The sequence below is a fragment of the Tiliqua scincoides genome, chromosome 7, assembly GCF_035046505.1.
Source record: "Tiliqua scincoides isolate rTilSci1 chromosome 7, rTilSci1.hap2, whole genome shotgun sequence".
Taxonomy (NCBI): domain Eukaryota; kingdom Metazoa; phylum Chordata; class Lepidosauria; order Squamata; family Scincidae; genus Tiliqua; species Tiliqua scincoides.
This window is the reverse complement of record NC_089827.1, coordinates 161,050-303,559: the sequence shown is the minus strand read 5'-3', so window position 1 is coordinate 303,559 and position 142,510 is coordinate 161,050. Positions and strand designations below refer to the sequence as shown.

General features: G+C 50.2%; 2 protein-coding genes across 2 annotated transcripts; one reads left to right on the top strand and one right to left on the bottom strand.

The window, feature by feature from the left end:
• Positions 1 to 62,990: 62,990 nt before the first annotated feature.
• GRM3 (glutamate metabotropic receptor 3) lies at positions 62,991 to 88,108 on the top strand. The gene is made up of 5 exons (XM_066633861.1): positions 62,991 to 63,488; positions 68,228 to 69,083; positions 82,510 to 83,576; positions 85,873 to 86,047; positions 88,035 to 88,108. Exons 1-5 carry the CDS (start codon positions 62,991 to 62,993, stop codon positions 88,106 to 88,108), a joined length of 2,670 nt encoding a protein of 889 aa, XP_066489958.1.
• A 7,332-nt stretch (positions 88,109 to 95,440) lies between these two features.
• Positions 95,441 to 128,635, bottom strand: ELAPOR2 (endosome-lysosome associated apoptosis and autophagy regulator family member 2). The gene is made up of 21 exons (XM_066633556.1): positions 128,532 to 128,635; positions 124,942 to 125,137; positions 123,297 to 123,444; positions 122,330 to 122,416; positions 119,264 to 119,369; positions 117,327 to 117,479; positions 115,519 to 115,607; positions 113,180 to 113,360; positions 111,609 to 111,737; positions 110,159 to 110,249; positions 107,968 to 108,070; positions 106,450 to 106,587; positions 104,903 to 105,166; positions 104,111 to 104,284; positions 103,060 to 103,249; positions 101,690 to 101,786; positions 100,432 to 100,533; positions 99,450 to 99,576; positions 98,739 to 98,917; positions 97,669 to 97,834; positions 95,441 to 96,369 (listed from the first exon to the last, which is right to left on the bottom strand). The coding sequence occupies exons 2-21, from the start codon at positions 125,103 to 125,105 to the stop codon at positions 96,310 to 96,312; spliced, it is 2,748 nt and encodes a 915-aa protein (XP_066489653.1). The 5' UTR covers positions 125,106 to 125,137; positions 128,532 to 128,635; the 3' UTR covers positions 95,441 to 96,309.
• Positions 128,636 to 142,510: the final 13,875 nt, after the last annotated feature.

Here is a 142,510-nt window from a genome sequence, read left to right as displayed (position 1 = left end):
GACATAATAAACACAGGCTCAAGAGGAGCTTTCTGACTTGTAGGAGCTGCTGCCTGCGGGCTGAGACTGTTCCTATTTTTGCACAAATCCAGGGAACTGCACTAATGGGAAGATGCCGCTCACCTGTGGCAGGACACGGACGACAGGCTCATCAAGGAAACAGTTCTGTGTGTCACGGTCCATGACAGCAGGCACTGGACTTGTTGGCGCCCCTGAGCAGCACTTCAGGAGCTGCAAACCACCCTTTCTCTCTAACCTGCCAACACTTCCAAAGTGGCTCACAGCTCGATCATGTTGCATAACCCCAATCAGCAAAGCAGGCCTGTCAATGACTCCAAAACACCTTAAAGTGAAATATGCAAAGTAGGTCAGCCTTAGAGGAGGCTTGTGAGGCCAGGAAGGGAAATCTGGGTGCCTCATCTGAAAGGGAGGAGGCTCACAGAACATCAGACTGTAGCAGCAGCCTGGAGCTGCCTTGAGTCAGAACAACAACAACAACAACAACAGTATTTATATACTGCTTTTCAACAAAAAGTTCAAAAAGCGGTTTACAGAGAAAATCATAAATCTAATGGCTCCCTGTCCCAAAAGGGCTCACAATCTAAAAAGCAAAATGGATTGGATGATATTGACAACTTAATCATTTGCCCAGCAGTCGGTAATCCCCATGAGAGCACAACTGCCAACTGTGGTCTTGAAGCATCCTCTTCATAAGGACGTACGAGGAGCCCCGCTGGATCCGGCCAAGTCAGACATTCCAGAGAAAGGTCTTTTCCAGAATTCCCTTTTTTGTGGGGAAGAGTCCCGGAGAGTTGGGGTAACATTTTGCAGTGAAAATGTGCATTCACAAACATACAGGTTGAGCAGTTGGGAGGCAGCAGTGGGGACCAGTCCCCACACAGCAGGATTCCCTCAATCAGCTACACCCCAGACTGCTTCTTGCAGGCCAGCTAACCTTTTCACCCCTCTACCTTCTCAAACGCAAACGGCTTCTTCCATTTCTTGGCAGATTCCCTCCGAGACAGAGTGCAGGTCTCACAGTCACAAGTGGGTCCGACCAACAGTGCAGGCTGGCCTCAGCCACCCCTGCCACATATTCTGGATTGCCAGCAGTCCCAGCAGGCATGCAAAAGCGCGCACATCCGGGATTTGTGATCATGACTGGGAAAACGACTGAAAGCCATGAGCAGGTGAGGGGCTGTGCTGCCAGTCTAGGGAAGGTGTGTGGGTCACAGTGGAGCCTGCCATCACGACCTCACTCTTGGTCACTCTATTGTTCACTGTACATATTTCAATGGTATGAAGAGGACATCTGACCTCCTGTCCCCTGTGCATTCACTGTTAGTGCGTGAGACATGAAGTTAGTGCGTGAGACATGGATGACACTCTGTCATCCAACCAGGTCTAGGACCCCCAGATCTTGATGCAGAGACTCTGCCCTTTCTGGCCCTTTCAGATGCCACCAGAGAGCCTGCATCAGCAAAATCTCACTTCAGCCCCTCCACAGGGGGCTACCCTTGTCTACTCTTCTCTCCCACCTCCTGTGTCCAACTGGTGAAAATACAGGGTGTGATTTTTAAGTTATCTGGCTGTAGGTGGAGTCAGGGGTGAAACCTGATGGATTGGGGGCAGAGCCAGCCCATCCATGAAGCCAAATAAGGCAACTGGTTGGTGGTGGGGCTCTCTTCTGTCCACCTACTTGCCTCCATGGCTCTTCCTTCTCCTTCCACTCCCTGGATTGGAAAAAGAGGGGGACAGAGAGGAGGAGGAAATGGGGAGGGGAAGGGAGTGCTGAGCTCAGGTATTGGAGAGTGGAGGAGCATAGGATGACACAGCATCGGGTAAGAGGGGAAGTATTGCAGGCTGCCTCAGGTGTCAGGAGTCTTGGGCCAGGCCTGAATTTGGGTAAGGAATTTTTGAGAGGAGTAGGGGGTGGGGGCCACATCTAGGGATCGAATCTAAGAAAAAAAACTAACCTTCTCAGCTCAAAATGGGTGGACTAAACAGGGGTGTGTCCAATGAATAATACCCAATACCAAACCTGAGGCCAAAATAACAAATAGGTACATAAAATACCAAGCAGGAAAGAGACTCCAGGAGTAGGGAGGCACCAGTACCCATCCTGACTCAGGGCCTGTAAAGGGGTGCCAGACACGCCTCCCTGAGAGACAGCCCCTTTGCCCAGCATGGCTGACGTCCAGGGTTGTGCTGCCGGCCTCTGAAGCCAAGAGAAAAGCCACTGTGGCAGACAGAATCCTGCAGGTGCTCAGAAAACAGACTGGCTGAATTAATGAAGGGCCACGTGACACTTCCAAGCGAGTGCACCCACAGACTGGTGCAAATCCTCGGCAGTTCAGTTAAACAAAGCCGTACTGGTAGGCTGTTGTTCCCAAGCCTGGAAGTTTTATAATTAATTTTTTTCAGTGTTATAATTTTCTCAGTTCCTGTAGTAGTTACTCTGAAAAATGTCCTCATGAAGCTGTGGTGACATGTTAGCAACTAATAGGGCCCTTCATCAACTGCGGTCTCAATCTATCACTTCTTCAGTCACGGAAGCTCATGAAAGGAAATCATTCCCATCAAAACTCCTCTGATTGATACCTCAATGTGGACAGGAAAGTAATTTTTTTTAATCCACCCATTTACTACCCTGACTGCGCTTAAAGAAAAAAAGTAGTTGAAACGTTCAGCCTCCCTGAAGATGAGTCGGTTCAGGCCTGGGCCTTTCTGCGGCAGCCTGGGAAATTCTCTCATCCCACCTACGGATGTACGTCAGTGGCGCGGCTCTGAAACGGGAATGTTGAGGACATCACCCACAGCAGGTCAGCCCTTTGCCATGGGCTGTGTTGACAAATCTGCAGAGCATAAACAGGGATGCTGCTTTCAAGAGGAAGCAGGAGACTTTCTCCATTGCACTTTTTTCATACTCAGACTCTGTGCAGGGCCCTGCGCACGTCTGCCACATGCTTCAGTTCCTCTCATTCGTGCATCCGTGCTCCTCCTCTGCATTACCAGAGCTCATGGGTGTGTTTATAAAACACTGCAGAAAAGTAACGTTGATGGTCATGAAGATTCTTTGGGCTCTTCGGCTCGCGAATATGCGTGGCCACAAGTGTGCATTCACAAGTCCGAGGGGGAGAACAGACGGAAGCGATTGTGCTGTCTGACCAAAGCGCACATCAGCAAAACTACACAGCAAGGGCATCTTGCTGCAGCCGCACACGCTCACGTCAAGGCTGCTTCTCTGCAGCGTTCCATCAGTGCGCACACCTGCCCTGGTGACAAGGAGGGAAGGAAAGACGCAAAGGAACTGAGAGCCAGGCCGGCTAGAGCGATACTCCGGAAAGAGTTTCTGAAAACCCTCCCGGCAAAGCAGGAATGCGGGGACGGGGAGGCAGGCCCAGCGAAGGGGCAGAAGGTCGTTCCCAAAACCACCCTGGACTTTGCCTCCGTCTCCAGGGCTTGGCGGCAGCTGGAGGCCTGGACGCAGGCAGAAGGGCCGCTTCGGTCATCCGGCCGCCACGCTTCGCGCCGCTCTGCTCAGGACGTGCCTCGTGCGGCTCCGCGAAGATGGCGCCGCTGCGCTTTGGCTGTGGGCAGGCTGGGCTGGGCTGGGCTCGGGAGCCTGCCCAGGACCCCTCGGCCGCTGGGCACTGCCACCAGGCTCCGCTGCAGGGCTGGGCCGCCAAGGCGCGCTGCTCCCAGGGCCTGGGGCTCCACAGAGCTCCTCTCCGCTGGGCCGGCCGGGAGGCTCGCCGAGCTCGGGGGTCTGAGGCAGGGCCGGGCGGGGCGCGGCACAGCAGCCCCCCGAGCGCGGCCGGAGCCAGCCAGCCAGCCAGCCAGCCCGCGCCCCTCCTGCCGCGCGGCAGCCACGACGGCCGGGCGCGCGGCGGCACGCGGGGGGCGTGGCGTGTCGGGGGCGGGGCTCCGCGCGGCCAATGAGGCGCGCCCGCGGGAGACGGCGGTTGCGGGAGGCGCGTCCCTCAGAAGGCGGCTCTGCTGCGCCGGAGCGGGGCCTCCGTGGCCAGTCGCGGCGGAGCGCGCCGGCTGCACCCGCCAGTCGGCCGTCGGGCAGCGCAGCGGAGGCGAGGCGAGGGAGCGGCGATGCCCCGGCCGCCCGCCCGCGTGGTGCGCCCGCCCGGAGGGGCCGAGGGGCGGCCGAGCAGCAGCCCCCGCCCGCGGGAGCAGCCCCGGCGGCGCGCAGGCAGAGGCGGCGGCAGCGCCCCGGCAGCACGGTAAGGTTTCCGGCTCCGCGCCCGGCTCCGGCCGCCTCGGAGCCTCGCGGGCGCCCCGGCAGTCCCGTGCGGAGACGGCGGGCGGCCTCCGGCTCTGGGAAGCGGCTGCTGGAGGGGAGACCCCTTCGCAGCCGCCCGGCTGTGCCCGCCAAGAAGCGCCCGCTCAGCCGGGCGGGCGGCTCCTCTGCCGGGCTGTCCGCGGGCGCTGTGCGGGCCAGACCCTTCCCGAGCCGAACAGCCGCTGCTCCGGCCCCGCGGCCCCGTCCAGGCCTCCCGCCCCTCGGCCGCAGCGCCAGGGCCTCTCTGACGGGGGCGCAGCACGGGCGGGCTGGCTGTGCGGGCGCCTCCTGCGCGGGCTCCCCGCCACCTGCAGCTCCTGTGCAGGCTCCGCGGCAGAGCTCGTCCGGAGATCCTGGAGGGGGCCTTCTTTTCCTCTTGCGCGACCCCAGAACGGGGCGTCCACTGAACGAGTGGTGGGAGAGCGGGGCAGGCTCGAGAAACGTTTCCCTTCCCAGCCTGTCATTGATCTGTGGAACTCCTGGCCGCAGGATGTGGTGGTGGCTCCCAGCCTAAAGGCACTGGACGGATTCATGGAGGAAACACGGCTCCATCATGAGCTCCTGGTTTCAGAAATAGGCTGTCTCTGAATGCCAGGTGCGAGGGAGGGCCCCAGGATGCAGGGACCTGGTTGTCTGTGTGCTCCCTGAGACATCTGGCGGCCCACTGTGGGATGCAGGAAGCTGCGTGAGATGGGCCCCCTTTGGCCTGATCCAGCAAGGCCCTTTGGTCGGTCAAGTTAATTATGCTGTTGAAAGTTTTTTGCCCCAATATGCATCATTTTATCCTCCTTAAGCTCAAACTGCACTTGCCACTCAGCTGCCCTTTCATGCAGTCTGGAGAGGTCATTTTGGAGCAGTTCACAATATGCTTTGGTTTTCCCACCCTGAGTAGTCTGGTGTCCTCTGCAAACCGGACTCTCCTAGTCTTGATTCCTAACTCCAGGCTGCCTGTGAGGAAGTTAAAAAGCACAAGTCGCAAGCAGAGGTCCTGGGGGGATTGCCACTTCTTCCTTCACTGTGGAAATTGCCCATTTATTCTTAATCTCTGCTTCAAGTCCTTTAACCGCTAACAGCCGTAAAAGGACCTGTCCTCTAATTTCTTGATTGCTGAGTTTACTCAGGGACTGGCAGGGAGGCTGATTGAAAGGACCAGTTGTGTGTTTTTGCAAGAAGACCCGCACTTTCACATTTGAGAGCCTTGCAGAACTCTTGGGTGGGGACTGTCTGGACGGAGGGACCTGCCAGTTTTAATTTGTTGGTATGCTTTAGAACAGTGTCAAGAGTGTTTCATATACTGGGCCAAGGTTCACATACGTGGTGTCTGCTGAGGGGCAGGAGTGATGTCATTAAGCAGGAAGTGACATCACTAAACAGGTGATGACCAGGCGCAAGCAGTCAGTACTTTATTTTCACCTAGGAATTTATTAGCTGCAAATGATAAAAGCAGAAATATGTAGTCATGTGTTCAAGCTATTGGAAAGCCCAGATATCATGCAGGCGGCCCTTTCAGCCGTGCTGCTTCTGCCAGTGTTTTTCCCCTGCTGTGTGGAGCAGTGAGCGACCTGAGCAGTCCACCCGCACTGTCGTCTTCAGATGGGCAGTGGCCAGTCTGACTTGGCGATAAGGACCGTGGCACCCACACCCTTCCCTTAACTGGCACTCACCCTCTGATGCTGCCTCCCTCAGTCACCCCCCCCCCCGGTTTCCTTAGAAGGGGCACTTCTGTTTGCGCTCTGCGCCCCTCCAGCAGGCATGAAGGTGAGAACAGAGGAACGCAATGAGTTAGTGGCCGCTTCTTCTTTCAGCTCCTGCTCCACCTGCAAGTTGTGCTGCTTCCGAGTCGTCACTTCATAGCTCATTTACCACCAGCTCTGTTATCAAGGTGGTATCACAATTATCGAGGTGGGGGCAGCTAAGGAGCTTCCCCAGGCTGAACCAGACCCTGGGCCTTATGTTCGACACCCCTGCTCTAGAACCTTGTCCTTTCTCTTTTCTGCTCTACTTCGTTCTTCAGACTCCATCCCCGTGAAGGTCTCAGGTACCTGCATGTTGTTTTCTGCAGTGCAGTCAGACGCCCAGGAATAAGGCAGTTTCTCCCCCATCTCCATCTCCTCTTAACTTTTTATTCCCATGTCATCTCACAGTCCAATCCCCCTCTGGCAGTTTTCCAGCTTTCAGTATATTTGGAGTTTGCTTGTTCCTAAATGTGCTGCTAACAAGGTTGCAGCCTTGCTGATGCTGATGTAGCGGAGCAGCTGAAGGCAGGGGCAGCAAACCAGGATGTGTCCTCCCATTCCCCCCCTCCAGTTCAGATCCCACCCCTCTGCCATGGTCTTATCAAGTTGTCTATGGCAAGCGTCTCTCTCTCTCTCTCTCTCTCTCTCTCTCTCTCTCTGGTATATGGGAATAATAACAAAGCCATTCGGTTTTTACTGGCTCTGCACTGCTGTTGGTTTGTATTTTAACGTAACATATGGATTCAGCAAGCTCTGCCCTGCGGTTGGTCGGTGTTGTATTGGTGTGCTGTACCCGCTCTGGATTTATTGTTTACGTGACCTGTTTTTGAGGTTGTCTTAACTGCTTTTAAGAAGTCTAGGGTATATTGTAATTGTTTGAATGGTGATCTTATGGTTAGTTGTATTTTGATGATTTCTGTAAGCTGCTTTGGGTCCCCTTTTGGGAAGAAAAGTGGGGTAAAAAATTAGTACATAAAATAAATAATACTTACCTTATAGTTATAGGGCTGTGTAAGGATTGCCTCCAAATTATGTGAGGTGGTATGCACATACAAGTTGTTGTTGTTGTTGTTTTTGTTGTGTGGGCATTGTTCAGTCCAAGCGTACAAAGACATGCTTATGCAAAAATCAGCCCCACTATGATCAGTGGGGCTGACGTCCAAGCAGATAAGCACAGGGTGCAATCTTAGTGACGTAAAATGAGAACTGGATGGCAGGGCTGACTTGCAGACACGGACTAGTAATCCTGTTTCCCTGTGTTCCACCTGCTGGTTTCTCTCTATTTTTTTTTTTGTTGTTGTTGCATCCTTCAGTCTCGGAAGACTATGGTATCGCGCTCTGAATGGTGGTTCTGGAGCAGAGTGTCCTCTCTAGTGCGCAAAGCCAGGGTAAAGTACGTAGATATGGAGGATAGGCTGTTACCCATGCAGCAAAACCCCCCTCTCCACGTCACTGAAATGGTCCAATGGAAAGGCAGAAGCCAATACGGTTGGTTCCAGCGGCGTCACAGGAGTTGCCAGAACATGACTGTGTTCAGCCATGAACTGCCTCAGGGACTCTGGCTCCAGATTTTGCCTCGAGGTTGATTCCTGAAGCCTTTTCCTTAACTGGATGTAGCCACAAGGCAGTGGAGGTTTGGGATCAGAGTTTTCCTTCTCTCAGATGAGCTGCCTTCCCAGGCTGACGAGTCCCATCTGCCCGGTGGCTGTTTAGTCGCCTCTTACGACAAGTACAGCCAAACTGAGGGCCTTTTCTTATCCCCCAGCCCCCAGGGGTTTTCTCCCTATCAGGCTGTTGTTAAATGCACTTGAGGCAGCCAGAAGAGTTTTTGTTTACCTGGTCAGTTCACAGCTCAAATCAGGAGCCCAACGTGAGGTCAGCCTCAACAGAACCTACAATTTCCAGGTACTTGTGTGGAAAAGAATAGGAGCAAGGGGAAAAGATGAGCTGAGAATTAATGACATTGTCTGAAAATGTGTGGCAAGGATGTCTGTGGTTTTATAATGGTGGCGTGTTTTCCCTTAGAACTACCAGCAGTCCGATAATGAGAGATGCATTTCAACTGTAGAAAATCTAAGTTGTCAAGTTGTCACCTTCCATCCACAGCAGAGACTCTGTGCCTTGAGTCAAGAAATGTCACCTGCTCTTTCATGCTGCCTGCCCTTCCCAAAACAGTTCTCCATCCCCAACACTTGTCTCATGCCAGACCATCCACCATGATTCAGTCTTTGTTATGCACTGGAGTGACAAGGTCAGTGATGACCGTGTTCATTGAGTCTGACTAAAGGCGACCCTTAGCTGGCTGATGATTTCAGAAAAAGAATTTCAAGGATTTCAATGAAAAAGAAAAAAAAGTTGCCCTGGTGGCCTGTGTTCTGGTCTCTACTCACAGAGATTTCGAGAAGCCTTCTAGTCAGGAAAAAAAAAAATCTTCCTAGGTCCTGTGATCAGCTTCTTGAGATCTAACCCCTTGCCTGCGTCTGACACAAATTCATTTGGCAGGTACCTGGGACGGGGCTTTCTTTCATCATTGGAACTCCCTGCCTCTCTGTTCTGGAGCAGGCAGTGAAACCCCTGGAAAGCTTTTAACTGCTGGTTTTAGCTGGTCTTTTGAGATTGTTTGCTGCTGTTCTTCTGCTTTTCCTTTTATACGGTTTGTTTGTAAACTGTGCATTCTTTATCTGTTCGAGCTACCATAGTTCATGGTCCTTGGGGGACTTACTCTAAAAGGCAAGGTGTAAATAGTTAAAAGAAATAAAGAAAGTACATGCAAGATGAGTGTCATTTAGAAAAGTAGATAAGGACCTCATCATCCCCTTATGAAATTTAAACCTTGAGAGCGGTGCAGCCCTCAAAGCTCCCCACCTACATTTGAACACAGGAGGAAGCAGCATGGCCATCTCTTCTAGGAAAGTCCTGTTTTTGGAATCTCCTGCAGATTGTGGTCTCTGTCGGTACCCTCCAAGTGCATGGTTTTGAATTCCATGGCAAGAACTGTTGGCTGAAATTCCAAAACCTAAAAGGAGCTTTGACATTGCTGCACCCACATGACAGTGGACTGTACTTTTGGAAATCTCAGGGTTCTCTGGCTTCTAAGTGCTCTTTCTATATTAAATATATGTGCATCTAAGACTTGGGACGCTTACAGTCCAATCCCATGCAGAAGTAAGCCTCGTAGTGTTTAGTGGGGCTTACTCCCAGCTAAGCATTGGATTGTGAACTGAGATGCACCAACTTGGCTTAGAAGCAGTGCAAGCCCTGGAGGCATGAAATACGTGAGCATTGGGGTAGCTGGACATGCAATAATATCAGAACCCCACTCAAGTTCCATTCATTGGAGCGCAATGAAAAAGAAAAAAAACCTATGACTAAGAGCGAAATGCACCCCTCAATCGATTTATTTAGATGAATTGTAAAAAGGAGGTTTATCCCCAAGGATGATTCAAAGAATACCAGTCAGAAGAGTTGCATTTTACCAAATGGTAATTGAGGATTCCTCATGCTGACCTTAAATTCCCTAGAAGAAAAGCAGCTCAATTCCAAGGAACTGTCTTTCCCCGCCCCATCTCCATCCCAGAAGTGATCTCAAATTAATTGTTCAATTTAGCTGAACTCTGCTTTCCTGGGAGAGAAACTGAGATGGGTGAGGGAATCCAGCTTGTTTGTAATGTAAACTCAAATGCAACTGCAACCATTGTTAAGATTCAGCAAGCTGGCCAGGAAAAGGGGGAAAAAATCTTTTTGTCCCCTGAGCAAAGGAGGAGGAAATTGGAAGGCACATCATCAAGAACTCGAAGGTGAAGGATATTTTTATTTGAAGTCTCCTTTTGAGACTACTTAAATGACATTACATGGTTTCAAGATGACTATTTTTAAAAGGAAGCAAAACTGTGGGCTCTGTTCTCTCTCATTCACTCTCTTGATGTGGTTGGTTTTATGGGGCTCTCAAGCTGAGAGGGTCAAAGGCCCTCCCAAATAACTCCCTGCCCCCCCCACAAAGCTGGTCTGCTCGGTGACTGGCTTCTCCCTTCCTCAGGGCCAGCCCAAGGGATCTCCTGCGCGTGTCATTCTTCACAAGCATCGCCACCCCACCCACCTTGCAGAAACGCTTCAGCTCACCACCCTTCTCCCTTTCACACATCCTTTTCCATCTCCTTTTTTCATGGTCTCCCTGTCCCTCTGTCATGGCAGCCTCTTCTTCCAGTCTCCAGGGCACCACCATCCTGAATTAGACAAGATCTCACAGAATCCAAGATGGTGGTGCTTGGGAGAGGGATGCTGCCATCTTGTTTTGCGCAAGAAGAGGCAGCCTCTGGGGACATCCTGCTGCACCCCTGTGAGTTTCCCTTGGCCCCCTCAGGTGCCATGGCAGACAGTTTGGGAACCATGACCTTGTTCCTTTTTGAATTCAGGGGTGGGAGAAGGAGGAACAGCTGAGTCGAGAAGAGGGGGGCAGGCACCTGTTTCCTCCTGCCAGTCCGCCTCCTTTGACCTCATAGGTCGGCTGGACCTGCCCTTCCTTTGCCTGCCGTACTAATCAGCTACTCATTTGGCTGAATAGTCACTGCAATGCAAGAGCAAGCGCAGTCTGGCATTCCACATGACGACTCTTGCTTGCCAGTTGTAAACTCCAGCAGCAAATAAGGAAAACGGACGAGCCACATGTGGCCAGAGGACTCGGGAACCAGCCAAACTGGAGCACAAGGCCTGGAGTCAGAGCAGGCCACCCTCGGCTCCCTTGTCATAGTAGCCATGAAGCAGAACGAGGTGCTGACCAGGGCTGCAGACGGAGGGAGGAGGAGGACAGTGGCGGAGCAGACCTGCTCAGGGGCACAAGGGTGATGTGGACGACCTTCTGGATGAGACTTTGTGGCAAGACAGGCCCAGGCCTCTGTTGAAACAAGAATCTCCGAGGGTCAGCCATGTTTCTCTCAGGAGACTAAAGGGAACAGGAAATAAAGTGGAGTGGGGAGGATTATAGAGCATGCTAATAATTCATTAGACAACCTAATACCAGCTAAATGTGCTAATCCGTTTAATTTTTAAAAATCCTTTCTCCCTCTTCACTGTCACTGATAGCCTTCCGTACACACTGCCTAAAGCCAGTCTGTATGTTAATTAAGGAATTTACCTGCAACTCGAGTTTTAATTCTTTAGTCAATTGTCACTTAGGTGATACGTCAGTGAGAAGGAACGACTTTGAGGTCTGACCCATTTTCTGTCTTTATCTAATCGCAAGAACGTCAAGGCTGTGGGGAATAGAGATTTCCACCAGTGATATGACCATTAGGTGATGTTGCCTGGGTTCCCTTCTTGTGCGTCTCACCAGCATCTAATAATTCATTGTAACCTTACACAGGATATGAACTAGAGCAGCAGTTCTCAAACTGTGGGTCTGGGGCGCACCAGTGAGTTGTGACCCAATTTTGGGGTGGTTTGCAAAATTGTCACGGGCAGATTTGGCTATGTGGATTGAGTTAAACAAGCTGCTACTTGGGGGGAGGACACTGCTGCCCAATCATCTTTATAGAGAGCCAGGGTGGTATAGTTGTTTGGCAGGTGGACTTAGACCTGGAAGATCCAGGTTCAGATCCCCCCTCAGCCATGAAGCTTCCTGGGTGACCTTGGGCCAATCACTTTCTCTCAGCCTTACCTACCTCACAGGGTTGTTGTGAGGACAAAAGGAGCAGAGCAACTGTGTATACAGCCCTGAGCTTTTTGGAGGAAGGGTGATATAAAAATGAGAAAAATAAATAAAACCACACCCCTTGGCATTCACCAATCAGGCAGCAGCCTCTCTGGCCTCTAAAAAGTTTGAGAAGCACTGAACTTGAGGGTTTCCAACTTTGTCGTCCATCCTGTCTAACACCATGTCGACCCCTCCAGTCAGGAAAACCTACCAGTTCTCTCTCTGCTGTCTGTTTTGGTACCACCACCCTTGGCTGAACATCTGCTTTTCAGAACTGTAGACTTAGGCCTGATCTCTTTGCTCTGTCTCATGCTTGGCTGGGGTCCATGCTACACCTGAATCTGGTGGAAGCACTCCTCATTCCCAATATTTAGATTTCCTAATATTTAGATTAGATACTTAGTGTTTGACTAAGACGGGATCCAGCCTGTTCTGACTATATGACACATGAGATATGTTCACCTTCGCTTGGCAGCACATAGACAGTCAGGAGGAGACTTGGGCGTGCCTGTGTTTCCTCCTCCTCCTCCTCCCACAGACCAAGGTCCCCCCCTTTCATTTGGTGCCTGCAGCAAACAATAGTTGAACATGTAATCTGGTTTGATCTTAATTTATAAACCACATTTTGCCTTTTCAGATGAAACTGCAAACAAGGATCAGAAGGGTTCTGATCCTTTGAATCTTGATGATCAAGGAATTTTGGTGATCAAGGGCCAAATCCTCTCCAACATCAACACTGATGCAGGCGCAATGCAGCCCTGGGACAAGGGAACAAATGTTCCCTTAAGTTGAGGTGGCCTTTGTGACTGACCCCTTCCCCCATACACCACAGAATGCAGCACACACCTCATTGGCATGGCTGCTTCACCACTGGAAAGTTGGAAAGGATTGGACCCCAAGACTCCTCAGTGCAATACCAAATCATGGTTTGAGCTTATGTCTCTGGACATACACATGATGTGCCAAAGGACAGGAAACAATGTGTGATGATGGCTGCAGATGTTCTTAAAAAGGAACTGTCCAAAATTGTATCTGAGAACATTTGAACCTTGTACTTCTTGCTGCCCTTCCCTGTCTCTCATCTCCCTTTCCTCACCTTTTGCTGCAACCTAAAGCAGCACGTCTGCAGAAATGTTTCGCCCCTAATATTCCTTGCCTGTGAAGGTCCGTTAACACTTGCAGTTCCTTCCTCAGTGTGCAGCCCAGCAATGAATGTGGCATGGTGTGGCACTTAGCCCCTGATTCTACCTGTTGCAAAGGGCTGCTTCTAGAAAGCAGTCAGGACAAGAGGCAGGCCTTTGCACAGCCATCAGAAGTCCATGTTCACTAGTCTTAGAATTATCACCTTAAAAAGGGGGGGTAACAGGGCCTCCCCTTCCTTGCACGCTTCATGAATTCTGTTAGGAAAACTATTCAATAAATCTATCATCATTCAATAAATTTTCAATAAATCAACATTCAATCAGTAATAAATATTTGTTCAATAATCTTGTTGGCATCCTTCAGTCTCGGAAGACTATGGTGTCACGCTCTGAATGGTGGTTCTGGAACAGTGTCCTCTCCAGTGCGCGAAGCCTGGGTAAAGTAGGTATGGAGGATAGGTTGTTACCCATGCAGCAAATCCCCCCTCTCCACGTCGCTGAAATGGTCCAATAGAAAGGCAGAGGCCAATATGGTTGGTTCCAGCGGCGTCGCAGGAGTTGCCAGGACGTGACTGTGTTCAGCCATGAACTGCCTCAGGGACTCCGGCTCCAGATTTTGCCTCGAGGTTGACTCCTGAAGCCTTTTCCATAACTGGATGTAGCCACAAGGCAGTGGAGGTTTGGGATCAGAGTTTTCCTTCTCTCAGATGAGCTGCCTTCCCAGGCTGACGAGTCCCATCTACCCGGTGGCTGTTTAGTCGCCTCTTACGACAAGTACAGCCAAACTGAGGGCCTATTCTTATCCCCAGCCCCCAGGGGAAGTTCAATAATAATAGAACAGTAATATTAAAATAATAAATTATTCATTCAATAATAAGCATTCATGTTTATCAATACTTAACATTCAATAAATCTATCAACTATTCATGGATAAAGCTATCTGCATTTCTGAAGTGGCATTTTTTTTAAAGAAAACATTTTTCACCTAGTACAGAGCCATAGCTGCAGCTCTGCTCTTGGGTCCTACATACAGTACTAGGTGAAAAATGTTTTCTTTAAAAAAAAAATGCCACTTCAGAAATGCAGCGTGTTCTGCCTTTTGTAAATTTTGACTGTTTGCTAATGACTTGTGATATTACATGCAGAGAATGACGTCTGGAAATGCCGTTAGCACTCACTTGTTAGAAACAAGGGCCTCTAATGTGTAATGTTAATTACTGGAGTGGGTTGGAGTATTCTTTGAGAAAAAAAAAAGTAACAAAAGCCTGAGATGATTCTCCCTTCAGACAACTCCTCCGAGGCTCAAAAGCCTGATCTAAAATGCAAACTAATTCTGCTTCTGGAGATTCTAGAGATTAAGGACTAAAAGTGGCAGGTTCTCTTGCTTTTTCAAAAGGAATACTGCATTTTAGTTAGTGCTACCTTTACAAAAATATGTTTTGTTCATGTGAATAAGAGCGAACAAAGTTAGAGTGTCCTGTCACTGTCTCCCATCAGAAGCTTTACATGATGAAAATCACCAACGTGTCCACATCGGTTCTTGTGCACACTGCAAAGTTCAAAACGAAATGGGATCCTGACGGCGTCTGAGATGCACCCAGTCAGGCAATTGCTGCAGGTGACCTGCTGCTGTCCATTCTGATCGACTCTGGAACCTTCCAATTGGAGAGGTCAAGGGCTGAACCAGGGGCCTGCTGCACACAAGGCACATACACTGCCACTACAGTGTGGGGTTTCATGTGGACTCCCCCTCTACAGTAGGGGTTCTGTGTAGGTGTGTACACACCTAGCCTTAATAGGGGCTATTCTTTTTTAAAAAGGGCAATGGATCCCACCAATCGGGAATACCAATAGAGTGTCTGGACCCATCTTGTTTCATGTTTATTTGGGTGGGGCATGTGCACCTGCTCATCCACTAGGAGGAGAAAATGAGTGGGTTGGCCAACTACAATATATCAGTATGTGTAGTGAAGGCTGTAGTGAAGTGTGCCAGTATCCTGCATTCTCAGGCTTTTGCTGCTGAACATGTCCCTCAGTCCCCTCTCCTCACTGGGAATTAGCTGCCAGCTCCATTAGTCATCAGCCAAATTAGGGTCTCTGGCAAAGAATGTGTGCCACTGGGAAGGCTTTCTTAGAAAAGAAAAATTAAAAGTGCTCTTCAGATTTAAATCAGTTCCGAAACCAGCACAATTGTGCTGACCTGAGTCTGGTTCATAGCTAGTGAAGACTTCTCCTGAGTTTGTGGCAAGCAGAGTGACAGGCAAAACTGTGTGTGTGTGCCTTCTGTCCTGCCTTGCATGTCCCCAACTTCTTCATTCACCCAGGGTTCTGTTCTTTGAGAAGTGAGCCATGTTTAGGTCCAAAACTACTGTATAATCATCTATTGTTTCAGTATTCTCAATATGTGTAGATCTCTCTCTCTCTCTCTCTCTCACACACACACACACACACACACACACACAGACAGACTCATACAGTGCATGCATTGCACATCGTTTTATGGCCCAATCTTATCCTCCACCAGTTTATGCAAAGCAGTAATGCTGCCAGAGCATGTGCTGCATGCTATTGGGGGGGCATGACCAGATGGGCTGGAAGAAGCAGGTAGCAGTATTTTCTTCTTACCTCCCTCGTAAGCTGCCTAGTCGCCAACGGCTCCCCCTCAGAGCCATGCTAGCCATCTAGCTATCACAAGTCTGAGGAGCCTCAGGAGGGCAGGTCTGGGCCAGGAAAGGGGGGCGGGATCCCAGATTCACCCCATCCCTCCATGCCTCAAGTGCGCACATCCACGCATTGCAACAGCCACCCAGCACCACACTGCAGGTTTTATAGAGAACAGCAGTGATTTTAGTTTTCTTCTGAATTCTTTAGAAGTTTATAGTGCTTGTTTATATTTTGAATTTTTTTCAACTGTACCTGAATTACACAATATGTTAATTACAGAAGTGTAGAACCTATAACCTGGGCCCACAAAAAATGGTCCCTCGGGTCCAGGCAGCTCTGAGCCAACCCATGGCTAACGAGCAGGGAGAGCGGATTCTTCACGTGCCAGCAGCCAGCGTTGCCCACCTGGCCAGGAAGGCACCCAGGCTTCCACTGCAGCAGAGCAGGGAGTTTCTGGTACCAGACCTGTGCAATCAGTCCAGTGGGCTCAGGCTACCCAGAACCACCTCTCCAGTTTTCATCCCCAGAGGTTTAATTCTTGCCAGTCTGACCACACATGGAGTGAAATTGCAGGTGAACTTCTCTGAGAAGGTGCAGTCTGCGTCTCGCCTCACAGATCCACTCCTGCCAGTGTTTCCACATGTGTGGGTGCAATGAGGGAACCTCTGGAGTTCAGGGGAACTAACGGGCCTGGAAAAAATGCACCTAAGACGAGAAGGCACTTTTACAAACCAGCATATTTTCCCCCTACTGTCTAGAGGAGCAGCTTTCTCTGCAAAAACCAACTTCACAAAGATTCCTTGACAGCCACAGGTTTGGCGACACAGCCGCTGCGGGATTCCCACCAGGCCTCAGAGGCAGGTCTTGCCTTTACCGCAACATTGGCTTCAAGTGCATGTCTCTAAGGATGAATGTCTGCCATTCACTTAAGTAAGAGGAAGTAAAAGGGTGGGTGGAGCTAGAATTGGTCCCAGCCTCTCCGATCCCCACCATAAGAAATCCAGGCTGCTGCAGGCGCGAACAGGCCCCTTCCTCTGCATGGCCCATCCCCAGCTTGGTTTCTTGTTTGCAAAGAAATGGGGGGGGGGAGAAAGGCCGCTTCCAGAGCCCCACAACTCCTCCCTCAATGTCCAGCTTCGGCAATCCTAGTCCTGCCTTCCACCCTTCCCTTGGCAGCTCCTGTGGGGTTGGTGGTGGTTTCTGCTCACGAGCGCGTTGAGAACAAGCCCCGGCTGTCAAGAGTCCAAGGTGATGCCTTTATTAGTCTCTTCTTTTATTGCAAATATGTTGCTGACATCTCATCAGAGGCCTCACCAGGCTTTGTGTCAGCTGGTGCCAGTGCGCATTGTGTCACCCCATGATGAGCCTCCTCCAGTGCCAGAGTTATAGGCACAGCCTACATTCAGTGGGAGCAGTGGGGTTGCTGTCACCCCTGGTAACATTATTTAAATATATAGCACTACAGGTCACTCAATAAATCAGTAACCAGTAAAAACTCAGTGGCCAACTTGATTGCACTCATGCAACTGAATAAGAGCCCAATCCTATGCATGTCTACTCAGAAGTAAGTCCCATTAGAGTCAGTGGGGCTTACTCCCAGGAAAGTGTGAATAGGATCTGTGTTCTAGTATTAACTCCATGCATGCAAATGAAGCTGGAAGCTGAAGAAGAGAGAGGGATGTCAGAGGTCTGTGAGGCTTGACCAAGCAGTGAAAATGGGAGACATACAGAAGGCAACAATGAACAGACAGAAAGTTATCAGGGCCCCCGAGAAAGGGGGGTTTGGGTGCCTGCCTGCCACTGGAGTCTCCACCAGTAGAGGGTCCATAGCTTATGGAGGCCACACCTACCTGGCATATCTCCCTCCCTGGGTCTCAGAGTAAGAGCAGGAAGGAGGGAGTCAACAGCACACTACTCCTCAGCGCCTCACAGACCTCTGACATCCCTCTCTCTTCATCAGCTTCCAGCTGTCAGCCAAGCACTTCTCATGCCTGGCCCTCTCCTTATATTCCCCTGGCCTTGATGGGTCCCTCTCCTGTTTCTGGTCACCCTCCCCTCCCCTGGTCAGCCTCTGTGTCCTGTGCCGCCTGGACTAGGGATGGGAAGGTTCCTAGAGGTATTTGCCATATGGGGTGGGAAGGCTGCTGCCAATACTTTCCTGTGGGTAGGCACACTCTACTCAACCCACCAAGAGCCCCTGTTCTGCCCCTCTGTGGGGAGCAGCAGGTGAGGCAGAACTGCCCCATCGTTGTCCACGGAGAAGCACCGCAGCTGCTTCTCCCAAGGAGGCTTGCCTTACACCCACCAGGCAGGCTGCTCCCTGAGTTGGGCAAGTCTGGCTGTGGACAAAAATCAAAGTTGTTTCTACAAATAACATGAAACCATCTGCAAATAAAATCAATAAGACACAGAGAGAGGGGGGATCATAACAGAAGCACCACGGATGTCAGAACCCCTAAACCTAGCTGAGAATTAGGCCATTAAAACTGGTGACAGCTCGAATGTTATATTGTCCCAATAAGGTGCAGAACATTTGCCTGGATCGGGGGTGTCCAAACATTTTGGCAGGAGGTCCACATCATCTCTCTGACACTGTCGGGGGCCAGGGAAAAAAATAATTAATTTAAAATTTGAATAAATTTAAATAAATGAATATATTAGAGATGGAATTTATATGAGTGAATGAAGGTCTTGCAGTAGCTCAAGGCCTATAAAAGGCCTTGCACAAAGCAAGGCCAGCCTTTCCTTCGATGCCACTGCTGCATCACAGACGTGAAACAGCAAGTAGCGGAGGCAGCCCTTGTCCCACAGCTCAGGTGAGAGGTTGAACAGTCGTCCTCTTGCTGAGAGCAGTTGCGTTGGGCCAGCACGGGCTCCAGCAAGTCTCTGGAGGGCCAGAGGCTCATTGGAGGCTGGGGGCTCCCCGAGGGCCTGATTGGGAGCCCCCGAGGGCCGCAAGTGGCCTCTGGGCCAGGGTTTGGGCACCCCTGGCCTGGATCAATTGATCCTGTGAATAACAACCCCCAGGGACCTGTTGACAGATCCTGGTGGGTTTTCTCCAAAATGGTCTGAGTGATGCCTCCAGGCAATTTGCTGCATTGTAAATACCACTAAGGAGCCTTTCACCAAGACCGTCACTGAGAAGGAAGGAGGATCATCAGGAACGGAGAGGTCTCCGCATTTGTCACTTCAGCAAAGGACTCTAATGCCAGTTACCGCTGGAGTGGAATCCGCTGTGGTGCCTGCGCCCCACTCCTCCAGGAAACGGGGTGAGAGCAAGAAACGGCAACCGCCATTAGGGCTGTTCCTCCTCCCTCGCTCTCCGCTCCTCCTGATGGTTCTGTCAGGAAGACGTAACCCATCCAGGTGAAAATCCCTCTGTTGGCAGCTACAAAATGTGGCACTCTGCATATAGAATAAAGGCGGGGGGGGGGGGGCCGGGGGTTGACACACAAGCATATCACCCAGTTGAATCCAGCCTGTTCTTCACACTTGACAAACTATTTTGGGTTCATCACCTGTTAGTCCTTGGAGAACATTCAAATCAGGTGGGACAAAAACGCAGGTTTCTGATTTATCTTCATGCGGAGTCAGATCAGCAAAGAATTCTGGTTGTCCTCCTCAGGCTTATCCTCAGCTGCAGAGTCTGCTAAATCCTGATGGCCACGTTGATGGCTCCATACAGTGAAGATGTGGCAAACGTTTGTGATGTCTGCCCATCATCACAGGAACTGTGAATTATGGCACCATCCTAAGCAGCCAGCACAGTGCACACTGCACCGGTGTGAGCCATTGCAAAGTGCCGTAGCAGTGCAGCACACTGGCAGGGCAGGAGTACCTGCTCTGCCGCCTACACTGGCACGAGGAGCAGCTTACACCAATTGCAGTAAGTTCCTTCTGGGCAGTGCAGGGCTGGGGGGAGGGCAACTGCAGGGCAGGGGGTGGGCAGACTGGGCCTTGGAGGGGATAAAGGTTGGCGCCACTGGCGCATGCTGCATCCCACCCCCCACCCCCCTGCCAAGCCTGATCCATCAACACAAGTGCATATGGCTCATGCAGATCTGAGTAGACTCGTTGCACAGGCTGGGCCTTTCCCTGGGTCAGGGGGACAAACGTGCTCCCTCCGGCTCCATTCCCCTGCAGGAGATCGCACAGCCCCTGCTGGCCCGGCTGCATTGCTGCGCTGGGCTGGGCTGGGCTGCCCAGGAATGATATTCTGGGTGTAGGCATAAGGGCTGGGAAACCTTCTCTGCAGGTCTACTGAGCAGAGCCTGTGGGGCTTCCACACAGCTCGTTGTGCACAGGATTGCAGCCTGATTGACTGAAGAGTGTTTCCAGTTGCTGTTGCTGCCCATCGGGGTGGAACATGGAATGTGGCCAGTGTGCAGAAGGGCAAAGATGAACTGGTGGTGAGGACCACAGGGCTGTGCTGCTACCCAGTCAGATGAGCCACCCAGATGGAGGGACTGCTGGAAACAGCCAGCCAGCTTCTGCTGACAGGATCCCCCTGATCCTTCTGCAGCCAGCAAACTGAAGTCCTGACTGACTGCTCCCAGGGGGGTGGGTGTTGCCGCTCCGAAAGCTGCAGTGATGGGAACAGGGAACAAGATACACACTTTCTTGTGAGTAAGCTGCATTGAACAAAATGAGTTACTTCTTACTACTTACTTCTGAGTAGACATGCTTATTATTATGCTGGAAGTCGCCTGAGGCCTGCTGCCAGTGTCCAGTTCGAGATCCCAGCCTCTTCCACATTTGGAAAGAGAATGAGAAAGTTTAGAAAGGGACCCCCTGGGTGCATTCGTGGGAAGCAGTATTTTCTGTCCTTTATTACCTCTCCAGACTGAGAGCAAAGTCCAGCTGAAATGTCTGCGTGACTTCCTCTTTGCCGACGATGCAGCTATCACTACCCACTCTGCCAAAGATCTCCAGCAGCTCATGGATCGTTTTAGCAAGGCCTGCCAAGATTTTGGACTGACAATCAGCCTGAAGAAAACACAGGTCATGGTTCAGGATGTGGACTCACCTCCCTGCACTACAATCTCTGCGCATGAACTGGAGGTTGTCCATGACTTTGTGTACCTTGGCTCAACGATCTCCGACACTCTTTCTCTCGATACCGAGCTAAACAAACGCATCGGTAAAGCAGCTACCACGTTTTCCAGACTCACAAAGAGAGTCTGGTCCAACAAGAAGCTGACGGAACATACCAAGATCCAGGTCTACAGAGCTTGCGTCCTGAGTACACTTCTGTACTGCAGCGAGTCATGGACTCTTCACTCACAACAGGAGAGGAAACTGAATGCTTTCCACATGCGCTGCCTCCGACATATTCTCGGCATCACCTGGCAGGACAAAGTTCCAAACAACACAGTCCTGGAACGTGCTGGAATCCCTAGCATGTATGCACTACTGAAACAGAGACACCTGCGTTGGCTCGGTCATGTCGTGAGAATGGATGATGGCCGGATCCCAAAGGATCTCCTCTATGGAGAACTCGTGCAAGGAAAGCGCCCTACAGGTAGACCACAGCTGCGATACAAGGACATCTGCAAGAGGGATCTGAAGGCCTTAGGAGTGGACCTCAACAAGTGGGAAACCCTGGCCTCTGAGCGGCCCGCTTGGAGGCAGGCTGTGCAGCATGGCCTTTCCCAGTTTGAAGAGACACTTGGCCAACAGTCTGAGGCTAAGAGGCAAAGAAGGAAGGCCCATAGCCAGGGAGACAGGCCAGGGACAGACTGCACTTGCTCCCAGTGTGGAAGGGATTGTCACTCCCGAATCGGCCTTTTCAGCCACACTAGACGCTGTTCCAGAACCACCTTTCAGAGCACGATACCATAGTCTTTCGAGACTGAAGGTTGCCAACTAGCTATTAGTTCCTATTAGCTATTAAGAATATTTACATGCTGCTTTTCAGCACAAAGTTGTTCACAGAGTGGTTTACACAGAAAAATAAATCAGTAAATGATTACTATGTGGCATTCGGTAGATGGGGAGGTTGTACCCATTTCCAAAAGAGAACTAAGTAAGTACAGATAACACATCTTCCCCCCCCCCCAACCCGCATCAATTGAAACTCAGCTGAGAAACATCCAGAGAGGAAAGAGTTAAGCTGCAATTGAACATATAATGTTATGAAAATGCTCTTCACTCCTGCAGTGTTTGGTAATATCCTGCCTATTGGAGTTTTGGTTGTATCACCAAAAGTCTGGCTGAAGAGAGATTTTATAGTGGGCAGGTAGATCACACTTCCTCATCAGAAATTGTCAGTGATACCAGCAGTCGATTGCTGCCTTGCAAAATTGTGTATACAAACAACATATTTTAAAAAAAAGTCATTTAAAATGTAAAAAATATTGAAACCATTTCTGCAGTGCTTTGGTGGCAATTTGTGATTTCTTAAAAAAAAAAAATTCTACCATGTAGATTATTTATTTTCTTCAATTTTAAAGTAGAGCAATTTGAAATAATGTTACTGGCACAGAGTGTTGCAGAAATGCCGTGTAGGAGCAAAATATTGTGATAGCTGAAGATGCAAAAGGATTTGAAGCTGTGTTGTCGGAGGCCTGGCTAGGTGGGCTGCAAACAGGTTGGGAAAGGAGGGAGGGATCTTAAAGTGGATTCGATACATTCCTTTGTGAATGGAACTGCTACCTGTTTGGTATCCCAATGCCTGCTGCAGATGTATGATCTGCATAGCTGGAAACTGAACATTGATTTTCCCGTCATTAAAGGTGTTAATTTAAGTCTTGAAGTGCCCATGGCAGGGAAGAAGGAAGGCACAAAATCTGTAAAGAGAACTCTTAATTTGCAGAATTGGTCCTGGGATATTTAAGTTGTGCTTCAGGAGAGAACAAGTGCAAAAGTGCATGGCTTTTGATACAGCACTGAAGAAACCACCTGTTCTTTCCTCACACAAATGGGTAAAGGAAGTTTTGTAATAAGTGACGAGATGTGGGCTGTGAAATCAGCACATTCCACTTTTAGAATTTAATGTGATTTTGCCTTTTAAAAAGTATGAGCAGAGGACTGCCTGGTTTGTTACATCCACTGGAAGGGTGCCTGGACTCTGGTGATCCCCCTGGACTGTGGTCCAAGATGAGCAACAGCTGGGATGGAGAGGTGAGCTGCAGGGAGTGGCAAAAGATGCAGCAGCATCTTCACCCCATGTCTGTGGTCACATCCCTGGAGTCCACCATTCACTGAGCCACTCTGACCCTCTTTGGGCAGCCAGTTACAAGACATCAAGCCTACCTCCATCCCTCTTCGCTCTCTCATTCCTCATGCGTTCTCTTGAAGCCACATAGGAAGTGCAGGAGGACGCAGCTTTCCAGTGTGTCCTGTTGTGGTTAAAGGGACTTTGTGAAGAAGGAGGATGGTCAAGGGGCAGGAGGCAGTCTTGCCCACTTCCATGCAGTGAGGTAAAGGCCCACAGCGAAGGCAGTGTCAGGAGGTAGGGGTCAGGCTCTTCTTATCGGATGCAGCTAGTGTTCTTTGGGCGTGAACTAGAAAGACTTCAAGTGGGTCAGTCTTTGAGGCTTCCATGGGGTCAGTGGGGACACCACAGTGCTTCAGTAGAGGTCTTCTCCAGGCAACAAAACCTGGACTTCCTGCAGGGCACTCTGTGCATCCTGTGCTCCTCCTCCCAGAATGGGGTGGCCTTTCCCTGCCACCTGCTCCTGTTCTGCGCTATGTGCCAGAATTGGGTGGCAACAAAGAGGACCCAGTTCACGCAGAGAAGGACACAGGTTATCTGTGTCCTTGGGTATCTGTGCAGTGCATCCAGGTGGGGGACCTCCAGGCTCACGATGTCCAGTGCAAGACATGCACAGGAGAGACCAAGACCTACCTCTTACTCACCTGGCAGGCTGCTTTTGCCAGCCAGGGATTTCTCAGCAAAACTTTTTGAGCAACTGAAAGTGAAGACCTCTTCACCATTCACATTAATAATAAATAATAATAATAATAATACAGGTATTTATATACCGCCTTTCTTGGTTGTCAGATTTCTCCTCAGACTTTATTCAAGGCGGTTTACATGGGCAGGTTGTTCTAAATCCCCATAGGGATTTTTACAATTGAAGAAAGGTTCTATCTTTCAAGAACCACAACATTTCAGATGGATCTTTCTGATCTGGTATCACATTCTGGCCTCCAGTTTCCTCCCATGCAAACTGACAAGCAGCTCCTTCATCTCTCACATGGAGGGCAGCCAAGACGCTTTTTCGCTCACACTGAAGAGCAGGTGGAATAACTTGGCTTGGCTTGTCAGCTGCTTCAAGGTCTCACCATTCACGGTGCCGGCGGCCTCAAACTGGCGACCTGCGGATGTTATCTTCAGGCAAACAGAGGCTCTACCCTCTAGACCAGACTTCCTGCCCTTTACAAACGGCCGCTTTCAGTCCTCAGCCACACAAGCTGATGTGACACAAATCCCAGGAGCCTGAATTGCACCAGTCGTCAAAGGTCTTTCTAGAAGAGTCACTGAATGTGCCAAGCAGAAAGGAAGGAGACCTTTTCCATTGCTAAGGGCTGTGCTTACAGCAAATTACTCCCACCCAGTCTTCCGTCCACCATTGCCTTGAAAAAGAAATTGGAAAGCAGTTGGGGGGGAGTCTATAGTGCAATGGCAGAGCGCAGGTTTTGCCTGCAAAATGACTAAAGTCTGATCCTCAGCATCTCCAGGTAGGGCTGAAAAATGTCTACCTGGAATCCTAGAGATCTGCTGCCAGGTAATCGTGACCTCAATCGACCAACAGTCTGATCAACATCAAGCTGTTCACCAGGTCCTGTTACTACAAGAATCACTACGTTCCTGTTACTGCCCAGTCCCCTGTTACTGAGGATATGGGGGTTCTCCGTTTGCTGTGAATGTTCTGTTATTTTCTGCACATCAAGTTTCAGTGAAAAGTTTAGGGACAACCAAGTCCTTTTTTCTGGTGATAGAATCCAAGAACAGAACAGGACAGATGATCGATTCTTGGTGAGAGAACCCAAGGAGTGATAGAAACCAAGAACAGACCCTCATGTAGAAATGAGTCTTTCCAATGAGAACCATCAGATGCCTCTCAACAGGACTACACAAAGTACAGAAGTTTGATATTTCAGCCCGAGTCGAAGTGCGCCAGTGAAGACTGAAGCCAGCTGCCTCTCTGCCAGCACCAAACCATCCTCAGCTCCGATCGCACTCCCTGCAGCGCCTGTGTTTTCCTTGGAGGTCTTCCATCCGTGCTCAGACCAAGCTCAAGCTCTCAAAACATGATATGATCCCCAAACAAAGTCATCAATCGCAGCAGCTGGGAGACAGGGTGCTGCTGAGTTATTGCGCTGAAACAGGAACACTGCCAGGCACAGCGACAACCTTTCATGGAGCATTTAATAAGTGAGGGTGCGGGAAATGCATCCCTCAAGGCTCGGAGTTCTCCTTCTGAGCCAACCTGTGTGCAGTTGGGAACAGAGTTGCCAGCCCAGTGCTGCAACTGGCTGCTGCCCTTGTGTCTTGATTGGCAGGTGAGGATGAGCTCATTGACAGGCAATAATGTATATTGCCATGCCATGAGAAGTCTCGCCTGTAATTTTCTGGAGTTCAAATTTAGGGGTAGCCCTGTTTAGAGACAGCCCTAGCTGGGACTAAGAGCCCAATCCTATGCATGTCTACTCAGAAGTAAGTTCCATTAGAGTCAATGGAGCTTACTCCCAGGAAAGTGTGGATAGGATTGGGCTGTGAGTCTGCAATCCTACACACATTTACCTGGGAGTAAGTTCCATTGAGCAGAATGATACTTCTGAGTAATACATAGGCTTGTGCTGCAAGATTGCCACATTGCACCTGCCCTGCTCTTCACAAACTCCCCCCACGCTGAATTCAGGCAAGTGCAACTTTCCCTGAAGATATGGGTGATAAGGGCTGGTTAATTTCACCTGCTTGGGCAGCAAGAATGGTGGTGACCCCACACCGGAGCAGAGTGCAGTTCATGGACACTTTGTAGGTATAATTCTGCCTTCCTCTCCCTTCACCTCCACTTTATCTGGGAAAGAGTCGTTCATGAAAGCATTTCAATAATGGCACTCAAGAGCCCTCGTCTTGCAAGTGCTTAAACTGAGTGAATTAAAAAAATCTTTCCTTTTTAAAGAGACATTAGAAAATTCATAATAGCTCTGAAAATACAATCTTCAGCCAGATGGAACAACATCGGAGAAAGAATTAATGCTCAACGGCAGTTTAAAACAGCATTTAAAAAAGTTCTTGGCCTTATCACTGATCTGAAGGCCTGTTTAAAGTGCAGCTGATGTAGTCCACTGAGCCAACCTGCGAGCAGCACTCGGTGAGCCCAGTGGCCTGCTGCCTCCACAATCGGTGGCAGGTTTGTGGGTGGTAGGCATGTTGACAGGGAAGCCTGCTGACCATTCGAGAGAAATCCTGATTCAGACCCATCGCCCGTTGCCAGATGCTCAGGACTAGCACCTGGAGAAGAGAGTCAGGTGGGCCCATGTCTGCTTAAGTGGGCTTGTCCTCTGGTCTACTGGCATGGGGGCCTAGAGGTCTGCTTTAGGGATGGGCATGCACACTGAGGAGGTTAAGTGATCCAGGAGCAGTGACTGGAATTAGCTCACTGGAATTGCTGCATGTGTTTGTTTTAGACTGCACAGCCCCCATGATGTCCCCATACCCTATCACAAGTTCCATCCACTCATCCTCCAGAATCCTGGGCACCCAAAGGTGGAAAACAGAGCACCGTCCTCTCGCTCCTCCCTGCTGCAATTCTTTGTTTCCAGATGTCAGGTCTGAAGCCTCTCAGGTTAGTCATCTGCCTGGGAAACCCTCAGCTACCCCAGTTGCTGCTTTGGTTGGTGAGTGTAAGTAACAGTGCTCTGCTTATGTCTGGAGGTACCCTTTCCTCCCTTAGGATCTCCTACATTGCACACTTGATCATCTTCAAAATGGAGTCTGAGGTGCGATCCTGGGGAGACCTTCTTGACGTGAGGCTCATTTTCCTTTTCCAACCCTGGCAGTTGCAGTGGCAAAGAGAGGAGGATCAGAAAGTGTCCATGGAGGTCCATCAAACATGGTCCTTGAGAGAACAAAGTTTGGAGGGTGTTGTCAGCTGTATTAGTCCTGTGTGAGTTAATGCTCTTTGAGGTATGATCCGCAGAGCAGACTGATAAACGTATACTGGTTGAGCCTCATTATTCGTGTGGGTTCAGTTCCAAGCACTCACCTGGATGGCAAAAAATGCACTATTGCAAATCAATTTAAAAAACGAAGTTTCTTTGCTCTGGTGATTTAAAAACAGCCTTGCTGACCTTTGTGATGTAAGATAAGAGTCAATAAGAAGACAATCCATCAATCAGTCCTCCTCCAAGCACTTACAAAGGCGCTTCACTCAGCCCCTCCCTACACCAGTGCAAAGTGATCACCTTTCTTTCACATGCTCAGGGGCAGGGAGGGGTCCGCTGGGGAGAGAAGGATTGATGGATTGTCAGCCAGCTGCTCCCCCCCTCTCATTAAGGGGGCTATTGTTAAAGGACTGTTCAGTTTTTTAAACTGATTTTAAAGGGATGCATTTTTCCCCTTCTCCAGGGATCAGCACATTCCTTCTTGTTTGCAGGGTCATTTGTGTTGAGTCAAATCCCTGTATAAAAAATCCGTGTATAAATAGGCTGCACCTGTATATTCCATTCCTAGCCTCCGCTATTCAGAACCAGTCTGACAGTTTCTGGTTTCAGGGTCTGAACTTTCCAGTTGGACACGGTCAAGATGCTCACATGCAGCAATTGGTCAGCCTAAGCACAGAATTCAGGGTTGTGAGAACCTCATTATTCATTCTCAATATCAAATGTCTCGTTCTTAACCTAATGAAACCAGCACATTCCAGAAGAAGAAATGAATTCCAGGAGAAGGAGGGGGAGGTAAGGAGGGGAACTGAAAAGTGTTTTTTTGGGGGGGGAGGGGGGAAGACTTCAGTACCCTGCATAGCTCCTTGCCCCACCCCATGATTCACAGAAGCAGAAAAACAGCAGTACAAAATAGGTAGAAATGTGGACATTTCCTTGAGTCGCTGAAGTGATGCAGATGATGACCAGTGTGGGTCCAGGACTTGTACAGCCTGGATTCAGCATTCCAGATGCCCAGAATGGACACGGGTTCTGCTGTCAGGAGAGCTGAAGCCTCCATGCATGGCCTCTGGGGAACCAAATGCCTCGGGAACAAAGTGCCAGGTAAGACATCACGAGTTTAGCATCTGTGCAAGGAGAAGGAGAAGGCAAGTGGACCTCTGAGTTTTGGAGAAGGAGAGGGAAGACTCCCTGAGTTGTGAAGAGAGGAGGAAGACAAGGAAAAGGTAAGTGTACTCTTTCTAACTCTGTCTTCTAACCTTAGATCAACATTGAAATTTAGCTTTACCTAAGTTAGCACCTAATCTAACCTGAGGGAGTGATCCAACAAGTTGGGGCACAGGAGCTAGGTGAGGGCAATAAAAACAAATGCGTAAGTGCATACAGAGGTCTACTCTGAGCAGGAGCAGAGTCCTACTTGTGAGTAAGAGCCCAAGGTACAGGCACTTGGAAAAATAAATAAAACAGAGGAGGATAAAGTGGAAAGCAAGATTTTCTACTTGGTTTGAATTAACCCTGTACTTAACCCAAGTTAAACTTAATCTAAGTGAGAACATAATCTGAAGGTTCAGTAAATTAGGACACAGTATCTAGGTGAGAGGAATAAATAATTAAATAAAATAAAGGTGCACACTTAATAAAAGCAGGATTTTAGCAGAGCTAAACAAGATTTAAACCTTAGTGTGCAAGTTCTGCCAAGCCAAAAAAACTCTTAAACCAGTGCAGTTTAAACTCAAATAAAAAACCAACTTGAGGTTAAAAAATAGTCCAGCCTCAGATAACTGAAGTAGGAGGGTAAGAATCTTGGAAGGACCAGTTCCCACCCAGCCAGGGCAATTTAGCATAGCCATTGTCCTTTAAGTCATAGCAATTGACCTTTAGGAGACAAGAGCCCCATTAGGCAAATCCAAGCACCCCATTCAGGGAAATTTCACCTGGGAAGACCAGCCCCTTTTCAATCAGCAAGGAGAGAGGGAGGAGGAGCTAGCTAGGGGCTTAAAGCTAGCACCTGCCACTGCGTGAGCCTCTCTGCAGAAGCGCACATGGCCTCTGAGAAACCCAGTGCCTCGGGAACAATGTGCCAGGTGAGGCACCGCGAGTTTAGCATCTGTGCGAGTTCAGCAGCAGGACGAGGAAGCCAGGGCCCCAGACACCGCCCTTTCTCTTCCCTTGAGAAGAGGGCTGCTGGCCAGTGTAGGGTTTTTAAGTACCCCTAAACAAAAACAAACAAAATAAAAAAAGCTATGCAGTCAGACAGCTAGTAGCAGGGTGGGGGCTATCCAGTGTTCTGCATTGAGTGCCACATGTATGACTATATGCCTCTGGGGCATAAGTCATGGGTGTGTCCTCGGTGCAAGTAGCTCCAGAGACTCAGGGAACATGTCTGCTCTCTTGAAGCCTTGGTAGCCAACCTGGAGAAGCAGAGGCAGGCAGCGAAGGACCGTGGGGAGACAACCAGGGACGATCAGGCTTCGTCCCAACCTCAGGCGTGCAGCTCCTCAGCTGCCCAGGTGGGAAGTATCGGGGCTGGAGGACGTCATCCTGGAGAGGAGGGAAACAATCCCCTAGGGGGCAGCCCTTCTCCAGGGGACGGGCCCGTATCCAAATGCACTCAGGATACTCCTTGGCAGAAGGGGGGTCAGGGGCTTCTTGTAGTGGGGGATTTGATTATTAAAAACATAGAGGGGGGGTTGTGACGGATGTGAGGACCACATGGCGACTTGCCTGCCTGGTGCGAAGGTTGCAGACATCACTTCTCGTCTAGACAGGCTGGTAGACAGTGCTGGGCAGGTGGTAGTGGTTGTGGTGCATGTCGGCACCAACGACATGGGCAAGTGTAGCCAGGAGGTCCTGGAGGCCAAATTTAGGCTATTAGGTAGGAAGCTGAAAGCCAGGACCTCAAAGGTAGCATTCTCGGAAGTGCTACCTGTTCCATGCGCAGGGCCAGCTAGGCAGGCGGAGATCAGGGGTCTCAATGCGTGGATGAGACGGTGGTGTAGGGAGGAGGGGTTTAGATTCGTTAGGCACTGGGGAACGTTTTGGGACAAGCGGGGCCTGTACAAGAGGGTTGGACTTCACTTGAACCAGGATGGAACCAGACTGCTGGCGCACAACATTAAAAAGGTGGCAGAACAGCTTTTAAACTGATCCCTGGGGGAAGGCCGACAGGAGCCAAGGGGCATCCGATTCGGGACTCCTCATCCCTATGGGATGAGGATGGGGAGGTTAGAGAACAACAAAGCAAAGACAGAGTAGGAGAAGAAATTGGGAATGGTAGCGTGATGGGATGTGATAGACAGTTTGGCACAATGAGAGGATGCGGGGACAAAGGAGCTAATAAGCAGCCCATCCTGGGGCGTTCCATGTACAAATGCTTTTATGCAAATACTCGAAGTCTACGAGCAAAGATGGGAGAACTGGAATGTCTGGTGACACGGGAAAATATTGACATAGTGGACATAACGGAAACCTGATGGAATGCGGAGAATCAGTGGGATACCACAATCCCAGGCTATAAACTCTGCAGGGGAGACAGGGAGGGGCGTGTTGGAGGTGGGGTGGCCATTTATGTTAAGGAAGGGATAGAATCCAGCAAAGTAGAGATTGAAGGTGGGTCCGACTCCATAGAATCTCTATGGGTTAAATTACCAGGCCTAAGGAGTGATGTAATACTGGGGGCGTACTATTGTCCTCCAGACCTGGAAGGGGACCTTGAAATGAGAAAACAGATCAAGGAGGTGACAAGGAGGGACAGGGTTATAATCATGAGGCACTTTAATTATCCTCATATAGACTGGGTCAATTTGTTTTCTGGTCACGAAAAGGAGACCAGATTCTTTGACATGCTAAATGACTGTGCCTTAGAGCAGCTAGTCATGGAGCCCACCAGAGGACAGGTGACTCTGGATTTAATATTGTGCAGTGCTCAGGACCTAGTTAGAGATGTCAATGTTACTGAACCATTGGGGAACAGTGATCATGCTGCAATTCGTTTTGACATGCACGTCGGGGGAAGAATACGGGCAAATCTCTCACAAAAACCCTTGACTTCTGACAAGCGAACTTCCCTCAAATGAGGAGGCTGGTTAGAAGGAGGTTGAAAGGGAAGGTAAAAAGAGTCCAGTCTCTACAGAGAGCATGGAGGTTGCTCAAATCAACAGTAATAGAGGCCCAGCGGTAGTGTATACCGCAAAGGAAGAAGGGCTCAACTAAGTCCAGGAGGGTGCCTGCATGGCTAGCCAGCCAAGTTAGAGAGGCTGTAAAGGGCAAGGAAGCCTCCTTCCGTAAATGGAAGTCTTTCCCTAATGAGAAGAATAAAAAGGAACATAAACTGTGGCAAAAGAAATGTAAGAAGGTGATACGGGAGGCCAAGAGAGACTATGAGGAACGCATGGCCAGCAGCATTAAGGGGAATAGTAAAGGCTTCTTCAAATATGTTAGAAGCAGGAAACCTGCCAGAGAAGCAGTTGGCCCTCTGGATGGTGAGGGAGGGAAAGGGGAGATAAAAGGAGACTTAGAGATGGCAGAGAAATTGAATGAGTTCTTTGCATCTTTCTTCACGGCAGAAGTCCTCGGGCAGATACCGCTGCCCGAACGGCCCCTCCTGACCGAGGAGTTAAGTCAGTTAGAGGTTGAAAGAGAAGATGTTTCAGACCTTATTGATAAATTAAAGATCAATAAGTCACCGGGCCCTGATGGCATCCACCCAAGAGTTATTAAGGAATTGAAGAATGAAGTTGCAGATCTCTTGACTAAGGTATGCAACTTGTCCCTCAAAACGGCCACGGTGCCAGAGGATTGGAGGATAGCAAATGTCATACCAATCTTTAAAAAGGGAAAGAGGGGGGACCTAGGAAACTTTAGGCCAGTCAGCCTAACATCCATACTGGGTAAGATAGTGGAATGCCTCATCAAAGATAGAATCTCAAAACACATAGACGAACAGGCCTTGCTGAGGGAGAATCCGCCTGGCTTCTGTAAGGGTAAGTCTTGTGTCATGAACATTTTAGAATTCTTTGAAAAGATCAGCAGGCATGTGGATGCGGGAGAACCTGTGGACATTTTATATCTGGACTTTCAGAAGGCGTTCGACATGGTCCCTCACCAAAGGCTACTGAAAAAACTCCACAGTCAGGGAATTAGAGGACAGGTCCTCTCCTGGATTGAGAACTAGTTGAAGACCAGGAAACAGAGTGGGTGTCAATGGGCAATTTTCGCAATGGAGAGAGGTGAAAAGTAGTGTGCCCCAAGGATCTGTCCTGGGACCGGTGCTCTTTAACCTCTTCATAAATGACCTGGAGACAGGGTTGAGCAGTGAAGTGGCAAAGTTTGCAGATGACACCAAACTTTTCCGATGGGTGAAGACCAGAAGTGATTGTGAGGAGCTCCAGAAGGATCTCTCCAAACTGGCAGAATGGGCAGCAAAATGGCAGATGCATTTCAATGTAAGTAAGTTTAAAGTCATGCACACTGGGGCAAAAAATCAAAACTTTAGATATCGGCTGATGGGTTCTGAGCTGTCTGTGACAGATCAGGAGAGAGATCTTGGGGTGGTGGTGGACAGGTCGATGAAAGTGTCGACCCAATGTGCAGCGGCAGTGAAGAAGGCCAATTCTATGCTTGGGATCATTAGAAAAGGTATTGAGAACAAAACGGCTAGTATTATAATGCCGTTGTACAAATCTATGGTAAGGCCACACCTGGAGTATTGTGTCCAGTTGGTCGCCGCATCTCAAAAAGGACATAATGGAAATGGAAAAAGTGCAAAAGAGAGCGACTAAGATGATTACGGGGCTGCGGCACCTTCCTTATGAGGAAAGGCTACAGCATTTGGGCCTCTTCAGCCTAGAAAAGAGACGCCTGAGGGGGGACATGATTGAGACATACAAAATTATGCACCGGAAGGACAGAGTGGATAGAGAGATGCTCTTTACACTCTCACATAACACCAGAACCAGGGGACATCCACTAAAATTGAGTGTTGGGAGAGTTAGAACAGACAAAAGAAAATATTTCTTTACTCAGCGTGTGGTTGGTCTGTGGAACTCCTTGCCACAGGATGTGGTGCTGGCGTCTAGCCTAGACGCCTTTAAAAGGGGATTGAATGAGTTTCTGGAGGAAAAATCCATTATGGGGTACAAGCCATGATGTGTATGCGCAACCTCCTGATTTTAGAAATGGGTTATGTCAGAATGCCAGATGCAAGGGAGGGCAGCAGGATGAGGTCACTTGTTATCTGGTGTGCTCCCTGGGGCATTTGGTGGGCCGCTGTGAGATACAGGAAGCTGGACTAGATGGACCTATGGCCTGATCCAGTGGGCTGTTCTGATGTTCTTATGTTCTGAAAATGGACTTTCAGTTCTGAGTTTTCTCAAGTCCCAGCAGAGGATGTTTTACATGGTTTGCTCTGGATTTTCCAATGGCCCTTGTTGTGATAAACCCTGGTGGTTTCATGGCTATTGCATGTGCTGCATCCTGATCATTATGAGACCTCATCTTGTTCCCACCCTTGTTCCGACCTTCAGATAAATGGCAGTAGTGGGAGGGGAGGGAGAAATGATGGCAGGAATTTGCCAAGTCGCCCCTAGACGGCTCCCTGCCCTCTGATTTTCATGGCGCTGCCTGCTGTTCATTGTACTGGCCCTGCTGCACCTGACAACTGCTTGAGGCTCACACAAGGCTGTTTCCCATCAGTCTTAATAACACGTTGGTGCTGCCTTGCCGTGCATGACTGCAAACTTCACTGTCCTTCCGCGCACTCCACCAGCCCCAAAGCAAGGGACTTTGTTGCAATGAGTTGCCTTCAGTCTGGGGGGAGGAAAGATCAGCTGCGGACCTGACTCGTGGGTGTCGCCCACACCCACCAGGTGTGATGTTGACTGTGAGCTGGCTTGATGGAAAGAACATGAGCAGCTGCTACTCGTGACAGCGAAATAGAGTTGCTGTGTTTAAAAGCAGGAGTTCCCAACAGGGAGGGAGGGGCCCACAGACCTGCTCAGCTCATGCAGAACACTTGCTGTATCCTTGGAGGGGGTTCCCAGGGAAAGAAGAGATGCTCCCCTGCCTGCCTATGAGTTTCTGAGGAGGTGTAGACCAGAGGATCAGAGGGCAGCCTTGTTTGGAGGCTTTCCAGGGGGAGGCCTCTGACTGTCCACTGTTGGAAAGAGAGTGCTGGATGAGATGGATTTTGGTCCAGCCCAGCCAGCCAGGCAGGTATTATGCCCTTGGTAAGAGATTAAAAACCACCAGAGTTTGAAGTGCTCCAAAAGGAATCCAAGGAGACAGTGACCAGCTCAAGAATCCCCCTAAAACCGTGATTTTTAGCCTTTTACATCTCATGCACACTGACAAGGTGCTAACATTGTCAAGGCCCACCATCAGTTTTTTTACAATTGACAAGGCACACCATGCTGCTGGTGGGGGGCTTACATCCCCCAATGGCCCTTCTAATAAATGACCCTTCCCAAGCTCCTGTGGCACACTTGCAGAGCATTTGTGGCACACCAGTGTGCCATGGCACAGAGGTTGAAAATGGTTGTCATAGATCTTTGGGATGGTTGAATATTCACATGAGAAGTTGACATAGCACAGACATGCAGCTGGACACGCACTCTTACTCAAGGGTGGTCCAAGACCTGAGGCAGCCTGCCAGATGCCCCCCCCCCATTATCTGCAAGCCTCTGCTCCTCCCCCTCCCCAATGTTCTAGCTCAGGACTCTCCTCCTCTCCACACTTCCTCTTTGTCACCTCTTCCTCTCCTAATCCTGGGAGTGGAAGGAAAAGGAGCAGCAGTGGAGGCAAGTAGGCAGACCGAGACAGGTGTGCCCCCCCCAGTCATGTAGGCCTCATGGGTGTGCCGGCCCTGACGTTGATCCTCTGGGGTGAGGAGCAGTTGCTCCCAGACAAGCCCCCAGGTGGCTAACTGCACCCTCCAAATCCTCAGCACTGTCAGCAGAGCTACGTTCTCTTGTCGGGGAGGGGCAGTGGCTGCAGGCTCCCCCCTTCCAAGTCTTTTCTGGCAGTGGTCCACAAGGCTGGCAGGCGCTGCGTTTCCAGTCTGCTCTGCCTTGCTTGCCATTTCAAACTCCATTTGAGAGCTGAGGGGTCAGGAAGCTTCATGGGAACATTTAGAAGCCCACTCTCAGATACAGTCCAAATGACATGGCCAAGATTTCACCACTCAGGGTATTCTAAGGGCATTTCCTGTGTCTCCTTTTTATTGTATAATCATCATAGCAATGCTACTATTTGTGTGTGTGTGTGTGTGTGTGTGTGTGTGTGTGTGTGTGTGTGTGTGTGTGAAGCAAAGCAATTTGTGCCTTTGAAAAGCAGACTTCCTGCATAGGCCAAGTCATTTTTTACAACAGGGGTGGCCAACCTTTCAACTTGAGAGCTTCTGGACCTTTAACAATTGTGTACAGGAGGGAATTTCAGCAGGTGCATCTTCTTGTCCCACAGATGACAAGCTGCACCTGCTGACTTTCCCTCCTCTGCATAACTATTAAAGGTGCAGGAGCCCTAAAGTTGAAAGGTTGGCAACCCCTGGTTTATAACAAGAATGTTGGGTCAGTGAGCTGAGCAGAATTGGAGGCACTCCTGAGGAATAATCATATGCAATCGTACACTCCCCTGTGGGTTAATCTTTGGTAGGCTCTTGGTGTGTTACCAGTCAGTCTAAGCCTCATGTGTTGGTGCTTCAGAGCATGAGATCTGCTTGCAACCCCTGAAATCTCGAGCATCATGGAAGCCATTTTCCTCCAGCTGCGTGGCCCACCCCTTTCCCAGCCTGAAGTTCCTGTTTGCCTCATTTTGACTAGATCTGCCCTGCCAAGCCTGAAGTTCCCACAAGATGTTTCTGGTGGGGTGGCTGGCGGTCCTCTGCAGGAGGGGAGATGAAAGCCCAGGACACCGAGTGGTGAAGAAGATTCCTCTCCCCTGCAAAATAACTTCCCACCAGCTGTTTCTACTCTCTTTAAGGAAACAAATGCTCTGAAAGATCAACATTGTCTCAGCCTGCAGGGAACAGCCAAGCGAGTCACCTGCTGTGGCTCTGCGGTCTTGGGAACCTAAGTCATGAGCCCAAAGAGAGGAGTCAGATCTCACTGTTCACAGCACAGGAATGTCCCCCAGGCAGGAAGAAACCCACACCCTTCACACGCTTCCCAGTTCAACCCTCTGGAGTTATGTGCTGAAGTTTCAGAGAAATGGCTGCTTGCTTAGAGAACTTCAGAGAAGGACTGAGGACTCCATGACTGACGAGTCTATCCGTGGTAACCAGTTATGATGGCCACAGGCTGCCTGCTGCGTTGGAGGCAGTGCACCTCTGAACACGTTGCAGCGGAGCCACTGCAGGAAGGCAGGCACCTTTCTCACCTGCTCACAGGCTTCTCAGGGGCTCCTGGCTGGCCACCGTGGGGAACGGGGGTGGCAGCTGGATGTGGCGAGCCTTTGGCCTGATCCAGCAGCGCGTTTCTCAGGGACGGCCAGAGCGAGGCTGATGCTGCCCACCCCAGCCCAGAAGAACAAGAGCAGCCACGTGTTCTGTGTGGACTGGGATGACCGGGCAGGAGCCAGGGAAGGGGCTGCTTCCCCTCACAGGCCTCTTTGTGCAGTCTCTTGAAACAGACCCTGACAGGAAGGGGGGGCAGTGGAACCTCTCACTGCTCCCCGCAGCAAAGACCCTGTGAGGGCATTCCTGACCCTCGCTCCCTCCACAGTCATCCTGATCATGTGAGGAAGGAGCAGGTGGATGATCCAGACGTGAGTGGGAAGCAGAGGAGTGCAGCTCACGTCTGCAGCGGGCTGGAGGGAGGTGGCGACAGACTCGGGGTGGAGGGGGCCCTGAACCCACTGCCGCTTCATCCCTGCTGTCCGCTGCCGATGCCAGCTGGTTGGGCTGGCTAGTGTTCTTCTTCCGTTCTGATGTTCTCAGTGAAACACAAAGCACCTGTCAGGGCTCTCAGGAAAATCTGAGAATGTTCAAGGGAAGCCCATCAACATTTACAACACAAGCGCTAGCAGTTTGCACAACTGTTTCAGAGCTGTGTGTGTGTGTGAATAAAAATACAGACACCTAATTGCTTTAACATTTTTTTGGGGGGAAAGTCCTATTCATGACCTAATTTCCTGTCAACCATGTTTCTTCTGCAAATCTGCCCTGTCCCCACTTCTTTATAGTTCTTTTGAAGAAACCAAGTCACTCATTTTCAATCTCTGTGCCATGGCACATTGGCCTGCTGTGAGTGGTCTACAGGTGTGCTGTGGGAATCTGGGGGTCATTTATCAGTTGAGCCACTGGGGAATGTGAGCCCCCCACCCACACACACACCAGCAGCATGGTATGCCCTATCAATTGTCAAAAAACTGATAAAATTGAGAACTTTAGCACTTTGTCAGAGTGCCATGAGATGAAAATGTTTGAAAATCGCTGAACTGAGTTCTCTAGACTTCTCTGTCGTTCAGGCAGTACAGTTGGGCATCCCTTATCTGTAGTGTTTGGGACCAGAAGCATTTTGGAAAACTTTCACATGCCTAATAGTTATCTTGGGGAAAGGGCCCAAATCTAAACACAAATCCATTTATGTTTCGTATTTCCCTTATCCACAAAGCCTGAAGGTAATTTTATACAATATTTTAATAATTTTGTGCATGAAACACCTTTTGTGATTTTATTACTTTAGGCAAAAAAAAAAAGTCACTTTGGTGCCCAAAAACGTTCCATATTTTGGAATTCTGCGTAAGGGATGCCCAACCTGTACTGGAACAAGAAAGAACAGTTAATTTCAGGGAGTTAATTTTTTGTAATTAGAATATTTTTATTAGAATTTGATTAGAATACTTTCAGTGACAAAAGAAAGGACTAGGGAAGTGTGTGTGTCCCCTCTGATGTTTGTGGTTGAGTTTAAATTGTGGGTCTTTCTTTTGATTGCCAGCTTTCATTGTGCTGTTTGGCATCTTATTGTATTCTGTGAGGGTTCCCCTCCCCCCATCACCTCCAGACAAAGAGTGGGGGGAGACCCAGGGCCTTCTCAGGATTGGTGCCTTGGCAGTGAATCTTCTCCCTGGGGAGGTTTGGGGAGCCCAGTTATTACCAGCCTCCAGAAAGTTGATGAGATCATCTGTGTTTCATTTAGCTGTCCGTTGTTTATATCCCCAGCTGGACTCCCCCCCCCCCACACACATTTTAAATCTGACTCTCTCCTTGTTGCTTTGTGTAGCTGAGACTGTTTCTGTTTTAAACTATTTTTGATAGATGCTGAACACTCTTTTGTACTGCTTGATCTTGGTTGTGAAGATTTGCAGGGTTTGCCAGATTTGAGCTGCTGGTTCTTTGGCTGTTGGGCTTTGGCTGTTGGACTACTTTGACTCCTGCTTTGCTGTAGATCCAAACTACTGTGTGCCACACATGCTACGGATTCCTCCGTTCTGGCTCAATCGCATCAGCTCTCCAAGGAATCACATTTTCTCTCCAGAAAAAGGTCATTTGGCGTCTGACGTCCATGTTATACTCTCATCCCTCATTTCCCTGAGAAATTCCAGGACCTCAACAATCTTTGGGTTCTGATTTCTTTTGGAGAGGTGGTTGGAGGCCTAGGGTGTCTTTGCAATACTGGTTTTATTCACAAAGCCACGGGCTCGAGCATTGGGATGCAGTGAAGGCATGCGCCCTTGCCAGCAAGGGCAGGTGACACTTCCAGCCAACAGCCTTGGCTCTTGGGCAGCTGTCTCCCATTCCAGGCTCTGACCTTCCCCATCTCATTCAGGACAGCCTATTTCTAGTCACAACACCTCCTTTGTTCTCCCCAGAGACTGCCCAAAAAGGGAGGTCAGCTGCCTGAAACTCTCACATCCCAGCACCTGCTCCCAAGTATATGTACCTGAAGTCACTCTGTGGGGGTCCCAGTGGAGGCTCCTATTCAAGGGCCATCTTGGGCTTATTCCCAACATTCCAACCTCAGAACCCAGTTTCGCACCAGTTCCAAATAATAGTATGGTCTTAAATGTGCCAAATGACACTGGTTCCCAAGCCCCAGATATTTCCCCTTTCAAAGATATATCCCCTCAAAGCAAAAGCTAGCTTGCCTGCAAATCGAGCAGAGACTAGTTCAGCTCTGTGGGTCTACTCTAGAGTAAAAGCATTGTAGCCTATGATCCCACCATACAATCTTAAACTTGATTCTTACCACATTTCAGTAGGATTAGGAAACATCTACAGGTCTGAGTAAGACCTCAGAATGCCTTCAATCACAACGCGGGCTCCCAATGTGCTTCCTAATTTCGTGGTAATTGTGCCACGTCCCATTGACCTACAGAGCCAGCCAGTTGCTGTCTGCAGATCCTTGGAAAATGGCTTCCTGAAGGCACAAGCAGGGAGCCGCTGGGGTGAGGCTGACACACAGTCAGCGAGCGAGAGATCAAGACAGAGCCTGACAGGCTGACCTGATTGTGCAACTGCACTTGGGTGACTTCTCCTCTCAAAATTCGGGATTTAGGGCCTGCCTGGCCTGCCTAGGAATGTGTTGATTCATCGGCTTCAGCAGCATCAGTCTCATGAATGAAGGAGATGGCAACATTAATGAGGGCATCAGGCAGTGCCAGGGTGTTTCCTGTGCCTGACCACTTCAAGCTGCAGGACGGGAGTGTCTGTGGCATGTCTTGATGCAACCTGATACCATTCCCTCCCTGCACATAGAAAAGTAGCAAGGTAAAGAGACTCATTCTAGAATTCTACCTGTCTCTGTATTATCTTTTTCTTAGTGGGGCTTAGAGGGGACTCATTTAAACCTACATCTGCAGCCCAAAGAAGTGGAGTTGTTTAGGAAGAACTTCATGACTTAATTCATCTGAAACCAACCTGTTTGTTTATCTACAGGGGCTCATCTTTGGGACATTCTGCTCTCAGCGAGCATTCCCAAAATATAAATTGCAGTGTCATGTTGCTGAGTCATGGTCTGGGGCCACATTCTCTAATGGCGAACATACGGCATGGGTGACGTGCTGATTTACAGTGGGTGGGCTGACTCCCAGAGTTGGGTTTTCCGTGGTCAAAGGGTGCTGCGGCCAGGCTTGCATATTCTCACGTATTCCCCCCAACGCAAGGGAACCTGGCAAGCCCAGTTTCTCACGTATATTTTGCGGTATTTCTGATGTAGCCCTTTAAGCATATGAATTTTGGGGAGCCAGCCCTGCCGCCGCATAGAAACGCTGCAGAGGATTTGACATCGAACATTTGGAAGGGGAGCAGTGGGGGGGGGGGGCTGACTGCAGACATTCCAAAGGGAAATCTAATGATTTCCTTGACTTTCACCAGTTTCATGAAATTCCCTGAATCCTACACCTGAAGGACTCTGCTTGCTGCACCCGTTACCTGTGAATAAAAGCTCACTACTGGCAAGTGATAATTAGTGCTCCAAGCTGGGAAGGCTTTGCATTTCGGAGACCCGGAAGCACGTTTGTGGAACGATGAGACATTGTTCCTTCCCTCCCCATTCCCTTTGAAGTTTCTTCTTCAAAGGCTTCCAGCTTGCTGCTGCTCAGGCTGCCTCCCACCACCCCACCCTCACAGGCTGCCTCACGGGGGGGGGGGAGGGGGGGCTCACACAGGCTCAGGACATTGCTTGAAGGCGATTTCCAGGAACGCCTCCTTGTGGGGCTGGCACAAGAGCAGGCAGGCCCCACAAGGCGTCAGCTGATGACCTTGCAGGGCAGCTCCTCACTGCTCCAGAATCGATTTTGAGTCCTTCCTCTCCTTCCAAAGAGCCACTGATTTATAGAAAGAGAGAGGCTGGGTCTCAGGACTTCCTGATAGCCACCCCGACTGAGCTGGGTTCTTTGTACATGCTCAGAAGCACCACAAGCACAAGCACCAGAAGAACCGTGTTCCAAGGCCAGTTCCCAAAATTGGAATCCAGTTCTAAGTTCGGCTCCTGCCCCCTGCCCAAATCAGGCCCCTTCCTCAGCTTCCACAAATGCCTCAGAAAGCCTTGTGAACATGCAGGCAGCAGCTGTGACACCACAGGTCCTGTCACCAAGCCCTCCCCCCACACGTGCTCTAAGGCTGAGCTCCCATCTCTTCAGGTGGTCATTCTCTGGCCCTGGTTATATAAACTGCTGCAAGGGTGCTGGTTCTTCTGTGTGTTTCGACAACCAGGAGAGAATCAGTCTGGACTCGGCCTGGGCCCATTCACAGGAGTCAGTCGAAGCACATGCTTGTCATGCGAAGGAAAAACCTATGAACGTTCCAGGGCAGGGCACATGGCACAGCCTCTGGCTGAAACCTGGCAGGGTCTGCTCTGGTCCATGCTTATCCAGGCATGGGTGACTACTTGGGAGGTTCATGTTTGCCATCCTGAGTGTCACGAGGGAGGAAGAGGCAGGATGGACGTGCCAACAAAGAGCCGTTCCAGGTGAACCTCAGCAGCACCCAGAGCCTGTGGTGGTGGGGGGGTCCAGCAGGAGGTGCTTGTCTGTGTGATTGCCCAGTGCTGTGATGCTGATGACAATAGGATCCTGGCCGAGCCCTCTGCACTGCAGCGGAGGTCACCACACATTTGCTCTCTCCAAATGACCCTCTGACTGCTTATGCAAGCAACCCAGGTGGGGAGGGGAGGAACAGGAGGATTGTGGAAGTCGTCAAGGGCTCACTTGGCCAGGCAGACCCGTGGCAAGAATAGCAGGATCACCCAGTGGGTGCCCTGCTGCTCCTGGCAAAGGGCTGCGGTTTTCAAACTCTCAGGGAGTTTGAATCCCGCCGGAAGTCTTTGCGGGGGCGGGGGGAGGCATAGGCACGATCCAGGGGCTTGGTGCACTTGCCCATGCCCCCGGCAGCCCCCCAGGGGTGCGGGGAGCCCTGCGCAACCTTCGGCAGGGAAAGTGAGAGTGGGGCGATCCGCACTTCCACAAAACGGGAAGTGGAGTTCACCCCAGTCTGAATACCGCTGCTCCAGAGCCTTGGAAGGTGATGTTCCTGTCGTGACTCTTGTTACGTTTGCTGCTTTTTACTCTTGTCATTTCCTTCTGGAAATGCTCTTGTCAACTCAATCCTACTGGGAGGGAGGATGCAACAAAATGCGTCTAGCCCTAAAGAAAGAAAGCAGTGGCAGCCCAGCTGATCCATCTTCTAGGGGGGGAAAGACCTTTAGTGTTGTGTTCCAAATTCTCCAGTGCACAATACTCTTCATGTTCATATGCTTATTCCTGTGCATGTTTGTATATTTCATGCGCCTTGCACGGGCAAAATGACAAGTGCTATTTTTCAGATGAGGATGATTTTTTGACATGAATTCAGTTGTGCAAAAGGCACAAATGGACCTGCATTCGAGTCTGTCCTGGGAGAACAACACAAAAAGCAGACTGAGTGCATTCTGTCCATCCTAGTTGTGTAGGTGGCCTGGATGTGTTCCTTCCCTGTGCCAGTGTAAGTCTGGAGGCATTTTTTCAGTGCTATGATCATCAGTCACCAGAGCAGAGTCTATGCATTGTGGTAGTTTCTGCTGATGCCCTCACGGGGAAAAAAGACACTCATAATGTTTTTATAGTCCATCGCGGTGTACATTGAGGTTCTCTCTGCTTAGGAAAAAGACAGCGTGTGAAGCTGTCTGAAAATGCAAATGTATCTGTTTTACTCAGCCATGTAGGCAGTGTCTTCACTCCACCTGGATCTCTTCCTGTGTCAGGTCACAGAATGACCAGAGCCAGGAAGGACACGGATGCTGTATGAGTTGGAACAGCCTTGCAAAATCAGCACTGCTGGGAGTAGGGGGTGTCTGGGGAGTCTGTCACCAAGGGGCTGCTTGGTGACAAGAAACACTGTGAGGAAAATCAGCTTGATTTATTTCTTTAAGAGATTTCTCTCTAAGGCTTGAGGGACACAAAATAACCCTAAAACTAAACCTGCAAGCAACTGCCTCAGCAGCCTGCTCCATTTGCAGAACAGAATCAAAGGTTCCCCAAAGGTCTTTCCAAACCAGACTCTTGCCTCTTTCTGGAGGGAAACAAAACCCTGGAGCTCATTCCGCAGCCTCAAGACAATTGTGGCAAAAGCCCTGCTGCAGCAACAGGGTTTCAGACTGCACATTGTGAAGGCATCTGGAATTGATTCTAGAAGATAGGCCTGGTGAAGACTCGTGCAAGAAGTGGGCAGTTGGGAACATCAGCGAAGAAAGCATTTGTGAGGTGCAGGTTTGGGTTTTCATGAATATAGCTCAGTGACTCAGGGTGCAATCCTACCCTGTGCAGGAACAGGCAAGCCAGGAGGCTTGCACTGTATCCAGTGCTGGATAGGGGCTGAAAGCAGCTCAGCCAGAGGCAAGGGGAAACTTTTCCTCTTACCTCTGGGCAACCCTTGCCCCTATGGGTCTTCTCAGACTTGCGCCACTTCTTGAGGTGGCACAAATTCGAGGAGAGTGGAGCAGCTTCAAGGGTTGGGATCCGGCATAACCCCACCTCCCACTCCCTGACCACCCGCCCGCCCCTGGGCACCACCTGCCCTCTCCCCGCCCAGGAACGCCTCCTGCCCGCCTCCTCCCCATCTACCTCAGAGCCTTGCATTGGCCCAGCCAGGCCAACGCAAGGCTCAGTGCCTCCATCAGTGTGGAGACTTGTTCCAACCTCCGCAGGCTGGCATACCTCTGCCTTATGGCATGTTTGCGCCTCTCAGGAGTTGGCTAGGCCAGCGCGCAGAGGCGTGCCAGCCTGCGGAGGCTGGAACAAGCCTCCACACCGACGGAGGCACTGAGCCTTGCTCAGGGACTTGCACCGGCCCCAGTGAAGGGCAGGACTGCGCTCTCAGACTGCCACCTGAGACAGCCTTAGGGTCTGCCACTTCTGCACAGTTCTAAAAACTGCATCCATTCACTGTGCTGGTTTCTGCAGCTGCAGAAGTGCAGGACGTCCACATTTCATGTAAAGGGACTGCACAAGTGGGAGAGCCACTTGGCCTGCACAGTTCCCGTAAATCAAACCAGAAGTCCTGCACTTCCTCAGTTGAAGAAACCACACCTGGCGCAAGGTCAGGAGGTGGGTCATCCAATTTCCCCTAACCTTGAGTGGGCAGAAGGAGCAGCGAGTGGATTTTGCATCTGCAGCAGGCTGGAGGGAGGCAGCGGCAGCCTTGAGTTGGGTAGATTCCTTTATTTAATTTGACTTCATACCGACCCATTGAAAGCAAGTTAAAAGTAAATGCAAGCAAAAAATCCAACAAAGTAAAAGGCAGAATTTGGAAGTTTGCATTGACCCTTGTTGTCGTAAGCAAGCTAGCGAAATGCCAGCCCTTGACTCGTGTGTATCCAGACATCAGCTTCCCCAGCCGTGACTGGCAGCTGCAAACCCAGAAGGGAAACGGAGTTCCCCACAGAGTAGGCCCTGCTCTGTCAGATGCGTCTTGCATATGGTTTATCTGGATATAATTGAACATGGGAAACACACAGCATTTTCCATGTGAACTTTTGTTTCCTGTTTTGTTATTTCTCATGCATCCATTGCCCATCCTGCATTCCCTTTCTCACAGAAATGCACTCCTCGTGTTTGCCCCACTCTCTTTCACAAACGCACAAAGTTCTGCTCCCCTTCTTGGTCCAGACGTGCCCCTTACCTCAGATTTACACCAGCTAAAGAGCTGACATCGATCTGAGGAGACCCAGTTGGGACTATATGGCCTATGGGCAGGTGTCCAAATGTTCTTTTCGGACCTCTCCTCTCCTTTTCAGGCCTGTCTCCTGCTGGCCCATAGAATCTGACACCGGCGCCATGGGCAGCACTGCGCACCCTGGTTCAGTGGGGAAGAGGCCTGGGCTGTTAACTCCATCCAAATGGCATTCCGCATATCTAGTCCCATTCATTTTGCTAAGATCACACAAATGTGGGAGGCCACTTAAGCATTCCAGCGTAGCCTGTGGCAAAGCCTGATCTGCAAACATACCATGTGGATAATCTGTCTTCTCTGTACTCCCAGTGGGGCATTTTCTCCCTCCCCACCCAAAAGACGATAATAGATTTGCAATAGAATAGTGGTCAGCAAGTGGCGCCCGGGTGGTGATGCTGTTCACTGTTAACCTCCATCCATCCAGTTGTGACTGCAAAGCAGGGACATTTATGTGGATCCTGGCATATCAATCTTCAACCCACCGCACAAGTCCCTTTCCCTGTTCACTTCCTCTAGGAAGAGCCCACTGTGAACTCCTAAACAATTACTCTTGAGCCAAAGTTTGGATCAGTTTGCTTTCAGTTTCTTTTTCGGAATGGCCTGCCAAGCAAAGCATCTTTCTGGAAACGGAAGTCTGGTGAGCTTTGGAAAAGGGGCAGCACGGCTGTGAATAGGATCTCTCCAGTAGCACCTCCTCAGATCTCAGGCATGTTGATGTGTATGTCTATCTACAGCTGTGTGAAATTTTCTTGATTTTTCATATTATTATTATTCAAGAAAAATATTTTTGCCATGTTTTTAATTCCCCTTTCGTACCATCTTTGCCAATTATTTTGCCAGTTAGGCTGTGTGCCATACCTAATGGCTACACAACATTGCAAGTAGTATGACGTTAAAATGAGAATTACTGCTGTTCATGATGATATCTCCAAATAACACCATGTTATGCATCACGGCCAATCGGCCTCCACTTCCAGAAATATACCAAGCGTGACAATATCAAAGTGAATGCAAGGCTTTGTCATTCAAAACACAGACAGAGACAAATGAACTTGGTCAAGAGGTGTGCTGAAAATAGCCTCTTAAAAATAGCCTCTTAATTGTGCATTAAAACAAAACTGAGGATCTTAGTTCAACCCCAGTTCAATTCTTCCTTGAGTCCACAGTCTTAGGTTTAAAAAAAAAAAGCACACACATGTGAATTTATCTTTTAAATTACACATCAGGACATGGCCTCCCCTTCCAAAAGAAATGAAAGAACTCAGAGATTCAAAATGTGATTGCAACAAGAGCTTGCTAGCACTGTTGATTTCCGAACACAGAACTCGGATATCACATGTACATCCTTCAAAACCTCACTTCTTTCAGCAGGTGTAAGAATGAAAAATGTGGCAGGTTCTAAACTGGCTCAAATTGTAATAACTATAAATACAAACATCTCAGTTGAAGCATTTTGAGAATGTTGGCATGTCAGTGAAATGCCACCTGCTGGATGCTGTGGGCAGTGCATTGTCCTGGTCCCTGAGGGCCCAATCCTATCCAACTTTCCAGTGCTGATGCAACCACAATGCAGCCCTGAGGAAAGGGAACAAATATTCCCTGCCCTGGAGGAGGCCTCTGTGACTGTTCCCTTACTGCAGGATGCAGCACACGCCTTACTGGCATGGCTGCACCAGTGCTGGAAAACTGGATAGTATTTGGTCCTGAGACCTTGTCTTCTGTGGCACCTTTGCATAACTTCCTCCCTCTCCTTCTCCCTTCCTCTTCCTGATCATTGAAGAAGCAGCCTCCAGGCTTCTGCGTTCTGTTCCTTAATGATGAGCAGTCATTGATGAAGGGTGTCCCCTTAACTTCTGCACAAGGACAACCACATTCAAGATGGTCAGTTTCCCAAGCACCTTAGAAGATGCACATGATAGTGAACTATGAGTAAAGTGTTCCCCGTTTGAAACCTTCACTGTCTCTGCTCCAGAGTATTTATGGTAGCAGCAACCAGCTGGACGGCAGCATTTCCTATTGGAAGTGGTTCCTTCCTTTGCTGATTGCTCTGCTTGTTAGAACCACCTTTTCCAACACACATTGCTTTGCTGGAGGCCTGTTTCCTGCTGCTCTCCTGGACACTGGTTGAAAGGAGACCTAACCATATTTTACTGAATAAAGAAATCTTCATTTCTATCCCACCTTTCACTGGGCAGTCCCAAGACCATTAAAAGCACAACATCTATTCACAAACTGTTGAAAAAAGGAATCTGAGACTGAGCAAAATGTCGCATTCCAGCTGCAGCAGCCTGAGGAACAGTTCAGCCACCCCAAATCTTGGCCAGAGGGCTGCATCCAGCACCTTTGCAAAAACCAGCAGAGAGGGAGCCTCCTGAGCTCCTTGAGGAAGGAAATTCCCCACCTGGGGGTTACCAGGACAGTGAAGGCTCCGTCTTGTGCAGTCCACCAAGCCTCACTCCAGGACAGCTCATGGAGTGGGGCCTCCCATGAAGATCTAGTTGCTAAGCCTCCCTAAGGCTCTCACTTTGCAAAGAGCTCTCATTCTTGAGCTGGTGCAAAGTCCAAGGAGAAGAAAGAAGATGTTTCAAAGAGGGAAGAGGATCCATCATTGACCCACCCCACCCATCACTTTCTGCCCCATTCCTCTCCTCCCTGTCCCTCCCCACACCCACTGCTGCCTTATCCTGTCTGGTGGGTGCAGCAGGGCCCGTAGCAGTCACTCAGGACAGTGGGGTTTGTCGTCAGCACTTGTGCACAGCAGCCCAGTCCTGCACAGGACTGGTCTGTAAGTAGCTTTTTTTGGAAACAGAAAACCCCCCAAGTGTCGGCATCTCCCCTGAGCCTGAATCTCACAATAGGTTGACTGCTTTTCTGCCCCTTTCCCAGCTCTATATTTTTGGGGTGGGACAACCAGAACTGCAGGCAGCCCCATGCAGGGAATAAGCCAGACCCCACACAGCCATCTTTGCTGCTGCCACCTATTGGTGGTGATTCTTGCAAGAGCAGCACCTGAGAGCAAGGCCCCCTTGCAGAGAAATCACTGCAAGGACATGACAGAGGTGAGCTCCTCTGTGTGGCGGTGCCCTGGGAGCCGTGCTGTGTGGACCGCCCTTTTGTGCCAGCAGAAGGACTCCTGCCATGTGCATCCAGGCGTGGTTGGGTCCACTGACCCTGACGACTGTTATAGTGCCATTATCAGTGTTGTATCAGCTTTATATCACCAGGTCAGCATTATGCGTCACATTCATTATCATTTGAATGCGCCCTGCGTGTTTCTGCAGTCGCTTGGTTCTCTGTGTGAGCCGCACACATTTGCTATCTTTAGGCACAGCAAACTGTCCAGACAGCCAGGGCACCGAACCTGTTTCTCCCCACTCCCCACCCCTGTGAGGAAAAGGCTTTGAAGGGCAAATAACTGGCTGAGTGTGTGGCCGTTAGCCGTGAAGAAAGACGGAGGAAGCGTGGAGGGAAATGCAACCTGAGGGCAGCGTCATTAGTGACTGGAAGGGAACAACAGATCACTGCTGACAACTCTGGGTCTTCACGGGGGAAGCTGAGCAAATGATCCAGAACAAGAGCAAACATTAGTAATCCTGGTCATTTGCCACATCCCATTCATGAGGCAGGAAGCCGTCACGTAACGAGGGCTCCAAATTCTGCAACAGTTTGCAAATGCAAAGTAAAACATGTAGGGAATGTTTCTGAGGCAGACCCTGAACTCTCAGTCTCCTTTTCCTCATATTAAAAGCCCAAAGCACACAACCACGTGGGGAGCCTGACCTAGTCAGTTCTGCACCCAGGCCAGATTTCATCTTCTGTTCCAAGAACCAGCATTAGGGCAAATTCAGAATAACACCCTGACCTGCTACCGGGTGTGCTTTCTGGAGTACATGTTTATAAGAACAGCCCTGCTGGATCAGGCCATAGGCCCATCTAGTCCAACTTCCTGTGTCTCACAGTGGCCCATCAAATGCCCCAGGACACACACAAGACAACAAGAGACCTGCATCCTGGTGCCCTTCCTGCAGCTGGCATTCTGAGGTAGCCCACTTCTAAAATCAAGTGGTTGCACATGCCCATCACGGCTTGTAACCTATGATGGACTTTTCCTCTGGAAATTTGTCCAATTCCCTTTTAAAGGCATGTAGGTGAGATGCCATCACCACATCATGTGGCAAGGAGTCCCACAGACTAATTGCATGCTGGGTAAAGAAATACTTTCTTTGGTCTGTCCTAACTCTTCCAACACTCAATTTTGGCAGATGTCCCCTGGTTCTGGAGTTATGTGAGAGGGAAAACAGCATCTCTCTATCCATCCCCTGCATGATTTTGTATGTCACATGCACACATATGGGGGAACCTTTTTTTTTCTTCTGCTGGCACCCTGTGCAGTGGCCAATGGCGCAGCTCATTGGCTCAGTGAGGAAGGAAGAGGGAGATGAGGGTGAAGTTGCACCACAGACTTTGATTGTGCGGATCATTCGGTTCAGGAAAGGGGAAATCAAAGGACAAGCAATCCTCTGTTTGAACCCTTCGCATGACTAGGTCCTAACCAGAAACAGCTACTGTGTTCTGAAGAAGAGGAAGAGATGAAATCCTTTAAAAGACAAAGAAGCCTAAGTGGGCAGAATGTCAAGGTAGGCCCTGGGAGAAGGCAGATTAACAGAGAGGAATAGCTCTCTGCTGGTGCTATGCTCATAACTTATGCTAGTGGTTAGCATGCATGCACCCCTCTCTGTTCGCTGCCTTTCTGGACCAGCTGCTGAACAGGAGAGGAAGCTGGTATTTTATATCTGCTGCCACTGTTCAGGCTCCAGAACTCAGACAGAGGGAACATCTGGAAACAGCCCATCCCAGGAGAGCAACAAATCTGTGGTGTTCTGAATAAGAGTTGAAACCACAATGACACCTGCAAAGTGCTTGGCTGTGCCAAACCACTGAACGACCCATGAACACAAACCAGGCAGACAAAGAGTCAAACGTAACTAGTTTATTAGAAATCCAAAAGAGAGGGAATTAAACCAAATGGGGGGATAGCAAAGGACAAGCAGGCTGATGGGAAATGTGGGAACTCGGCTAGGTGACCAAAGCCAAAGCTGGATGAAATTGATGCAATGACCAGAAATGCCCAGCAGATGGAGCGGGAATGCTGCTTGTGGACAAAGCACACACAGTGGTGTAGCTAAGGGAGTGCAGGGGGTAGCAATTGTACCAGGCAACAGGCTTTGGGGGGGGGACGGGACAATCTGAGCTTGACACTAGTGGCCAAGATTGTGAAAACCTTGGTATTTTCAAATAATACCATCATATTATGTATCATTGGAAATTTAATACTGAATGCAATGAAACAAACCACGCTGGAATATCTGTATTTCATCAAAAGTTATAGACAAGTAACCAGAAAACGTTTTATTTATTTACTTAATCAATTAAATTTGATTTTGTCCTGGGAAAGGGGGGCTACAGAATCTTCTTTGATGTCAGTTAGCAGGTGCCTCAGCTATGCCACTGCTCCGTTTTTCACTTTTTTTAAAGTCTGGGTGTGATTTCACTTCCAGAAGTGACGTCACTTCTGGGGCATCATTTTGCACTCAGCACTGGGCTGCACTTTCATCAGCTACACCACTGAGCCCACAAACCACCCACAACATATCAGCCCTATCTTATCCTTTCCACCCCACCCCTGTCCTGCCCCCTGTTGATGCAGCAGCACCAAAAACGACAACCGCTGCATCCTGTGGTGGTGGGCAGTTACAGAGGTCTCTTCTAGGTAAGGGAACAATCATTCCTTCACCCAGAGATCAGCCATAAGAACATAAGAACAGCCCCACTGGATCAGGCCATAGGCCCATCTAGTCCAGCTTCCTGTATCTCACAGCGGCCCACCAAATGCCCCAGGGAGCACACCAGATAACAAGAGACCTCATCCTGGTGCCCTCCCTTGCATCTGGCATTCTGACATAACCCATTTCTAAAATCAGGAGGTTGCGCATACACATCATGGCTTGTACCCCGTAATGGACTTTTCCTTCAGAAACTTGTTCAATCCCCTTTTAAAGGCGTCTAGGGTAGACGCTAGCACCACATCCTGTGGCAAGGAGTTCCACAGACCAACCACACGCTGAGTAAAGAAATATTTTCTTTTGTCTGTCCTAACCCGCCCAACACTCAATTTTAGTGGATGTCCCCTGGTTCTGGTATTATGTGAGAGTGTAAAGAGCATCTCCCTATCCACTCTGTCCATCCCCTGCATAATTTTGTATGTCTCAATCATGTCCCCCCTCAGGCGTCTCTTTTCTAGGCTGAAGAGGTCCAAACGCCGTAGCCTTTCCTCATAAGGAAGGTGCCCCAGCCCCGTAATCAGCTTAGTCGCTCTCTTTTGCACCTTTTCCATTTCCACTATGTCTTTTTTGAGATGCAGCGACCAGAACTAGACACAATACTCCAGGTGTGGCCTTACCATAGATTTGTACAATGGCATTATAATACTAGCCGTTTTGTTCTCAATACCCTTCCTAATGATCCCAAGCATAGAATTGGCCTTCTTCACTGCCACCGCACATTGGGTTGACACTTTCATCGACTTGTCCACCACCACCCCAAGATCTCTCTCCTGATCTGTCACAGACAGCTCAGAACCCATCAGCCTATATCTAAAGTTTTGATTTTTTGCCCCAATGTGCATGACCTTACACTTACTGACACTGAAGAGCATCTGCCATTTTGCTGCCCATTCTGCCAGTCTGGAGAGATCCTTCTGGAGCTCCTCACAATCACTTCTGGTCTTCACCACTCGGAAAAGTTTGGTGTCGTCTGCAAACTTAGCCACTTCACTGCTCAACCCTGTCTCCAGGTCATTTATGAAGAGGTTGAAGAGCACCAGTCCCAGGACAGATCTGTGGGGTACTCCGCTTTTCACCTCTCTCCATTGTGAAAATTGCCCATTGACACCCACTCTCTGCTTCCTGGCCTCCAACCAGTTCTCAATCCATGAGAGGACCTGTCCTCTAATTCCCTGACTGTGGAGTTTTTTCAGTAGCCTTTGGTGAGCCTTTGCAACACGGAGTTTCTACTTGAACTTGTAACAGCTACTTCCACATTGATCCATGCCAGAGGTTTGGGCCCAGGAAGGGTGTCAGGATATGGTGCACCAGCATCACAGAGCCCACTGCCCTCATGGGATCTGATCCGCCCATCCCCACCTCATTCCACCCTCCCACCACGCCCTCTCTTCCTGCAGTTCCCGCTGATTTAGCCCCATCAGCAATAGGCAGGAAGGCACAGAATGTCTCACTGGTGCTGTTGGCAGCACGCCGAGTGGCACCCTTTTGCACCAACCTAAGAAGGGGGCCGACATCAGACAGTGAGCATCAGATTGGGCTGTGTGTCACTAATTGCCCCTTAAGCCTAAGCACACCAGTCCCCACATGAATGATGTCACGTGGGTGCTGGTGTATAGAAAGGAACATGCAAGCATCCAACCCATGTGATTGTCCCCAAGCCTGCTTCTCTGCTCAGGACCCCGTGGAAGGGGGTCCCACTGGGCGGAGAGTCTGAATTGGCCTGAAGGATCCCTGCCTTCCAAGGCCCCCAGTAAATCAGTCACATTTCTGAGAAGAGGAATGTCGAAAGAAGCTTTGCTCACAGTGTGGCTTTTCCTTTCGCCCTGGCTGGCTGCGTGTCCTTGACGTTGCGATAAGTGCCCAGGATCTGGCTCTGCTGTGCTGCTGTTGTAGCCTGCGGGTTGAAGCCGTTAATATATTTGGTTTGGGTTTCCACATCTGTGCGGAACCGGGAAAATGTGCATCTCTGGACTGCTTTTCCCTTCTGCTTGTCTGTAATAAGCCCTTTTTCTGCTTGATGGCAGTGGTTCCATCTCCTACTTGGTGGTTCTTTGCAGTGGTTCCGCTCCTACTTGGAAGGTCGGTCCCAGATGGTGGTGCTGCCATGTTCGACACCCTGGCTCTGAATGGGGTTGCACTCCCTCTGAAGGAGCAGGTCCGCAGCTTGGGGGGTCCTCCTGGACTCGCAGCTGCTCCTGGATTCCCAGGTGGTGGCTGTGGCTAGGGGGGCCTTTGCTCAGCTTCGGCTGGTGCGCCAGCTGCGTCCGTACTTGGATCGTGCAGACCTGGCCACGGTGATCTATGCTACAGTGACATCGAGGTTAGATTATTGTAACGCGCTTTATGTGGGACTGCCCCTGAAGACGGTTTGGAAACTGCAATTAGTGCAGAATGCGGCGGCCCGTGTGGTCACTGGAGCTAGGCGGTTTGACTCTGTCAGCCCGCTTCTCCGGGGGCTACATTGGCTGCCCATTCGTTTCCGGGCCCAATTCAAGGTGCTGGTTTTGACCTTTAAAGCCCTATACTGCTCTGGCCAGGTTATCTTAGAGATCACCTACTCCCGTACAATCCGGCTCGTCCTCTCAGGTCATCAGAGAAGGCCTTTTTACAAGTGCCGCCGCCTAAGGAGGTCCGGGGGGCGGCGGCAAGAAATAGGGCCTTCTCAGTAGTGGCACCAACGTTGTGGAACTCCCTTCCCCTTGACTTGAGAATGGCTCCCTCTCTTGAGTCCTTTCGGCGAGGCCTGAAGACCTTGTTGTTTAACCAAGCCTTCTGATGTTATGGCCTTTTTAACATCTTTTATATATCTTTTAGTTGCTTTTTACAGGCCCGATTCCTCTAAGAACTGCTGTTTTATGCTCTTTTATTTTGACTCTTCTGACTACTGTTTTTATGGGTTCTGCTAATGTGTTTTTTAATATGTTTTTATCTGTGAAATCATGTTTTAATTTGTTTTATATGTTGTTAGCCGCCCTGGGTCCCTTTTTGGGAGAAGGGCGGGATAAAAATAAAGTTTTATTATTATTATTATTATTATTATTATTATTATTATTATTATTATTATTATTATTAAAACCTGCAGGGAAAACCCATCTCAGCCCAAGTTATTCTGCACATGTGACACAAACAGAATAAACAGCAGCCCTATCAAGAAAGGCCAAAAACCATTTTTGGCAAGGTAACACACAGTTCCCTACTGCCTGTCTGACTCTCTCTCCCTCTCCTTTTCTCTGGGTCACTTTCTGTCCCCAGGTTCGGACCCAGCTCTAAATGCCAGGTGTGCATTTAGAGGTGCATGAATACATCTCCTTCTCTCCAGACTTTTGGCAAACAGCAGCCACCAAGGATCATGATGGTTGTCTAATGGATGTCTGCTGCTTGCACCATTTTCCCAGTGAAACTCTCCTCCCCTCATAAGAAAAAAGTGAACAGCAGATAGGGGAGATTATTTGGAAGTTGGCAATGCTTCTGCCAAAGCAGCCCATTCACAATCACTGCTAGCATTGGGCCATCTTATACTCCTTAATTTAAGTGAGAATAATTAAAGGCTTCTAAGGGTGGAATCCTAACTGCGCCTTGGGCCAGCACAAATCCCTTGTGCCAGCCCAGAAGGGTCACAGACGTGCCACAAAGCACGTTTATGCCTCCTTAAGAGTTGGCTGGGCCAGCTCAGGGACATGTGCCTGCCCACGGAGGCTGCATCCAGCCTTTGCGCCAACTTAAGGAGGGAGGGTTGTGTTGGCTGAGCTCGGCCTTTGCAGGGGTAAGGGAGGAGATGGGAGGGAGGTGTTTTGAGGTGGGCGTGGTCCCAGGTTGGGGGGACTAGTGGGCAAGGAGTGGGAGGCAGGGCTGGGACCTGGCTGTTATGCCGAATCCCAACCCCATTCCCGGAGCAGTGCAGAGCGGCTGCAAGCTGCTCTGCTCTCTTTGGACTTATGCCACCTCCAGAGGTGGTGCAAGTTGAGGAGACCCATTATGTCTGTGATGGCTGGGGGCAAAGGGAAGAGTTTCCCCTTGCCTCTGGTTGAGCCACTTCAGGCCCCAATCTTGTGCTGGATACAGTGCAGGCCTACTGGCCTGCCTGTTCCAGCACAAGATAGGATTGTGCTGCACATCAGTGAGTAAAGGTGGCTGTTGAGGGCAAGACTGTGAACCTCTGAATTTATCTAATACTGCATCATAACAGGGTTGACCTTGACTTGGATAGAACTGTGTTGAGAAATTCAAGTGACTATTGAATTCCCAGTTAAAAAATTGGGTCCTCATGCATTGTTTCAGAGACATTCCTTCCAGTAAGCCAAGACTTGAAACAAAAATAACTAGATAATTATTTAGCTAAACAAAAATAAAGTGTCTATTTATCAGAGCTGCTCAGTCTAATTTGGTAGACAAATCAACTACAGCTTTCATTAAATTTAAACCAACAGGCAAATCTGGATTGCTGGGGTTGGGCCTGAAAAGGGCATATTTATTTTAAAGCCACGTTGGCCTGTGGTGTGCTTCTACAGTATGGAATGAAACTGACTTTTTTCTAACAAGTCACAGCTATTTTTTTTTAATTAAATGATTAAGTGATTTCATCCTTTAGTTACTACTTATTTTAACTGCAGCTAAACTCAGGCTTTGAGAATATGCAAATTTATTTAAATTTCCAAAACAGTTAATCAGTTAAAAAGAGTATAATCAAGATGTGGACAGCCACTAGCGTTGTCTCTCTCTCTCGCACACGCACACTGCAAAATGTATTGGCCTCAGCTCTGTCCTCAGAGCTTCGCTCAACATTCCTGAGCTGCTTCGCTGGAGAAAGACCCCTTTCCAGGCGAGCGTCTTCTGTTCCTGCAGAGCAGCGTGGACAGCAACCTTGGGTCCTCGCATTTGGCCTGCATGCTGCTGTCCGTGGTCCTGATTCCAGCTACAGTCAGCTGGTGCTAACTGCAAGTGAAGGGCTGGATGTTTGCAATTGGTTGCTTTGCAAAAAATGGAGCCGAAACTTTGGCCTCCATCCAACTGCCAAGTTTCCACAAAACACACTTCCAGAACTGACTCTGTGGCAACTTCACGTGGGGCCAGCTGAGGGGCTGCTCATGTGTGCACTGGGGAGCTGGTCAGATGCCACCTTCTCAGTCACTGGAGAACCTCCAATGACTTATTACCAAGGGCAGCTTTTCTTGCCAACCAACTTTAGTGACACTAACAATTAAAACGTACAAGCAAAGCAAGTCTGATGCCCAGTTAATTTTGCTGTATTAATGCTTTTTTAATGCATGCCACAGTCCAGCAGGCATCAGGCTGCTGCTCATCAGAGCTGTTACAAAAGTCAGCTAATGGCGCCATGCAATTTGCCGCGGCTTCTGCTCGCTGGCAAAACACTTGCTCTGTTAATTGTGATTTCACGCACCGCTGACTCCCAAGGCCTGGAGGTGGCATTTATGCAATGGAACAGTTACTGTCCTGCTGTGTGGCTCGTGTGCACGCACTTGTGTGTGCGCGCGTTAACTTTAGGACAGATGACAGAAGTTAATTGTCTATCCTCGAGTTCACACACATACACACACACGCCCTACAAACAAGAGCCGCATCAGTGAACAGGTACATTCACACTCTCCTAATTCAAGGCGGCTGGTTCCTGGTCAACCGAGTAGCTTCCTTCCTCTTCTTCCTCAGCTCGCAACAAATTGGATTTTTAGGGGATCAAATAACAGCCCACTTCAGTGGGCTCTCCAGCACACAGGACCAGCATTCTGGCAGCACAGGACGTCTTCATACTGGAAAAGTCAGGCTGCTGTGGTGCGCTGCCGGGCTGCTGCCACAAATGGCCAGATGTGCGGTGCACACTGCAGCAACAACTGCAAGAGGCTCTGCCAGGGCTGGTGTCAGTCATGGCTGCGGAGGGGGAGTGGGGTCTTATCCCCAGAAAGTCCCCTGGCTTTCCTCACTCTTACACCAGCAGTTTGACTGGCATCAGTCCAAGGAGTCCCACAGGCAATGGAATAACCTACAGCCCCCTGTGACCAACCCTTCCCCCTTTTGCTTCTTGGACTTAGGCAGATCTGTGGCTGGTGTAGGTCAAAGAAACCACCAGGCACACCAGGGGGCTTAACTGGAAGTGAGGGACAAAAGTTCCCTTGAGAAGACCTGTTGATCTCCCCCCCCCCCCCGCTACTGGATGCATGGCACGCCTCCCCAGCATGGCTACATCAGCACCAATGGCAGCAGACAGGTTCAGGGCAATAGGTGTGAAGCAGGGGTGTCCAAACCCTGGCACGGGGGCCACTTGCGGCCCTCGGGGGCTCCCAGTCAGGCCCTCGGGGAGCCCCCAGTCTCCAGTGAGCCTCTGGCCCTCTAGAGACTTGCTGGAGCCTGTGCTGGCCCAACACAACTGCCTTCAGCCTGAGGACGACTGTTCGACCTCTCCCCTGAGCTGTGGGACGAGGGCTCCCTCCACTACTTGCTGTTTGATGTCTGTGATGCAGTAGCAGCAGCAAAGGAAAGGCCAGCCTTGCTTTGTGCAAGGCCTTGAGCTACTGCAAGACCTTCATTCATTCATATAAGTTCCATCTCTAATAAATTCATTTATGTAAATTTATTCAAATTTTAAATGTAAATCCTTTTTTTCCCCTGCCCCTGACACAGTGTCAGAGAGAGGATGTGGCCCTCCTCCCAAAATGTGTGGACACCCCTGGTGTAAAGGGAAGGGTAAGAGCTCAGGGGACAGAGCACATGTGAAACATCTCAGGTTCAGTCCCTGGGGACATCTCCAGGAACAGCTGAGAAACACCTGCCTGACACCCTGGAGTGCACCAGGGTGCTGCTGAGTATGAGAGGCCTGGGTGCAGGGCTCCCTCCCCACACACACACACTGCACTCCCCTGAGTTCCACTCACCTGGGATTCATGTCTACACAGAGGAAAGGGGGCTTGGCAGAGATATGGAGGGTGCCCCACCCGCAGACCTCTCGTTCACTGTATCGGCCCAGTGAGGCACCTGCACAGGTCCCAAGGTGGGGGCGCTTCCATGGTGCCTGTGGTGGGCAAGAACAAGCCCTACGTTTCTGCTAATGTTCTATTAACTGAGCTCTGAGAGTTCTATTTAAGTGGCAGTGCTGCTGGACAGATTTGTGGCAGTTCTCCATCTCGTGCCAGTGTTTGAACCTTCCCATCCTGCTCACCTTTCCTGCTGGGGATCTCTGTCCATATTTAACTCTTGTCGTGCTGGCTGTTCAGTGTTCTGTGTTAGCTGACCTATTAGGGACAGAGTCGGGGCGATGCTGCCACATCCTGTATCCCTGCAAACCAAGGATGAGGAGAGAGGGAAGCTTCTTGCCACAGTAGCAGTGCTGTGGGTTAGACTCTCCAGCCCCTTTGCCCCCAGGGCAGAATGCCATTTCACCCTTCTGCTGCATCATGAGAGGTGCAACTCCCCTGGCAGAGGTGGAGGGAAACCTGGCAGATCCCAACACTGCTCTTGTAAAAAGATGACCATGCAACATTCGTCAGGAAACAGGCTGCAGGGAAAAAAGAGTTGCAGGTGCTTCGGAAGCAGGCCGTGCAGAGCAGTTTCCTCTGAATTTTCTCTCACAGAAGAAAGACATTGTGGAGTGAACACTGAGATGTGCCGTCTTTTTCCTTCAAAACACGTGTATCTGGCCTTTAAAAAGCTGGGAAACGGGAGAAAGGGCAGTGCTTTGACTGACGAGCCAACAGGCAGCGCCGCACCTGCCCTCACACACTGTGCTCTTCTGACTGCTGTTTCCACACTCAAGAGAAAGTCACGGGTCGCACCTGCATGTTGATGGCAACGTCAAGCAATCAATGGCTGGACCACACAGTGAATCACACGATGGCACATGCAGTGATTTGCAGGAGTCCACACGTTCCATGGCCAGTGGCCACTCGTCGAGATTGGCGAATCAAGTGAGGCAGCACAATCTGCACAGGAACGAACGAGCATCAAGCCTTGATCAATCAAATGGTGACGAGAGAGAGAGAGACAGAGGTATACAGGAAGGGAATGAAATCCTAACCTTCTCAGCTTTACCAGTTCAGCCTTCTCCCAATGCCATTGTGCTATTCTTATGTTCACTGTGTGCTCTTGTCTGCACTGATGTCCACAAGTGGACCCTGCTTGATCAGTTTGTGAAAGGCACACTCCCCCCCCCCACCAGTCTAACGCGGTGGAGTCTGGCAACAGCCTGGCCACCTGAGCAGGTGTGTTCCACAGTGGCCGTCTCCAGCAGGGGGAAGTTCCCATTGGCAGGCATCCAGCTGTGCAGGCTCCCTTCCTGTCTCTGATCTCCTGCATAATGTGCAGCTGACAGTTGCTGTGAGGCTTCTCACAACTGAACTGGAAGCCTTGCAGAGTCTTCTCTGCTCCTCCTGTTGATCTTGTGTGGTTTCACTTGGGGCTTTTGTACTTCAAAGTCTGTCAGATCAGTAATAATGAGATCCTGGGAGAGCAAGTTGGGCTGCAAATGGACAGAAATGGCTCCACACGGTTGCAGGCTCCACTTCCAGCACACCCAGGAGCCAGGCTAGCAAAGCGGCTGCCAAGAAAGGGAAACCAGGCCTTTCCCCCCTTGGAGCCAGGAGGGTGCCTGCGCGCTGGGGTTAGGAAGGTGTGAGAACAAGCGGGTTGTGCAGAGTCCTGGTCACACGTTGCAGTGTTCGTTCTGGCCCCAGATCTGTGTTTTCTCAGTTGCAGCCTTTGTTCTCCATTGCCTCTCCTGCGACCTCAGTCCCGTTGACCGCAGGGGGGCAGTTCAGAGCAGGAGTTCTGCGAAAGGCAACCAGCAGTGTTTGGGGAAAGTAGCCTGAGAAGCACTTCACTTGGGTGGCAGGACGCCATGCGCTGTGAGGTGTCACTCTGCAGATGGACTCCTAGAAGTCACCACACCCAACCGACACCTTCCGTGGACTCTGTCCTGTGTGCAGCGCATTGCTCTGTCCTTAGGAGATGCCGACTTTGGAAGCTGCATACTTGCAGCGGATAAATTTAAAACACACACACACACACATGGCATCAGCAAAGGCAGCCTGGAGGGAAGGCTGAACACACTGTGAAATCAGGGCTCTCACTGCTCAGCTGAGCTGCCACAGTGACTGCTGTTTGTCAGTCCTGTTACAAACACATCCCAGCTGCTTTACAGGGGTCTCCACCAGTCTGAACCCTGCATTCCTGCCAGGGCCCAACCCTATCCTACTTTCCAGCACTGATGCAGCCGTGCCAACCGGGTGTGTGCTGCATCCGGCAGTGGGGGGCAGTCGCGGAGGCCTCCTCCTTGCTTTGGGGCTGCATTGGGCAGCATCAGTGCTGAAAAGTTGGGCTAGGACTGGGCCTCCAATCAGCTGCTGGCGATGGGGAGAGCTACAGAAGCAAACAACCTGGTTTCTTCTTTTGGTGTTAAATTTTAATTCTCTCTCCTTTAAATGTCTTGGCACTCTGTTTTAAATAATGCTAAGTGTTTCTAAATTATACATAGGCCTGCAAGCTCACTCATTATAAATTCTGCGTAAAGTAAAAAGGTAAGTACAGCCATAAATGATTAAGCTGCTCTTGATAAATATTACCATACTTGGTTTACTTTGAGGGTTCAAGCTCCAGTTTAAAGAAATAAGATCCAGGACAAAAGTGATTACCAAAACGTGATCTGAAATTAGGATCAAGCCTATGAGAAGCTTCTTTACGTGCTTCCAGTGTGGTCAATCTATTAGACTTTGGTGCTATGGCTACCTGGCTAGGAGCCAGGATCAGTCCCTCTGGAACTGAGAGGCAGGGAAGCTGTAAGCCAGGGGCAACCCAGGAGCCTTAAGATGAACCTTTCTGGATCTGATCAAAGGTCCAACTCATCCACCATTAGCAGCCAAGCTGCAGGTAGGGCATAAAGATAACCACCCTTCTGCAGTGGGTGTCTCTGAGATAGACTGCCTCTGAACATTTATGTATTTTTCACTTTTTTATACCTGCCTTCCACAAAGAGCTCAGGGTTGTGTACCTGCTTCCTTCCCTCCTTTTCTCCTCACAGCAGCCCTGTGAGGCCGAGAGACGGTAACTGAATCAAGGTCGCCCAGGAAGCTTCACGGCTGAGCAGGGCTTTGAACCTGAATCTTCCAGGTCCAAGTCCAACTCCCAGACCTCTGTCCCATTCTTAGATGTCATGGCTAATAGCCGCTGATCGACTGCCCTGCATAAATGTCATCCCCTGTGGCAGTGACGCATTGTGCAAAGGGCTTCTTTTCTGTCTTTGGGGAATTCAAGGAGGCCCTTCAATAATCAGTGAAAAACAAAACATGACAAAGGTTCAATAAGAGAAACAAAAACAGCAAAGCGAAACAAGAAGTCGCGCTCACATCGTGTAAAAAACTGGGTCTTTTTCCTTGGTGTAATCATGGCAGGAGAGAAGTCAGCCACAGTACCCAGGTCAGTGGTTCCCCATTCTGGGGCTGCCACTGAGGAGTCCCTGCCCCGTGTCTCTGCCACTCACAGCTTAGAGAGTGGTGGGATGCACGAGAGAGCTTCACCTCTGACCTTAAGGGATGGGGAGATTTATAGGGAGGGTGGTGGTCTGTCAGGGCATTGAACGTAATAACCAGTCGCTTGAACCAGGCCAGAATCTCACTGGCAACCAAGGGCCCAATCCTATCCACTTTTCCAGTGCCGGTGCAGCTGTGCCCCTCTGGAGAGGGGGCAGTCATTTGTTCCCTGTGGTGGGGAGGGAGGAACATTTGGGGCTGCGTTGCGGCTGCAGCGGTGCTGGAACATTGGCTAGGATTGGGCCCCAAGTCAGCTGAAAGCAGTGAGCCTGTCCTGGGTCTAAGGCAGCCATTCCCAAACTTACGGTGGTTGCAATGCCCTGTCACAGCAGCACCACCATCTTGAATCATGCGAGATCAATTCAAGATGGCGGAGCCCAGGAGAAGAGTCTTCCAGGGATATCCCACTGTGCCCTCGGGTGTTTGCCAGGACGGCTGTGGGTGCTGAAGGGCACCGTTTGGGAAACGCTGGTCTGAGGCAGGGGTCACCTTGTCCAGGTCTGCCTGAGGCAGAAACAGGTCCCATTAAGGCAGCAGTCAAAGCTGAGTAACAGCAGTGCTTGTGACTGGCCTGAGCATTTCTGCCTGGTGCAGCTGTTGTCAAGGAGGAGGAACCATCCCAGCCCAGAGACCCTTGTCCTGGGTGATCACTGCCGATTCGGGCAACTGCATATAAAGGGAGGAGATTTTCCCCCACAGTGCAGCACTTTACACAGAATCTCAGGTTCACGTTGGAGTGATCCGCCTGGAGGTCTCCACAACCTCCTTGGGGTTTCATCACCCTCAGTGATTAGGTGGCAATCCGTGTTTCAGTGTCATGGCACCTGCACACCCCTGAATCCAGATCGTTCATGAGTAAGTTAAACGGCACCAGTGCCAGTCCAGATCCTTGGGGAACTTAACTACTTGCTCCTTCCATTGTGCAAACTGTGCCAACAAGCAGCTACTGATGGTGACCTCTCTGCGGGGACAGCGGACTGGAAAGAGGGAAGCCAGAACCCGCCTGCCTTGAGCCTCTCCACACTTGTCCCGCTGAGGCAGGGTGAGCCTCCTCAGAGCTGGCAGCCCCAGGCATCTGCTGGGCAGCAGGCAGCTGGCCAACTCCTGGCTCCTTCCCGTCCTTTCCAAATCGCTCTTACTGGATTGCGGCAAATGTCCACAAAAAGGCTGGGGTTGGATCCTAAGTTATTGTGCTGCTTGTGCAAAGGGGTTTGTGCACTGGCAACAACTGCGCAAAGATGGTGCACACAGAAATCTGTGTGGCGCTCTGACTGGGCTTTGCATATGCGCCGTGTCACCCAAAGCATGGCACTCAGTGTCCCTTGCAGATGAACCTTTGTCCATCGTGGTTGCACAACGTCTTCTGCCTGTGCTTGGGCGGAACATGCAGAACTGCACACAATGCAGTCTTGCTTCTCGTGCACTTCTCGGGATACCAGCTGCAGGTTCCATTCAAATAATGCAAATTATCTCCATGCGCAGCTGCTTGGTCCAGAAAAGAGATCAGGGAAGTTGGCGATGCTTGTCTCAGAGGCAAAGTGAGAATCCGACACTCCTACATGCCTCCTTGGAGCATTTGGCCTCTCCTTCTTGACTACAGGAGAGCTGCTGATTCCCACAGGGAGAGAGAAAGAGGCTGCCGCCCTGCAAATGCCTGGTTTGGGGTGGGGGTGGGACCAACTCCTGACTCAAGACCCTCTTCGCATTTTCAGGGCTGCAGATTCTTTAAATTTGCCCAGCAGGTTTCTTTGCAAGGGGTTGTGTTCCTTCTGGTCGCCCTGGTGTAAGTTGCTGCTGGGGTTTATGGAGCCTCCAACTGGTGACAGCTTCGGAGTGAGGGAGGAGTGAGGGGCCCAGGTGCAGGCTGGTTCAGAAATAAGCAGGCCCCCCCCAATTTGGGGGGAAGCAGCTTGGGTGATTTCCCAGGGCAATCCCAACGCAATGGTCATTTGAAGCATGCCAGGGGAACTTACCATCTCTAACAGCACAAGTAATAACCACTTCCAGTGTCTCCCCTGCCTTTTCTGAGGAGGAAGGGCCAGACTGACTGGGTCTTATTTCTGCAGCTCTTGTGTGCACCACTCCTCAGCCAAAGGAAAGAACTTGGCTCCACAGTGCTGCATGAACCAGGTCAAAAAGTCATGTGACCCACCCGGTATGTTTCCAGCATTGAAAGCCCTCGTATTTCTCCCTTCCTCATGTTCTAAATGTCTCTCTCATCTCTTTAGAGACCTGATGGAAGACCTGACCCGCTTGCCCCGCCCTTGCCACCGGGATGGCCCTCCACACTGCCAGGCAATGCACTGAAAGGAATGAAGGTCTCCAGCACTCCTGCGGATGCTTCTTAGACTTCCCAGACCAGGACCAGTGAAGATGTTTGCAGAGCTCCGGGTGCTTGCGCTGGCTTGGTTTTCCAAAGGGATCTTCCTTTCTCTGGGCGACCACAACTTTGTCAGGAAAGAAATCAAGATTGAGGGAGACCTGGTCTTTGGTGGCCTGTTCCCCATTCAAGAGAAGGGCAGCGGGGCAGAGGAGTGTGGGAGGATCAATGAGGACCGCGGCATCCAGCGCCTGGAGGCCATGCTGTTTGCAATTGACGAGATCAACAAGGACAGCCACTTGCTCCCTGGAGTGAAGCTCGGCGTTCACATCCTGGACACCTGCTCCCGGGACACGTATGCCCTGGAGCAGTCCCTGGAGTTTGTCAGGGCGTCTTTGACTAAAGTGGACGAGGCGGAGTATACGTGTCCCGATGGGTCGTATGCAGTTCAAGAAAACGTCCCGTTGCTCATCGCAGGTGTCATTGGCGGCTCCTACAGCAGCGTCTCCATACAGGTGAGGCAGCCCAGTGGCTGGCTGGTGGCAAAGGCTCTGAAACCGCTTCCACAGATGAAGTGCTGTGAGTCTAGACAATGCGGAAATGGCTGACTTGCTTAGACTCGGTTCGTACATTTAAAGTGTTCGTAAAGGAAGAATGCCTGACCAGCCTCTTTAGGCAAACTGGCTGTTTTTTGAATCAGTTGACAGAATTTCAAGAGAGGACCCAGTCCTAGTCTGAAGGCACCAAGCCTGGTCTGGTCAGGTCTGCCTGGGGCTGGGGAGTCCCATTTCTGCCACCTTGAGCCCCCCAGGTGAAAGAGGAGTCATAAAATATGAAGATATTTTTTGTTACAATGGTTTTTATTGTGTTTTTTATGGTGTTAGTTTCTTTTATCCTTAATTATCACTACTTCTGTATTTTAATCATGATTTTAAAAAACCCACTGGAAGGGAACTTGCAAATGGCATGTTCTTCCTGAGCCCTGAGGAGGGTACAGTTTGGGGTTGTCAGAGGGTGTCGTCCGCAGTTTGCAGAGAACAAGAATCCCCAAGAAGGGAAGGTGAAGAACCGAGTCTGGAGAATGTGCTCATTGAAAACCTTGCGCCCGTCAACAGTGCACACAGTCGCAGACCTGGATTCCTTGCTCTGCGGATAAGGCTGTTCATGGCACTCGCGCTGTATGACATCGCTCTCTCTCTCTCTCTCTCTCTCTCTCTCTCTCTCTCTCTCTCTCTATCACACACACACACACACACACACACACAGATCATTGTGCAGCTTCTCACAAGTCAACATTCTGTCAGTATTTCCTTGGGGAAATATTCCCACAGCCACTGACATCTGAAGCTGTGCGTGTCCAGTTCTTAATAACTCCTATAAATACATCATTAACTAGGAAAGAATCAACATCAAATGTTTCTTACAAAGGAAGCCGCAGCCACCTCCTGCCACACTGCGGATCTCTACAGAGATGAGGGGCTCTTCGTATGCAGGCTCCTCAGTTCCTAGCAAGCCCCCCCAGTCCTCCTGGTCCACCTCTTCCCCCCCCCAGCACCATTCCTTTCCTTTGGAGGCCTCCCCCATCTCCCCTCCCTGCGCCTCGGCAAAAGAGGTCAGAAGTTATCCCACAGGCCGCCCTTCTGGCAGCAGAAACAGTGCTGCTGAAAGGACAGCCTGCAGGATCACTGGGCTCTCCCAGCGCCGCCCTTTCAGCAGCCCCACTTCTGCCAAAAGGCCACTTCATAGCTCAGCAGCCGAGAGAGGCTGATGGTGGTGCTGGGAGAACCCGACTATCACGGGGCCAGATGAGGAACTTCTGCGGGCCGTGTGGCCTGTGGGCCTTCTGTTTGACACCCCTGTTCAGCAGTGTCAGATATCTGCTCATGGAACGTCAGCTGAGCCCCCTTGTTCTGGAGGCTGCTTTTCAAATGTCTTTTGCTGAATCATGCAGTGACTTTCAGGTGAGGCTGCCGTGTTGTGTTGTGCGACTGAAATGTCCCCATGCACTGGCCTGGCCTGTCCGTGGGGCAAGTTTAGTTGGCTGCTTTGAGAGGCGGTTGGGTGCAAGCTGCGCTCTGCCCCTTCACAGCTGCCTCCCTGCCACCACCTTTTGCGCACTTCCCCACCTTCTCCTCCCTCTGTATTTTGAAATCAAGCGGCAAACGAGGGCTGGAGCAAGGAAAGGGGGAAGCCCCCTCTTGCTTCCAGGAGAGAAAGTTCTTGCCTTTGTTTGGAAAGTGAAAGAGCAGCCTTGTGACCCCATTCATGGCCGGCCGGCCCAGCCAGGAAGCGAGCTGCGCTACAGAGCAGCCTCCAGGCCCAGAAAGGGGAAAAATTCCTGTTCTGGAGGGGCGGGTGGCACCTTCCCAATCTTCCTTGCTCCAGCCCTGCTTTGCTGCTGAACCTCAGAATGGCAGAGGGAGGAGGGGGGACATCAGGCAGACGGAGGGGAGGGGGCAGGGAGGGGGCGACCTGGAGGGGGCCTGTTCTCCAGTGCCACTGCCAACCAACGTGGCAGCCAAGTGGGAGGAGGAGGAGACCACTGCAGAGCTTGTGTGCCCTGACCGGGAAGGGGACTGTCACCCCTTCCTGCTGCCTTCACCTTTCCTTCTCTTCCTCCAGCCAGTATAGCAAGCAGAGAGTTGGGGCAGTGCCCTGGGAGGAGATGGTTGCAGCACCCAAGTCCCTGTTGAGCAAAGGCCCAGGCAACATACTGTATGCTGGCACTGCCTCCCCCACCCTGCAAACTGGCCAGGAAGAAAAGATGCTGGGTGTGCAATCCCCCTGCCTGCCTGCCTGGTCAGCTTAAAAGACGCATCAGCCGTGGGGGAGAGCTTTGGACGCCTGATAAAAGGCTTGCATAGAGATGGACCCGTTTTGCATGTCGGGAGAGGCTGTCGCTGCACCGTTGACTGTGTAGATGCACGTCACCAATTTCCTGTTATTTCCTGATAACAGAAGCATATTTTGTTTCTGAAGGAATGTTGAAAGCACCATCACTCTTACACCCAAGGAAACCTGTTTTTGGAAGTGAGAATTTCCCATCCTCAAAGGAGGAAGGCCAGAAGTCGTAACTCATGCAGAGACGCAGAGGAGCGGCCCATGCTCACTGAAGGCCAGAAGGAGGTCTGGCAAGGGCAAGAACTCATGCAGAGTTGCAAGAGGCAGCCTCCTTTGCGGAAGGCTATTTGGGCTCCGGGTTGTGGTTCTCTGGTAGCACACATTCTGCAATGACTGGGCTATACTGATAGCAGGAGGACGTTGGTGGCAGTTCTAGAAACATGTTCAGTGTTCAGGTTTAGTGTGGAATGACAATGCTTAAAAGTGGGTGCAAGCTGGGCGGAAAAGGCATGTCCTCTGATGGAAAGTGCCTTTGCTGCCATGTTCTGGTTGCTAATGGCCAAGAGGCTCTTCAGGGTTCCGCTTTCCTGGGGTGTTAGAATCGCAGATAATGAATATTTAGCTGGATTTTTACTGTTCCGCCTCCAAGATGGCTGGCAGGTGACGTTCCATTGACTACATACATATTCAAATACATATTTTTTCTCTTAATGATTTCCCCTGCAGGCATGAATGTTGTTAGAGAATCTGCTTTTATGGAACACAATAAACTCCTGGTGATGCAATTAAAGGATTTAGCTCCCCAGTTTCCATGAATGCAGTGTGTATTAATTCAAATATTTATTGACAGGGGCTGGCCTCATCAGTAGTTTCTCAGTCAAGCCTTTTAGAACTTCGTGAAAGCATCAAAACTCAGAGCTGATTCCCACTTGTGTGTCCATCACTTGACAGCCACCCCCCCAACTGATTACTTGCTTGTAGGAAGGAGGCCAAAGCACCAAGGTAGACCTTGCATCTTTGTGGGTCTCCTCACAAAGGTGCAGTGGGTGGTAGTGTTCCCTCTCACACTACACACACTGCATCCTGCCAGGAGAAGAACTCTGAGATCACAGCATGGAATGTACCACTAGGCAGGGAAGCCCTTCTTCACTGTTTGACCACATTCAAGTAAAGTGCCTCCTAAGAAGAAATCAGATAAATGAGGAATATTTGATCCCAGACCACTCCCTGCTGTTCTAGTTTTCTGCTTGCAGGGAGGTGTATGTTTCTATATTTAACGTAGGGGAACTTTCTACAATTTGATGCAGTTTGGAGTGGTCCCCACCCATTCATTTTACCACCCCCACCCCATTCTGCTGTATCAGTGCTGAGTCGTCAGGCAGTTCACTTGCATGACCTCTAAGGCACTTGTTCTGCGGAGTTGCCTGTCTAGTGCACAGGGAGAGTGTCTGTGCCGCACTTTCCCCCACCCTAGTAAGGTCTACAAAGCTTGCTTTGTCTTCGTCTCTCACCATTGCTTAGCTGACAAATTAAGAGTACTCCAGCCTGCAGCAGGGCTTGAACCGGCAGCCGGAAGGAGGTCAAGAAGATCCAGATTGGGTGCCTCCACCCAGCTCTGCAGGGGCACAGCCTCAGGTCAAAGCCAGTCCAGTGATGCTCCCAAGTCTTGGCAAAGCACTCGGGCCCGGCTTTGGACATTAGTGTGGCCAGCCAGGAGACCTGTTATTACTGGTTACAAACCGCTGAGCGAGGTCTGGCAAATCTGGGTTTGGATTCCAGGACAGTTGCCTGCAGGACACATTCATGGGAGGCCTCCACACCCAGCACAGACCTGAGCTAACGGAAGTAGATTCACGTTGGGCCACGACTCCATTGAAGTCGTTATGATCTGCCAGATGTCCCAGGAGTGGTAAGTGAAAAAGGAAGGGGTGCCCTCCTTAAGGAGCTGCCAATGGGTCTCCTCAGATCTACGCCAGCTCACTTGCCAGCATGAGCCTGAGGGGAGGCGGGTCTGGGTCAGGATCTCAGCATGTGCTGCTGCCACCAAGGTCCTCCCCCTCCCACCCCTGAACCGCCTCCTCACCGGCCCAGTCCCCAACGCAATAGTCCTCCAAGCTGGCCCCGCCCACTCCTGCCGCCCCTGCACCTGCTCCAGTGGGTGTCTGGTGGGCAGGCCAAGCCTCAGCTGTTTGCACCAGTGGCCCTGGAGCACGTGGCAGCAGCACACCTTTTGTGCTGCCTGAGTGGATTGCAAGATAGACTCTGCCTAAGACTGAGCTGCAAATTGTGTCATGTTCATTTTAAGACCAGCAGTCCATGCAACACTTTGGGGCAAACTCCTGCAGGACTACCATAGCCGGTTGTTCATGTTGAAATTCCTGTGAGCAGCTGTGTGTTTTCTTCTTGCTTCCAGGTTGCAAATTTGCTACGGCTTTTCCAAATTCCTCAGATCAGCTACGCCTCAACCAGTGCCAAGCTCAGTGACAAGTCCCGGTATGACTACTTTGCACGGACGGTGCCCCCTGACTTCTACCAGGCGAAGGCCATGGCAGAGATCCTGCGCTTCTTCAACTGGACCTACGTGTCGACAGTCGCCTCTGAAGGTGACTATGGAGAAACGGGCATCGAAGCCTTTGAGCAGGAGGCTCGCCTCCGGAACATCTGCATTGCCACCTCTGAGAAGGTGGGCCGCTCCAACATCCGGAAGTCCTACGACAGCGTCATCCGAGAGCTGCTCCAGAAGCCCAATGCAAAGGTGGTGGTGCTCTTCATGCGCAGCGATGACTCTCGGGAGCTCATTGCCGCAGCCAACCGCTTCAACGTGTCCTTCACCTGGATCGCCAGCGACGGGTGGGGGGCCCAGGAGAGCGTCGTCAAGGGCAACGAGCACATTGCCAATGGCGCAATAACCTTGGAACTGGCTTCGCACCCAGTCAAAGAGTTTGACCGCTACTTCCAAAGCCTCACCCCCTACAACAACCACCGCAACCCCTGGTTCAAGGACTTTTGGGAGCAGAAGTTTCAGTGCAGCCTTCAGAACAAAAAGCCCCACGGAGAAGCTTGTGACAAACACTTGTCCGTTGACAGCGCCAACTATGAGCAGGAGTCCAAGATCATGTTTGTGGTCAACGCGGTGTACGCCTTGGCCCACGCCTTGCACCGGATGCAGCGGACCCTGTGCCCAAACACCACCAAGCTCTGCGATGCCATGAAGCACGTGGACGGCAGGAGGCTCTACAAGGACTATCTGCTGACAGTCAACTTCTCAGGTAAGGGCTTCGCGACTCTCCTGCCGTGTGTGCGCTGGGAACGCGGTGCTGCAGCTGGCGGAGGAACAGTCACTCCTGTTCACTCCACTGCCAGCCACATTTGCAGTTTAGCAAAAGAAGTCAAGTCAGTGGTCCTTTTAGAGTTGTCTGGTCAGCGGCACAACAGAAAAATGGCACCTTCCTGTTTTCTAGTGAAGGTGTGGGATGTCCCTGGCGGCAGGTGCAGGAGGAAGGCTGGAATGGACTTGGGAGTCGGGAGGCCGGAATTCAAATCCACAGTCGCCCTGGAGAGTCCCTGCCTCTTGGTCTAAGTCGCCTCACAGGGCTGTTGTGATAATAAAATTGTTGGAAGGTAGAGGGGGAAGTAGCAGAGTAATCCGCGAAAGCCCCCCTTCCTGTGGTGACGGTATGTCCCACCACCCAGAGCAGCTGCTACCAATAAAACATGCACAGGATAAAGCGGCTTGGTTAAGGCCTCAAAAGAAATACTTTCCTTACAGTTCACAGTTGATTGCAGGCACCTTCGGAGTGGGATCCGAGACCTGCTTCCTTAGGGACAGGCAGCCCAGGAGCTGTTCCCTTTGTGGGGAAGTCTGGTCAGGCTGGCAGAGCACATCCTTCTCCTTGGGTGTCAGGAGGGAGGAAGTGCACAACTGCGCATCCTGCAAGACCCACAGAGAGGGGCAGGCAGGTGGTCTCAGCTGACTGAGTTCTGCAGGCCGCAACACCCACATGCCAACAGAAATGGGATAATTCACGTAAACCAGGCAGGAGTCTCAGACATAAAGGAGCCCGTTTATCTGGCCTGCATGGTGCTTGCCTGGTCTCCTGCAGCTTCCTGCCAGTAACTGAACAGCCTCCTTCGGCTCAGCCTGAGTCAGAAATAGCACAGGGGGATTGAGGGCATTTGGGCTCGCAAGGGCTCCGCTACTGGATAAGGCCGATAAGGCCGTTTGCTTTCCTGGAAGGGGCTGCGCTGCTTCTCAGTGGGCTTCTCTCAACGAAGGACTAGGTGTAGGATGGCAGCTCTGAAGTGATGGTGAGAATGGCTTGTGCGTCCTTTGTGGAGAAAGGGGGGACTGTGCCAGTTGGCACACGCATGTGTGTGTGTGTGTGTTGCTTGGCTCTTCTGTTTATTATTTGAAGGCTGGATTTGGTTTGCATTATAAATGCTTTTTGGTTAGAGATTGTGGTCAAAGGCTCCTTATATGTGTCCGTTGGTATTTAATACGGCTGATGACTAGGAACCGCCTTTCTGTTCAGGAGGTGGGTTATACTATTACACCCTTTTTAGGATGAGAGTGGTTCTGAACTACTCGGGTCATTGACAGCTCTGCATAGTAGGGAAAATATGAGAGGAAACCATAACTGGGTCTCCCATAACTTGAAAACGTGATCAAGAGCTGCAAATTTTCTCTTCCACCATTTGCAGCTAACGGCTTCTTTTCACTGCTCTGCCCACAAATACAATATCCAGCCTGTTGGCTTGCGAAGGAGCAGTGATTCTGTCTGGGCAAACAAGAATATGAATTATTCACCCACCCGGGTCCCAATAAGTCTGCTTAATAGGGGGATTCAGGCAGCAGATTAACAGCCCAATCCTATACATGTCTACACAGAAGTAAGTCCCATTAGGGTTAATGGGGCTTACTCCCAGGAAAGTGTGGATAGGATTGGGCTGTCAGTCACTTGACCGTTTATTATGGATCGTTTTTGTGGTTTGACCTTCCGAGTGATCGATATTTCACAGCAAAGGGGAACCTACAGGGCCGTTTGCATTCGATTGGGGAGGCTTTGCTGATGAATTGGCTGTAGTTAGTTGTGACAATAGCCGGATCCTGCCTGCTGCTCTGCATGCACGTTGTGCACTGGTTTGAGGGAAATGTATGCGCGAGTGCCGTTTTGCTGGCACCGAATGTTCATGACAAATGGCAAGAGCAGCTCTCTAGCGCTTGAATCAACGTGCCCCCCTTCACTGGCCAATGCACAGAGAGCAACGTTTGAGAGGCCCCTTCTTGGGATTTGGGGGTGGAGGGCAGCACTCGCCATGCCCGCAGCAGGGGCCTCTTCCGGTGGTTGGCTTCCCACTTCTTGCAAGGCCAAAGCCCCCAGATGAAGACTGCAGGATGGAGCAGTGTCTCCTGGGGGGGGGGGGGCTTCTGACAAACATTTATGCAAGTGGGGGCTGTTCACTTCCACGGGGAAAATGTCAAGCTTGGCACTTACAGACACTGTTGCAGAAAGAGCAGAGTTTGCAGAAACAGCCTTTGGGAGCTTTCCACGCAGTACTTGGTGTTCCAGATTACCATTCATGGTAGTACCAGGAAAAACAGAATTCCACAAATGTTGTGATGCAGACACTGAGGCTGTGGGAACGTTAGATGTGAAACAAGTTCTTGGAGAGCAAACCTCGCAGTGGCTACGCTCTACCTCCCACCAGTAAAGCAGCAGTTGCAGGAGAGCAACAGCAGCCGTGGCCTGTGGTCTGCATGCCTCGCTCCTTGGGGGCTTTCCAGAAGCTTCTAGTTGTGGGAAACAAGGATCTTGCACATGATGGGCATTTGGACTGATCCAGCAGGGCTCTACTTGTGTCGACCTCAGGCCTGGCCTGGCCTGGCCTGGCCACAAGTTGGGCTGAGAAAGTCCTATCAGGCAGCAGACAGATGGGGGTGCCCTGCACCTGCCTGCGATCTCCTCCTCGCCCCTTCACCCCATGCTGCCAACTTCCTGAGATCTGAGGGTGCAGATCTCAAAGGCGCAAGGGCCTTTGACAGCAGGCAGTGACTCTTGCTTTGAGTTCATTGCTCCGGGATCTAGGAATCTCAGCCAATGGCATCCTCTAAGCACAGACCTCTCTGCTGCTTATTTTACAATTGCAATTCTAACTGCCTTGTGTCATCTTTGCCTTTCACTGCAAATATCATCCTGAGCTCAAAGACTGTCTGGCACTGTTTCCCATGCAGCACTTTAGCTTCAGGGCACTTCACCTGCAGTTGAACCAAGCTGTCCTCTCAGCTCTCCAGCACAAACCCAGGTGGCTCTAAGGGAGAGGGAGAATTCCAGGGAATGCTGAACTGGTGCTGCAGAGGCCCCTTTTCAAAGATCTCTGCAGCCATTGTTCACCTTCAGGCTCTCCTTGGCTCTGGTCTCTCGCCTTCGGAGCAAAGAAATGATACATCAACAGCCCTTTCCTGTCCTTCTCCTGCCTTCCCCAAAGTTGGCTGATTGTTCCCGAGCCGATTCAGTGGAGCAAGAGATGAGGAAGTGGAATGAGGTGAGGAGTGGTCCTTGGTCTCTCTCCAGGAGGGCTGCGGGGTCTGTAAGCCAGGCGTGCTGTTGGGGTGTCATGCAGTCCAGGTCTTGTGCTCCAGTTCCTCTAGGCTTGTCAGCTCTCAAGGTCAGACTCGGCCTTCACTAGTTTCTGAAACAGAGGCTTATTTTCCAGCCTGACGTCGTGTTAGAAATTCTTGAACGGTAAGAACAGCCCGGCTGGATCAGGTCATTGGCCCAGCTAGTCCACCCTCCTGGTTCTCACAGTGGCCCACCAGGTGCCTCCGGGAGCACACAAGACAGCTGGAGACTTGCACCTGGTGCCCTTCCTCGCAGCTGGCATTTTGCGGTAAAGACCTGTTCACACATCTAGGGCTGCTGGGGGCTGATCTGTCATCTTAGCCTGTCTTAGGATGTGAGCTGCCTTGGGGCCCAACTCTCCAGCACCGGTGCAGCTGAACCAACAAGTACTCCCAGCATTGTGCGGTGGGGGTAGTCACAGAAGCCCCTCAGGGTAAGGAGACATTGGCTCCCTTCCCTTGGGACCGCACTGGGTGGCCTGGCGCTGGGCACTCAAGCTCCAGGAAGAGGGGAGAGGCGGGTATGAGTTTTCTAAATAAACAAACATTCCGTAGCCTCCAGGGCAGTCTTGGAGTGTGGCTGCCCTCTGCCACTCCTTCCTCCTGCACAGCTGTCCCTCAGCATTGGCGCCTGGACCGGGCTTCACAGGCCGCTTCGACCTGGTAAGGGAGGCTTGTGCTGCCCATCACTAATCAGGCCACAGCGGAATCCCAAAGACGCCTGGCTCTCAGGCAGCAGCACACCAGGCGCCCATCACAGGAGCAGTCGTGTTTTCTGCGCTCTGGAACTCTGCACTTCAAAGATGGCATCGGAAATCTGCCATAGCTGTGCAGTCTTGAGGGAACTCCAGTGGTCTGCATGCCCAGCACATTCTGAGCATTTGGTTCCATTCCTGTTCCCTTCTGGGAGTTCCACTCAAAAAAGTCCCAACTTGGGAAAAGGCTGCCCCTTCCTCAGTTCACCCAGGAAGGCCTGGTTGGGCCTCTCATCCATTAGCAAGCCACATTTCCATACTCATCTCTCCACAAATCTGGGGACCAGCCTCAGCAACCAACTTTATATAGTCACAGGTAATATGTCTCTGGAAGCTTCTTTCTGAACCAAATAATTACCCCCCCCCAATGGCTCTCTCTCTCTCTCTCTCTCTCTCTCTCTCTCTCTCAGCGTGTGGTTGGTCTGTAGAACTCCTTGCCACAGGATGTGGTGATGGCGTCTGGCCTGGACGCCTTTGAAAGGGGATTGGACAAGTTTCTGGATGAAAAAATCCATTATGGGTTACAAGCCATGATGTGTATGCGCAACCTCCTGATTTTAGAAATGGGTTATGTCAGAATGCCAGATGCAAGGGAGGGCACCAGGATGAGGTCTCTTGTTATCTGGTGTGCTCCCTGGGGCATTTGGTGGGCCGCTGTGAGATACAGGAAGCTGGACTAGATGGGCCTATGGCCTGATCCAGTGGGGCTGTTCTTATGTTCTTAACTACAATTCCCAGGAAGCCTTGCAAGTCTCTTGTTATCTGGTGTGCACCCTGGGGCATTTGGTGGGCTGCTGTGAAATACAGGAAGCTGGACTAGATGGGCCTGTGGCCTGATCCAGTGGGGCTGTTCTTATGTTCTCTCTCTCTCTCTCTCTCTCTTTGTGTGTGTTTAAGGCTTTTATTTATTGTTGCCCTACATTGTACATTTATTGTAGAACTGTGGAAGCTGCCTTGGGCTTTGGCTTCAGCAGGGGGAAGGCAGGATATAATTTTTTTTTTTCCCAATGATATATTAACAGCTGCAGTTCCTGCAAGCTGGGAACTTACCAGCTCAATTTCTGCCCCAGCCAGAAACTTACTTGGTGGACCCCGAACAAGCCTCCTGTTGGAATTTGGGGGTGAGGATGCTGAATTGCCATACAGGGTGGATGTCCTGAGGATTGCTGGTAGAATGCCTGTGGTCCGCCTTGAGCACTTTAACATGCTAGCCAAATATATGCTAAGCGGCGGTATCAGATGTGGTGAAGAAAGCAGGCATGGCTGTGTAGAATACGGTCCAAAGAGCTCATGCCATTGGATGCTACAAATTCACAGAAAAAGAATGTGAAATGTCCAAAAAAGTTGTTTGTGGTGATCTAGAGCCACGAACAGCCACTTCCTGAAACATGATCTGCTTTACATGTGCACCTCAGATGTCTTAGTGTAACTTGGGAATGCAAGAAACAGGTACGTCAAACAAGCACCCTTTGCAGGAGCCATGATTGGCTGCAGCTCCAGGTTGAGCACACGCGTGGCACCAGATGTGGTTTTCCTCTCTGCCTCATAAGAAATTGTCTACAAAACATTGTCCCTGTTGCAGAAGCCTCTCTTTGGGAAGAATTTGGCAAGGTAGGAATCTTCCAGTCAAGGTTGACGCTGCTTCTGCCACCCATACTTTGGTCTTATCTATTAAGTGAAAAAGACAACAAGCCTGCAGTGTTGGCTGCCAAAGATAGTACTGCCTGTTATGGGGTTGATGGTCATAAGGTTGCACGACCCTGGCAGGGGGCATGGCTTGGAGTCAGTGCGGGAAGGCCCCACCTGGAGTTGGGCAATCAGCTGACACCCTTCATTGGAGCAGCCTCCCCAGGACACGCGTTCCCTTATCGCTGCAGGGCTCACGCTTCCCTCTGTAACTAAGTTCAGTAAAAGTGGCCCTTTCGCTTCCCACCTCGCTTCCACAGAGCTCCCAAATCATTCCAGCACCAGAGTGAGCCGATAGTGGACCTGAGTTAATTCACCACTCTGCAGTTCCCTGCACTCCTGCAGAACACCTTCCTGGCGCGGCACTGTGCGTTCTCTGGTGCCATCTACAGGGAGACGGACAAATGACACACGCGGCAGTCAATCTGCAGGACGGACGTTGCCTGAGCAGGCTCTGTTCAGAGGGGGATTGTGCCTTCCTGAATTGGCCCTTTGCCTAGAAGATTGTCCTCCTGCCTCTTCATGTGAAGATCCTTTCCAGATCAGGTGAAGGGGTCGTCCAGTCCTGTTTTCAGTAGTGTCCAGCCACAGGAAACGCAAAAGCAGGCATGGGGCGGTGGCCTCTCCTTGTCCCTTGCCTCGGGCGCTCAGAGGGACCACACCAGAGGCACCCAAGGAGAGCTCCATTCCACTCTCATGACCAACAGGTGCAGACTGTCTACTGGCTATGAACGGGTCTCTCCTTTTCTGCGCTGCTCTCAGAGTCAGGCCACCGTAACCTCTCAGCTGAGTTCTAGATCGCGCTTGTCAGAGCAGGTTGTCCTGCTGTGGCAGCCCTCACTCTCTGCTGATCCTCAGGAAGGTGCTGTTCTGCTTCTGGGCACACCTTTGACAGCCCCAAAGCAGCAGAGTAGCTAGAGGGGTGCAGCACTGTAAGTGCAGGCTCCCAGCCGTGGGGGTAAGCTGCCCCTCCCGCTTGCCATGGGAACCATTGAGGCAGCCACAGTGCAGCACTGGGGCACGTGGGACGGGCTACTTACCCATACGGGCGGGAGCCAGCACTTACTTACAGTTTTGCACCCCTCTAGCTATGGTACTGCCCCAAATGAAGGCAGTCCTCTCTGCTGTCTTTGTGGTTGGAGTATTCAGAAATACTCCATATTCAGAAATACGCCCTCTCTCACACACACACAGATCTTTATCTGGATTTGGGGTGGCAACGGATGCACCAATGTGACTGAGTTGGTCAATTTAACCCTTTCGTCCAAAGAGGAGATGAGGCCGTCTTTGCAGAAGCCGGGGGAGGGGGGGACTTTGAGAGCAGGTCCTGAACTTCATTCCTTTCCCTCATTTATCTTAGTTCAAATCCTGGTTTATTTCAGGCACCAAATAGTAGAGAAGGTGTTAACAGTTACAGAATTGTGTTTATTGTTTTATTAATTTGGTCAATTTTAAGCTGCCTTTCCCTCCCTAATGGTGCCCAAAACAGAAATATAATCAATACAACAGTGCAACAAAAAGACCACTAAAAGACCAACAGGCACCGCATCAGAGGACAACAGCAGAACCGTTCAAACTGTTCAAGCAGCAGTAGAAGACAAAGCGGAGCAAGAAAAACCATTATCAAAAGCAGCAAAAAACTGGACACTGCAAATCAACAGTAACAGAGGGCAACTTAAGTGCCCAAAGCGGCACATTCACCCACCAACCACTCAAAGGAGAGGAGTCTTCAGACCCTGCCAGGCTCTGCTAGGAAGACCCTGGGAGGGTGCAGATCTCAAATCAAAATGGGGGGGGGGGAATTCCATATTTATCATCCTGCCACAGAAGAAGCCTTGCCCCTTGTCACTGCCCCCCTGGCCACAGTCAAAAGTGCCACAAGCAGAGGGATCCCTCAGTTGATTCCTGGAGATGGGTGGTATGTCTAGAAGGTGGTCCCTCAGATCCCCTGGTCCCATCCTAAAAGGTCTCAAAGGTCAAGACCAGCATCACAGGGTGATCTCATCCTTTGGTGGTTGTGCACTGCCAGCCACTTCAACTAGTTGAATATCAACTGCCTTTAAAAACAAATCAGCAGGTCCATATGTGCTTAATTCCACTGAAATAAATCATATCAACAGTGCCTTTTTGATACATTGGAGGAAGCATGTGAGACAGCTAACAATTTCGTAAACAGAAGCTGCCACACCTTGTCAAGCCATTAGAGCAGTGGTACTCAAACTGGTGGGTCATGACCCACCCCCTCGTGTTACGATGCCCTGTTCCCTTTAAGGGGCGGGGGCAGGGGGAAAGCAGTGAACTGATCCTCAGGATCATGCCCCTGTGGGGGAAGGGGGGCTATTTAGTTTAAAAATAAGTTGGTTTCATCAACTTCCAACTTTCACTGTTTCAAAGCTGTGGGGAGCCTGCAGGCGCTCCCGCATCTCCCGGACCCTGAGAGCACATATGCTTAGTTTAAAAATAGCCCCCTTCCCCCACAAAGGTGCAATCCTGGATCACTTTGCTGCCTCCACCCCCGCAAAGACTTACCCCAGGAGTAAAGCTCTTGAGAAGTTTGAGAGCCAATGCGTTAAAGCAGGGGTCTCTAAACCCCGGCCCAGGGGCCAGATGCGGCCCACGGCAAGCCTCTAGCCAGCCCGCAGCCAACCTCTGATCTCCTGAGAGTCTCTGGCCCAGTTGACCAAACACAACCAGAGTTGTGCTTATGGGGTGGGACAGTGGGAGTCCATTTAAGTGTGTGCTTTATTTCTTGGGCTGTGTTGGTGCTGGGAAATCCTGGGCATTTGAGCCCATTCATTTATTCACTCATCTAAGTTCCATCTCTAATATATTTACTTAAATTTTATATTTAATTTTTTTTCCTGCCCTCGACACTGTGCCGGATATTTGATGCGGCCCTTCAGCCAAAAAGTTTAGAGACCCTGCAAAGGGAAAGCTGAGATTGTGCACTTGTTGAAGAGGGAAAGTGAGGTCTGTCGGCTGGGGGACGGCAGGATCGCCCTGGGTCTGGATGATCACTGGGCTTCTCAGCACTTGATGGCAGTGTGACTGTGTGGACTGAGAAAGCATCACGTGTGACTCTTCTCACTGCAGTGCTGCTCTGCTTCAGCCCCCACATGTACGATCTGCCATCATTTGACACTGTTGTCGTTCAACCTGGAGGCTGCATTGGCTGTTGCAGAAATTTGGACTGGCAGCAACAGCCTCTGCGAGGCAGGAAGTGCTCCTAGACCTCAAGGACACTTCCAACCCCATCCATGTGACTTCAGACATGATCACATTTCTGCAGACAAAGGCCTGTGTGATTGTGACTCACCTGATGACCTTCTGGCCAAAAAGCAAAGAATCATGGCTGCTCAGTGAGCACTGAGTTCATTCATGACACCCTTTCTAGCCACCTGCAGGTGCTCTCAGGGTCTCTGCCTCACTCCAACTACATGATGAATGCTACACCTGCCCAAATGCCTGAGCTGATGCCATGTCTGAACCAAAGCACAGGTTTTCTGTATTCCTCTGACCATAGCTGGGAGGAGGCCCATCTAGTTAACACTGCCTACAGTGTGATAAACACTGTGAGGAGCTCCAGAAGGATCTCTCCAGACTGGCAGAATGGGCAGCAAAATGGCAGATGCGCTTCAGTGTCAGTAAGTGTAAAGTCATGCACATTGGGGCAAAAAATCAAAACCACATATAGGCTGATGGGTTCTGAGCTGTCTGTGACAGATCAGGAGAGATCTTGGGGTGGTGGTGGACAGGTCCAATGTGCGGTGGCAGTAAAGAAGGCCAATTCTATGCTTGGAATCATTAGAAAAGGTATTGAGAACAAAACGGCTAGTATTATAATGCTGTTGTACAAATCGATGGTAAGGCCACACCTGGAGTATTGTGTCCAGTTCTGGTCGCCGCATCTCAAAAAAGACATAGTGGAAATGGAAAAGGTGCAAAAGAGAGCGACTAAGATGATTACGGGGCTGGGGCACCTTCCGTAGGAAAGGCTACGGCGTTTGGGCCTCTTCAGCCTAGAAAAGAGACACCTGAGGGGGGACATGATTGAGACATACAAAATTATGCAGGGGATGGACAGAGTGGATAGGGAGATGCTCTTTACACTCTCACATAATACCAGAACCAGGGACATCCACTAAAATTGAGTGTTGGGAGGGTTAGGACAGACAAAAGAAAATATTTCTTTACTCAGCGTGTGGTCGGTCTGTGGAACTCCTTGCCACAGGATGTGGTGCTGGCGTCTAGCCTAGACGCCTTTAAAAGGGGATTGGACGAGTTTCTGGAGGAAAAATCCATTATGGGGTACAAGCCATGATGTGTATGCGCAACCTCCTGATTTTAGAAATGGGTTAAGTCAGAATGCCAGATGTAGGGGAGGGCACCAGGATGAGGTCTCTTGTTATCTGGTGTGCTCCCTGGGGCATTTGGTGGGCCGCTGTGAGATACAGGAAGCTCGACTAGATGGGCCTGTGGCCTGATCCAGTGGGGCTGTTCTTATGTTCTTAACTACAATTCCCAGGAAGCCTTGCAGGTCTCTTGTTATCTGGTGTGCTCCCTGGGGCATTTGGTGGGCCGCTGTGAGAAACAGGAAGCTGGACTAGATGGGCCTATGGCCTGATCCAGTGGGGCTGTTCTTATGTTCTTAACTACAATTCCCAGGAGGCCTTGCAGGTCTCTTGTTATCTGGTGTGCTCCCTGGGGCATTTGGTGGGCCGCTGTGAGATACAGGAAGCTGGACTAGATGGGCCTATGGCCTGATCCAGTGGGGCTGTTCTTATGTTCTTAACTACAATTCCCAGGAGGCCTTGCAGGTCTCTTGTTATCTGGTGTGCTCCCTGGGGCATTTGGTGGGCCGCTGTGAGAAACAGGAAGCTGGACTAGATGGGCTTGTGGCCTGATCCAGCGGGGCTGTTCTTATGTTCTTAACACATTTTGGTGACACAATGCTAAGGCCAGCTCTGATGATCAGCCTGAATCGGTCAGGCCTTGCCAGCCACTTTAGCAATGCTATAAATCATTCACTGTGCAGCTGGGAGCTCCTTTCACCTATCAAGCCTGGTCCTCTGAGGCCCTCTTCAGGCACTCCTTCCATCCACTTCGGTGGAGCATGCATCAGAAGAGCACTTTGCAGTTTGCTAAAAGGCCCAGAGGTGGAGTGAGCCTGTTGGAAAAAAAATTGACTTTTAATCTCCTTTGTAATTAGAATTTGATTGCTGGTATAAATTAGCTTGCAGTGCCGGCTGCCTTTTATGCCAGTCATTTCCCCAAGTGAGTTACTTGAAATTAAATGATTCTTATCAACCCCAAGGCGTCAGTGTTTAAAATTTCAGAGTGTGTTTCTGGACTGAAGAATCATAAATTATACAGAATTGTATTTCTTTTTAAAACTTAGTTGAGCCTTGATGTTATTCCCTTTTTAATTATATCGTTCTGAAAACAAGCCATGTGAAGAAAATTGGACTGGCAATCTGTAGAAAATGAGTGTAATGTCCATAGCGGGTGAAGACCCCACCCCCGGCATGCGACCGAACGCGGGGGGCTTACCCTTTTGATGACGGGCGGTTGTTGGTGGAGAGAAGGATGGGAGACAGACACAGTCGCTTTACGCAGTTGATTTACTTGTGTCGTACGTTTGACATTCATGGGGCCTGTTACGTCACAGGCCCTTTTGGCTTACATGGATTTGTGCCTTCGGCGCACGCTTGGATCATTCCCCGACCCTTCCCAACCCTTTGAGGTTCCAGGCGGAGCTCTCTGGCAGGTGCCTTATGCCCCGGGATATGGGTTCCCCAGGGGTTGGTCGCCTGCTGCACTGGTGTTGGGGGTCAGCCCAGATGTCCTCAGGAGGCCCCCAGGTACCTCAGTGCATGGACCTCGATCAGCTGGCCAGCACTGGGGAGATCTGACTGAGAGTCCTTGGGCCTGTGGCCTTGCTTCTCCTGGGGTCACCCCAGGGACCCAGGAAGCCCAGGCAGGTCCCGGTCCTGGGGTCTCCCAGTCCCGGTTCGTTCCCTCCAGGACCGGGGCAGTCAAGACCCCTTTCAGGTGATGGACCGGCAGAATAAGGCCGGGGTTGCTACCCCCTCTGGCCGCCCCTCTGGCGCTGCTGCTGCCTGGAGAGGAGTGACCTCTCCCTAGGCCGCCCAGGCTTCTTATGAGCCTATGTCTAGCTTAGCCAGCCCCACCCTATCCAGCTGTTTGAGGCTCCCAGGAGGCCATGGGCCGGGGGCCCAGTCCTGGCAGTACTTGTGACTTACCCCCAAGGAGGCCCCTACCCATGAGGAGACCCCGGCCACAGGTGACAATGAGATACAAAAGTAAGGTTTGTCTGACCTGGAAGTCTTCGTTTCAGAGTACATTCCACCAAATTCAAAATATTTGTGCAGCAGGGACTTATATTCTTCCCCCTCCCCCCCCCCCCCCACACACACATTGCTGGCACCTGCCTGAAGCACATGTACCTGTATGAAGATCACCCATCCTATAAGTTCCCAAGGAGGTCCAAATTGGTCTTCCTTTGCACACATGAATCAGCTCTCTTCCCAGTGGAATGGGAATGGCCATTCTTTCTGTTCGATAAGGTGAGGCTGTTGTTTCGGTTGGTAGGCCTGGGGGACTGTGACTACCAAAGTAGTCCCCCTGTCTTGTCACTTAGCCTGAGCCTTGGGGTCTAAGCTAGAGATAAATGGCTGGATCATGTGGGAAGCCTCATGCATTCGTCTAGGCTTGTGAAAATATGTCGATCTGGAAAAAGCAGGTCAAATGAATTATTCACTGACGTGACTTTAAGGGCTTCATCAGAGTGGCTGAGGACCTTTGCTGAATTGCAACTGGAAAGAGAAGGTTCTGAAATAAAATGGTCATTTATAGGAAAAGTCATGTTTTTTTTTAAAAAAGGCTGGAAAAAGTATCCCAACATGAATAGCAAAAATAGGGGGAAAAAGATATCTGGGCAAAGCAGTAACCCAAAGAGCAGAGCTGGACAGACCATATTCAGTAGCACTGGAATGCTGAGATTTCCAAAATTCTGGAAAGATCTAAGTTCAGTTGAACCAAGGATGTGAGGGAAGAGGCTAATGCCAATTGATGTATATTACATTGGCTTATATCTGTGATGTTTTAAGCAGTCTTCAAAAAATATAATGTGCCTGACAATCCCAGCAGGGAGTCAGGATTTGCAGCAGCTGCCTGAGTGTGTACATAGCAGCAGACTTGGGTTTGTTGCTACATAGAGTGTGAAATGGCCCAGAGAGTCTTCACTGCAGTAACGTCGCAAGTCACTCACCAGAAGCAACACCAACATCACTGGCAGCAGTGAGAACACTCTTAGAGATGGTTTTCCACAGTCCAACGTAGCCAGAGGAGGGCCTTCATGCCAACACACACGCACGCACACACACACACACACACACAGAGAGAGAGAGAGAGAGTGAGAGAGACTCTGTATAACTCAATGGGAAAAATACGCATTTACACCGAATGAGCCTTGGCTGATTTAAGTTTGCCAGAGCTGTATATTCAAGAATGGTCTTTAAGAACAGTAGAGTGACCTGGCTATTTAAATACACATTAAAGTAAGAAAATGCAGACCCAGCAACACATTATTTTCTCTCTTTGTTATTTCTCTAGCTCCATTTAGCTCTTCCAAATCAGCGGACAACACTGTGAAGTTTGATCTCTATGGAGATGGGATCGGCCGGTACAATGTCTTCAATTTCCAGCAAAATGGTGGGAGATTCTCCTACTTGAAGGTGGGCCAGTGGGCGGAAACCTTGACCCTTGATGTGGACACCATTCACTGGTCGAGAGGCCGCATTCCCACTGCCCAGTGCAGTGACCCCTGTGCCACCAATGAGATGAAGAGCCTGCAGCCAGGAGATGTCTGCTGCTGGATCTGCATCCCCTGCGAGCCCTTCGAGTACCTGGTGGACGAGTTCACCTGCTCGGCCTGTGCCCCCGGGCAATGGCCCACTGCAGATCTCAGCGGCTGCTACGACCTCCCAGAAGACTACATCAAGTGGGAAGACGCCTGGGCGATTGGCCCCGTGACCATCGCCTGCCTGGGCTTCATCTGCACGTTCCTGGTGGTGGGGGTCTTTGTCAAGCACAACACCACTCCTCTGGTCAAAGCCTCAGGCCGTGAGCTGTGCTACATCCTCCTCTTTGGAGTCTTCCTCTCCTACAGCATGACTTTCTTCTTCATCTCCAAGCCCTCACCGGCGATTTGCACCTTGCGCCGTCTGGGTCTGGGCACCTCTTTCGCCATTTGCTACGCTGCCCTGCTGACCAAAACAAACTGCATTGCCCGGATATTTGATGGGGTGAAGAGCGGAGCTCAGCGGCCCAGATTCATCAGCCCCCGCTCCCAGGTCCTGATCTGCCTCAGCCTCATCATGGTGCAGATTGTAGTGGTGTCCGTGTGGCTGATCTTGGAGGCTCCAGGAACCCGCAGGCACACCCTCCCTGAGAAGAGGCAGGCGGTCATCTTGAAGTGCAACGTCAAGGACGCCAGCATGCTGATCTCGCTGACATACGACGTCATCCTGGTCATCCTGTGCACTGTGTATGCCTTTAAAACAAGGAAGTGCCCAGAAAACTTCAACGAGGCCAAATTCATTGGTTTCACCATGTACACAACGTGCATCATTTGGCTGGCCTTCCTCCCAATCTTCTACGTGACTTCCAGCGATTACAGGGTAAGTCTTTCGGCCTCCATTCCAGTTGCTCTCACAGAGTCCTGCTAGTATTGAGCTCCTTTCTCTTGTGTCCCTGGCTGACATCTCACCCTGTTAACACACTGCTAAGCATTTTACGAACAAGAGAAGGAAAGACTGGCTGAGCAGAGGAGTTCGGCAGAGCGGGCAGGACTCTTCAGGTCCTTACTATGTTCCTGGATGCTTCCAGCCTTAGAAACAGCAGGCATTTTTATGCTTCAGAAGACCTGCTTTGGCCCAGACACTTGCATATCTATTATTATTATTATTATCATTGGTTGGTTGGTTGGTTGGTTAACTCCATAACGGTACACAGCACTTTTACAGAGAAACCCAAGCAAAAAAACACTAGGACTTTGCAGTCTTTGTGCCTCAGTTGCTCAGCATTTGACGACTTGGAGCAGGTGCTGTGAACTGTCTCTGTCGAACTGCGGTGGACACAACTTGCCCCCGTGGCAGAGGGAGGCACACTGGCCCTTCTGGTTTTCAGTGCTGAGACGTCTTCACTCTGACTTCCACTGTGGCTGCTGTGCTGAAGTTTGGACTTCAGTTTTTGGACAGTTCTGCCTGCAGTGACTTCTCTGGTGGTGGCTCATCCAGACATGCAAGTCACACTCCATGCTGCATTGTGATGATGATTCATTTGTGAATCATCCCATGCCACACCAACCTTTCTTCCTGATGGGGTTTCTGTGTCTCAGGCGCTGCCAGAGCTTGTCACGCATGTCCGTCTGTGGAGGTAAAAACAAACAGTTTCCTGGCACCTTCAAGGTGAACACATTTGTTCCAGCAAAGACTTTGTGGACCAGAGTCCATCCTTCAGGCACATGACAGAGCAGACAACACAGAACAGACCAAGCAAAAGGGCAGACATGAAGAGGGAAAGAGGCGTCATGTGGGCTGCCGAGAGATAAGTGTGTGGGAGAGGGAGAGAAGTGGAGCCTGGAGCTTGAGGGCTGGAGGGTGCAGGGGTGAGGGGGAAAGGAGGCAAAGGGGAACTGGGAGGAAAAAGTGCCTGTGCGTGGGACCAGGGCAGGAGGCCATGACTGGAGCCAAGGAGCAAGGGGACAGGAGCCCCTCGGTGGACTGGGAAATCCCGTTGCGCGCTTGCACTGAGGAAGTTGGTCTCTCCCTCTGACTAAACTCTCCTAAGTATCCCTGGAGCTGCTCAGAAGAGCTCATGCAACACAGCAGAGCGACTTGGAATTGAGCAAGTGTGGTGTCCATCAAGGATGACCCTCATGAGAACTGGGCAGAGCAAGGGCACCAAGACCAGGAGAGTCTCTCGCTTACTGGCAGAGAGAGAGCTGGGAAGCAGAGCCCTAAATCCAGCTCTTGGGGAGGGAAGCAGTGCAGGGTCGCTGGGGCTGCTTCTCCAGGGAGGAGAGTGACCTGGAAGGCAGCCCACCAGCATGTCTGTCTGGCCTGCAGCTGTGGTCACCCACATGTGTTTCATCTCAAGTCAGGAAAGGGCTTTTGTCACTGGGTCAAGCTTGCAGTGTCAGCAAGAGATGGTCAACCCTGGGCAGTCAAGAAGGCACCTGGTGGAGCAGCTGGTGGCCTGCTGAGAAGTGGGGCTTTTCTCTGGGGGTCTCTGGCCCTCAGTCTTGGAACTGGTGCCAATCCCCTGTTCCCCCCCCCCTGCACCTAACACATGCCCTCAAATTGGAAAGAAAGGGAAAGACTGACCAGGCAGCAAGAGGCTGCTGGCCTCGGAGGAGCAGCAGTGGGGGGAGGGAGGGCGCTGCTTCTGGGAAGTGTGCAGACATGTTGTGCTGGCATCTCACTGGAAACAGACCCAGGCAGGTCTGGCCCAGCAGGAAGCCGTCTGTTTCTTTACTCAGCGTATGGTTGGTCTGTGGAACTCCTTGCCACAGGATGCGATGATGGCATCTGGCCTGGATGCCTCTAAAAGGGGATTGGACAAGTTTCTGAAGGAAAAATCTATTACGGGTTACAAGCTATGATGTGTGTGCGCAACCTCCTGATTTCAGAAATGGGCTATGTCAGAATGCCAGATGCAGGGGAGGGCACCAGGATAAGGTCTCTTGTTGTCTGGTGTGCTCCCTGGGGCATTTGGTGGGCCGCTGTGAGATACAGGAAGCTGGACTAGATGGGCCTATGGCCTGATCCAGTGGGGCTGTTCTTATGTTCTGTCCCCCAAAGGAAGCAGTCCTGGGCTCTGCAAGGGTTCTGATGTGGACAGGGAGGGTCACAGCCTCTGGGGCAGGGCTCAGGCCTCCCTCCTGCTTCTGCAATGGTTTCCTCCTCCCTGCAGGTCCAGACCACGACCATGTGCATCTCTGTCAGTCTAAGCGGCTTCGTCGTCCTGGGGTGCTTGTTTGCCCCCAAAGTGCACATCATCCTCTTCCAGCCCCAGAAGAATGTGGTCACTCACCGGCTGCACCTCAACAGGTTCAGCGTCAGTGGGACGGGCACCACTTACTCCCAAGGTAATTCCAAAGTCAGGCCACCCGGCTTTCTTCTCCTAAAAAAGTTCCAGTGTGTTTTGATTCTGCATTCGTAATTCGTCCACCACTTTTCCAGCGAGAAAAATGCAGCAGCCGAGGGAGTTTGCGGCCTGTCATTTCAGAGCAGTTGGGTAAGAGCACTAGATTCCATTCAAATCAACTGAATTTGTGGGAGACACACACATTTCAAATACAATAACGATGCAGCCAGGCAAGCGCGGAAGGCAACCCAGAAGGACAAGGCAGCAGCACTTTTAAATTATAGCAAAGATCAGGACGTGAAACAGACGTAACTAAAACCCAAACCACGGGAAGCTGCAGGCTTGATGCCAGCTGGCCAACATGCCAGGGTTGTTGTTTGGCCCAGGCGTGTTCATAAAAGCTTTGCCAGGCGGCATGCTGCCCTCTGCAGCCGCGTTGAGGAAAGGACATGGGTTGATCCTTCTTGGGAAAGTAAAGGCTCAACTGTTGGGAGTTTTATTGTCCTCTAATGTGGACATGCAGAGCCATTGTGGGAGGCAGGGTTGGACGCTCCCTTTGCTCCCCTGCTGGACCCATGCGTTTCAAGAGCCGCCCCCACGGGCCTTGCCCCTCCCTTCAATTCCTGATGAGCCCCCCACCCCCGGCACAGGACTGTTTGCTGCACATGCTGCCAGGACTGCTAAAAAGCAGCCCGATTGATGTGCGTGTCGAGGACAGTTTGGAAGACTCGCCACCACCAAGTGAAGAAGAGGTGTGCAGAACCTGCACTTCCTACATGGAGTCCGTTTACTGGTAAAGGCTTCATCCAAACTGGCCCCATGAACCAGCAGAGGAAGTGCTGGATGTGGCCCGCAAGACTGATGGTCCTACTGGGGTGGAGGCTTGTCAAGGGGCACTTTCAGAACTCCTAGGCTGTCCCTGGACAAGTTGCAGCCTCCACTTCCACCTGGGCCTGCCTGGCTTACTTCAGTCAACGAAAGTATTTTAGTTGATCAAGGCCTTGTGATGCTGGAACTCGTGAGGCCCTTGAGGTGGAGCAAAAGCCAGGCTGCTCCTGCGGTCTTCCAGGCTGCTGCTTTCAATGACCAAAGGTGTGGCGTGTGCCCCGTGGCTGCACTGGTGTTGGTAAGTTGGCAGTGAGGGGGAGGAGGGGGAACGTCAGGGGGTGGGGAGTAGGCTGGATTGAACTTGGTGGCAAAGACGTATGCCAGAGCTTTACCCCCCCGCCCCCCCAATATTCAGACCAACCCAGCCCTTTCTCTCCTTGGACTTGCACTAGCTGCATAGCTGGCATGGGTGTGAGTAGACCTATAGGCAGCCATGTGGCCTACCTGGTGGTAAGTATAAAAGATGACCTTCTGCCCCCCCCCATTACCACTGGGTGCAGCCTGCACTCAGTCACCATGGCTGCATCGTCCTCGATGGTGGGACAGGATCAGGCTGGGAATTAATGGCGTGGAACCCATTTTCATCAGCAACGCCAAACTTCATCAGTGGTGCTCAGAGTTCGACACCCTCCTTGTCTGATGCGTAGCTGGCATGAGCAGCCTGAAGTGCTTCACTGTGCAGGTCAGGCTCGTCTTGGCAGAATCCGAGGCATGTCTAGTCAGAAGTAAGTCCCACTGAGTTCAGTGGGGCTTACTCATGGGCAAGTGCATATAGGATTGCAGCCTTGGACACTCATGACCTCCTCCAAAGGGTTCTTGGACTTGTAGTTTGTGGAAAGTGTCGAGGATTCTTGGTGAGACTCTCCAGACACTGCCAAGACTTGCTGCCTAAAGCTCACCTGGGGGCTCCATCGGTCTGAAGGGCTCCGGTGTGGCCTGCAGACCCACCACCTGTTTCTGTTTCGACATGTGCTTGATTTTGAGCCACCTAGTTGTGCTCCTCATCAGCCCAAAGCAGGGGGGCTGGGGGGAGGAGAACACTTGTTCTGAAAAGACAAATGAAGTGTCTCCGCAGCTGATGCAGTTTCTTCCTCTTCCAGCCTCCACCACCGTGTATGTTCCGACGGTCTGCAACGGGAGAGAAGTGGTGGATTCCACCACCTCGTCGCTGTGATCCTCCAGTTGGTTCTCACATTCCCAGACTGTTAGGAGGTCTTGCACAGTTCTTGTGCTCTCTGGAAAAAGAGAACATTTTACATAGACTAGTCGGGATTTTTTTGCTAGAAACAGTGTAATAAATTATTTTTGAGGACTCTACAGTAGCTAGTGATGTTCTTTTGAGAACAACGTTAGCACCTCTGCGATTAACAGTTCCAAGGGATGTGTAAATAGCAACCGTGACTTCCAGCTCTACCACGTGGACTCGGCAGTGAGGGAACTGGCAGTCGCCGTGTTTGGTGGCTTTCTTTCTATTGAGCCTTTTTGTAATTTCTTGTTGTAATTTCCTTAGACTGCATTTCTATGTTGTATATGATGGTTCCACCCCAACGGATGGTTTTCACTGCAGTATTAATTGATGTCAAGATGTCCAAAATAAACTCTGAACAGTTTTTCCAGAAGACTCTCCTCTTCTTGCCCTTTTGCAGTCTTCAAAGACAATGGACTAAGTTTCTCAGCAAATGCAAGGCCAGCCGGCACACCCGTCAAGTGCAGGGTGGGAACTGGAGGCTGCAAGTCGAGCACTCCAAGGGGACAGTGTTCTGCACTCAGGCAACTCTCCCAGCTGCCCATGTTCCCCTCTGGTGGCCTTGTGGTCCCCTTTGCCTGGCCTTCAATAAGAGCTGAGACAAGTAAATGAGCACATGTGGCTTCACTTTCCATAGGGCTCAATACAGTTTATTGTCGGCTATCAGCTTGTCATTTCATGACCCGCCAAAAATCAGATCACAACCCACTGGTGAGTCCAGACCCATAGTTTGGGAACCACTGCTGCAGCTGCTTGAGAGAAATGCACACAAAATGCCCAGCAAGACTGCAGGGTGGCTTAGAGTGAGAAGTGAAGAAGAAAAATTCCCTAAAGGCATCTGTTTTGAAACTGTGTCCCTGTTGCTGACTGCTTAATTTGTCTCAGGACCTTTGGGCCCCCCACTCGTAGAAGATTGCATGGGGGGGGTGGTCTTCCATGAACTAACATGAGATGTCAACCTGGCAAAACATGCCCAGGTGCCCCCTGTGGTTGACCCGAGAAACTGAGGACTGAGGGTCAGTGGTTGAGAGGAGCTCAGCTGGCCTCTCCATCCCACCCCTGTAACAAAACAGACAGGTTGGGCAGCAGGAGGCCTGGCTAGCCCAAAGACTAGGCTCACACCCACCTCCAGCACTTGGATGCCTGGAAATGTGGCTCAAGCAAAGGACAATGTCCACAGCAGGAGGAGGTTCGTGCAACCTCTAGGCTGCTGAACCAGCACAGAAGCTTCTGGGGGAGGGGGGTGTTAATTTTCCAAACAAGGAAAAGCCTAGGGGGGGGGGACAGGGTATTCATCCTTGTGAAGACAGCTGAACCTGGCAAAGTGTTGCCATCTTCAGTGGTCCAAAATGTGGTGAACTTTGTGGATGTCTTGGGGCTGGGCTAGGAGTTATCAAGGCTGCACCTGCAAGCAGACAAAGGTGGTCCACCTCAGGTGACCCTTCTGAAGAAGCAAACAGCAATTCCTCCACCACTCCTACTACCAGCCAGAGGGCAAAGGGATCAAGGGGCCTCCCCATCTGAGGCTGGGGCCTTTTGGCTTGTCTGGTCTTGTGCTGTCTCTGCCCATTATCTTGATCATTATGTGATCACTGCAAAAAGCCTCCCTCCCCCCATGTGGTGTGGTCACTACCTTGGATATGCAGAAGAATTGTTCCCCTGTAGTGTTCTCATGTCATCTGCAAAGCTTCCTGGGTTCATGGGTGGGGGGATGCTGTACAGTTGATCAACCAACCTGCAGTGATGCTCTGGTCCTGAAGAGGAAGCATCCCTTGCAGAACTGGACAGATGTGGTGTCTGCTGCTCTCATCTCTTGCTTCAAGGTACTAGTCATAACAAGCAAAGCCCTCAGGAGCCTGGACCAGCTCACCCAAGAAGAGACCCCCCCCAACCCCTTCCCCACCGCCTATCCTATACCATTTATGCCACAAAGCCGGACTTTAAGGCTACGCCAAGAAACATTCCCAGCAGTTTCCCTTCAGGCTGCCTCTGATCAAAGGGTGGCCTATAATGTTTTTGTAGATAAACTTAATAAATAGACTTCCCTTCCCCAAAGGCTTGCCACAGCCTGAGCACATTTTTCCTGGAAGCAATGAATAGGTGAATCTTTCCACAATACATGGGAGTCTCATTGAACTCAATGGGGCTTACTCAGGAGTACTCACAATTCCAGGTGCAAGGGTGTGGCAGTAGAATACAGATGTCCTGTTTTCTCTCTGAGGCCCCTGTAGGGCCACTGTGGAATGCAGCAATCTGGAGCAGAAGAGCTTTGAGCCTGATCCAGGAGGCTCTTATGAATAGACAGGCATGGGAGTCTGCTGGATTCAAACCGGATTCTGGTGGTCATGAACAGAGAGGGGTGGGGCAGAATAATCAGTGTTGTGATTGCTTTTAATCATTCTAAGGCTCAGATCATAACCCACTTTCCAGCACTGGCATAGCTGTGCCAATGGGACGTGTGCTGCACCCTGTAGTTGGGGGGCACTCACAGAGGCCTCCTCAAAGGAAGAAAGTGTTTGTTCCCTGACCTCGGAGCTGCACAGCCCTTATGTTGGTGCTGGAAAGTGGGTTAGGATTGCGCCCTAAATTGTTTTGGGAATCAGATTGGACTGAAAAGTATGCATAAATACAATAATTACAGCAATTAAATACTGCAGTATAATTTTACTTTTTTCAAGTCCTTGGAATGGGAAAGGTTATAAATCCAGTATAAGCAGACTACTAATAGTATCTACCTAGCAGATTCAGTGTACAAGGTACTTTAAAGAGTAAGAGAAGCAAAATTCAGGCCCCTGCCCAGAGGTGCCTGCAATATAATGTGACATGACTTGTTCCTCCAAGGCTGGGATCTTCTGTGCACTCAGATGTGTTCATTTTTTAGTATTGTTGGCTGATGACCGTAGATGGAATGACACACTGACACCTGGCAATTATCACGTCCGACGTTTATTAGTTAAAATAAAGAGTTTGAACAAACCCTTCCAAATAAACTAAAACAGCAGCAGTGTTATCATAATCAATATGGCTACGCATGACACAACAGCGATTCCAGCTGCACAACTGCTTCTCAAGAACATTGGGAGTGCCTCCGGCTAATCTTTTAGAAAAATGTTCAAGTATGTTTTCCTGAAGAGCTCTAGTTGCAAGAGGAGTTGATCTAGCTTGAACCTGTGGCCCCAGAACCTGACCCTTCGAGCTCACCATTTCACCACGACCTGGGTACCGCTTTGTCATCCGCTGAAGTTATAGCTTATCTAAGCTCTGAGTCTGTTCTGCTTGCAAACAGTGACTGCTGAGCACACTATGCTGGGGACAGACCATTGCCAGTCTGGGGGGTTCAGTCTCAGGCATGTCCCACCTGGCCCCAACATAGCCCTTCATCCCTACCATTATGCACCCCAGACCCTTTATCAGGCACGGCTGTTGAGAGCCAAGGGAAGGCTCTTCCAGGCATATGCACACAGCAAGAGACTAAGAGACTTTGGGAGAGCCCCTCCCCATCACCTGATCAGCTACTCACTCCCACCTGAGCAGAGGACTGCATAAGAAACGCAGGACTTTTGCTGCACTTCACTTGCTATTCACAGGCAAGGGGAGTTCAAGAGTCCTTTGCTGGTGTCTCAGGTCCTGCAGAGTGGAATCAAAAAGGATGTGGCTGTTCCTGGAACCACCCATATTCCATTCGGCCCTATTGAACATTAGTCCCATCTAGGGTAGCGTGCACATTTTCCCCTTCAATAATTATGCAGAGACAGGGACAAGAACCCCACTCAGATGCATTGTAGAGGCATCACTGACGTGGTTCCAAAAATGAAATGTCTTGCTTAAAGAAACTTAAAAGGGCATGGAAGAGAGAAAGGCAGTTACAAGTTTGCAGGGCTTCCTGGCACTGAGTAACCAAATATATCAATGACTGCTGAGTAGCTGCAGTCACAGGCAGGAAAGTGCTCCCAAAAAGGAACCGGAAAATAGTCCATGGCAAAAGTTGACATGACTTTCCAAACGCCCTCCTACAACCTTTGGACAGAGTAGGAGACAGGCAGCAGACTCTCCAGGGAGTGACAGCCCACTCCGAAGCCAATTCCCACGCTGTGATGCAGCATGGCCAGTGCAGCCTCTGCTGCATCCAGTTCAGGGCTGCTGGAGGTCAGGGGACCTTCAGATTTAATCACAAGTATTGACAAAAACCAATTCAAATTTTAAGGCATTGAAACATAATAGGAATGACAGCCCAGTGGCAGAAAATGGGACTGCCTTGCAGTAATCTCCATTTCAAGGATGTTCTAGAAAGGGGCTACAAACTGGCAACCCGCACTGTGCTAGCAAATGCTCTCTGGCTTGAAGAGAACCGGAATAGAGGGCATGCATGAGACCCAAAGAAGCCCGTCATGTCCACATCTCCATTTGCCACTGAAGAACCAGGCCCACATTCTAGACGTTCCAGGGAGAAGAATGTCAACTAAATGTGTTGTGTCACATCAGGACTGCTGAGAAATATCTTTGCAGTAAAGATTCACAGAAATGCAAACAAGCTTCTTTGTTAAAAAAACAAAACAAACCTTAAGGGCCAAGAGCTGCTTTGCATTTTGCAGGAAAGGGGCCTCAGGTTTCACACACAGAAAGTCCCTGGCTGAGTTCCCAGCACCACCTGTAGTCAAAGGGGTCTCCAATCAATGGACTCAGAAGGGCCTCGGGTAGCTGCCAGCAGTGAGGGTCACAGGAAACACCAGGCTAGACAGAGCAATGGGCTGATGCAGAGCAATAGGCAAAAGACTTTCCAGCCAATGCACCAGGGCCACAATCACACGCAGAGTGTGAGGTGCGACTGCCACAATCATGTTCATCATGTTTTCCTTGCTTGTGTCCATATTGTGACAGGAAGCAGGTCACTGCAGCTGTGCCTGTGGAGGCCAATCCACACATGGCACTCCCCAGAGAAATGCAGTCCCCAGCAGGACGTGCTAAGGAGAAGCAGCCATTCTGTTGCCCGACTGACCCAGCCCCAACAATCCACATCCAGTGAACAGGAGCAACGTCCAAAACCATCGCAGCAAATACGACAGCCAAGTCGCTGAGCAGCTACACAAAATGCACCAAAAGAAAGATGACCTCAACAGTCAGGCTTAGGAAAGCGGGCCATTTGGCACCAAAACGCACATCCCTGGTGAAAGGCAGCAGGTTTCTCAGCAACAGCAAAGTAAGAGCAGCGGCAGCCTCTCTGCCAATGGCCCACGCAAAGATCCGACCTCAGAAAAACCCTGCCTTGGGTCCTACAAAGAAATCTATGGCTGCAAACCTATACACACTTACCTGAGTATCAGCCCTGCTGAACACAGTGGGACTTACTTCTGAGTAAACATATATAGGACTCTGCTGTGAGTCCACTGCCCTTCTCACCTGGAAGGCAAGGACGTATTACTCCGTATCCGATGTGAGGCTCATGAGACAAGTTTTGAAAAAGCAGCAGGTTCCAGATTTGGTTTGGTTTCAAGGCAAGTGACTTTTGTGACATCACAGCAAGGAACATTTTACGCTCAAAAGCCACACTGTGGGCGGCCACCTCATCTCCTCAGTGCTTCCAAAGCAGATTTGCCCTCACGCCTTTTCATGCGTGCCAGACTGCAAAAACAAGCAGAGCCCACCAACGCCCACTTCAGGGGAAGGTCTCTAAACGCAGCTTCTCACCCGCAGCATTGGTCCCGCTCTCTTGCTCCCGACCAGGGCTTCCTTCTCCTCAGTGACACTTATCTCGGTTCAGACATTCTGGAAATCGCAGGTCCTGTGCCAGGCTTACCACTGACCCTGCCCCAGAGGCCATGCTTGGCCCACCTGGGCCGTCCACCGGGGTCTGTGCTGTGGTGCTGCGGCCAGTGACTTTGGGGCTGAGGGGATCTTTCCTGGGTCCAGCCACTTCGGCTCCCTTCCTTGTCTCAGATCATTAATCTGAGGGTTTTAATGGGCCATTCCATTCTGATGATGCACGTGGGCCCCCCTGAGTGCAACACCACTGATGCGGATGCACTTTGGCACAACGGTGGCCCACATCTGATGCCGTGTTCATGACAGGAGCAGGCCCACCCTCAGGGGAGTTCCTGCAGCTTAACACCAAAGCCACTGAGAAAGGGGATGCCTGAAACGCTCCAGGGGCGCAGATTCTCGCAGGGCGCGGGTCTGCCAGATTCGCCTTGGCTCTTGTCCTCCAGACAGCGGCCTGGCAAGCAAAAGCACTCCTGCTGAGCAGAGCTAAGACAGCAAGCGGCCTGCCTCTCTGGGGCTTTCCTCCCTCTGGCTGGTGCCTGAATGTGGGACTCCCCAGGAGACAGGAGGGAGCCCCCCCTGGTGGTACTCACAGCACCCCTTGCTGGGCTCCTCCAGCCATCTGGGAAGGGTCCTGGCTTGCTTGGAGGCAGCTGAGTCTCCATTCAGTTCAGAGAGGGGAGGGAGTGAGGAGGCACCTGCTTCCTCCTCTACCCTCCCCCCCCCCGATAAGCCTCCTTGAGGCCCTGCCTCCTTCTATGGCCATGGAAACAGAACCCACAGCACTGACTGACCCCCTCTAAACCAGGGCCTGCCTTGGGGGCATGTGCAGCCCACCCCTTCCCAGCCAACAGTTGACCTCCCCAGTGTCTCCCTGCCTGCCCAGTGTGAGGCAAAGGTAATCACTGGGTCTGCCTGGGGCCAACGTACTGAATGCAGTGCTTGCGGCCCAGCCCTTCCAGCCCAGAGCATCACCCTGCCTGCCATGTGTGAGGCAAAGGTTCACTGGGTCAGGCTGAGGCCCACCTCCTGCCTGTGGTGCTTGCTGTGAAGTTAGGGACTGGTTCAGCAGCAGAGAACTCCTTGATGGTCTGCATGACCCTGGCAGGACACGGGGAGGGGGCAGCCTCCCCAAGGGCCTTCGTGGAAACAAAGATGGAGGCAGCTGTGCTGAGCCACTCGTGAAATCGTGTGCCCACTTGTGAGCCCAGACTCGTGAAATCGTGGGAGAGTCACTCCTCCTGACAGGTGGGCCTGCTCCAAGGAACTGCCTTCATGTGTTGTGTTTCAACGTGTGAGGGCAATTCCTCGGAGCAGGCCCACCTGTCAGTAGCAGTTTCCATGAGGCACAACAAGCCCTCTCTTTGCGATGGTGTGCCTGAAATCAATGCAGCCTGTGGCTGTGGGCGGCCACCCATCTGGCTCGGAATGCAGGTGTGTGGCAAGCCCTCTCCTTGAAACGGCCAAGGGCTGGCTGGCCACACAAGCACACTCAGGCCTGCACATACCAGCAGGGCCCAAGGCTGCTGCTGCTGCTTCCCCAAGAAGTCCAAGTCTCGAGTCAGAACCGGGAACACACAGCCTTTCGGGCGACCTGTCCAGGCCTCCCACACGACTGGCTCAGCCAAGCGTTGCATCGAGCGAGGCAGGTTCCACTCTGGATCTCGAACACTGGACAAAACTCCACCGTGTACATCACAAGCCCGCTCCTTTCGGGGACAGGCATCCAGGCTGCTTCCCTTCCGGTACTGATCACTTCTGGCTTGGAGTGCGAGGCAGGCTCAGTGCAGCAGCAGCAGCAGCACATCTGGAGGTATCTGGAGCAGCTCTGAGGAAGCTTCCCAGCCTTTCTGGAGTAAGCCAGGCAGACCGAAGGGAACAAGCTGAGGAGGTGCAAAGAACCGAGTTGCCTGGCAAGCCTGAGCAGCACATGACAAGCAGAGCCAGCCTCTCTCTCCCACTCTGGGCAGGACAAGACCACCTGCCTCTGGTGCCAGGTTTTGGGGTACCGTGGAGGGGTACCAAACAGTCAGGTTCATGTCTGGAGAGGCACCAGCTGGATGTCCTGCCTCCCCTGGCACCAAACGTCACTGGCCACCCGCTTTCTCTCTCCCTGAGTTGGGCTCCATCCCCAGCTTGTGACCAAAACGGCTGGTTTTCCTTTTCGTTGATTTTTCTTTTATTTTTTGGCAAGAGTTTCTCCCAGTACGGCCAGTTTCTCTCTGTCCTTCTCTGACGTGGCTTTTCTCCTCTTCGCTCACTAAGTGTTTCTCTCTGGAGACCATCCCTTGGACATCTGCCAGAACATTTTGGTAACGTGGCCTCATCCAAAGAGAAATCCTGTTTGCTGACCCAAAGGCAGGCTGAAGTCTTCATATATTTTGAGATCTTGAGGATTTCAGCTGAACAGATTCAAAGCGATCCTCCTTCTCCTGCAGTGCAAAAGACAAGGCGCTTTGAGATGCTGCCACTACATCTGAGGGCTGAGGGTTTTGCTGCTGGTGAACAGAAAATTCAGTAGCAGCAGAACTTGCCAGGGATGCAAGTGAGGAATCCAGACCTGAGCAGGTGCGGGCCGTGTTTACTCCACAGCATGTGATTGCCTGAGGCCGATTCACAGGACTGAGGCCCCCCTCCTGGCCGGTGCGGGACATGTGCCTGCCTCTGCTCCCCTCTCACTCGGGCCTCCCACTCTCCTCTCCACCACACACCCACCTTATCCCCTTTCCAATTCAGGGGTGGGGGGGAGGGTCAGTGGAGGATAGGAGGGACCCTGCCAGCCTGCGGCAACGGCTTCAGTTGGCCTCATGGATGGATGGCCCTCACTGCCCCCCCTCAGCAGATGGCCCCTCCCAGCCTCAGCCCCAACACCCCCACAATCACCGGGGATGTCAGGAGTCCACCAGACTAGGCACTGGCTGAGGAGCCACCAGGCAGGGTCAACCCTGGAGCCCTCCATCCTGACAGCAACGATTGGGTGCCCTTTGGGTAGAAGGGCGGAATGGAAATCCAGTCAATCAATCAATCAATCAATGATGGACGCCTCAAGAGGATGTTGCAACGAGAGGAAGAGCAGCACTTCTGCCCAGGGCCCCTGGCGCCAGTGCGAGGTTTACGAGTCCTTCCCTAACGAGGGGGTTCTAAGGGCTGCACAAGGACGTGCCTGGAGTTCTGCACAGACTAGCAAAGTGTTGCGCAAGTGCCAGCAGCCCAGTCCTGGGTGGCCACAGTGCTGAGAGCACCATGCCTGCCGAATCCGACGTGTGCCGGGGAGAGGTTCGTCAACGGCAGGAGGAGGGGCCGGGCTTCCCGTGTGTTCCAGCTGCCACTGCCCTCCGCCCAGGGACTCCTCCGAGCTCTGCCAGCACAGAGCTTGGCAGCCACTGGCGGCGCAGCCACCGCAGGAGGGGGGTTCAGGGTCTGGTGGCTGCTGACCCTGCTGCTTCTCACCCCCATTCCTCCCCCACTCTTTTTCCTGCCTCTCTGATGGGGGTCAGCTGGTCTGCACCCCAATGACAGTGGCGCACGGCTTTCCAGCTGCTGCAATCGCTGGTGGAGAGGGGCTTCTGCAGCCGCAGGGTGGTCTTTGCAATGGTGCACCGAGTGGTACACTGGGATTTGCCAGGAAGGGGACTGGACCATTCGTGTTGCTGTGGCATTTTGCAGGTTGGAGAGAGAACCCCTGCCGAGCGAGGACACCACGCAGCTGTTGTGGGAACAGGAATGCTCACCTTGGTGGCCAGTGACTTGAGTTTTCCCAGGAGTGACTGTTTGTTTGAGTAGACAATTTCCTCATCATTGTCCTCCCCTTCCATGATGGCACAGCTGTCGGCGGCCGGAAGCTCACACTCTTTGGCATTTGCCGTCATCACCAGCTTGGAATATTTGTACTCCAACCTGAAAGCAGAAAAGCAGACTATGGGGCTTTGGCCTGCACAAGAACACGCCGTCTTCTCACACAGCATCAAGAACTGGTCATGGCCAACTTCACCCCATTCCAGCTTTCAAAACTACACTATTCTCAGACTCTGAATCAAGCAAGTGCACATGGCTCCTCCACACCAGAAGCGCTTTGGCCACAGGCCGTGAGCCTCACCGAGTGTCCCTGGCAACATTCTCTGCTGTTTGATCCTGTTGCTAGAGAAGCCCAGAAAGACGCCAGACACTGCCTTCGCCTGGCCCCTGGAGCAACGGGTCTGTTGACGCAAGCAGGTCTGTCAATCCCTGACAGTCAGCCGCTCTCCAGAGTCTCGGCATGGACCTTTCCTAGACCAGCTGCCTGAGATTCAAGGACCTGACCGGGAAATCCTGTATATGAGCAGGCCGTGCGTATTTGTCCTGCCTAGAGAGGGGGCGATGAGAGCCTGTCCTTGGAAAGTAGGTCCCTAATCCAAGGTGGGCTGAGTGCCCCCTGAGCAGACCTTTCTTCACACTGGGCTTACTGCTACCTGCCAGTCACTGCTCCCCTTCCCTAAACGTTTGTGGCTGTGCCATCGAGCAGAAAGGCAGGGGGAGGCCCTTCCCATCAACAGCGGAGAGGTTCCCTGAGAGTATATCGGGGTCATGGGGGTCTGATTTTTTCTGGCCTGCAGACCAGGAGCCTGACACACCAAGAGCTGCAGGGCACCCACCACGAATGACACAATGGCCAGGATCTGCTCCTGTGTGTTCAGGTAAGCACATTCTGGGTGGACAGGTAAGCAAAAGGGGAGGGGCTCAGAACACGTGGCAGCCCTGCAGGCCTCACATCTGTCACTGCACAGCAGCTGAGGGTGCGCACACGCAGAGACCCTGGACTTACTTTTGGTTCTTCTTCCAGAAGTAGCAGGTCAAGGCCACCAGCAGAACCCCTGTGAATGCCCCAACACCTGCCCCCACCTTCAGCCAGAAGTCCAGCGTCTCGCAGATTGTCATCTTTTTCTCAGGCAAGGAAACGCCCCTGATGCAGAGCTTTGGTTCATTCCACACATACAATGTTTCCTGCAGAATACAGAAAAAGAAGTGCTTGTGTCACAAGAACAAGCACACAAGAGCCCTGCTGGATCAGGCCAGAGTGGCCCGTCAGGCGCCTCAGGGAGCACACAAGACCACAACAGACCTGCATCCCGGTGCCCTCCCTTACACCTGGTGTTCTGAGGCAGGCACGTCTCACAGCTTGTTACCCGTGATGGAAACACCAGCCCATAATATCAGTCAAAAGCCTTCTTAAATAAAAAGGTCTTGAGACCCTGCTGAAAGGTCTTCAGAGAGGGAGCCATTCTTACTTCTAGGGGGAGTGAAATCCACAAATGAGGAGCCACCACTGAGAAGGCCCTATTTCTAGCCACTACCCCCTCACCTCTGCTGGTGGCAGCACATTCAGACGGCCCCCTCTGACAAAGTGAGAGGATTGTTAGAATTATATGGATTCTATGAATTGCATACAGAGATTCCTCTCCTCCAAGGGAACATTTGGGAGCAGCCCAGTTATGTTTCCAGCCCCCGCATGGCCATGATGCAACCTATTCATTACCTGGTGCCCTTTTTTACAAGCCCCCTCGATCTCATGATAGTCCTGCTCCGTGCACAGAGGACAGGCTTCTGCACTTTCCCACAAGAAGTAGAAAGTGCACCCATCACAGGTTCCTGCAGGGCATGGACTAGAAGAGGAGAGAAGTGGGTTAGATTCACAAACAAGCTGACACCACCAACGAGTTGGCTTCTCACCAAACCACTTGCAGACATGGGGTGTTTTCTGCACCAGTCTGCGCATGAGTCAGAGCACACTCACAGTTGCAGAACCAAGCACATCTTTTACTACATTCTGGCAAATGCAGAACAGAGTGACTCTAGTCAGACTGTGGCTAAATCTCACTCTGACCAGATGGTGGCCACATCCAGCTGAGTTTCACCACAGGGAAAAAACCTGGCCGTATTATCATTTTGAGGTGTAACCCTCCCCCCCCACTCATATCCCTCTATCATTTGTGACAGGGTGCAATTCAGGTGAGTGGGAGACCAAGGAAGGGAGCTGGACTGCCTGCTCAACTCCCACGACTCCTTGCAGCACTAAAAGGGTGCTTGGACTGGCAGGCTGAGCTGGAGTTCTGACCCTGACCTCCCAGAGAGAAAAGCAGCCTGCTCTGTGGGGAGAAGGTGGGGCCAAGGGGGCGCTGAACACAGGCCTCGTTGCTTAGGCTCAACTGGTCTGTGCCCAGGGCAGTGCTGGTTCCAGTCCTGCTTGACCAGAAGGGCAGCATTTCAAGCTCCTTGCGCCAGCATATTCAAACACAGCTGAAACATACATGGCGAAAGGCCCTGGGCAGGAAGGATGGGCTCCATCCATCTATCCATCCACCCCCACCCACAGGTCCTCACTGAACCAAAAGCCAAACAGGTGGTTGGTTCTTCCTTCGGCAACCCATCTGAGGCACTGCAACAGGCCCTCCAACTGCTTCCAGGAGAAAAGAGGCACACCTGCCACCCTGTATTCCAGCCAGCACTGTAATGAGTACCTGGGAACGGAAATGTCGCCCTTGCCAGGCTTGGCAGGGTCACACCTCATTGTCACGACAGAAGCCCGTCCATTTTCACAGGTGGCCGTCGGTCCAGAAGACCTGCAGGGAATTCGGTAAGCTTTGTTTTTATCTTTTTAGCTGCTTATGAAATGTTTGTCCTTGTTTGTCCAAAGAGGCTCCCTCCCCCATGACTCAGCCACCTCCGCCTCACCCAGTGAGTAAACCTGATCTGTCTCATGGAGCTGTTGTGAGGCTAAAAGGGGGGGGACCAGACACCCCTGTTACCTGGGCAAAGGGGTCCCTGTTCAAGAGACGGTTCTCTGATTCCAAGCAGAAGGAGAGGCACCAGCTCACCATCACCAGAGCACTGCCTCTTCCGCAGGGGTCGGTGACTCCTTGTGTCTCTTTTCATTGACACTGTGAGTCCCTTGAGCTCAGGGAACCCTTTTCTTTCCTATATACAGGTGGGGCCTCCATATTCATGGATCCTGTATTCGTGGTTCTGGCTCTACGCAGGTCCCCTGGATCTGCATTAAGCCAGACTCAGGCCCCACCTGAACTTTCCAAAGGGGACAAGACCTTTGCTCTGGTTCACTCTGAAGGGCTTTCTGAAGCCCACAGAGGCAGCGTGGGACCCACCCGCTGCCTCTGCAGGCCTCAGAATGACCCACAGAGGCAAAAAGGGCTTCCACAGGTCTCAGAATGGGAGCCCTGGGCCTCAAGAGGGCTTCCCCAGGCCTCAGAATGCCTTAAAAGGCATTAATACATCACTTCTGGTTTCCCTTGGGTTTCCCGTGGTCCCACCTGTAAACCACTCTGACAGCTTTCTCTTTGAAAAGTGCCTCAAACTCTTCTTCCTCCCAGAACCCCTTGTAGGGAAGGCAGGATGAACATGAAATGCACCAGGGGAGGCCACCTTATTCCATCTTAGTCCCAGGTTGGAGCACAGAAAATTCCATGAGAGTTGGAATTTGCAGGCATTTTTGAACAACCTGCTTTGTAAACATTTCCTATACAACGTTCATTGGAAAGGGAGGGTGTGGGGGGGGCAAGACAACATGACACAGCGGGGCGAGGTAGCTGCTCTCTTGCCCCTCCTCGTGGCAAGTGCCCATCTCAGTCCCAGCAAGGGGTGCTTTCTCCGCCCTGAACCCTTTCACCACAAATCCTCCCCCCCCCCCCATGGATGTAAACATTCACATTTGCTGTACAAAGAGAAACACTTGATGCACTCTGCAGAGACAGCATGACCTACTTGTAATAGAAATGTACGTCGGGAATCTTCCCTTCCAAACGCCCAAACATTCCTGGTTTCACATTGATATTTCCCAGTGCTGTTTCAGTGGTGGCTCCTGAAAGGCAAAAAGGTTGTATGACACACTGCAGGCACGAGGGCTGGTGGGAGAGCTGGCCGTGATCTTGTCCACTCCAGTCAATGCATCATCCACCCACCATATTCCTCTGGGCCAATCTGGAGTTCATCTGGTGTTGCATGTCGCCCCTCCATCAGGGCACCCAGCTGACGCGTTCCTATGACGTGTCCGTGAGAACAGGCCTTTGTTCAGCTTGACACACAAGCACTCAGGGCATTGGTGGGGCCCATGCAGGGGCCTTCATCGCACGGCCCACATTGGGGCTGGCTCCAGTGCAGCCCTCCGTCAAGGAGGGCCAGCTGACTTCCACCAGTCACAGCTTCAGGCTGGGCTCCAAAAAGCTCCCTGGGGCGTGCTGCACTCTGGGCTCTCTGATTTCTTCTTGTCGAGTGACAGATCCCCCACACCACATCCCCAAACCAGTTTTCAACCCTCCCTCAAAGACCAAAAAGCAGGCGATGGATCTTCCACATGAAAGGAGAATGTCAGAGATTCCACAGGGTGTGCCCAAGGAGCTCTTTGGAGCTACCTGGCAGGAGAGCAAACTGTAGCAGGTGGAGACCAGACACAGGAGCTGGTTGGCTTCAGCCAGGGGTGTCAGACTCTTCAACCAGAGTCTGAAGGGAGAAAACACCCATTTTGTGGAGCTTCATTTTGTAGGGACAGGGGCCAGTCCACCCACTGGCCAACTGGCAGGGCTCTGGTCACAGAGAGGGTGGGGGCTCAGTGATTCAAGCAGAATCTGGCATTTGACAAAGCAGGAATTTGGGCATTTCATGCCACAGGACAAGACCGGGGAAGAGCATTCTTGGGAACCTCTGAGGAGTGGAGTCCTGTCTGGTCTTACAAGAGGGCCCCACAGTGACAAGGAGAACCACCGGGGCTGTCCGTCCGGCTCTCTGAGGCAACTCGGGCGGCTGAGGGACCCCCGGTGGAGTAGACGGGTGATTCCTGTATCCAAGGTGTGTAAGGACCCAGTATAAGAGGAGAGGAGGAGAGGCCCCCTGCGGTGGGCCCTGGTGCCGCTTCACTAGGTTAAGCTCTGCTGGTGGTGAGGCGCAGACATCAACGAGGGAGCCTTCTCTCCTCAGAGGTGTAAAAACAGCTTCTGACACATTCCCTCAAATGGCAGCTTTGCAGACTGAGAAGCATCACCACTGGGTTGGACCATCACCACCAGCCCCGATCCCCTTCTCTCAGCTCTGGAGCAGCTCGGTCTGTATCAGAACAAGCAGAAGACTTAAGCTCTTACCAAGGAACGTGTCGGCTAAACTATTGGATTGCAGAGCCAGAGCGGTGCGGAACCCCTTGCTGTCGGGTGGGATGATGGTCGCCTGGCAGACAAAAGCCCTCACCACGTTGGAATAATCCTCTGATTCCGCCACCATGTCCTTCAGCGTGACATCTGTGATGTTGTCGGCACAAATTGCCACCTTTTCTCCCTGGGGAAGTGGAATGAGAAAAGGGATAATAAATGTGTTGCTTTCATGAAGGATTTTCTAACATCCTTGCGGATCAGAGGTCATGCGCTGCTCACTGTGACTTGAAGCTAATTTGCCAACAAATTAAGGAAATAATCTGCAAAAATTAAGCTGCAAGACTGAAGAGAGAGCCAATTTCGTTCCCCTGCAGACTGCCAAATGCCATACTCAGCCCCCTCTGACATCGATTCAGTCAGAACCAGTGCTGGGGAACAGTGTTTTCTTTCTGTTCATCCAGGATGCATGTTGCTTCCTTGCAAGGCATAATCCATTAGTGTATTTTGGCTTTCAGATAATGATACACTGAGGCATAAAGCAGAAATTTAGAGAACAGGAAGGTGCCTTTAACTGACAGAGCAGACAGAATGGTGGGTAGATTTCATTAGAGTGACAAGCACAAAAATTTAATTAAACTTAAACAAGGCAACACAAAACATTCTTCAGCTTTGCTGAATGAAAATACTGACTGTAGCAAAGTAGAATGAGACTCCCCCAAGGACTGTTCCCCCAAGGACATATATATATATAGGTATATATTCCAGGACTGCACCAATTTTGTGGCTTCATTTGGAGGCTACAGAAGTGGAGGAAGATTAGGTGGTGGGGTGGAAACAAAATCCAAGGAAGGGGAGAGGCATGATATGCTGCTTCACATGACCAGCACTGCCACAATTTTCACTAGACACTCTCATAAGAGACACTGAATAACCCTGGACTGTGGCTGCCAGGCTCTTTTAGGGGAAAATGGCATTCAAGAGCCAGCAGCCCCTTGGAGGAGCATCGTGGCAAACTCTGGCCAGTTTTGCCCCCACTCACAATCACCTGATTTCCACACAGGCTGATGTTGAAGAAATGGAAGAATTTTGTTCCTCTTGCCGTAAAGCTCGGTCCGTTCATGAAGGAACCCGCCTGGCTCAGGCTGCTAAAATCGTAGATCAAGCTCCGATTATCCCTGACGTAGGAGAGCAGGCAGTCGCTGAAGCAGGCAGAGTGGTCCTTGGAAAAGAACACCCAAAGCTGTAGGACAGCCAGACACCTTTTTGGTCTCGTGTGTCATGCGTGCTGCATCCAGGCAGCCCAATCCTGCACTAATGGCACAGTCCTGCACTCACCTGATGCCAGCAGAGCGGCTGCTCCGCCATCGTGCGCTGTCACAAACGTGCTGCAAAGTATGTTGTGACCACATATAAGCTAGTGGCTCCAGTGGGAAGGCTGCATTGTGCCACTGGCACCGGTGCAGACTGTGATGCACACTAGAGCGGGTAAGCTCCATGCCAGGCAGTGAAGGGGGGGGAAGGCGGGGGGGGTTGTAATGGAGAAGGGGGAGAGTGCAAGGGGCAGCCACCACAGGTCAACTCAAACCTGAACCAGTGATATTGCATTGACCCGTGTCAGCAGATCACAGGGAAAGAGGACAGGATACGGCTTCTGCTGGAACCGCTGATCCCACTTCCCCTCCTGAACCAGTTCTGGGGCACCTGGTTGGCCACTGTGGTAGAAAGAGTCACAGTAGATCCAAATCTACTGACAGCCTGAAAACTCTCCTCTCCTCTCCTCTCCTCTCCTTCCTGGTCCCTCTTTCCAGGTGCATCTGCTCACACACGTCAGGTCTACCTGGTTGCTTCTGCTGCCGGGCCCACATGAGACACAGGCCTCCTGGCCGTACATCTGGTGGATGGAGAGGTATGTGTTGGGTGGGCACTCCTTGCACTGGTTGGTCGTCTTGTCTATGTAGTGTCCAGCTGGGCATGGAACGCAGGAGGAACCTGACTGCTCAGAGCCGACGGCACAGGCCCGACAGGACGAGGCGACGCCGTCCATGGCGTTGGTCACAGTGATGGAATAGATCTTGGCCATGTCACTGAGGAGCTTCCTGCTCTGGAAGAAACAGCAGGGGGATTGAGTAGGGTTGGCTGTTAATGTCACATGACACTCAGGCCACAGGGTTTCTCATCAGACAATAAAATCCTTGAGAAGCACAAAGACCACAGTCAGTTCTGAAAAGCCACAGCTTCCAGGTCCTGTCATGTAGGCGGGAATCAGCTGTCTGGGCCGGCTGACTGGCTATCCAAAGAGACAGGCAAAGGTGGATTTACTCAGATATTGCCAATGGTGACAATAGGACAGCCATGGGGCGCAGGGCAAGCCCACTGCAGTCCTTGGGCAGGGAATGAATGCAGTGAAAAGGTGCCGGGATCCTGCTGCCATTTTCCCAGGAGCAGCATTTCTCAAGCAGTGGTACTTGTACTACTGATGGTACTTGAGGTGTCCAGTGGTATTCGCAGGACCCCCAGACCCCTGCTGCCTGGCAGCTAGACCAACAACGCAACGGGACATGCAGTGGTAGGAGGCTCTGCTTGGCAGGCAGAACTCCAGCAAGTCCTTTTGGCACTCTGGAAAAGCCCTCCCGTCTGCCTTGACCCTCTTGCCAGTGCTTGTTGCACCACATCTGGCTTCCCAAGCTGGAAGTGACAGGTGATGACATCATCGCCAGTTACTTCCAATAGGTGGACCACACAAAACGGTACGACGGGAATGAATGTTGGGAAAGGTTGTCTCTGAGCAAACTATTTTCCAAGTCCTTCCTGCATGAACATTTATTTTATTTTATTTGGGAAATTCTCGGGCAGCTCACATAGTGTTCTCCAGAGTCCCCTGCAAGGACAGAGACTAGGTCCCTACCTCGAGCTTTCCCAACTCCCCAAGTTGCCCCTTTGCCTTCCGAGAGGAAGCTGCACACCCAAGCCTGGCCATGGGGCATTCCAGGCATCAGCACAGTCCTCCCCTCGTTCCATTTATTATTCTAGATCTTCCCTTTTGACCAAGCAGCCCTGAGCTGTGTTTTCTGACCAGCTTGTCTCAGTCAGGCAGAGACAGGCACTTATCCAAAACCACTCAAGCTCCAGAGTACAGCAGTGAGCCTCAGCCTCCCACATCCAAGTTCCAGGAGCTCTCGCTGTGTGCACCTCCTGTTTTGTTAAAAGCACCCTGATCCGCAAGGCCCGTTCACAGGTGCAGGTGGATGAGAAAGACACACATGCGACTGAGCAGGAGGGTCAGTAACCTCCCTCCACCATGAAGTGAACCACAGGCTCCAGCAGATCACCCACCTGACCATCTGAATGTCACAAGCTGCAGTTTAGCAAATGCCCAGAACTTACATCTTGGCCTTGGTTTGTTCTCTGGAAAGCCCACGTAAAGGTAAAAGTCGCATTCTTGAAGATGGTGTGTGTGTACGACTGCTTCTCCTTCGTCCCACTCCACGACTCCACCATATTTGTGTTCTTTTTATTGATACCCTGAAAGCAAATGGCCAAATAAGCCATCTCAGGGAGCAGGAGTGTGCGTGCCGAACACAAGCAAGCCAATCCTCCCTTGTCAGGAGAAGCACAGAAGTCCTAGGTGTGTCCTTGCTTGGGCTACAAGTAGTGGCGTAGCTAAAGCAGGCAGGGGGTACATTGCCTTGGGTACCATACCTTGAGGGGATGCCAACCTACACCCCCAACCGCAAATCCTGAGGCAGAGCACACACACACACCCCGCAGGCACTCAGGTCACAATTGCTGCAAGGATGCCATAAATCCAGAAGTAATTGGTGGTGACATCATCACATCACTGCAGTTACTTCCAGGTAAGGCACCTCCAGGGGGTGCTCCTCAACATCATGGCCCTACATGTCAGATGTCATAGCTACGTCACTGACTACAAGGATGAGGCCTTGAGTCTGGCCCCCTGTGGTCAGAAACGCTTTACTTAAGTGTTAGTCACTAGCAGTTCCAGAGGTGAGGATTCCATGTTTTGGAGGCTCCCCCCTCATCTCTTTCCTACATAACTCCAAGTATGTACTGGTAACATCAGTGACCCCTTATCAACCGATGACAATCTGGAAGACTAGTGATTCTTGCCAGCCACCACTGAGTTGGATGTTCAGGAATTCAGGAAGTTCAGGAAGTTCCCAAAGAAGAAGATGTTCACCTCTGTCACAGATGTGGGGAAATAGGAATGCAATCTATCTCCTAGTTCCAGTCAGTCCTTCTCCATGTTCTAGCATGGTACAATCTGAAAAGTCTATTCAGTATAAAATGAAAATGAGCTGTACTATAAGTGTGCAATTTGGCACAAAGAATATATCTGGGGAGAGATATAACCTGACCAAATTCCAGATCAACTTACTGAACAATGACCAAGTTCAAGCCCTATTCAATGTTACTTTAATCTATGTGAAGACAGCTGGCCCTGGCATCACTCACAGGAGAGCCACCATTAGTACGGAACTTCTCTAACAGCTGGAAACCTGGAACGGGACGTGCATTGTCCAAGATGCCCCATCAGGTGAAAAGGGACATGTCTATATCTCATCATCGCTGAAACACTTGGATCATCTTTGCACCTTGAAAGAGCCTCCAAATGGAGGAGGAAGGGCTCTCCATTTGTGTGCAGACACATACACGTGCCTACAGAAGGCAAGCTGAGTTTGCTCACAATGACCATCAAACTATTTCAGCTGGTGCAACCTTATGCACGTCTACTCAGAAGTGAGCCTTGCTGAGCTCAATGGGATTTACTCCCAGGTAAGCGTGTGCAGGATTGCAGCCATAATCATGTGTCTGACAGTTATAAAAACCATGTGCAGAATACCAGACATGTCCTTTTGTCCCCCACCCCTGGATCTCGCTCACCACCATGAAGTGCAGCACACACTCTGCCGAGCAGATGGTCTCAAACACAAAGGTGATGCGTCCCAGTTCTGAGCCTGTCGCTCCAGTTACTGAAGTTGGAGGCCTGTTCAGTGGGGAGGAAACAAAGTGTCTGTATGAAGGTCCCAAAGGTACACTTGCCAGCCAGCAACACCCATGTTTTATTTGAAAGAAAAGCAAGTCAAAAGATCTCACCTCCACAGCACCCGTAACATCCTGCTTTGTAGTCAGACTTTTTTTCCAGTGCAAGGTGAATGTGGGCTCAACCCTATCCTCACTTACCTGGGAGTGAGCCCCACTGACTACCATGGGGCTTACTTCTGAGTAGACATGCATACGATTGGGCTCTTAGGACCCAACCCTATCCAACTTTGCCGCACTGAATCAGCCCCAAGGTAAGGGAACACATATTCCCTGTGGGCCTCTGCGACTGCCCCTTCACCACAGGATGCAGTGCACACCCCACCGGCATGGCTGCATCAGTGCTGGAAGGCTGGGTAGGGTTGGGTCCTTACTCATTTTGCATGCCTTGAATTTGTTGAGGTCTATGGCACAGCAGATCAAAAATGGCATGCAGGAGAGTGTGTGACCTCGGCTGAAAACATGGCGGGCCAACTGCTCAAGCTCCTGACCGCCATCATGGTCACCATCATTTGCAGGCCCCTCTGTTACGTGAAAGTCCCCTTTTCCCTTCCAAGGTGTGTTTTTATATCTGGTTATGTATTTTGGACTAAAATGCAGGCCTAAAACTTCTCTTACAGGCCACAAAAGGAGTCAAATCCTAAGCTCACTCATTTCTCATGTTGTTGGCCACCTTCAGTCTGAAAGACTCATTTTCTCTAGAGACACTGGAAATGTCTTTATTGTTTAAGTCAATCACTGAATATGCAAACACCTTAAGGGAAGAGGACCTTGGCAGCAAAGTCTATCACCTATTGTTAACTAAATTAAGCTACATCTCCAAAATCCAGTAGCAACAGGAAGCAAGCTACTCCCCCCTCCCCCAGAGTCAGGCTTTGCTGATAGCTGATTTCTGGACCCTTCCACCTTTTTTTACATACTCCACGTGTACCTGTGTGTATACTGAGCATGTGCACAGCTCTGGGATACTTCCGGTCAGTTTAGGTTAGCTTCCAGGTCAGACAATCCCTTAAGAGTAAGCTCAGAGCACATGTCTCTCTCTCTCTGGCTGCCCTCCCACGGGAGTGGTCCTTCCTAGGACTCTTTCCCATCCAACTGCTCCCAGGACAGGTAAATATATCTTGCGTCTAAAACTCTTTCCCTTCCATCCTATCTATTCCTCCCTTCTTCCCCCATCTTGAGTTAGCAAACTGGGTTTAGCAGATTAAGAAACCCCTAAAATACTTCCCTACAATCTATCCGTTTCTGAATTCCTTTTGGATACACAAATACATAGCACATGCACCCACCATAAAAACTAGGTACATTTTTCAAGTACTAGAACCAAGAAATGTGTATTAGGTTTACCTTTGTGTGTTTTGTAATAAAAATATAATCTTTGATTGAAAGTTACCTTTCTCCCAGTCTCCTCCTTAAGCTAAACAAGGGATTTCTTTGCTCTACGCTGTCTTGTTATCCAGCCTATGGTCCTAAAAGTTTCCAAAAGGTTAATATACTAATTCCCCTAAACAAAACAGCCTTTTTGGTAACACCTCTGCCTACTATTTATTTTTCGTACAGGAAATGTATCTGTCCAAAAGGCTCTTTAAATGTCGCGTGTGCTTTATTCCTGGGGGTCTCACCTTTAAGCAGTGATTCATTGGCATTTAGCAAAGTGAGGACAACAACAGCCAGAACAGTCTTCTCTAGCAACTCTTTTGTAAGATGCTGAGTCTTTCAGGACAGGGAACCATCTTTTCATTTATTTTGCCATTTTGTAAATTTGTTTTGCTGAAAAGTAGCCTATAAATATGTGTGTTGGATCACGTTTCCCAATTGCAAACCAGAAAGTTCACACAGGACCCACTGACACTTCCTGAGAGTCTCAGCATCCAGTGCTGCAGGCCTGCACAGACCTAACCCATGTGGTTCTCACAAGATCTCAACTCCACGACTGTTATCTTAATCTTCCTCATGAGCTATTGTGGAATATTATTCAAAACCGACACTGTAGAAAGACGAGCCACGTCACAGACACGGAATCCTTCCTTACTTAAATCCTGGTGTGTGAAGATTCACAATGAGATAATCGTTGTCTGAACCCCCTGCTCCACTTCGGATGTGGTCGCCAGCAACTTCCCAACCTGCAAAAGGAAAACTCCTGTAAACCCTCAGAAACAGGCAATCTTGCAATTCAAGAAAAAACTACACGAAACTAAATCACTGAAAAAATCCAGATCCATCAACTGGGGGATCCAACGGGCAGGATCAACAGGCTTCCTTCCTCCAGAGCAAGGGCTCCTTGCGCAGGAAGAGACACTGTGCAGACTACCCAAGTTCATTTGTTTAGGCAATGAGAGGAGTTCCATGAGAGTAAACTGGCTCGCATCAAAGCACTCCACTGCAGCTGGGCTGGTTTGCTTGTTTTGCTTTGTTTTGTTTTCCTTTCCTTCTCACAGCCTAAAGAACAAGTTTAAAGTCAGGAAAAGACACCAGTGTCCTCTGTTTTCAGTGTGTTTTCTGTGACACAACAAAAAAGCAACTCGTGTGTTCTTCATTGCAGAGAAACCTTCTCACTGCTAGACCAGACCCATAAAGAATATAACCACATGACACTCATAAAATCTCCAAGCTAAGTGTCTTAGCAAAAGGGATTATCTTGCCTCTTGCCAACCTTTCTGAGAGCGAATCCACCCATTGTTGAAAAGCATTTGATGGCCCTCCTAGGACTCCACTGTTTCAGAATGCAAGTGGGGAACTGTATGTTTCCATGGTCCAGGCAGGAAGCTGTGTTAGAGTCCTTCAGCCTAACATGCTAGGTTTCTAGGGGGAGGAGCATTTACATTGCATGATGTGTGTGAGAGAGAGAGAGCTGAATTCTGAAGCTGATACTGTCCCAAGAGATTAGGACTGTATTTTTCCTGAGTGTGTAACTCAGTTCTAACTAGAGCTGGTAGACTCACCAATGACAACTATAAACTGAGACCAACTGAGCAAAGTGCTAACTGGCCAACAGTAAAAATAAGCATGTAGAAAAATCAGTAACAACAACAACAACAACACTTAGTATTTCTAGAGAGCTGTTTCAGGTGCCTGATATCACATCATCACATCACTTTAATGTATTTATTAATTTAAGTTACTTTCCTATTTAAAAAAAATTCACAAGTGGCATGCAATGAAAAGAGTACTTACAACAAAAAACGCAACAAACAGGCAACCCAGTCCTACCTAAGCTCCCCAACAGCATCAATATGCACTATGCTGCATCCTGTGGGGGGAATTTAGCAGGTGGAAGGTCTCCTCGGGGTAAGGGGACATGTGTCCAGCTGTGTTGATGGTGCCAGATCATGTGGAACCATGTTGGTGGACACAGTGCACACCAGTGCAGTCTATCCTGCCCCCACCCGGGCCCAATCCAGCCACCACTGCACCATATCAGGTTTCAAGACCGAGAAACCAGAGGAAATGCTCAAGTAAGAGACTGAGAAAGATGAGCTCACCATTCATCCCATCACACTTTGAATTTGTCACACTGAAGCAGGAAGTCCTCATATTGGAAGGGAGCACATTCCACCATTTGTATTCTAACCCCAGGGCTGGTTCGGTGCCAGCAGGGCAGGGCTTGCAGTCTTCCAGGAGAAACAGAGAAGAAGAAAGGCACGGATATGTAAAAATAAGTTGGTATAAAACTGCACCATTATCGGATGAGACAATAAACAAGTTCAAATGAACAGGAGGTTCTCCATGTCAGAAATGAATGCAAAATTTGGGAAGAGCACTCAGTAGTGTCCAACTTCTTCAGGTTAGACATTTTGATCAAGTCACTCTGTGTGAGAAGGCACCAGACAGACACTGTGAGGACCAAGCCGGCAGTGGAAGGAGACCAGACGAGTCTCCTCTATTTGCTGGCCTTCCAAGATAACCACTGAAGGCATCTCTGTGGGTAGAAAACAAGATCACATCATGAACACCTGGTGAAGCAAAGTCATTCTAAGCACAGCCAGGCCCAGCATGGAGAAGAGGGAGCGGTCAGGGCTGCAGTGCTCTGAGGCTCCCTTTGTAGCTCCCTCTGGAGAAGCGGCTTAAAGAAAAGAAACTCTTTCAAAACGGAAGTGGAATGAGAGAAGGACTTGTGCCAGGCCGACCCATCCCTGCGGCAACTGAGGCAGCAGCCTCAGGCGGCAGAATGGCAGGGGACGGCCTCTTCCACCCATCTGCTGGCCTCTGCTGATTCTCCTCCTCCCCCCATTCCTGAGACAGGAAAAGGAAGAGGGAGACGAAAATGGAATTCTGGGGGGGGGGGAAGGTAAGAGAGCAGTGGACTGGACTGCTGGAGGAATGGGGGCTGGCACATTCCCAGGTAAGAGGCAGCGCTTGGTGAGCTGCCTCAGGTGCCCAGCTGGCCCTGATTGCTGCTCTTGCTGGTCACGCGTTTCTTGGGAACCCCCGACATCTCTGGTTCAACAGGATTTGCAGGTTGAAGGAACAATACCAAGAGCCCAGTCCTATCCTCTCCCCTCCCTGAGGTGCAGCTGCACCAAAATGAGTGCACTGTATTAAGCCCGGGGGGGGGGGGGCCAGTCGGGATATTTCAGAGGGGAAAGCAGATTTAAATCCACTTACCCCTCCACAAGCCTCTGGCTCTGCAATGGGCCTCCTTGGACCTGTGCCAGCAATTTTGCTGGCAAAAGTCTGAGGAGAGAAAGGGAGCAGGAGCGCTGCAAAAAGAGGGGGCAGGATCCGGGATACACCACCACCGTTCCCACAGCCTCCCCACACCCCATTCCTCACCTCCCCCTGCTCCTCCATTTCCTTGCCTGCTGTAGGCGACTCCGGCAAAGGACTGGGAGTGCTGCCACACTGTGCATTTTGCAACAGCAGATGCGTCTTCCGCTGTCGCAAAGCACTGCCCAGAAGATCCTGTCAATCTGTTTACGATGGGTGATTATGCAGCACGGACACTGACACCTGCACCTTCAGATGCTGAGCAGAAAGACTGTGTGCCTCCAGCTCAGTTTGAACCACCAATTAATTGCCATTACAGAGTTTTAGTGATAACAGGTCCTCCTACCCTGCGTTCCATCAGAAAAGGTGTCCCTGGGACAAGGGGTACAGAAGGACGAGCCATTGTTGTAGAAGCCGGGGTTGCAAGGGGGGCAGTCCTGCCTCTCTCCAGAAGCAGGAAGCGTCACTGCCTCAGGAACACCCTCCCTGCAGATCTTGGGCTCCACCCATTTGTACATGATCTGAGTCTGAAACAACAAAGATACAGAATGAAGAGGAAACAGCTGTATTTCGTTCATTTATCCCTACTCATTAAAAGTATCGAAATCTCTGACAGCTTATACAATACAGAGCATTAAAAACAATTGAAAACACACCAAAACAATTAGAATAAATAGCAAAATATCTAATTAGCAGAAGAAATTTCAAAGAGCAAAGTTTAAAGTTTTCCAAATAGGAATGTCTTCAGCATCTGTCTAAAGACAGAAAACAGGGGAGCGGACCTAAATTCTCCAGAGAGGACATTCCACAACTGCACTTTCACCTCTTGCTGGTCCTGACTCACTGGAGGTCCGTTAGTGGGGCCTACGTACACAAGCTCAGAATGTGGGCATCTTCATCTGAGAGAAGGGCATCCATAAAGTAATTTTTGTGAGGTCTGAAGATCAAGGAAGTGCTTTCCCAGTGCCAGTCACCTGTCGCTTCCCCGCATGCCATAGCCCTAATCCAGCCCCCTTTTCATTGGCATTCTTTAAGCCAAACACACATATGCAGGGCCAAGCAGTACTTAAATGTAGTTTCGCACCAACAGTAGCCAAAGACAATGGACACAAGAACAGACAGATTGCAAATGTATTGCATTTTTACCCCCAGTGATAAAAATTAAACACTAAATTGACAATGTGCTCCCCTTTAAAGGACCTCCAAGGTTTCTCTTAGAGGCAGGGTGGAAAGGTGAGCTCAAATAAGGTCTTGGAAACATTCTGGAAATTCAAAATTTTATTCTCCTAAAAACAAGTGGCTGTACATGCTTATCATGGCTTGTAGCCTGTGATGGACTTTTTCTCCAGAAATCTGTCCAATCCCCTTAAGAACATAAGAACATAAGAAGAGCCCCACTGGATCAGGCCACAGGCCCATCTAGTCCAGCTTCCTGTATCTCACAGTGGCCCACCAATGCCCCAGGGAGCACACAAGACAACAGACACAACCTGCGTCCTGGTGCCCTCCCCTGCATCTGGCAATCAGAGGCAGCCTGCCTCTAAAACCAAGAGCTTGCACATACCTACTATGACTTGTAACCTGTAATGAACTCCTCCTCCAAAAATTTGTCCAGTCCCCTTAAAGGCATCCAGGCAAGATGCCATAACTACTTCTTGTGGCAAAGTGTTCCACAAACCAACCAAATGCTGGTAAAGAAATAATTTCTTCTGTCTTTCCTAACTCTCCCACCACTCAGCTTTTGTGGATGTCCCCTGCTTCTGGTGTTATGCGAGAGGGAAAAGAGCATCTCTCTATCCACTCTGTCTTTCTAAATCCCTTCTGATCCCTTCTGATCAATGTCCTCCTGATCCCTTCTAAAGGCTTCTAGGCCAGGCTCTATCACCACATAGTGTGGCACACAGACTGAGTTCCAGAGGCTAATTACATTTCTTCCTAAACAAAATTATCTTCAGGCACTAATCTGAAACTTGCTCGCTGCGCTCGGAGGCATGAGCAAGTGAACAGAAGATGCAGAAAATTTCAACTTCTTAGTGGCTGAGTCTGCTTACATTGCCTCTCACATTGATGCCTGTGTGCTTGTCTTTTCATTTGGCTTGTTTGTTTGTTTGTTTATGCCTAATGAAGGTTTTTGAAATTGAAATGGACAAAAGATGCACTACATTCTGTGGCAAATCAACCTGCAAATCAGATACCATCAAATATTGCCTGCAACTTGAAAACCTTTGGCTGTCAGGTGTTTGTGCTGGATATGCTTAAGAAGCAGCAGCCCTAGGAAAATGAGAACTGAACTGAAAATACAGATTCGCTCTGGGATAGCTTGCATGCCCCTGCACAGAGACCTCTGAGATGGAAGTCCAACAAGAAGGACAAGAGGGCTGCAGAATCAGAGGCTGTGATATCATTATACTCTCAATGGCTCTGCATCTGACAGCACTTCTGCTTGGATGTGTTTTGCTGGTCAGGACTTTGTGCATGGGCAAAGAGAAGCAGATTTCATCGTGGACAGGAAAACTTGCCATTTCACAGATGGCCACAGAGGTACTCAACGGAGTAGGCAGAAAGGCCACTCCGGGCTTATGATCCCCTTCTTGGTGCAAACCACTTGAGCACAAATACTTTGCTCAGCAGAGTGAAGCCTCTTCTGGAATGGAGCCGGGGAAGGAGAGAAGCGCCGTCTCTCACCTTCCCATCCCGGTCACAGGGTGTGTGGGTTTGGAAGAAGTCCTTCCTGGAACATGGAGGACGCTCTGTGCACTGGCTTGAGCCTTCATCTAAAAGGGAAACGAACAATGAAACCAGGGGAATCAGTATGGCTTATCCAAGACCTTGCACATTATTATTATTATTATTATTATTATTATTATTATTATTATTATTATTATTATTATTAAACTTTATTTATATGCCGCCCTTCTCCCCAAAGGGACCCAGGGCGGCTCACAACATATTAAAAACAGATTAAAAACATAATTTCACCACAAATAAAAACATATTAAAAACACATTAACATATACCCATAAAAACCATGGTCAGATAAAAAGTCAGATAAAAAGAGCAAAACGTAGCAAATCAGAGGAATCAGGCCTGTAAAAATACTAAAAAGATACAGAAAAGATATTTAAAAAGGCCATGCACTCAGAAGGCTTCTTTAAACAAAAATGTCTTCAGGCCTCGCCAAAAAGTCTCAAGAGAGGGAGCCATTCTCAAGTCAAGGGGAAGGGAATTCCATAATGTTGGTGCCACTACTGAGAAGGCCCTATTTCTTGCCGCCGCCCCACGTACCTCCTTAGGCGGCGGCACTTGTAAAAAGGCCTTCTCTGATGACCTAAGAGGACGAACTGGATTGTACGGAAGTAGGCGATCACTGAGATACCCTGGCCCAGAGCAGTATAGGGCTTTAAAGGTCAAAACCAGCACCTTGAATTGGGCCCAGAAATGAATGGGCAGCCAATGCAGCCCCCGGAGAAGCGGGCTGACAGAGTCAAACCGCCTAGCTCCAGTGACCACACGGGCCGCCGCATTCTGCACTAATTGCAGTTTCCAAACCGTCTTCAGGGGCAGCCCCACATAAAGCGCATTACAATAATCCAACCTCGATGTCACCGTGGCATGGATCACCGTGGCCAGGTCTGCCCGATCCAAGTACGGCCACAGCTGGCGCACCAGCTGAAGCTGAATGAAGGCCCCCCTAGCCACAGCCACCACCTGGGAATCCAGGAGCAGCTGCGAATCCAGGTGGACCCCCAAGCTGCGGACCTGCTCCTTCAGAGGGAGTGCAACCCCATTCAGAGCAAGCCGATAGTCCAGCACCTGCATCGAGGTTTTCCGAACCAGGAGAGCCTCTGTCTTATCCGGATTTAATTTCAGCTTGTTGGCCCCCATCCAGATCCTCACTGCTTCCAGACAGCGCTCCAGGCCCTCAACCGCCACCCTGGAGTCTGGAGGAAAGGAGACTTTCCTTTCCACATCAGCTTCTTCCAGTAAAAGCCCAGCATTGTGGAACTCCCTCTGCAGGGAAGTCCATGAGCACCGAGACAGCACAACTTATGTGCAAAACCTTCCTGGTGCCCAAACATTATCCGAATGTTGCATTGTAGATGACAATAAATTTAATATCCTGCAGTCACTCTGAGTCACTTACCAATAGATCTAAAAAGTCATGGGAAATGCACTTTTTAATTTATTTTTGTTTTTGCAACATGCTTAGGATAAAGATTTATCTGGGAAAAGTGGGCGATTCAGGCATGCTGTGCTCCTCTTGGCCTGCCCTGTGAAGTGGACTGAGGCATGGTAATCTATCCATGAGCAAACATGCATATGTGGCTTTCACTTTCCATAGGGTTCAAGACATTTTCCTTGTTAGCTATCAGTTTGTTATTTTCACAACTCACCAACAATCTGGTTGGGACCCACTGGTGGGTCATGGCCCACATTTGGGAAACACTGAAATAGGCACAACCTTCATGTTCCAGGTGGTATATTCAACGTACCTGCATAAGACGTTTCCTCCTGACATTTAATGCACTCCTTGGCACCCTTTTCTGAGTAGGTATCTCGAGGGCAGACCTGGCAGGTAGAAGAACCCAGCATGCTGCCGAATGTGCCAGGCTTGCAGGGGAAGCACTCGGAGGTGTATGCCACTCCTGAAAGCAAAAGCAGAGACAAGCAGAGCAATTCAGCAGGCAGTTCCTATGGCGGAGCAGCAGCGTGCAGCAGGCAAAGCAGCTTAGTTCAGACAGAATGCTGCTTGGATGGCTTGGCCAGTCACTGCCTCTCGGCCCACTATGGCTAAAAGGTTGCTAGAAATCACCCGAGTTCCTTGGAGGCAGGGCAGGAGCAAACGTGACACAGAAACGCAATCTGAGAGTGCCCAGCGCTGAGCACTCTTGCCTGGTTCATGCAAAACAACTAGAGAAGTGTTGATGACTAGCTGCGGATGGTCCCACTGAAGCCAGAGGCGGAGCTGAACAGGAAAGCAAATGAGCCTTCCATCAGTGACAGCGACAGAGTAAGTGAATTCCGAGGGTTGCTTGGCAGAAGAACTGTGCTTTGGGGCAAGTCAAGAAAACAGGAAGATAAATCAGTGGTTCAATGCCTGCTGCCCGCCTGCCATACTGAGAGGAAAAGCCTATTCCTACTCAGAAGTAAGTCAGAGTTCAATGGGGCTTCCTCCCAGGAGAGAGTTATCAGACTTCAGACTGGTACAGACCCTACTGCCCAATGTTATCACCTGCAGTCACGCCAACAGGGGCTGCACTGTCTGGGGGGGGGGGGGCGCAATCAGACAGCCTGCAGGAAGTAAGTAAAAAATATTTAAGTTCCCCCATAGGCTGCCCATGGGTCTCTTCAGACATATGCAGCCGTTTCTGAGGCAGAGAAACTATCGAAATATTGAGCGTGCCTCTTGGCTCTGAGGACTGATTTCCATTCTTTCACTCGTATGACACCATTTGCCTTTAGCCTCCAAGGAGCTGGTTTACTCTTGGTGTCTGGCAAATCTCTTAAAAGGGCTTTAAGGGTTGTTTCCAATTGTTGTCTGACTTGTGTGGTTGGCCACCAAGCCTGTGGGGGTCTCTACAGGAGACGGGGCTGGCCAGAATCTGGTCTCCAGCTGCCCATCACACACACACACACACACACACACACACACATCTAAAATGTCTCCAAAAACAGGATAAATGGTAAAAAAATGGTAGACATGTCAGATCATGATTGAAAATCCTGAGGCAAAGTAGGACCCTGTCTTTCTTGGAGACAGTGACATGTCAGAAAGCAGCAACAGAAAGGCCAGAACTGGGCTTTGCCTCCCTGCAAATCTGGCTGTAGCCAGCAGGCGTCACTATTTAACTTGTAACTGAAACATTCCATACAAATGTTTCTTGTGCAATTTCATACATAACTTATAAAATGAAATTTCATTTTGCAAATACAGAAAAGGCTGAATAAGAGGAAGAGAGAAAAGAAATAAGTGTTCTTCAAACGAAACAAGTCTGACTCCCCAGTAGAGCTGAATAGCGCAATGCTATGCACATCTACTCAGAAGTAACGCATACTATGGGGCTCCCTCCCAGGAAAGTGAGTATAAGATTGTAGCCTGTTTCCTTTTTGCTTCTTTTTAAGAAAGATTTGAAAAACTTATTCTTCATATGGCTCCATCCACACGCCCTGTCCACATTGGGGGGGGGGGTGTTATTCATGACCTGCTTGTGAGGTCTTCTCAGTATTTTTTATTTTATATTAAAATTGTCGTATTTTCTACATAAGCAAATGTGCATGTACATTAAACGTTCTTTTAAAAGTGGCCTATAGATGCTTAAACTAAATATTTACCATTAAATGATTTTAACTATTCAGGAATATGAAGTCCTGTCAGAGGTCATTCAAAAGCTGTCACACAACAAGCACTTAAAACAGCCACCTTCGATACCTTCGATTGTGATGTTCTTCACCAACACGGGCTTCACCACCTGAGAGCCCATAAGAATCCCTGTCGTCCTCCAGTACAATATGTTAGTACCTGATTTCAATGTTACCTACAAAAAAAGTGATACAAATCTCATATTAACGCAAATGAAAAAGACCAGGCAATAGCCACACAGGTGGATTGCAGTCAGAAGTTTCCTCAGTGCCAGCCCAACCATGAGGACGACTGAAGCACTTGCCTCAGAGTCCAACCCTAAACAGTGCGCACCAGCTTACCGCCAGTGCACACTGTTGCAAACGGGCCGTAAGGCACATATGCAGCCCTAGTGCTGGTGAGCACTGGCCAAGCACCAGTGGAGCACCGGAGCTGCACTGCTTGGCAGGCACATGGACTGCTGGGCAGCCGAGAGGGAGGCGGGGGAGGCGGGGAGGAGTCGTTTTGGGGCCGAGGAAGGGCAGGGAGGAGGCGTGCCAGGGCGGGAAGCTGGAGGGAGGTGCGACCAGTGGAGCTTTGCTCCACCAGATCTGCAGCCTCTGCACTGGGCTGTCTGCTCTGAACTCTACACCAACCCTCAGGCCATCATCCAACTGAGTAGCCCCATTGTGGGACCACTTGTTTTACCCGGGGGAAGGGGACAAAAGGGGTGGCAGCTGCCTGGGGCGCTGAATGCAACAGCAGCCATTTTCTGCACCACTGCAGCCCCAAGCGCTGGGCAGTTCAAGACTGGGCTGTCAGGAAGTAGATGCTGCCAGGGGTGCCCATCTCTGCCTGGCCTCTTGCCTCCACTGCCTCTCCTTCTCTTCCCCAGATTGTAAAAGGAAATGGGGGGGGCTAAGTTTCAAAGCCGAGAAGGGACCTATTCTGAGTTGGAGCTACACCTTCCCATCCCAAGATCAGCAGTCCAGGATGAGGCTCATTATGGGCCAAATCAGACTGGCTCCTACTGCCCCCCCCACCCCTGCAGTTCCTCATATGGAAGGGAGTGAGAGCACAAGCACCTCCCCAGCACTGCAGAAAGGGAGGGGGAAATAAAATTCCTTAGACAAAATTAAAATCCCCATGGAGACAGAGTGGGCCAGTGCAGCCTACGCACATCAGATCCAATGTGCACGCATGTATTTATCCAAAACAGTTTCAGTCCACCTTAAAAACCCTCTGAATGGCAGCAGCAAGTGCAGCAAATAATCAAAGCGACGGTTAAAACATCAAATGATATAGCAAACTGAAATTTGAAAAACAGAGGAGGACAGCCAGTGATAAAATCACACATTAACAGCCTGGCAAAGTGTTTTCACTGCTCTTTCAACAGTTTCGGGGAGCTCATGTGGGAGGTGTCTGGAGACAGGGTCCCAAAGGCCAGGTGCCAACACAGAAAACAGGTGCCTGCCAGGCCAACCTCTGCCAGGGCAGGAAAGGCCAGAGAGAAGGGCTTCTGAGGCTGATCGCGAAACGCAAGCAGTGGGCAAAGTGGGCTCTGAGGGTCACTGCTGTCTGAGTCCAGAATGTGTAGACTGAGGTGCAGCACCCACATCCTGAACAGAGCCCAAAAACAGACTGGGCACTGGAATCATCTGTGACTTCAGATGGGTGCTGCACTCACTTGCTGCAAGGCAACCCCCACCCCACCCCCCAGCATCCAAGCAGCAGGATTTTGAACTGGTTGAGGTTTCCAAACCATCTTTATAAATAACCCCACCTGACTGCCGTTGGCCATCATATGGTCAGTTACCCAGATGGCATCCATAATTGCATGTTCCAGCCACACGTCGACACAAAGCAAGTGGGACTGCTCTGCCAGATGGACAGGAAGGGGAGGCACAATCCATTGTGCCCTTCTGTGCTATGGGTCAGATGGGGGGCAGCAATACAAGACACCCATTGGGCACACTCTCCATTCATGCAAGACAACTATGAGACCAAAAAGACCCAGCCAACAATCTGCAGGATCTGAGGGTGTGTCCAGACAGAGGCCCCAGATTTTTCTGCAAAGTGCAGAGCTTGCTGGGAGACAGGACGACATGGAAAGTTCACCCTGAAATGTGAAAGTGCTGAACCAGATCCCCACCCCCCTCCTCTCGGAGAATCCTCACATTCTACCAGTTGAGCTGCTTGCAGTGTTGCAGCCACCAGCTCCAAGACGATGGCTCGCTCTGTCTGTCCATCCCAAGGGGTCAAAGAGAGCAGGTGTGCCAATCTCCTGAGGCCAACACCAGCACTTCTGAGAGCTCTCACCTATTTTTTGTTACTCATCTGAAGGACCACTGAGCAAACAGCCTCTCAATCAAACACAGGGACAGCTCAGAGTTTCTCCAAGCCCCAGACAAAAAGAAACTATTCTGAGGAGAAGTTGCACCCTGTTTACTCAGCCCAAGTATTACAGTAACTGATAAGATATAGGTGTGTAAATAGAAAGGTCACATGCCTGAGGCCAAGCTGCGATATTATCTTGAAGTCGCACCTTTGGGATTTTGCATTATTAGGGCAAATGCCATGTTACTCAAACAGCCTGACTCAAGACTGTTGTCGCTGACAAGTCATACTGTAGACTGTTAATAAGAATGTTCCCCTCCATTAATCTTGAGCTATGCTGAGTCAGACCCCCCTGCCCTTCATCAAGCCTTCTGATCCATCTTCTCCAGAAGCTAAATCCTGTTGCAATGGTAGGCATGTCAGGGAGTGGAGCCTGACTTGTTTCTCTGCCGTGAGCTTCCAACTCGAGGTCCTGAAGTCCCCCTGGAAGTCTTTCCTCATTCCTCTGTCAGGGGCACACAATTTCCCCCTGGAAAGGTTCTACTTGGAGATCTGCCCACAAGCGCCATGCTGGGCTGCCACATGCCTTGTGGAAGTGCATGAGATTTGCACCAGGAGACCATCATGAGAAGTGGCGGCAGGCCCTGCAAAGGTGGGTCAGGGCAATCCCATTCCACTCTGTTGCCAGCTTGCATCGAAGAGCCTGGTGACCCTCCCCAGCCCATGAGAAGCAGCCAGCCTGTGACTGCTGACACAGCAGAGCACTCCCTCCTTATTGATGATACACCTATGCGCCAAGAGGCACAAAGCTGTACTCACAGAGTGGGAGCCCCATTCGCCGTTATCCGTTAATTTCACCCACTTATCACTGGTGGTGTCCATCTCCTGGCACTGATCATTTTGTATCTGTGCAAAAAAACCAAGGAAACATCAGGCATCTGGTTAATCTATGTTCAACCAAAGTGAACCACAACAACTACATTAATATAGTGCATTGTTGCATATAGTACAAAATGTACATGTATTATTTCAGTGATCCATAATCAACTCAGTCAAATGAAATTGCAATATTTTTCCTGCACTGCTTTATATGGTGGGGGGCACTCATACTGCCATGCCTAAAAACCATCTCTAGCAAGTTCACATTCAAGGTAAGGTCTGGAGTAGGGGGCTGCCCCCCCCTGCCAGTTCTCAGAAACAAACCTGGTCCCTGTAGACCCACATGATTAATGTTAAGCACAGGCATCATGCTTTAAAACTTGATCAGTCATCATTTCAGGGCAAACAAAGCCTTGTATTGTGCAACAGACCACTCCAGCTGCAATCATAGGGCATGTGCCTGGGAGTAAGTGCAGGACCCCTGCTGGATTTACGGGAACCATGCAATTGAATGAGCCCCGCCTGGTCCCTTTAGATTAAACCAGAAGTCCTGCACTTCTGCAGCAGCACACACTGGGTGAGGAGCGCAGTAAGTGGGGCTTCTTCTTTCTTTGTCTGTATACGTGCCAAGGTGGCAGACCTGAGGAGGCAGCACCGGGCAGGGCTCCAGGTCGCACCGCTGCTGCATTTGGGGCACTGAAGCCTTGGAGACCTTGAGAGACTGGGGATGACAGCAGGGCGAGAAGAGCACACAGCCTGACTCCACATCAAAGGAGCTTCGTATTTAGCTCAGCCTGGTGGAAGGAGAGACACTCAGAGTGTCAACGGGTGGCTTCCAACAGGCATGCTGCGCAGGGCCTTTCCTAGCACTGATTCTTCAGCTAATGGTGAGCATAACACCCCTTACAAAAAACTCAAAGAAGATGTTGTTGTCAATGTACTGGTACTCAAACACGACAAAGCCCGACTTCTTCAGGTGCACAGTGTAGATCAAAGCAACCGTGCAGTCATCCCTGTTGGACTCAATGTGATTCCCACGCGGAGTCCACGAAGACCTGAAGAAACGCAAGCAGAACAGGCTGTGGGTCAGAAAGCAGGCGCCCCGATTCCACATCCAGCAAATGCTCCCTAACAAACCTCTGGGGATGAAATTTCAGGGGAACAAAGACCAGAAGATAAAGATGTTCTCATCAATCCCTTCTTTTTCTCTGGAAAATATTAGATTTTACTACTGATCTATGTTGGTTGCAATTGACATTCAGTGATGAAGGTAAAACACTCATTCATACGTAAAGAGAACAGAGCTGCAGGCGTTTCAGGCTTTCTAGAAATAACAGACATTCGCAACTGACAGTTTGACAAGCAAGCACCCCACACTCAGTGTCTGCTCGCTTGCGACTGATTGAGGTGGGATGGGCGAGCCCAGGGAAAGGACGGGTTTAGGCAGGGCCCCCTGGGCATCAGTGCAGCAACCTGGGGTAATCACCCACTTCTGCCAACTCTTTTGTGTTCCCAATACAAGGGTGCAGAGTAGGAAGGGAAGCAGCCGTGTTGGGGCTGTTTTTGCACTGCTCCACCATAGTAAGAAGCAGTGAGAATGGCCAGAGGCAGATGGACCAATGAGGAGACCATGAGAAAAATGATCACCACAGGGGTCCAGAAGCGGGCTGCCCCTGCTTCAATCCCTGCTCAGAGCGATTCAGCCCCCTCCACACAGAGCAATTCTTTGCCATCCCACAGCAAGAGCTGGGCACTCAGCAGACTCTCGGTTCCCAGCTGGTTCCTTCCACATACTGCAACCTTTGAGAGCAATTATCCTTAAGCTCGCAATGGTACAATCGATGGCAACTTTATTATCTTAAAACGCTACTTTAGAATGATTTGACTTATTCAGAGAGAGACAGTGTTGCGTCTGCTTTTAATGGGGAATGCTGGGAAATTAATAAAAGAAATATTTCAAAAGACTTTTTCCCATTTCCATCCTTGGATTTCTGTTGGAAAAATGGGAAGTAATAATTCTTCAGGAAAAAACAACCGGAATTGGACTTTCACACAACTGCATACAACTCCTTTCATGCTTTGTGTGTCCACCACTGGTGCACCCCAATCCTGCTGCTGAGAAAAGTGTGAAAAGGTCTTGGGCAAGTTACTATTTCTCTGCCTCACAGAAGCACTGTGAACCTCTCTCAGTGCCCTGGATCCCTGCACAGTCATCTCCATTTCTTAGCACTGCTTCCCATGTGCATCCCTGACACCTCATCAGTGAGGAGAGACCCTACAGATGGAACGGGGGCCCCCGATGCTGTGGCCTTGCTGAAGCCAAGTGGGTTTCAACCCAGTCTGTGCCCAGATGAGAAACCACTCAGGTTTTGACAGATGAGTCACACAGCCCTCTGACCTTCTGAAGGACGAGTGGGACGTATATGCTCTGCAAGAAAACTTCTTTCTTGACCTGTGGGGTAGGTGCACCTCACATATGTCAACATGGATTTGTGTCATGTCAACAGTCAGAGTCAAACTGCTGCCCACAGAAAAGTCCCCTCGGTTCTTACTTGCTACAGCTCTCCGCTTTGCTCTCTGCCGAGCCAACAGCTGTGTCCAGGTACGTGGCTACATTGGAGAATCCTGCAGGCAGCTCGTCCCATTCATCAAACTTGATCCCACTTCCCAGGGAGAAAGTCCCTTCGGCACATTTACTGCATGTCTGGTTCTTCATTTCCAGATACTCCCCAGAAGCACATGAAAAGGCTGAGAAGGCAAATAGCATAGGGAATTGATGCATAGTGACCTCACATAAACTCTCCCTAAAGAAAGCATATTAAGGAAACGTCAACTATAGAAAGTCAGAATGTGCTGCTATGGAAACTGCATCACTCATAGGCTGCCTACAATGCCAATTTTTTAAAAAATAAGATGGATTACCTTACATCAGAAGAGGCCTGCTGGATTAGGCCAAAGGCCCCTCTGGTCCAGCTTCCTGATCACACAGAGGACCACCAGATGTCTCAAGGAGCACACAGGTAACAAGACGCATCTCGCATTCAGAGACAGGCTACCTCTACACCTGGAGGCTGCATAAGGTCATCATGGCTTGTAACCTGTGGTGGAGTTTTCCTCCACCAACCAGCCCAATCCCCTTTTAAACATACCTTAAGGATATTCAGAGCAGCACACACACCCCTTTTATAACTGCAGCTCCCTGCCTTCAGCCAGTTGGATGGAGCTGGCAAGGCAAACCCCTTGGGGCTTGAAGTAGCAGGCCAGGTGCTGACACATGTCACTTCTCTGGGGGTGCTACCTTCTCTGCTTCTGCCCCACTCCCCATATTTCAAGAGGGAGAAGAGAATGGAGAGGGAAAGGGAGCACGGAGAAGAGAATGTGGTAGTTGAAAGTGTCTCAATGTTTGTCTCAGCCGCCTCTTCCTCTCTCATCCCATCTCCCTCTACTTCTCCAAAGCCCATGAGCAGGAGGAGTGAAGGTGGCCCCACCTGTCTCCCACCTCAGCCAACCACCTTGGTCAGCTTCACGGATGGGAGAGCAATCCAGGGTCAGTGACACAAGAAATTAAATGGCAGGAGCATATTGCGATGATCACATTTCTTTCACCCAACCACCCGACATGCACACACGCACAAGCTCCATTTAAACAAAAGGCATTCTTACAATTTGCCACTCCACCAAATATTCAGATGTTGTGTGCAGACCACTGACAAAACTAGTCATACATGAAAAACTGGTTTGTCAGGGATCACACGCAACATCGGCATGCCTCAGAGACCAAGTTTGACCGTCATTTCACACGCACAGGAGTGGGCTGCACAGGCTCCAGAGAAGCAGGCAGGGAGGGTGGGAAAGGGGGTGGCAACTGCCTTCTCACTGCCCAGGGAGAAACCTGGTTGCCACCACAGCATCAGTCACACACCGGCAGCATTGTTGACGCCAACAGATTTCAGCCTGGACAGAGCAGCTGACTGGATTTTAAAAACGCATTTATTCAGTCTTTCCAAAAGTACACAATCTCCCCCCCCCCCAATGCTGACTTGGATGCTGGGGGGACATGGATGAACCTCTGGCATGTGCAGTTGTTTGGCCTGTGACAAATGGTGTGTTGCATTTTGCGGCAGCCATAAAGGACCTTACACTGCTGGAAGGTTCGACCCATAAGTGTAAAGTCTTGTAATGACTGGGCCATCATTTGACCCAGAATGTTCTGTCTGGACACTAATGCCCACCCCACACACACACACACACACACACACACACACACACACACACACAAACACACACACACACACACACACACACACAGCACCTTTGCCCAAGTCCAAAATCAGGAGCAGCAGAGACTTCATGGGGACTCTCCTGCCCAGACTGCCAAAGAGGGGGTTGCCAGGACCAAGAACAGCATGAAAATGGCTGTGGAACAGTTGCCCACATGGCAAACAGAACCGCCTTCTCTTTCCTGCTTGATGACTGATTCATGCCATGCTTTTTCCCTTGCCTGACTCCATCCATTGCTTTTCCAGTTGCTAAACAGATGCCTTGTGCTTGACCACCTGACCTGCCTGGACCCCATTCACTGGGGAGTGGGCTGCCATGCCCGACAGACCACTCTGTGTCCTGCTACTGCCTTTTTCTAAAGGGATTCTCTGGATTTAACCAGTGGGGACGGAAAGCTTTCCCAAGGTGGCCTCTTTTTGTCTTACCTTCTTACACTTGAAGCCCAGTCCTAACCAACTCTCCAGCACAGATGCAGCCACAATGCCACCCCGATGGGAGGAGGCAACATCCTCTTATCCTTCATGACTGCCCCCCACCAGAGGATGCAGTACCCACTCTGTTGGCATGGGTGCATTGGCGCTGGAAAGTTAGTTAAGATTGGACTGTCAGGTAGCAGCCCAAGGGCAAAGGTTTTCCCAGTCAATTCCAGGAGAAGGATTAACAGAGAGCATGGTGCTGGTCATTAACTGCTAGGCACTATACCCCTTTCTACTCCATTCCTCGCATAGTCCTAAAAGCCTGTGGCTGCCTGTTACAGTCTCCAGGAAGAAACCCAGGCTTCAGTCAGGTCAGTGATGAACCTGGGGAGGCACAGGAAACTTTCTCTAGGGTCCTGTTCACCGAGGCCCTGGTATAAGACCCCATATGTGGTGTTTTTTGAGGGGAAGGGATAACAAAAACTGTCCCCATTAAACTGCTTCACCCTTAACTTGTCAGCCATGTCCTAATCTAAATCACACAGATAGAAAGAGAGAGAAAAAACTTTCCTCCGAAACCAGGTTCCATGCACCTGTTTTCAAGGATCACCCCAATCCAGAATCATGCAGGAAAAACAGTTTAGGTGAGTAATTTTGAGTTTTAAAAAAACAAAACTGGCAGGGACAAGAAGAAGCCTCTCCCAGTCTGCTCTTCCTGCACCTAAAACTGCAGCCTCCAGAGGTGGCTTTTCTTTTGAAAAAGTGGATGGGACTTCATTACAAGTGTAAGTAAGTGTAGACTCTAAACAAGTCTATCCATGCTGATGAAATTCTGAAGTAAGAACTTCAGACTGCATGGGTGCGCCCCCAAATTCACCTCCCTGCCCTCCCAAGGAATTACTGTCACAGTCAAAATGTATCATCTGGCAATAGAGTATTCCACGCCCAGGGTTGGCCCATCCATGAGGCCAACTGAAGCAGACACTTCAAGCAGCAGATTCCATAACGGTTTGAGGTGTACACCGAAGATGTTCTGAGCGTATGGCAGAAGTACAAAGTATGAATGCAACACACAGGCACAAATACATGCATCACACAGGCATGTTTGTCAGGAGAGAGCCACAATCGGCAGCACTTCCCTGAACACTCAGTGGACAAATGCAGGGTCGTGTGTCCAACGGCCTTTGATGCAAACACGAATTTGCTGCCACGAATGGGCAACAGAGGTATTCCAGTTTAAAGGAAGGGAATGATCCAAGGAAGGGGAATGCTGAGAATAAAATGCTGCAGTCTCAACAAAGTGGCAAAACCAAGAAGAGCACCTCTAGACAGCAACTTGACGGTCAGGCAAGAACCATTAGACCAAGTGCGATTGATTATGCAAGGGGAAAGAAAGACAAGGAAGTTCTGCCTGAGATTTGCAGCAACAAAAGGAGAAGACGTACTGCACTCCTTCCCTCTGACAGGATCCGGAAGACCGGAACACGCCACTCCTGGGTTTGGGACCGCGACCCTCCATCTGGACCCGCTGCTGTCGCACTCGGTGTACTCAAAGTGGAACTCTGCCTGCAAACAATCAAAAAGCACTTCATTTCCAGCACTCTTTCATTTCCATTCAATCTTCATACATCAGCAGCAAGTTATCGCCGCTGTCGTCATCATCCACCATTTAAAAAACTCCAAGTACCGACGCCAAACCACTAACTTCTGTGTGGATGCAGCATCCAGACACCGAACAGGTTATCTCAGGGTTTAAATCAAATGGCAAGCTCGGCCAGTGCTCAGAAGGCAGCCCCTGAGACCAAATCAAACACGAAAGCCCAGAGATGCCTTGCTCCATCTGGGGTTGGAGCTCACCGGTGAAGGACACTCTTTTATGCAGAAGGTCCTGGGTTCAATTCTTGGCATCCATAGGTCAGGCTGGAAAAGAACCTTGAACCCTGGAAAGCTTCTGTAAGTGTAGACCACACTGAGCTCAATGGTTTTCTGAGTGTTTCCCACACCATCATGGTTTTGGCCCACCACAGTGTGCCAAGCCAGACTGCCGATCCACCTAACTCAGTATGGTGGACACTGACTGGCAGCCACTCTATCTTAGGCAGGGATTTTTCTCTGGCCTTCCCCAGAAACACTCGGGGGGGGGGGCTTGAACTGAGGACCTTCAGCACACATTGCAGATGCCCCTCCACTGAGCTCCAGCCCTTTCCCAAGTCTCCAGCCTCGTCTCCTGCAAATGAGCAAATCTAATACTAAGCAGAGCCAGAAAGGCAGGGCATGGAGTAGGGGCGAGAGCCGGGGGGGGGAGGCAGTGTGGCTCAGAAACAGGCAGCTACCATCAGCTGCATGACAGGCCCCTGGAGAAGGATTACAGCAACAGTGCAAATTGTGGAGGCCTTATCTACCTCTCCATTCCCCAGACAATAAACTGGAAAACTCTACATGGCCCTACAGGTCACACAATTAGTGTCTCCAGGCACTCAGCGAAGGTCCTGTGCAGCTCCCGGCTCCTGCCCACGGCAAGCAGAAACAGAACAAACTAAGTAAAATAGCAAAATTGCAGCACTGATGACGAAGTGCAAATGTGCTTGATTTGCATAATTTATGGCAGCCACAGAATTCCATTTTTCTTGGCACTGAATCTCAGATACTTTGGGAGAGCACTTGGACTCGCATACAGGACAGACAGCCAGTTACACCAAGAAGGAGAAACTGCCTTGAAAAGGGAGTGAGCAGACGGGGGTACAGCAGCAGCTCCCCCCCCCCCCCCCGGTGGCATGACTATTAATCCTAGCTGCGGAGCTGGAGAAGGGTGAAATGACTGTCGGTTCTGGCCAGGAAAACTGCCCCACCACCTGACCCCTAGCACAAGGATGCTTTGCAGAACAGGCTGCGGCAGGAAGGTCTGCCCCAAAGGCGGGCCGGTTTTGAGAAGCGTCAGTGGGAGAGCAGTGGCAGCAGCAAGAAGGGCAGCACGTGCGCATTCAAAGAACCAGAGAGTGCTGGCAGGGTCGGGCTGCTTCAGGCAGCCATCCAGCTTCAGCCGGGCCTGGGAGTTGTGGCACTGCAAGCAAAACCACTGATGTTCTTTTGCATGGAATGTCTAGAAACTGGTTTAAAAGTAAAACCAGAGCAAAGTGACTGAAATAGTCCACATCACTCATGACCGAACTGGAGAGTCTGCAAAATACTGAGAGCCCTGAACTGCCATTGAGCCCAAATTTCTCAAAACTCCAGTGCCAACCATCTTTCCACCATGAACATGATAAGCCAACCTCATGGCATCCAGCCTGCCTGCCTGCCTCCTGCATAGTCATGGGAGGTCAAATCATTGAAAGCAGATCATTTTCTTCCTTCCCTCTAAGGCGAGGAGGCTTCACTTTCAGTCTTCCAGATAAGGAAGTTTTTCTTAACCCGATTAACTGCGTGCTTTGCTATTAAAAGATATCACTTGTTAAAAGGGGCTCCCCTAATCTTCAGAGACCCACGTGTTATCTATATTTACATGCAAGGAGGGATTAGACAGGCCTAAGAAAAAATAATAAAGCTCTTTTAAACAGGAGAACAAAGGGAGGATTAGAAGGGGAGCAAATGTGACCCAGTCCAGTCATCTTGCTGTAATGGCTAGGGGAAAAAAACTCTTGCTTTCTTCTCCCAACAAGGTAGTCTCATTTGAGCTCAGCAGGTGAGGGTCATTTCTTACAAGATATTATACATCAGGCCAATGAAATCTTTGTGGAGAATAAGGTAGCAATTCTACCCTTCCCTAGGAGTAAGTCCCACTGAAGACAATGGAACTTACTTTGGAGTAGATGTGCACAGGAACCATGGCGATCCTAGCCTTGGTGCCACCCGGGGCCACAACTGCAAGCTGGCCCACTGGCTGGGCTGCTGTCCCCCGGTCCCAACCCCTGCCTTCCTTCCAGAGGTCTGGGGAGGCCATGCACAGCCTCCCCAACACTCCAAAGGTCTTGTAAAGCCCCAAGAGGGTTGAAAAACATCACTTCTTGTTTCATGGAGGAAACTGGAAGTGATGTTTTGATGCCCTCAGAAGGCGTTCTGAGGGTCGGGGAGGCTTTACGCAGCTTTCCCACCACCCCTCAGATCACCTCTGAGGGAAAGGCCCTTGTGGGCAACCCTCAGATCGGTGCACCGGCCAACTGAGTGCCACAGGGTGGTAGATGGTGGCATGGTGGCACCCCCCCCAAGCCTGGCGCCTGGGGCTTGTTTCCCTTGACCCCCTCAGCACAGGAATGACAATCTGCAAGTCTCGGAAATCTATCCAGTCTTATCTATCAGTGGTTGTAAGCCAGGATGCAAAACAGACCCTGCACAGACAGAGGCGATGACACGTTTCTAAACAGCAGCAGTTGCCCAGACTTCCCTCATACTCCACTTGCAATGCTCCCAGAGGTATCTTGCTGTCCACTGTTGGAAACAGAATGGTGGGTGAAAACCTGGCTCTGATCTGCAGTTCTGGTTTCCCCACTTTCAGAGAATGGATTCAGCCCCACAAAAAGCCTTCAGTTTCTCTACAGCTGCACAGAAACACACAGAACATTCTTTATCACTTTATCTCCATGAACTGAACCTGGCCTTCATTTTGGAACTCCTGGTTGGCTGCTGGGACCCACTGGGGGCTCCATCTCCTGATAGCAAAAGTGCGAAGTGCCACTTTACAGCCAACAACAAGGTGGAGAGGGACTTCATGAGTGTCATAAAAACGTTTCTTGTCCCCACAGAGAAGTTTCTTGGTCCAATGCAAACAGCATTCCTGGGCCAGTGCTGGCATTTGCTCAGAACGTGTGATCCAGCAGCAGCTGCCCAGGTTGGCCAGAGTTCTGCAGGTTGGGCTCCATTCTGGGTGCACATGTGAGTTTTAGTTTTAAGACTGAATTAGTTTTATGAGTGAATCTTAAAATTAATTATTGATTAGTTATTGATTAGTTTTATGAGTGAATCTTCTCTGCTCCATTGCAGAGATAAGAGACAGACTGCCAGGGGAGGGGGAAGTTTGCAACTTGACCTCCTCCTCTTCATGCAGCTTTCACCTCCGCTGCTGCTAATATCAAGGTAGATCAAAATTCCACAGCCGTGAACGGTGTTGGTGTTGGGGATGGTGGGACAAATGTGCCACATTTTATAAGTACAGAAGATGGGAAGAGACTAACATTTGTACTGTTACAATCTGAGATAAGGAAGGATGTAGCAATGTCTAAATCTGTCTGCGCACTTGTGTCATTCAGCCGTCCCTGTTCCAAAACACTGGGGCCTCGTAAGGCCCTTTCACACACCAATTATAGGACTTTAAAATTCCCATGTAAATGTAGATAGCACTGTGGCAAATGTAACCTTGGAAGTGAGAAGAGGCATTGCTGGCCCATGTTATTTTACTTTTCTATCTCACTTGTTATGCGCACATGTGCCCAACATCTGTGGCACATAAACTAGAAAAAGCGGTGGCAGAAAATCTGTTTTGCTTGCCAGTGAGCCTTGTTCAGCACAGATGACCAAGTAAATAGCTACATACAAACCTACCAATGCTGAGCCCAGCAGCCCCAAAGGTCTGGGCTCTCCCCAAGCCAGCCTAAATACAAATGTGTTGCGATGCTTCCAGAAGATGCTATAGCTTTCGTCTGCTTCCAGGGAGTAGAGAATGGGTCTGCCCCAATTCTAGCCATGCAGTGACAATCTCAACATGCAAGACCAGCCCAGACCAGCCCCAGGTCAGGGCAACAGCAACTGCTAGGAGGACTCCTTTGCTTCCCTCCCAGAGGAGACTCTGCTATGCCATAAAGGCACATAAGCCGTTTTCTCTCTCGACCATTTCTCACACACAAATCTCTACTTTTGCTCCCTACTCCCATTTCCTCAGATCTGTCTGCTCCTTTAAGGTTTTCCAAAGAACAGGCTTGTCCGCAGGTTCCCAGAGACGCAGGGCTTGGGGCGTTTGCAAGACAAGCTTTGTAGAGAGGAGCAGGATGAGGCTGAAACCCCAATGCCCACTGCTTCCCCCCCCCTGCCGGTAAACACCCTTCCCTGCTGCTTTTTCCACACAGTAAGGTGAACTTCAGGTTGCAGATCCTAGCTGGGGACAAAACGGCCTTTTCAAAGTTTTCAGAATAACTGCGTTAATTCCAGAACTGCCTTGCCACATGTGGTTCACCTAGTGTTGCAGGGTCTGTATCCAGCCCGCAGCTGGCTGGCTGGGGGGCATAACAAACAAGGCATCGCTCAGCCCCCATCACTCGGCCTATCAGTCCTGGCTGGTTGCATCTCCTAGACAGGTGGTGGAAGCACTGAACGTATCTCAGGCCACTCCTGGCCTTGTGCTTCAGACAGGCTGCCCTTCCTCAGGGCTGCACTGCATCTGTACAAGGAAATATCAGTTTCCACCCTTTTCTGGAGAAAATAGGATCAATTGCCCACACACTGAGAAATGGCTTCAGGGAGGAGGGTGCAAGGAAGGTGGTCCATTTCCAGGCAACAAACAGTGCCTGTGGCATGCACATAGAACTCGTTTTCCCTGACCTCAGTTCACACATGAAGATGGCATTTTTAAGCAAAACACAGCCAATGCACTTCCATAGAGGGCCCACCAAACAAGTGATGTACATCTGTACACAACCTGTGTTTTGTTTTATGCACAGCACCCAGGTACTGTAGAACTATAACTGCTAAATGACACCCGCTGACTCAATATCCCATTACATTAGCATAGCATCCAGGGGTGTCAAACATAAGGCCCAGGGGCAGGATGCGGCCCACGGAAGCTTTTTATCCAGCCCTCAGGCTCTCAGCTGCTGAGCAGTGCTGAGGTGTTACTACTAAAAGGGCAGCCCCCATGAAAATTGAGCTCTTCCATATCTTGAAATATGATCAAGTTTTGAGCGTTTTCTCTTCTCTCATTTGAAGCTAATGAATTCCTAAGTGAGGAAAAAGTGCTAATTTTTGGTTATGAGTTGTTTAATGACATCACTTCCTGCCTAATGACATCACTTCTGGCCCTCAGCAAGCATCATGAATGCCAATCAGGCCTCAGTATGAAACGGGTTTGACACCCCTGGCATAGACACTGGGGAACAAGGAGTCCAGTGATGGGTGTCTCACTAGCAGCACTACAGGGAGGGAAAGAACATTTCAACTACTTGCAGGGTGCAGCCTGCAAACTACACTCCCACAAGGCCTTCTCATCAACTCCTTGTGCTGCTAGAATCATCTCCCAACCTGTCTCCCCACAACTGTGATTTTTATAAGGCAAAATAAGGGCAGTTTCCAACCCTTTCCCAATCTTTCCAGGCACTGCAGAATCTCATTCATTCATTCAATCTATCTATCTAATACAGCCATTTTCAACCACTGTGCCTTGGCACACTGGTGTGCCGCGAACGGTCTGCAGGTTTGTTGTGGGAGTTTAGGGGAGGGTCATTTATTAGTAGGGCCATTGGGGGATTAAACCCCCTACCAGCAGCATGGTGTGCCTTGTCAATGGTCCAAAAACTGATGGTGTGCCTTGACAATTTTAGTACCTTGTCAGTGTGGCATGAGACTAAAAAGATTGAAAATCACTGATCTAGATCTAATGCATACACACACCCTCTTCAATAATTCAATGTTTTTCCTTTAGTATTAGTGTGTCCTTTGGGTTAAACATATATTGAGTAAAATAACTGGAGTATAACAACTTACTCAAATCTAAGGATTCTGCACAAAGATGTCTTTTCACATTACTTTCCAAAAGAATATTTTGTAATCTCTTGTCAAATACACATAGGCTGATGGGCAAAATATTGCTCTCTGTTACACCAGCGTAAGTTGAGATAACTACACCAATGCAGAATGGGCAAATTTGCACCAGGTGATAAACAACGGGCTCCAGCATGCATTTTTCCTCATTAGATCCGAGCTGCCTGTCTCACTGATGGCTAACAGATGGCTGGCTGCATATTGGCAGTTCTCATGTAACACAATGTTCTGTAAACTGTCTCTCATGTACACTGAATTCCAAACTTCATAAAACGTAAGCCTATATTGCAGAGTTCTTACAAATCTCTTGCTTAATGCAAACCTTCTAACTGCAGAAGCAGGATGTGTGAGAACACTGATGTATTAAGGGAAATGGCCCACATCAGCATCTACAGAATCTTGGGATCAAAGTCTAACCTGTTGATTGAGGGAGTAGTGTAACTCCTGTTTAAAAGCAGAAGCTGAGTGAAAGAAAGAAAGAAAGAAAGAAAGAAAGAAAGAAAGAAAGAAAGAAAGAAAGAAAGAAAGAAAGAAAGAAAGAAAATTACTGTACACATCCTTGTCAAGCCAAAATTTACTAGGTACATGGTGTGGTTTCTTTAAATCTAAGGAGTAGGCACAGCAGTTGTTGTTCCTGACCCCTGTCCAGTCCCATTACAGACGTGCTAATGCAGCACATGCTTGCCTGTATCAAGGACTCATGTGCTGGTTACATTGGAGTGTATGCCATACACCCTTCCAGGGAAATCCTTGGGTTCTTTAGAGATGTCCTTCTGATAAGCATCTCTCCCCCTTTCTTTCCTGCAAGGATTATTTTTAAATGGTGCTTGTGCTCCTCTTGCCTGTCCCAAATACATCTAAGTGCTTCCACTGTGAGGAGAATCACAGCTGGCACCTGAGACCTATTCAGACAGCAGCAGGGGAACGAGAGGAGGTCACAGGTTTTGTCACTGCAAGCAGGTAGCAGCTCATTGTTCAGTTTAGTCCAAGAGAAGCACATGGCCATAGGAAGCCAGGACTAAAACAGTAATGAGCACAGCACTGCAAAGCTCCTCTCAGTATCTCTTTGCTGTCCCTGCTTATTTCATGCCATATAAAAGATCCCTTTTGTGATCCAACTTCTGCTGCCAGAATGGATGGGAAACCAGAGTTATTGAGGACAGCTCCATGGGCAGCAATGCAACATTTGTCTAGATCGGATTTGGCCAACATCTTAAGTGGGGGGGGGGGGGAGCGACTTTAGCAACCAGCTGTCTTCGGGCTATTCATTCAGTGGGCAATGGGGGCACTCAAGAGAACTGGGGAGAGAAAGGCCTCGCCACGGAGGTTTGGCGGGGCAGGGAGCTGGTCTTCCCTTCATGTTTTTTGCAAACATTGGTGGCATGGTGTGAAACAAGAGTGCTGCATGAAATGCTCATTCTACACATTGAGTGACGACTGCCAACTGGAAGTGGCTTCTGAGGGTCATTCTGAGGCCTGCATAAGAACCTAAGAAGAGCCTCGCTGCATCAGGCAAAAGGCCCATCTAAGTCCAGCTTCCTGAATCTCACAGTGGGAGCACACAAGAAAATAAAGTGCCTGCATCCTGTCGCCGCTCCCTTCACCTGGTAATCTGAGGTCGCCCACTTCTAAAACGAGGAGGCTGCACACAGCTATCACAGCTTGTAACCTGTGATGGACATTTCGTCCACAAATCTGTCCAATCTCCTCTTAAAGGCATTTAAGGCCTGGTGCCATCACCACATCCTGTGGCAAGGAGTTCCACAGATTAATGACACACTGTGTAAAGAAATGTTTTCTTTTGTCTGTTCTAACTCTCCTGATACTCAATGAGGCCTATAGAGTAGGTTATTGGGCTGGAAGAGGCCTCCAAAGGCTCTGGTAAGTAATGGGACTTCTGGAATGGCTCCTATTTGGAGCAAAACCAGTCCTAGGGCAAGTAGGAGGGCCTAGATTGCCACCCACACTTTGGAAAGTACTGTTGTAAACATTTAAATGCACACTAGTTATGCTTCCCAAAGGCATAAAATTACCCTGCAAACAAGCAGAGAGGCCTTTTTTCCATTGCTGCTCCTCTTCTATTTAGCAGGGGAACAGTCACAGTTCCTTGTCACCCCAGCACAGGTGTCTTTTCCAGTGACTGTTTGCTGGTGTTCTTCTGCATCCTTTTGGAACAGGGAGTCATGTTGTTATTTGATTTTCTCTGTCAACTACTTTTTGAACATTTTGGGGGAAAGCAGTATATAAATATTCTTAACAATAATGACAAAGTCGCCTGCCTTTTGATTAGAACAGGGGTCTCCAAACCCCGGCCCGGGGGCCAGATGCAGCCCACAGTGAGCCTCTATCCAGCACATGGCCATCCTCTTGTCCCCTGAAAGCCACTGGCCCACTCAACTGAATATGACCAGAGCTGTGCTCTGATTGCATCTGGAGGGTGTTCTGAGGGCTGGAGAGGCTGAGTGAATGAGCCCACTCATTCATTTATTCATTCATCCAAGTTCCATGTCTAATTTATTTATTTAAATTTTATATTTAAATTTTTTTCCGGCCCTCAGCACTGTACCAGATATTTCATGTGGCCCTCTGGCCAAAAAGTTTGGAGACCCCCGGATTAGAACAAAATGGAGAATAGATGGAGCCTTAAAGTAACCTTGCTGAGAATGTCCTTCCTTCCCCCAATCTGAAACCATCCTTCTGGCTCAGGGAAGGAGGTGTGGCTGCAGGAGAGGGTCAAGGTGTTCACCCAACAGGCGCTCAACACACTGGTGCCCGAAGGCTGCCAGTCTTTTTGAGACAGACAAAACGTTCTCAGGGCTCCAGACACAGCCTGCATTCACTGGCACAGGATGGAACCCAGTCCATTCCAACAGTGCCTGTACTGAGCAAGGGGGTGGTCTAGATGGTCTCCAAGTTGCCTTCCAATTCTAACTCTGTGGTACTACAGCAGATCCCCTTTCTTCTAATCAGTCCAAGCCACCACCAGGTAACGTGAAGAACTGGAATTTAAACCATTGCTGTCCCCACAGACTAGCAGTGTGGAGTGTTCAGCAGAACTCATAACTATCACACCCTTCAGAAAAATACTCCCATTCATAACTCACATGTTGCTGGAATGCATTATTCACACCTCTTTGAAAAATGTCCCTTGCTATAATGGGCAGCAGGTAGCTGGGTGCAATAGGATCTTTCGCTAATGAGGTAAATGAACAAAAAGTAAGCTCACATTACGCTTTAGAGATAATTGGGATGGAGATGGCAATTAGCAGAAAAGATCATTTCCTCTTGACATTGGTAATTAAACAAAATCTATTTCTCATTAATAACTAATAAGGCCACAGCTGCTCTTTTTCTTGTGGCAGAAGGGAGAGGAAGCCCAACCTTCTATGCACATGGAACCTGAAGTCACCTGTCTCTTTGGCAACAACCCCAGCCAGATACAACTTCATTTATTTACCCCTTGTGTCTCTTTTTGGTAGATCAGCCACCAAACCACTGACTGGCTTTGTCCACCAATCTGTTCTTGCCAGGGAATAATTTTGCAGCAAATTATCCTCAGGGCCAGAATCCATTTGCTCTCAGTGTGGAAGGGACTGTCACACTAGACGCTGTTCCAGAACCACCATTCAGAGCGCGATACCAGAGTCTTCCAAGACTGAAGGATGCCAACAATCAATCTTCCTCCAAGCTGTTTTTTTAATGAAATGTGTCACGTTTACAAGAAATATTATTGATGCCAAATCTGCACTGCTTATTTCGCTCATGTAATATTTTTGAAGCCTTGTCTAAATGACTAACAGCCCAATCCTAGCCACACTTTCCTGGGAGTAAGCTCCATTGACTCCAATGGGACTTACTTCTGAGTAGACAGGCATAGGATTCGGCTGTAATACTCTAATGCAGTGGTTCTCACACATTTAGCACCAGGACCCACTTTTTAGAATGAGAATCTGTCAGGTGATGTCATCACCAGAAGTGACATCATCAAGCAGGAACATTTTTAACAATCCTAAGCTGCAATCCTATCCACATTTACCCAGGAGTAAGTCCCATTTACTATCATTGTTAAAAGAATGTACATAGTAGCTTGTTAAAAGTATAGGCCTGTAACATTTCCCCAAATGCAGTCACATACCATGGTAGCATCAGGTCTAATATACTAAAAATAAAATATTGAAATGTATGGGGACCCACCTGAAATTGGATCGCGACCCACCTAGTGGGTCCTGACCCACAGTTTGAGAAACACTGCTCTAATGAATTAAAAAACAAACCTGACTCTCTCTGGTCAGCTCCAGATATTTGTAGATTGGAGGAAGAGTTATTAAGAATAGTAAATAACTTTGTGAACTCTAAGTTGCTACTGATGCTCAAAGGAGCTTTCCGAAGCTCTAGCTGCACACTCCTCTCTTCCTCCACCTCAAATCCAGGGAGAGAGAAGAAGAGGAGTGGTGGAGGAAGGAGAGAAGGATGGCAGGCAGCAGCAATCCTCCTGGGCCAGCCCTGTTTGCAAGGAACAGTATTCTGTCTTTGTTCTGCTCACATTGCTTGATCATCTGCGCAGGAGCTGATCCACTATAACCACTGCTTGCTGCTCTGAAGTTGCTTTTACTGATTCACCATAGAAACAAGACAAGCTTAAAACAAAGTGAGACCTTCAAATCCCTGACACAGAGAAGTTCACTTAATTCCAGGGGGGGAAAATCGAGCTGCTATAATATTTACAAAGTGTTGGTGATTTTGCCACAAATTGCATTATACTATATAAAGTACAAAATATTCTTACGGGATTATTAAGATTTTTCTTTCTTTCTTTCTTTCTTTCTTTCTTTCTTTCTTTCTTTCTTTCTTCATCTTAGCTTTTTTAAAACTGTTCTTTGAGGCACTGCCATTCCATTAATCAAGGCAAGAGAAAGGAACTGAGATCAAACAAAAGCAACTTTCAGACCTATAAAGACATTAAGTCACCATATGTAGATCCCTGATCAGAAAATGAACAATGTTTATACCCAACATCCGATGTGGAATGGAGACACTCGTGAGGATCAACATTTCTGACCCCCATTGAGCCATTTGCATAATCCAACATTTATCTTGAGCTGAGTGACAGTTCTGTTCCTCACTCTGCAAAATCAGATAACTGCCCTTCCTGCCCTCTGCCTGGGCCAGTGGTCAATTTGCACTTCAGAGAGGAGGGCAAGGCCAGGGGCGACCCTCTCTTTAACTCCAACAGTGGAGCAGAGAATGAGAGGTTGCTTCCCTTGGGGGTTCTCTGGGTAGAACAGAGCAAGTCTCTCACTACAGGCTGCACTAGGAAGACTAAGATGGAGCTCCCGCACTGCATATTTCCTGCATTTCACCAGGCTCAGGGCAGGGGAGGGGGAGTTGCAGTGGTGACTGCAAATCATGGCTGGCTACTAAAGCCAGTCAAACATGGTACAGCTGGATTACAGTGATCATCCTCACAGTCAGACTGAAATGCACCCTTTCCAAAGTAGGCAAAGTGGCTGTTACAACATTAGAACAAAGACTCCCTATCTCCATTCAAGCTGGAAGCGGATCATGTGTGTACTTATTTACTTTCATGCAAATACAAATTAATCACTGCCTAGGCGTGGATGCTTTAAAAAAAAAAAGCCAGATGAAATGGCAAGCCCACACAACCCAGAGCCGGGCCTGTCACACCTGCCATCATATTTACCAGTGCCATTGCAAGAGGCTCCTGGTGAAAAGCCAAGAGACAAGGGGACCACCCCACCTCCTCCAATTTGCATTCAGAAACACTGCTGAGGGCTCAAACTGGAGCTAGGGAGACAGGGCAAACATCTAAACAGAGAGCCTATCAAATAGACATGAAACGGTTTGACACTGTTTGGAACAGAGTCTGGTCAAGCCATTTGACATGTGTCAAACTGTGGGGAAGAAAAGTCCATTCCGAGAGGTCTGCAAAGATCGCTTCCTGTGGGCGGGTATGAATCAGCTTTCTCTGCTAATCCCCTTCCTCTAGCTGCTGGGAATTTCTGCCTAGTCCCTTCTTTTGCCTAAGGAAAGAAAGGGTCTCTTCAAGAAAATCTTGAAAGAAAAGTGAGTTAATCATTCATAACACCAGCTCTAGCCTCACTGTGACCTGAAGCCCCAGTGTGGCCTGCCTTGAGCAGGGAGGAAACGGCTGTGGTTATAGCCAGTAGGCCACTCACTCCCGCTCTGTCTCAGTTAGGCCATGCCAGGAATGAATGCTGCTCACAGGCCCTGTCAGCTGCCCAGAGAGAGTAAATGGGGAGGAGCTGCAGGTGCCAAGAGCACAGTTGTCCCATCCAGAGAGACACAGCAGCAATGCACCACTTGTGTCCCCTGCACTGCCACCCCTCTGTGTGCTTTGTGCCCATGCACAGCGAGCTGCCAGCCAGCAGAGTTATCACTGGGGAGCAGGGTGGGGCAGATCTGCAGGAAGTGGCTGGCTGCCATTGCAGGGAGGCAGAGCTGCTGGCTTGGCAGAGAAGGGTGATGATATCACTGCTGGGGGTGGTGCTTTGGGGGTGGATTCTGCTACCTCAGTAAATGTGCTGTTCAAGGCTACCGCATCTCATCACAAGACCAGCCCTGTCTGCCAGAAGCCTCTGGAGTAGGAGGAGTAGGAAGGGCATCCAACTAACTCATCACAGTTCCCCTGCAACTGCAAATTCAGAGGCAGGCTGCTGCCAAGCCCTGTGGTCGCGCACAACCATTGTGACCATGCTCACTGATAGGCCTTGTCCAAACCCCCCCCCCCAAGGCCAGTCAAGCTGATGGCCATCATCACTACCACAGGTGACAACAGACTCCACTGGCCAATCATGCCCAGGGAGAAGGAAGTTCTCCTTTTATTGGTCCAAAGTCTGTTGCCAATCAGTTTCACTGAAAGACACTTGGCTTCTGTACAGTGGGAGAGTGGGAGTTCACTAGGTCTACCCTCCACCAGGCATATGTCTCAATCAAGCCCCCATCACCTTTCTTCTGAGCTAAAAAATCCCCAAATCTGCAGCTTTTCCTCTAAGAAAGGGGTTCCAGTTCTCTGAGCATTTTGGTTGCCTCCTTTATAGTTTTTCCAGCTCTACGACATCCTTCTTGAAGTGTGGTGATAAGAACTGCACTCTGAATTCCATGGGTGGCTGGCTGCACCATCAATCTGTAGGAGGCATTTTATTCTGGTACTTCAGCAAACTCTGAGGCAGAGCCATAAGTTTGAGGAAAGGGTACAGGTGGCATCCCACACTTTGGGCTGAATCTCAGGACAAGATCCACATTCATCACACCAACAAATTCTCTGTTCACTTGAGGCATCCTGTGAAAACAAGATCTAAGCATTTGAAAAACAACATCCATCATGTCTTGTGAGTTGTTTCTCTCATGTTTTGTGAGTTGTGATTGTTATTGGTGGCTCACTTCCATCAGCACTTGCTGCAGAAGTGATGTCACAACAGGAAGTGACATCATACCCAGGCTTTTAAAAAAGTGAAAATTGGGAGGAACCCACCTTCTCCCCCCAACAGCTCACCACCTACTTGCTCTGCTGCCTCCCCTCAGTCAGTGGCATAGCTAAGGCATCTGCTACCTGGGGTCAAAGAAGATTTGTAGCCCCCCCAGACGAAATCAAATTTAATTAAGTAAATAAATAAAAAGTATGTCCCTTCTTGGTCAGAGA

Bases quoted from the DNA above. Each gene is read 5' to 3' on its own strand.
- GRM3 (XM_066633861.1), top strand. From the start codon at position 62,991: ATGCTTCTTAGACTTCCCAGACCAGGACCAGTGAAGATGTTTGCAGAG. The intron at 69,084-82,509 runs GTAAGGGCTTCG...TTATTTCTCTAG, and splicing joins GCTGACAGTCAACTTCTCAG to CTCCATTTAGCTCTTCCAAA. The intron at 86,048-88,034 runs GTAATTCCAAAG...TTCCTCTTCCAG, and splicing joins GGGCACCACTTACTCCCAAG to CCTCCACCACCGTGTATGTT.
- ELAPOR2 (XM_066633556.1), bottom strand. From the start codon at position 125,105: ATGAAGAACCAGACATGCAGTAAATGTGCCGAAGGGACTTTCTCCCTG. The intron at 115,608-117,326 runs GTACGTTGAATA...TTTCCCTTTTAG, and splicing joins GGAGGAAACGTCTTATGCAG to ATGAAGGCTCAAGCCAGTGC. The intron at 103,250-104,110 runs GTGATTGTGAGT...CCACTTCCCCAG, and splicing joins TCAGCCTGTGTGGAAATCAG to GGAGAAAAGGTGGCAATTTG.